The following is a 123,910-nucleotide window of genomic DNA, read 5'->3' on the forward strand; positions in this document are numbered from 1 at the left end:
TGCTGGAGAAGACTCCTGCGAGTCCCTTGGACTGCAAGGCCATCCAACCGGTCAGTCCTAGAGGAGATCAACCCTGACTGCTCTTTAGAAGGCCAGATCCTGAAGATGAAAGGGCCATAAGGAGACTCCGGGGAGGGGTGGGTGTGGCCAGCCAGTCCTTGCAACTACTGGTTTGGCAAACCAGATATAAAATCCAGTTCACCTGAACCGGTCTGAACTGGCTGAATCTCACCTCTGAACATCATCTGTTTTCATTAACTTTCTTTTTGTGGGTTCCAGTTCGCAGTCAGCAACTAAAATTAAACTAAACGGAGAAGCAACTTGATGAGGAGCAGGGAAATGCAGAAGTTCATGAGACAACTTTTGACACTCCCCTAATAGGCTGCTGCTGTGGGGACAATTAGGAGCAGAGAGGACCATGCATGCCATATTGAGTTCCTACACAAAAGAGAAAACCTAAATCTAATAAATGAATAAATTAGCATTAATTGGACCGTGCTTGGTGGTATCAGGAGTTTGACTGTTAGAATTGGATGTACAGAATATAGAATAACAGAATTGGAAGGGACCTTAGAGGTCTTCTAATCCAACCCCCTGCTCAGGCAGGAGACAAAGGACTGTACAGTTCTTCTATCTCAAAGGATTCTTGATTAAAGAAAACACACTAAAATCTTTGGAGCAAGGGAGTAGAATTTTGAGCAGTAACGTTATAGAAAAGTTCTAACCATTTCGGAACAACTTGTATCACGAGAAAGAATGCTTTACAAAGCCCCACAGAGAATGTGCATGGCAACTATATTATGAAGCAGAGTAGAAAGAGGGATTCCTTATTCAACCTGTATGTGTTTCCTTTTAATCTTGACGACCATGATACTATTTTTTCCCACTTCAATTGTCACAAAGCCTAATAAATCATTATGCAGACTGTTAAAAGGCTTCTTCCCCTCATCTGAAGCACGGCTAAATTAAGCAGCTTCCATTCATCTCCGGCTTTCAGAGTTACAAATAAAGGGCATTTCTCCCAACGAGAAAGGTGGAAAGGCCACAGACAGAAGTAGATGATCAATATTGGAAGGAACGTGGCTGAATAAAAGTGTCTTCTCCAGAGATCAAAGCTGATTTTCTTTTTCTCAACGGCCACAAGATCCAATCCAGGGTAACTGTTTCTCACGAGTAGATACAGCAAACTGGGCTTAAAGATACCCAAAGGGCTTTTGAGATAGTTCATGAGGACCAATGATAGTCACTCAATATTACTGTGTTTCCCTGAAAATAAGACAGGGTCGTATTTTCTTTTGACCCACAAAATAAGAGCTTGGCCTTATTTTCGGGGAGATCTTATTGTTTTTGAGGCGCAGGAGGCCCTTAGCCTTGGCCTGCGGATCAGCTGATCCAGGGAGGGCTGGAAGTTATTATGAGCTTATTATCCGGGGAGGTCTTATTTTGGGGAAAGCAGGGTGTATATGGATAATCTAAGAACATTGGTGACGCAATGGTTAGAATGTAGTACTGCAGGCTAACTTACTGCCCACTGCCAGCAGTTCGGTCCTGACCAGCTCAAGGTTGGCTCAGCCTTCCATCAATCCAAAGTCTGTAAAAAGAGGATCCTGATTGTTGGGGGCAATGTGATGACTTGTAAGTTGCTTAGAGAAGACTGTGAAGCACTGTGAAGTGTTATAAAAGTCTAAAATCTAAGTGTTAGTGCTATATAACCTTTCTGTGCCTACATCATGGAGAAAATCAGTTTTCCAGTTGCCAAAAACGACTTGATGACACATAATCAATGAATTAATCAATGGGCCTGCAATGTTAAATACAGCTTCAGTCATCGAAATGTTGCTTTAAAATGTTTGCTTCTGCAACCGTCGTAACTTGAAACGGTTGCTAAACAAACGGCCTTAAGCCAAGGACTACTTCTGATAGTAAAACTCTATTTTAAGCTTCTTCCCTTCTGGCCAAAATGTGTTTCTACTCTTCCAGGTTAGTGAATTGGATAGAGAAAGTTATATTTTAAAAATACTCATGAATAAGTCATCACAATTTTTTCCCCTTTCCTTGGCAGCATAAATCTATTTCATACAAGAAAATGTTTAGCTCCTTAATGATGCAGTCTAGCTATACCATATTATTGCACATTAGAAGTAATTTGTTTTCCAACTGCAATAAAGGAAAGTAATGCATTGAAATTAAAATTGATTTACGCTTTTTTAATTTACTCCTTGTGGCCAGTGGTGGGAAGGGGGACCTAGCTTCTTGTTACAGGCTGAAAAGGGGGAAAAGTTATCATTTTTAAAACAGGGGGGATGGTTTATAATTGACTAAAATGCAAAGAACAACTAAATTACCAACTTATTTGTATAAATTGGATGCTTCTAAATTGAGCCACTCATGAACTTCTTATTATAAATATACTCAAATCCAACCAACGGTTAGACCGTTAAAGTCATTTTTTTAATCAAGAAACTATTACCAAATGCATAGATGAATACTTCATAAAAGATCCACCAATTAGTTATACATTGGAGAGTAATGTTTTATTACTTTTATTTTACACACAAACTATGATAATGTAGTATTTTAAAGAAAGGCCATAAAATAATCTATTTTCTAATGTGTAAAGTTAAGACTGGAGAAATAAAATATATTGTGTTGTTGAGTGCCATGGAATTTGGACTTGGAGAAGAAAAATATCTTCCAGAATCATCTCTCTCCTTTCTTTCTTTCTTTCTTTCTTTCTTTCTTTCTTTCTTTCTTTCTTTCTTTCTTTCTTTCTTTCTTTCTTCCTGTCTTTTCTTTTTCTTTTTTTTCTTTCTCACACACTCTCTCTCACACACAAACACACACACATTCTCTTACACACCTCTCTCTCTCTCTCTCTCTCTCACACACACACACACACACACACACATACACACACACAAACGGAATAATAACGAGACACATACGGTATTTTTTTTATCCTGGATGGGAAGTCTGAGTTTGTTGAGAAAACAGACTGGGATATTGAGACTTACCTTACAGCAGTGCTTCTCAAATAGTGGGGCGGGCCCCCCAGGGGGGGCACGAGGCTCCGTAAAGGGGGGCTCAGCTCAAATTATTTTATATATTTTTGTTTTGCAGGTTAAAGTTTTTTTTAATATTGTGTTCCTTTAAATCCTGTGCTCCTTTAAATCTTTTCTGCTACAGTTAATAAAGCTATTCTTTGTTGTAAATTGATCCACATTTCTTTCTTTTTTTATTCTCTTATACGTTAATAAGGATACAGTGTTATGCAGAGGTGTACTTATAACAATTTTATAGACAAATGATACTATTTACAGTTGCGCGGGGCACGCAAAATGTTTTCTTCTTCCTAGGGGGGGCATGACAGAAAATAATTGAGAAGCACTGACTTAGGGTAAGGGTTAGCTCCCCATGAATTCACAGAGTAAAACCGACACTGCCATTGGATTCAGAGCCCATCAGTATGGTTAGGAGGGGGAACGCCTTTTGAGCCGGCCTTATGTACATTTCCTGGCAAAATACATGGGAAAATCCCATTGGGGAAAATTCCACTAAGGGTTAGGGTTAGCTCCCCATGAATTCACAGAGCAAAACCGACACTGCCATTGGATTCAGAGCCCATCGGTATGGTTAGGAGGGGGGATGGCTTTTGAGCCTGCCTTATGTACATTTCCTGGCAAAATACATGAGAAAATCCCATTGGGGAAAATTCCACTTAGGGTAAGGGTTAGCTCCCCATGAATTCACAGAGTAAAACCGACACTGCCATTGGATTCAGAGCCCATCGGTATGGTTAGGAGGGGGAACGCCTTTTGAGCCTGCCTTATGTACATTTCCTGGCAAAATACATGGGAAAATCCCATTGGGGAAAATTCCACTAAGGGTTAGGGTTAGCTCCCAATGAATTCGTAGAGCAAAACCGACACTGCCATTGGATTCAGAGGCCATCGGTATGGTTAGGAGGGGGGACGCCTTTTGAGCCTGCCTTATGTACATTTCCTGGCAAAATACATGGGAAAATCCCATTGGGGAAAATTCCACTTAGGATTAGGGTTAGCTCCCAATGAATTTGTAGAGCAAAACCGACACTGCCATTGGATTCAGAGCCCATTGGTATGGTTAGGAGGGGGGACGCCTTTTGAGCCTGCCTTATGTACATTTCCTGGCAAAATACATGGGAAAATCCCATTGGGGAAAATTCCACTTAGGATTAGGGCACTGCTTCTCAAATAGTGGGGCGGGCCCCCCAGGGGGGGCGCGAGGCTCCGTAAAGGGGGGCTCAGCTCAAATTATTTTATATATTTTTGTTTTGCAGGTTAAAATTTTTTTTAATATTCTGTTCCTTTAAATCCTGGGCTCCTTTAAATCTTTTCTGCTACAGTTAATAAAGCTATTCTTTGTTGTAAATTGATCCACATTTCTTTCTTTTTTTATTCTCTTATACGTTAATAAGGATACAGTGTTATGCAGAGGTGTACTTATAACAATTTTATAGACAAATGATACTATTTACAGTTGCGCAGGGCGCGCGAAATGTTTTCTCCTTCCTAGGGGGGGCATGACAGAAAATAATTGAGAAGCACTGACTTAGGGTAAGGGTTAGCTCCCCATGAATTCACAGAGTAAAACCGACACTGCCATTGGATTCAGAGCCCATCGGTATGGTTAGGAGGGGGGACGCCTTTTGAGCCTGCCTTATGTACATTTCCTGGCAAAATACATGGGAAAATCCCATTGGGGAAAATCCCACTTAGGGTTAGGGTTAGCTCCCCATGAATTCATAGAGTAAAACCGACACTGCCATTGGATTCAGAGCCCATTGGTATGGTTAGGAGGGGGGACGCCTTTTGAGCCTGCCTTATGTACATTTCCTGGCAAAATAAATGGGAAAATCCCATTGGGGAAAATTCCACTAAGGGTTAGGGTTAGCTCCCCATGAATTCATAGAGTAAAACCGACACTGCCATTGGATTCAGAGCCCATTGGTATGGTTAGGAGGGGGAACGCCTTTTGAGCCGGCCTTATGTACATTTCCTGGCAAAATAAATGGGAAAATCCCATTGGGGAAAATTCCACTAAGGGTTAGGGTTAGCTCCCCATGAATTCGTAGAGCAAAACCGACACTGCCATTGGATTCAGAGCCCATTGGTATGGTTAGGAGGGGGGACGCCTTTTGAGCCTGCCTTATGTACATTTCCTGGCAAAATACAAGGAGAAAATCCCATTGGGGAAAATTCCACTTAGGGTTAGGTTTAGCTCCACATGAATTTGTAGAGCAAAACCGACACTGCCATTGGATTCAGAGCCCATCGGTATGGTTAGGAGGGGGGACGGCTTTTGAGCCTGCCTTATGTACATTTCCTGGCAAAATACATGAGAAAATCCCATTGGGGAAAATTCCACTTAGGGTAAGGGTTAGCTCCACATGAATTCACAGAGCAAAACCGACACTGCCATTGGATTCAGAGCCCATCGGTATGGTTAGGAGGGGGGATGGCTTTTGAGCCTGCCTTATGTACATTTCCTGGCAAAATACATGAGAAAATCCCATTGGGGAAAATTCCACTTAGGGTAAGGGTTAGCTCCCCATGAATTCACAGAGTAAAACCGACACTGCCATTGGATTCAGAGCCCATCGGTATGGTTAGGAGGGGGAACGCCTTTTGAGCCGGCCTTATGTACATTTCCTGGCAAAATACATGGGAAAATCCCATTGGGGAAAATTCCACTAAGGGTTAGGGTTAGCTCCCCATGAATTCACAGAGCAAAACCGACACTGCCATTGGATTCAGAGCCCATCGGTATGGTTAGGAGGGGGGACGCCTTTTGAGCCTGCCTTATGTACATTTCCTGGCAAAATACATGGGAAAATCCCATTGGGGAAAATTCCACTTAGGGTTAGGGTTAGCTCCCAATGAATTCGTAGAGCAAAACCGACACTGCCATTGGATTCAGAGGCCATCGGTATGGTTAGGAGGGGGGACGCCTTTTGAGCCTGCCTTATGTACATTTCCTGGCAAAATACATGGGAAAATCCCATTGGGGAAAATTCCACTTAGGATTAGGGCACTGCTTCTCAAATAGTGGGGCGGGCCCCCCAGGGGGGCGCGAGGCTCCGTAAAGGGGGGCTCAGCTCAAATTATTTTATATATTTTTGTTTTGCAGGTTAAAGTTTTTTTTAATATTGTGTTCCTTTAAATCCTGTGCTCCTTTAAATCTTTTCTGCTACAGTTAATAAAGCTATTCTTTGTTGTAAATTGATCCACATTTCTTTCTTTTTTTATTCTCTTATACGTTAATAAGGATACAGTGTTATGCAGAGGTGTACTTATAACAATTTTATAGACAAATGATACTATTTACAGTTGCGCAGGGCGCGCGAAATGTTTTCTTCTTCCTAGGGGGGGGCATGACAGAACATAATTGAGAAGCACTGACTTAGGGTAAGGGTTAGCTCCCCATGAATTCACAGAGTAAAACCGACACTGCCATTGGATTCAGAGCCCATCGGTATGGTTAGGAGGGGGGACGCCTTTTGAGCCTGCCTTATGTACATTTCCTGGCAAAATACATGGGAAAATCCCATTGGGGAAAATTCCACTTAGGGTTAGGTTTAGCTCCACATGAATTCGTAGAGCAAAACCGACACTGCCATTGGATTCAGAGGCCATCGGTATGGTTAGGAGGGGGGATGGCTTTTGAGCCTGCCTTATGTACATTTCCTGGCAAAATACATGAGAAAATCCCATTGGGGAAAATTCCACTTAGGGTAAGGGTTAGCTCCACATGAATTCACAGAGCAAAACCGACACTGCCATTGGATTCAGAGCCCATCGGTATGGTTAGGAGGGGGGACGCCTTTTGAGCCTGCCTTATGTACATTTCCTGGCAAAATAAATGGGAAAATCCCATTGGGGAAAATTCCACTAAGGGTTAGGGTTAGCTCCTAATGAATTCGTAGAGCAAAACCGACACTGCCATTGGATTCAGAGCCCATTGGTATGGTTAGGAGGGGGGACGCCTTTTGAGCCTGCCTTATGTACATTTCCTGGCAAAATACATGGGAAAATCCCATTGGGGAAAATTCCACTTAGGGTTAGGGTTAGCTCCACATGAATTCACAGAGCAAAACCGACACTGCCATTGGATTCAGAGCCCATCGGTATGGTTAGGAGGGGGGACGCCTTTTGAGCCTGCCTTATGTACATTTCCTGGCAAAATACATGGGAAAATCCCATTGGGGAAAATTCCACTTAGGGTTAGGTTTAGCTCCACATGAATTTGTAGAGCAAAACCGACACTGCCATTGGATTCAGAGCCCATCGGTATGGTTAGGAGGGGGGATGGCTTTTGAGCCTGCCTTATGTACATTTCCTGGCAAAATACATGGGAAAATCCCATTGGGGAAAATTCCACTTAGGGTTAGGGTTAGCTCCACATGAATTCACAGAGCAAAACCGACACTGCCATTGGATTCAGAGCCCATCGGTATGCTTAGGAGGGGGGATGGCTTTTGAGCCTGCCTTATGTACATTTCCTGGCAAAATACATGGGAAAATCCCATTGGTGAAAATTCCACTTAGGGTAAGGGTTAGCTCCCCATGAATTCACAGAGTAAAACCGACACTGCCATTGGATTCAGAGCCCATCGGTATGGTTAGGAGGGGGGATGGCTTTTGAGCCTGCCTTATGTACATTTCCTGGCAAAATACATGGGAAAATCCCATTGGGGAAAATTCCACTTAGGGTTAGGGTTAGCTCCACATGAATTCACAGAGTAAAACCGACACTGCCATTGGATTCAGAGGCCATCGGTATGGTTAGGAGGGGGGATGCCTTTTGAGCCTGCCTTATGTACATTTCCTGGCAAAATACATGGGAAAATCCCATTGGGGAAAATTCCACTAAGGGTTAGGGTTAGCTCCACATGAATTCGTAGAGCAAAACCGACACTGCCATTGGATTCAGAGCCCATCGGTATGGTTAGGAGGGGGGACGCCTTTTGAGCCTGCCTTATGTACATTTCCTGGCAAAATACATGGGAAAATCCCATTGGGGAAAATTCCACTTAGGGTTAGGTTTAGCTCCACATGAATTTGTAGAGCAAAACCGACACTGCCATTGGATTCAGAGCCCATCGGTATGGTTAGGAGGGGGGATGGCTTTTGAGCCTGCCTTATGTACATTTCCTGGCAAAATACATGGGAAAATCCCATTGGGGAAAATTCCACTTAGGGTTAGGGTTAGCTCCACATGAATTCACAGAGCAAAACCGACACTGCCATTGGATTCAGAGCCCATCGGTATGCTTAGGAGGGGGGATGGCTTTTGAGCCTGCCTTATGTACATTTCCTGGCAAAATACATGGGAAAATCCCATTGGTGAAAATTCCACTTAGGGTAAGGGTTAGCTCCCCATGAATTCACAGAGTAAAACCGACACTGCCATTGGATTCAGAGCCCATCGGTATGGTTAGGAGGGGGGATGGCTTTTGAGCCTGCCTTATGTACATTTCCTGGCAAAATACATGGGAAAATCCCATTGGGGAAAATTCCACTTAGGGTTAGGGTTAGCTCCACATGAATTCACAGAGTAAAACCGACAGTGCCATTGGATTCAGAGCCCATCGGTATGGTTAGGAGGGGGGATGCCTTTTGAGCCTGCCTTATGTACATTTCCTGGCAAAATACATGGGAAAATCCCATTGGGGAAAATTCCACTAAGGGTTAGGGTTAGCTCCCAATGAATTCGTAGAGCAAAACCGACACTGCCATTGGATTCAGAGCCCATCGGTATGGTTAGGAGGGGGGGACGCCTTTTGAGCCTGCCTTATGTACATTTCCTGGCAAAATACATGGGAAAATCCCATTGGGGAAAATTCCACTAAGGGTTAGGGTTAGCTCCCCATGAATTCACAGAGCAAAACCGACACTGCCATTGGATTCAGAGGCCATCGGTATGGTTAGGAGGGGGGATGGCTTTTGAGCCTGCCTTATGTACATTTCCTGGCAAAATACATGAGAAAATCCCATTGGGGAAAATTCCACTTAGGGTTAGGGTTAGCTCCACATGAATTCACAGAGTAAAACCGACACTGCCATTGGATTCAGAGGCCATCGGTATGGTTAGGAGGGGGGATGCCTTTTGAGCCTGCCTTATGTACATTTCCTGGCAAAATACATGGGAAAATCCCATTGGGGAAAATTCCACTTAGGGTTAGGGTTAGCTCCCCATGAATTCACAGAGCAAAACCGACACTGCCATTGGATTCAGAGGCCATCGGTATGGTTAGGAGGGGGGATGCCTTTTGAGCCTGCCTTATGTACATTTCCTGGCAAAATACATGGGAAAATCCCATTGGGGAAAATTCCACTACAGAATCAATTTTAAAGAAAATGATGGATCTAACTCTGAAAGCTCTTTGGAGAGTATAAAACAGGAGCCCTTTACAAAAGTCTTGCTTGTGTGGATCCTTGATTTCTTTTACATCACTGCCATCTAGTGTCCCTCTCCAAAATGATCAAAACCTGCATTTTGGAACAGAAGATATGTTGCTTGGCTTCGGAATGCAGAAGAACAGAATTGGAAGGGACCTTGGAGATCTTCTAGTCCAACCGCCTGCTCAAGCACGAAGCCCTGTAATATTCTGGGAAAATGGCTGCCCAGTCTCTCCTAAAAAGCCTCTAGTAATGGAGCACCCACCACTTCCAGAGCAGTGGTGGGATTCATTTTTTTTTACTACCGGTTCTGTGGCCATGGCGTGGCTTGGTGGGTGTGGCTTTGTGGGCGTGGCAGGGGAAGGATACTGCAAAATCCCCATTTCCCCTCCACCCCACTAACCTGCTTTCCAGCTCCGTTCTCCTGTTCAGGGCAACAAAAGAAGATCAGCTGGGAGGCTGGGAGGAAGCGGGGGCGTGGCCAGCCTATTTGCCGGTTCTCCGAACCACTCAAAATTTCCACTACCAGTTCTCCCAGACCTGTCATAACTGGCTGAATACCGCCTCTGTTCCAGGATCACGCACAACTTCCAGAGGCAAGCTGTTCCACAGATTAACTGTTCCCACTGTCAGGAAATTTCTCCTTAGTTCTAGTTGGATCTCTCTTTACTGATCTTGCACTCATTACTCAAGTCTTCCCTTGCTTCTGTCTTTCTGGAAACATTTGGTCATCTTGAACCAAATGTCTTTTTTGGAAGAAGAATCAGTTCCCCAGAGAGCAAAGGACTGTCTTTCATTAGATGTGGTTAAATGGAGGTTATCCAACTACTTGTCTGGTACGTCTTAATCTGGATTCCCACATAAAGAAGGGAGTTGGACTTGAGGAACTCAATGATTCTTTTCAGATTTAAGGTTCTAGGAGCCCACAGGATCCTCCCATGTCTCTCCATCTAGCATGATTAAATATGACATCCGATACCCTAGAAATATGTCTCTGTGTGGTTAATGAGCAAATACATCTCTTCAGCACTTCGGTGCATGGTAAAGATTGTGCCATTGGTAAATTTAACTCTCGGTATCGACAATGTTTATGCTTAGAGTTAATAGCTCCCTCTTGGTCATGCACGAGTTACCGTTCAATGCGTTACTCACAGGAGAGTGGCTGCATGCATGCCAACCAAAACTGACTTGGGAGACTTGTCCAAACTTGTCCAGTTGACCCCAAAAATGTCCCTATGTAAATGCCCAGGACGTTTTGTTTGTCTCTGTTAATCTAACTGACACTTCTCCAACCTTCTAGCAGTTACATTATTCCAAACATGGGGCCAATTTACTCATCCAAGAATTCAGGCTTCTTTATATATCAAACAGAGATTGGTGATGTTCTAGTTACTATCTTGAAAAGTGCCCTGAATTTAAAAAGGGGGGGAGGGAGGGAGGGAGGGAGGGAGGGAGGGAGAGAGAGAGAGAGAGAGAGAGAGAGAGAGAGAGAGAGAGAGAAAGAAAGAAAGAGAAAGAAAGAAAGAAAGAAAGAAAGAAAGAAAGAAAGAAAGAAAGAAAGAAAGAAAGACGACCCAGAAGTCAGATGTAGAAGTTATATCTTTGGTTACAAGGTTTGATGTCCCCCCTCCCCCCAAAATAAGGATTAAATAGCTGATGCTGAAGGACAACTCTTGGCAAGGGACATAAAGTTCCCCGTCACTCTTCCACTTGGGTGGGAAAGTTGTAGAAGGCTAAATATTTCATAGAACCAGATAGTTCCAGATAGAGCATCTTTATCTAAAGCCAGCTTCTTTGTGAAACATTTTCTGCTTCTAATGTGATTATGGATTTCTCCCTGACGTACTGATGCAACAGAAGCTGGAGTGTCCCACCATTGGGTGGATCAGTAACTGCAGATGGTCAGGGGCTGCTCCCTTGCTTGATGGCTCTCTTGGTTGAGTCCCTTGTATAGAATTATGAAAGGAAAGTACACATCATTTGTCTGCTTTAGAGAATCCAAAGAAATGAACACTTCATTGTGGAAACTTAGCAGAAAACTTCATGGAGAAACTGTTTTTAATATGCTGCTAAATCATGTTGAATTCTTATTTATTAAGTAAACCAAGGATGGGCAAATTGTCCAAGAGATATATCCCAAATTTTAACAAAGCTGGAAGCCTGGGTTTAGCAAAGCTGGTTACTGAATTTGAGGGCCAGTTTTAGGATGTTTCTTTGCTTTTGATTATGATAGTTTTGAGGAGTTGCATAACAGTTTTTATAGTTGTATCTCCTCAAGGTGTTATCTTGGTCAGTGGAACCCTAAAGAAAATGCAAATGACTCTACAGCAACTGGTGTCTCACCTTTGCAGGAAGTCACCTTGGTCTGCCTTTGCTAAGATGCTGAATCATAAACCGAGGTTGACCACACACCATGGCTGGGTCTCCATTATATACCAAGTCATAATGTGCTTCATATAGTGTTAGTTCCACGTGACGTGTGAACGCAACTATGGTCTCTTTGTTGATTGGATCTGCTTCTGCCTAATTCTCTATTGCCTGTTGGGAGATCCCTATAGGTTGACTCACTTTTACCCTCTTTTAGTGACCAATTTAGAGTCAATTTTTTATAACTAGAATTGATTATCAGAGAAGTGGAAACTAATTAAGGAGAGAAGCAACTTAGAACTGAGGAGAAACTTCCTGACAGTGAAACAATTAATCAGTGGAACAGAAGTTGCCTCCAGAAGTTGTGAATGCCCCAACACTGGAAGTCTTTAAGAAGATGTTGGATAGCTATTTGTCTGAAACGGTATAGGGTTTCCTGCCTAGGCAGGGGGTTGGACTAGAAGACCTCCAAGGTCCCTCCCAACTCTGCTATTGTATTGTAAGTGTAACCATTTTTACATTGCACAGAGAAAGAGATGTAACTACAACAGAGGACTTAATAGAATAACAGAGATGGAAGGGACCTTGGAGTTCTTCTAGTCCAACCACCTACTCAACCAGGAAATCCTGCAGCATTTCAGACAAATGCTTGTCCAATCTCTTCTTTAAAACCTCCAGTGTTGGAGCCCCCACAACTTCTGGAGGCAAGATGTTCCACTGGTGATTGTTCTAACCATCAGGAAATTTCTACTTAGTTCTAGGTTGGTTCTCACCTTGATTAGTTTCCATCCGTGGCTTCCTCTCCTGCCTTCAGGTGCTTTGAAGAATGGGTTGACCCTATTCACTTGAAATCACGGTCCATGAGTTGATCACGAGGCTCTAAGTCACTTTCTACAGCCCAGTTATACCGCCTACACACTGAAGAAGCTGCTTAGCAATAAATGCTAGACCTTTCCTCTAAATGCCAAAGTACCCCCAAGCACATCCTCCCTGGACAGTAAAAAGGGCTACACAATAGCTATGGAGTCCTTTCAGAGTCATGATGGATGCGCGTATTGATCCCTTGAGTTACGGTTAACTCAAGTGTTCTCAATAGCTTTGTTATACATTCTAGATCTATGTTTCTCAACCTTGATAACTTTAAGATGTGTGGACTTCAACCAGCAAGGCTGGCTGAGGACTTCGGGGAGTTGAAGTCTACACATCTTAAAATTGCCAAGATTGAGAAACACTGCTCTAGATTTACCAAATCACATCTAAGTCTTCCTAAACTAGGAAAAAAGCCCTGATAATTGATATTTGCAAGTGTTTTTAATTAACAAGGTATAGTTGATGTGCATACATTTTTAAAAAAGGCAAACAGACAGTTGAGTAGCTATTGAACATGATTTAGTTCCACAGTTTGGAGCGATATTAAATGCAACACAGGAATAGAGATTTACCCAAACTATTTAAGCACAATATTAAAGATTAAACAACATTCACATTCACATATACATTCCATTAAAGACATAACTGAATCATAACATTGTCCCATTTAGAAAAACAGAAAGCAAAATCTAAATTGTTTTTTCCCCTTCAAAATAAGACATTGTTTCTTTGAACAAATATAACTCCAATTTTACAACTGGCACATTGAACTCAAGAAAGAATTTTGCGGTATTTTCAAAGATAGCAATTTATGTTTCATACACATCATTTCAAGTCAGTCATCAGGTCAGAAGATTGCATTAGCTGAGCTATTTGCACTAATACAACCAACGGTCCTTTAACTTCTCTCAAAGTTCCTTAATTAGCTTCCCCTGAAAACAAATATTATATTTTAAATTAGGTCTTAAGTAAAACCTTTAACTGGAACAATTGTGGGATACACGGAGCCATCTTGATATAGGACTCTAGTCATTTTGGGAAATCCCTTGGAAAATCTTGCATCTTCTTCTCAAGGTGGAAAATCAACATTTGTTTGGAATTTCTTCATCCCTTCTCTCCATTCTTCAGGAACTTTTTTATGCTAAATCTTAATTCATAGTACCCAAATGTCCTTTGACTACTCACTCTGAGTCGAAGTAAAAGACAAAGACACGGAAGCGTAAAGTGAATTTCATCCAGAAAGATTCCTCAAAAATTCCTTATGAATGTATGTCTTTGTTGACTCAAGTTGGCAAGAATAGAAGATTGGCAGGTTGGCAAGGTTGAATGGAAGGTTGGGATTAAAGTTGGCGGATACGAGATGAAGCATCTGCTCGTATCTGCTTCATCGCCTTGTTTTGGAGCACAGAGCTCCCATGCTTCAGCTTTCAGCGATGGCATCCTTAGTGGAGGAACATTGGGTGGAATCTGAGCTTGCTTCTGAATCCACAGCTTGGTTGTTCTCTTGAACATCAGGCTGCTCTCCAGGTTTATCAACTGCATCTACAACTTTGATGCTCTTGCCGTGTGTGCAACCCATCCTAGGGTCTCAGTCCGGTAATGCCAAGTTTCCTTCTTCAGATCGGTGAAGTCCAGAAGCAGCCGAATCTGAAAGCTGAAGGCATCTATAGAGCTTCTTGTCCAGAGCTAAATAGCCTCTCCAGCTGGGAACAGCCGAGCTGAAGGGTGTTTCTTTGACAACCTTTGGATGCTGCCAGTCAATCCTTCTTCAGAGAGGCTACAGCCTCTCCTACAACGCAAAGAGTTTTTCTTGCTGACAAGACACGTTCTGGCTCACTGATTCACAAAGAGGAATGATGTTGACTGTTTTAATTTTCTGACGCACTTTGAGGTTGGCCTGGGTGCATCCACTGAAGGAATCCTTATTGCCATGGTGACCCCTTGACCAGCCTTGTCAATATTTGCTATGATTTCTTTCCATGCAACCCTTGGTTCAAACTTTTCTGTTATAAAAGCATATTTATCATAACTAGGTAGGGCTTGCCTGTTGAGCTGAATGAAGTCCTTGCAGGTGGTAAGGGAACAAAAGGGCCACTGTTGACACTGATTTCCCTACTTGGAGTTATAATATACTAGCTGATAAACCAGCGTTGTCTGGGTATTTATTTATAGGGGGAAATGTAATTTCTAATGTTGGATTTTCTCCCTTACCAGAGGGAGCTCACTTGTGGAGTACTGTGAAGCCATTACCATGGCAACTCCACTGCGCTGTACAGTAGAAGCCATTTTAAGGCACAACAGGTTGTATCTTAACAGAACACACAGACCCGGGGAGTGCTAGGGGTGTCTTACCCCCACAGTATTTTTTTTTCCAGAGAGTAAGTCATCTGTGTACCAAGTTTGGTTGAAATTGCTCAAGGCGTTCCAGAGTTATAAACACACGCACACACGCAGCCATTTTTATATAGATGGATGGATGGATGGATGGATGGATGGAAGGATAAATAAGATAGATAGATAGATAGATAGATAGATAGATAGATAGATAGATAGATAGATAGACAGACAGACAGACAGACAGACAGAAATGATTTGTAGATGGATGGATGGATGAAGAGGAGGAGGAGGAGGAGGAGGAGGAGGAGGAGGAGGAGGAGGAGGAGGAGGAGAAAAAAGATGGATGGATGGATGTAGATAGATAGATAAGATATACATACATACAAACATACATACATAAATGATTGGTGGATGGATGGATGGATGGAATAAAGAAGAAGAAGAGGAGGAGGAGGAAAAAGATGGATGGATGGATGGATAGATAGGGAGATGCATGGAGATGTGGAAGGGAAGAAATGCATAGGTGCTCGCGCCGGAGCCTCAGAAACTCAAAGACCAGCTAGCTGGTGCCCATGTGCATGCTGGAAACCAGAAGAGCAGCTGGCGATGGCGCACATGCCCACAGAGAGGGCTCTGGGCGCTACCTCTGGCACACATGCCATAGGGTCACCATCACGGTTCTAGGTTCTTTACAGCATGCCTGACTTATATTTTAAACACGAATAAAACTTCGTGAAGGATGACCCCTGGTTACCATCTCCATGCCCTGACCCAGGCTTTCTCAACCTTGGTAAGATGAGTGGACATTAACTCCCAGATTTCCCCAGCCAGCATCTCCACCCATCTTAAAGTTGCCAAGGTTGAGAAAAAGTTGTTGTAACCCATTCTTAGCAGTGAGCTTCATTATCTTTCCCAACAGGTCGCCCACCCAATTGGTCCATGTGTCCTTCTGTTGACTTCTGCCACCTGGTCTTCCCCTCACATTGTCAGAATCACGTCGGGATTCCCCAGGCAATCCTCAACCTCTCTAGAAAGCCACAGGTTAAGAGTCCTACCCTCCCAACTTTTTCCTCCTCTCCTCCCCATTCTACGGCTACTTTCGCAGAATATTATTTATGGTTATCCCTAGGAAACGAGCCTTGGGATGGCAATGCATTTGCAAACCTTTCTCATAGCAACAGCCGGCTCCAGTCGGCTGGGGCCAGCCTCCGTTTCCTTAGCAACACAACTCACTCCCACCCCCCACCCTCCTCTGTTCTGCATTTCCAACTCTCAGATCTATAATATTCTGGAAAATAAAATGCATTTTCAGTGGTCAGCTCTAGTTGGGCATGGACTCGGAGGCAGGGAAAGAAAGAGAGGGAGGGAGAGGGAGGGAGGGAGGGAGGGGGAGAGAGAGAGAGAGAGAGAGAGAGAGAGAGAGAGAGAGAGAGAGAGAGAGAGAGAGAGAGAGGAGTGAGAAGCAATTTCTTTGCTGCTATTTGCATGCTGTTAACCAGGGAAATATGCTTTGAATAAAAGGTAAAAGTTCCCCTCGCACATATGTGCTAGTCGTTCCTGACTCTAGTGGGCGGGGCTCATCTCTGTTTCAAAGCTGTCCAAAGAGGTCTCCGTGGTCCTGTGGCCGGCATGACTAAATGCCAAAGGTGCATGAAATTACGTGCTTTCGAACTGCCAGGTTGGCAGAGGATGCTTTAGATATCAGTTGCCAATTGTTCCAATTGGTCAACTTGACAACAGGTGTCATTGGCAACCTGCAGATTTGGGACAAGCTGAGGAAAATTCAGCTTTCCTTGTGGATTACAGGTAATCCGCAATTTATGACCACAATTAAGCCCAACATTTCTATTGCTAAGTGAGAGAGTTGCTAAGCGAGTTTTCTCCCTTTTGCAACCTTCCTTGCCAAATGTGAATCTGCAGTTGTTAAATTAGTGACACGGTTGTTAAGGGAACCTGGCTTCCCCGTTGATTTTGATTGTGACAAGAGGTGATCCCGTGACCCCAGGATATTGCATCCGTCAGAAATATGAGTCAGTTGCCAAGCCTCTGAACGTCGATTGCGCGACCACAGGAATGTTGCACGGGGCGTGTGAAAAATGGTCACAAAAGTTACTTTTTTCAGTGTTACTTTGGTCACTAAATGAACTGTTGTAAGTCGAGAATGTGTGAATCCAACCTAACCGGTTGGGAGTATGAAATTAAAAGGCCAGTTGCTGACGCCGTCTCCTTTGCCAGAACTTCTCAGGTGACCCAAGGGCTGCTGTTGTGAATACACCTGTTGCCAGGTAGATTGAACAGGAAGGAGAAAAGCAGAGCCTCAGTGTTTCAGGTTTCTCCTAATGCAAACTGGGTTGAAACTACCAAGCAATGTTGTATCTACTTGTGTGCATACTGCTGCCATGCAAACTTTCTTTGGATGCTGGCTGTGGATAATGGGTCAAGCAGTTTAGAAGAGATCAAATTGGGGGGAAGCTGCTCTTTTTAATACAGCATTTTAAGAGGAGCTGGTTCTTGCCTCACAATCATGAGACTGTGAGTTCAATCCTAGGTAGAAGCAGTTATTTCTCTCTCTGGACACGATGAGAATGTATCTACTGAATATAACTCTGCATTGGCGACAGGAAGGGCATCCGGCCAGTAAACTCTCAGCTCCATTCAGTTGCCTAGACTCCATCCTTTCCTGATTGCTTATATGTACCCTGTGACTATCATTAAGTGTTGTACCTTATGATTCTTGATGAATGTATCTTGTCTTTTTACGTACACTGAGAGCATCGGCACCAAAGACAAATTCCTTGTGTGTCCAATCACACTTGGCCAATAAAGAATCCTATTCCATTTTATTCTATTCTATTCTATTCTCTATTCTATTCTATCCTGCAAGGGATTATGGGGTTGTTAAAAGATGATGATTTTAAGAGGAGCTGGTATATCTGAAAATCCATATAATATTTAAAATAGATACATCTTATAAATGTACACCTTTCTGTGTATATGTAGTTCTCTCTTTTTATCTTGTTGCATCTGTTAAATAAGAAAAATAAATTCCCAAATAAATCCTACATTCCAAAGAATAATTTGCTTTCACGCAGGCATGTTTTTGCATCCCCTTTGATTCCATTCATTTAAAACAACTGGCTAGTTTTACTCATCTCCCATCCGATGCCTTTTGCTCATTGTGTTTTGAAAAGTTTCTTAATACCCTATTCCACTTTGCCAACTCAGCATCACTTTAAATCTTCTGTCCTTCTGCTTTATTTTCAGATGCTTCACTCAGCATATCTCTTAGGATTCCTTTAATTTCTCATTTACTTGAAGAAGACGTTGCCTTCTTCCCTTTGCACAACGTGTTTTCCATAGGAACTTGGATTAACATTATCTATCATTTGAGTTTCTACCAGGAAAACGTACGTTAGGGAAACAATGTAAGCTCGCCCTCTGGTGGTGTGTATTGAAATAGCTGATGCACACCAAGGCAATTAATGTTATTTCTGCTGCTGAAACAGTGTGAGAAATGACAGCATTTGGGTTTTTTTATTTGTTCATTTGTACTTTTATATTTTTAAAAATCTTCAGAAGAGGTCTGTTCTTCTGACTCCATTGTGGAAGGACCGTTCTGGTTCAACCAGGACATGTTTTAACCATGGTTGGTTGGCTAACATAAGCAGCATAAAAGGTAATGGTAAAGGTTCCTCTCGCACATATGTGCTAGTCGTTCCCGACTCTAGGGGGCAGTGCTCATCTCCATTTCAAAGGCGAAGAGCCAGCGCTTTCCGAAGACATCTCCATGGTCCATGTGTCCAGCATGACTCAATGCCCAAGGTGCACGGAACGCTGTTCCCCTTCCCACCAAAGTTGGTTCCTATTTTTCTACTTGGATTTTTTTACGTGCTTTCAAACTGCTAGGTTGGCAGAAGCTGAGACAAGTAAAGGGAGCTCACTCCATTACGCAGCGCTAGGGATTCGAACAGCTGAATTTCTGACCTTTCTGATCGACAAGCTCAGCATCTTAACCACTGAGCCACTGCGTCCTTCAGCAGCATATAAATTCCATTCAATCCTCACACTATGATCATTTTCCATACTGGAAAATGCTGGTGAATAGTTCTGCCATAGTTTGAACCCCAATTTTTCTCCCATTTTACAAACAGGAGCCTCAGTCTACATGAATGGTTGCTTAGACCAAAGAAAACATCCTCATTTTTCAAACAGACATTAAGTGGCTCTAGAAACATTCTGAAGGCACCATCTTGCATTGTGTAGAAATTTGGGTTGCAAAAGGCAGCTCCACCTGAGTGGAGACAGAGAATTATGCAAACATATGCTCATCGCAGAGAGGGACCCCATCAGCAGCTTTCTAACAATAAGCAGCTTCCGACCATCAAATTCACAATTGCCACCTTGATAAATCACATTTCATCAGCACAACAAGGTGATCCCAGGTTGGACTTTAGAGTAGCGTGGTATGTTTTTTAATGCAAAAAACTATGGTTTACAGCAGCATGCCATGACTTCCAGTCAATTAGAGCCTATTCCCCAACCTCTGTACGCTTAGAGCCATGGACAAATCTGCTTTGTGGGCAGAGAGATATCAGATGTGAGAGGAGGGGCAGCAGGGGGTGGGGCCATTCAAATCAGTTCTGTAAAAAAATGTGCCATTGCACCACAAGGGGGCGCCAGGATCTCAGAACCGAGCAGTTTTGCAGCCAATTGGGTTTAATTTCTCTTTGTTTATTTTTAAATGCTACTTTGATTAAATTTCAAGAAAAAATAAAATACAAAATAACTACAAAATAGGGGAAGGAGGGAATTCCAAAGGGGAAAAGGTTAAAAAGTGAAGCAAAAAAAAAAAAAAAAAAGACAGGGAGGGAAGAAAAGGCTGGGAATTTGGGGAGTTGAAATCCACGCTTCTCAAAATTGCCTAGGCCCTAGGGAAACACTGCGGTAAGCCAGGAATAGATATTGGTTGGGTTTAATACGTTGTCTGAATCCAGCCACTGTGGTTTGCAAGCCATTGTGGTTAACCATGGCTGAGCACAATATGCCTAGCTATGGTGGATACGGCGAGTTTGGGGCTTCGAATAAAAATTTAACCCAAAGGTGCTTTTCCAAAAGGCAACTGGACTTGTATTATTTGTATTTATTAGTTTGTCAACCGTGTACAAGATAGCAGGCATAAATATAAACATGGATATAAATGAAAGACATGAATACAAATAAATGGGGAGAGTAGGACAGGGATGGTAGGCAGGCTGGTGTACTTATGCACGCCTTTACGGACCTCTTAGGAAGGGGGTAAGGTCCACAGTAGGCAGTTTGAGGTTGAAGTTTTGGAAGTTTGAGGATGTAACAACGGAGTCAGGTAGAGCATTCCAGATGTTGACCACTCTGTGGCTGAAGTCGTATTTTCTGCCATCGAGTTTGGAGTGGTTTACCTTGAGTTTGTATCTATTGTTTGCCTGTGTATTATTGTGATTGAAGCTGAAGTAGTTGTTGACAGGTAATATGTTGTAACAGACAATTTTGCAAACTATGCTTAGGTCAGACCTTAGTCAGTGTACTTCCAGGTTGTCCAAGCCCAAAATTTCAAGCCTGGTAGCATAAGGGATTCTATTGTGAGCAGAGGAGTGGAGGACTTCGCAAAATTAGGTTAACAACTCTAATGCCTTTTGGGCAGTGCTGTTATAGTGAGCTCTGGGGCTTAGATCATTTGAGATGAGGTCCTTGACAGAGTGAGGGTCATCTATGAGATCGCTTCCATCCAACTTTATTTGGTGTTCTGATTTTTATTGCCAAAATGTAGGACAGAGTATTTATTAGATGAGATTTAGAGTTGCCAATTGTTTGACCCTTCAGACATAGGTCAAGGTGGATTTGTAGGGTAGCAGCATTGTCAGTGGTGTTGAATAATTTTACTTTCCTGGGTTTTTTTCTCTTTGAAAATGTTTTGCTTCTCATCCAAGAAGCTTTTTCAGCACTTCAGCTTTCTGAATGAGAAATGAAATGTTTTCAAATAAATAAATAAATAAACCCAAGGAAATCCAGTTGCGTTTTGGGAAAGCAACTTTTGGGACAACTACGACCTGGATGATTGAGAATCTCCATAGACAATTACAATTTAAGTTCTTGTGGTCTACGTTTGGAGACAGGGGAGGTGAAACAGTCAAAAGGTTTTGCAAAGAAATCACTTCCAAGAAAAATCCGTATTTTCTGCCGTTGAAAGGAGGTCTCTTGTTTCAAGAGAAATAAAACACATTTACCTGGACGATGCCCTCATCGTTCAACCAACTGGCGTATGCTGCTTCCCGTAAGCCAGGCATTAAAGCCATAATGTTTGAAAATTATCTAATTTGGGCCCAGACAATTGAATTTACCCCATAATCGGTTCCTTTGTATTTATGTCTCAGGAAACAACGACAACAAAAATAAACAAAACGACGTTAGAAATCCCAAAATGGCTCTGTGCTACATTATTTTCATTGCTGCCAAATGAAACAAAAAAACAAAAAACACAGAATGAGAGTCAGGATTGAGTTTTTGATTATTGTTATAAAAACAGGTGGTTGTCGCTGTTATTAAATTTCTAACGGACAGACAGACAGACATGGATGATATATCTGGAAGATGATAGATAGATAGATAGATAGATAGATAGATAGATAGATAGATAGATAGATAGATAGATATAGATAGAGACAGACAGACAGACAGACAGACAGACAATAAGATACACACACACACCACCGATCTTACTATCAGAACATTTTTTTAAAAAAAATTTAGGACTTCATGTGTTGCATGGCATCAATCCCTATGTAAGCCTTCCTTGGTTTACGACCACAATTGGGGTCAGAATTTCTGTCACTAAGCAAAGCAACCTTGACAAGAGAGACATTTTCAATTTTACACCCTTTTTGGCCACGTTGGTTAAGCGAATCACTGCAGTTGTTAAGTGAGCAACAGGGTCATAAAATGAATCCGGCTTCAGAATTGACTTGGCTGGTCAGAAGTTTGCAACTCTAGGACGCTGCAGCCGTCATAAATGTGAGTCAGTTTCCCAGCACCTGAATGTAAATCACGTGACCAACTGGATGCCACAACGGACTTAAGTTTGAAAAAGTTATTGCAAGTCACTTTTTTTCGGTGCTGTTGTCATTTCGACCGGTCTCTAAACGAGTGGTTGTAAGTCGAGGACTACCTATATTAAACCTCGCCGCAGCCTGTTACATTAAAGAGAGCCATACAGTTCAGCTGGGTTTGTGCCACCTATGGATCACAGTCTGCCTGGCTGGAGGAAGGCGAAGTGATGCTACCCGGTTGTCAGACCGCACCGTGATTGGACGATGTGGCTGTTTTGAGAAAGTGGAAAATCTTTTCCTTTTAATTATGCTCTGACCAAGGCTTCCCGAGAGCATGAAGCAACTCCTGGTCCCGACAAAATCCCTTTTATTAATTTGCTGTGAATTCTGCTCATTCATGTCCAGCGATGTCTTTTGAGGGAGGATTTACAGTCACAGATCTTATCTGGCTTGGAGAGCTGCCAAGCCAATATCTGCACAACTTGGAAAGGAGTCATGGAGAGTCACGAACCAATAAAGCAAACTAATTGTCTCCTGCAAACTCCACTCCCTTTTGCTCCTCTTTTATTTCCTCTGAGAGGGGCCATTCATCGTCCACCTGTGGCCTTACTCCCAAGTCCACCCATCTTCTTTAGCTGTTCCCTTCATCTGACAACTCTGCGCATGTGCACACTGGGGACAGGCTCCAGCTGTTCATCTGCCTCACTGACTCCGAAGGGAGCTGATAACTGGCAAAGGGCTCTGGCCCCATCTCTTCCTCCAACACAGAGCCCTCATCAGAGCCTTCAGCACTGGCCCATGTTCTTCCCCAACCTCCTCATTGTCCGAATCTGCTGCCAGCTCTGCTGGCTGCTGGTCGGCCAGAACAGGCTGATTGTAAGCCAAGGTGTCTCGCAGTATTGCTTGCCATGGATTTATTACTTGAAAGCGGTGACAGCTTGGGAAGGTAGGTGAAGCCAACTGACGATGGGCTGCTTGGTAAACCTCGGTTAAGCCAAATTCGGCTTCGTGGGTCATGTGAATGGAGCCCTCCGGCCCTGGCAACTCTTTGGGGAATTCCTTTTCCAAAGGCAAAGAAAGAAACATCTATTTCTACCCCCGTTTCATTACTACAGCCCAGGATTTCTTTCTGGGAAGATTCCCACTTCAGTTTGGCCTCCCGGGCAGTTTATAGCATATGGTCTCTCTTTTAATATACGGTCTCTGTCTTAATATACAGCGCTAGTGCCTGCCGCCGTCACAGGGGACATAAAGCAAGGTTTCACACTTCAGGGTTCCCAACAGTTCTTATTTTAAGCTTCCCTTCCTACGCAGGTTTGCTTGGCAATGAAGACTCCACAGCAGGCTGCAGCTCTCTCTTCCCTTCCTTGAAACTCTCCGGGATAAAAAAAACAAAACAAAACTGTTTTGTGCTTGATCTTATAAAAGTACAAAACAAGGGAGTCGATGCTAAATATTTAAGCAAGGTCTCCATCTAATGGGGTTGGGTTGGCCTCGTTTAGTGACGGTTACGACAGCACTGGAAAAAAAGTGAATTTTGAGCTCGTGCCTACAATGATCGTGTCAAAATAAAGAAACTGGCATGTATATTATGTGTGCGCTTGATTTCTAGACCTGCCCTTTTCAGCAAATGGCTCTGGGCGGCCCACACTTCGAAAAATAAATTGCGGCTGAAATCTTAAAAGCGTTTATGGGGGTTGCAGCACCTTAGAGTCATGTGACCATCACTGACCGCCTCCCCAGCCAACAATAGGGGAGACGGATTTGCTTAACGACCACATGGTTCACTTAACAATGCAGTGATTCACTTAGCAACCATTGCAAGAGAGGTCGTGAAACCAGGCATGGCTTATTTTAAAACCACCTCGCTCAGCAATGGGAATTCTGTCCCAGTTGTAGTCTTCAGTCAAGAACTACCTATGGAACAGAACCTGCTATCTTCACCCTCTGTGTGTGCGTGTGTTTGTGTATTTGTGTGTGTGTTTGATTATGAAAAGTAAAATACAAAACAGAAAAACAACCAGAACAAAACAAAGCCGTACATTCGACACAACCACAAAAAAGAAAAAAAAATGGTGCACAAAAAATGAGATTTGAAGAGTAAAATAAATTCAACACTAACAACCACAAAAAAGAAAAAAAATAGTGCCTAAAAAAGAGAGAGAAAAGTGATAAAATAATTTTAACACTTAACATGTAGAATGTCCACCCTGGCTGGGCAATCAACAAGTTAATCTAACCACCCACATCACTTCGGATAGGAACCAGGAGGCCCTTTAAAAATTATCCCAAAGCATCTATTTATTCTGCAAGAGGGGATCGCAGATCCATGTCGTGAAACAGTGCAGAATAAAACAAGTTTAGTAATAAATTCCACACCCTCCTAGGCCTAACAGTCTTTTCTCATTTATTGGCAGAGCAGGCTGTGAATTGCATTAGGAGTACAAGACTGCAAAGATCACACTTCTGTATACACAGCTACCGGGTGGGAAATGCCATTAAACTCAGCGGCCCCCTTTTTTTTTTCCAGTAAACGGAAGCTTGGGTTGTATGTCTGCAATCTCTGGCTGTATGTATGTATGTATGTATGTATGTATGTATGTATGTGTATGTGTATGTATATGTATATGTATGTATGTATGTATGTATGTATATATATGTGTGTGTATTTGTTTTCGTAGATTTTCACAGGTGTAGGTATGCTGGTCTTGTTGTATTCGGATCTTTTCCCGTGTAAGATTCAGATTGTCTTGGCAACGTTACGACGAGGTCTCCCTCGCCATCTTCAGGCTGGGTTTGGGGCTTAAAGTGTGATCGGAGCTGCCGTCTTTCTATAAAGCTTGGTGTGTGTGTGTGGAGTGCTGGCTTTGTTTCAGTAAGTGGATTGATTGGCTGTGTGGTTGTATCATGATTGGTAGATTGGTGCTGATTGGTGCTGGCTGTGTGTCCGTTGTTGTTTTGTGTTGTTACAGCCTGGGTAGTGGGTGGGGCTCGTTTGTTGACTAAGGCTGGTTTCCAGATGTCTGGCAGGTGGGAGGTATTGTCACGTTTATTCATGTTGTGGGGGTGTTTCTCTATTTCGATAGCTTCCATAATTATTCGCTTGCTGAAATGTTCAGTTTTGGAGATTAAATTGGTTCCTTCAAAATTAATTTCATGTCCTATAGCTTTAAGGTGCTGGAAAAGGGAGGAAGTTTTTTCAGAACACAAGAACACATTAAGAAAAAAAACCCTGCCTGCCTGCCTGATGTTTGAATGATTGGATGGATTTTTGTATGGGTGGGTTGGTGGGTGCTTGGATGGATATCTGCCTGCCCACTGCCTGGATGATTGGATGGATGAGGGGCTGTCTGGCTGGCTGTCTGACTGCCTCTCTGCCTGTTAGCCAGCCAGCCAGCCTGCCTGCCTGATGTTTGAATGAATGGATGGATGTTTGGATGGGTGGGTGGGTGGGTGTCTGCCTGTCTGCCTGCCTTCTTTGATGATTGGATGGATGATAGCATAGGATGGCTGACTGGCTGGCAGGCTGGCTGGCTTGCTGTCTTTTTCATTTCCTGCCTGCCTGGATTATTGGTGATTGGATAATTGGATAGATGGATGGATTGATGGGTGGCTGGCTGACTCCCTGCCCGCTAGCTGCCTACCTGCCTGCCTGGATGATTGGATAATTGCCAGGCAGCCTACTACCCATCGTACCATCCATCCAATCATTGAGGCAGGGGGCAGACAGACAAGTATCCACCCATACATTCAAACATCAGGCAGGCATGAAGGTTGGCAGGCATGCAAGAAACTAGCCAGCATCCCATCAATCCATCCATCCATCCATCCAATTATCCAATCATCAAGGCATGCAGGCAGGGAGAGAGGCAGCCTGTCAGTCATCCATTTTTCTATCCTATCATCTATCCAATCATCCAAGAAGGCAGGCAGGCAGGCAGGCAGACAGGCAGACAGCCACCCAACCACCCACCAACCCATCCATCCATTCATCCAAACATCAGGCAGAAAGAGAGGCAGCCAGGCACTCATCCATCCAATTATTCAATCGTCCAGGCAGGCAGTAGACAGCAGGTGAGCAAGGAGCCAACCAGTCAACCATCAATTTATCCTATCATCCATCCAATTATCCAATCATCCAGGCAGGCAGGCAGGAATGCAGGCAGTCTCCCATCAATCCATCCATCTAATTATCCAATTATCCAATCACCAATCATCCAGGCAGGCAGGCAAGGAGGAAGGCAGCAAGCCAGCCAGCCAGTCACCCATCCTTCTAGCCTTTCATCCATCCAAACATCCAAGAAGGCAGGCAGAAAGACAGGCAGCCATCCACCCAACCACGCACCAACCCACCCATCCAAACATCCATCCATTCATCCAAACATCAGGCAGGCAGGCAAGCAGGCTGGCTGGCCAGCAAGGAGAGAGGCAGCCAGGGAGTCAGACAGCCAGCCACTCATCCATCTAATTATCCAATCATCCAGGCAGGCAGGAAGACAGCAGGTGGGCAGGCAGCCAGACAGACACCCATCAATCCATCCATCCACCCAATTATCCAATCATCCAGCCAGGGAGGCAAGGAGGAAAGCAGCAAGCCAGCCAGCCTGCAAGCCAGTCACCCATCCTTCTATCCTATCATCCATTCAATCATCCAAGAAAGTAGGCAGACAGACAGGCAGCCACCAACCCACCCATCCAAACATCCATTCATCCAAACATCAGGCAGGCAGGCAAGTAGGCTGGCTGGCTAGCAGGGAGAGAGGCAGCAAGGCAGTCAACCATTCATCCATCTAATTATCCAATCATCCAGGTAGACAGAAGGTGGGCAGGGACCCAACCAGCCAGCCATCAATCCATCCAATCATTCATCCAATTAGCCAATCATCCAGGCATGCATGCAGGCAGCCAGGCAGCCTGCCACCCACCCATCCATGGTACCATCCATTCAATCACCCAGGCAGGGAGGCAGACAGAAAGGCATCCCCCCCCCCATCCAAAATTCCATCCAATCATTCAAACATCAGGCAGGCAAGCAGGCAGGCAGGCAGGCAGGCAGGCATATTGGAAACCAGGCAGCCTCCCATCAACCAATCTATCTAATCATCCAATTATCCAATCACCTCATAATCTAGGCATGCCGGAAAGGAGGAAGGAAGCCAGCCAGCCAGCCAGTCACCCATCCTTCTATCCTATCAAACATCCAATCATCCAAGAAGGCAGGCAGGCAGGCAGCAATCCACCTAACACCCACTAACCCACCCATTCAAACATTCATCCAAACATCAGGCAGGTAGCCTGGCTGGCTGGCTAGCAGGGAGAGAGGCAGGAAGGCACCCAGCCCCTCATCCATCCAATCATTCAAGTATCCTGGAATGCAGGCAGGCAGGCAGGCAGGCAGCCACCCAACCACCCACCAATCCCAACATCCATCTAATCATCCAAACATACGGCAGGCAGGCAGGCAGGCAGCCACCCATCCATCCAATCATCCAGGCAGGGAAGTAGACCGGCAGCCACCCATCCATTCAATCATCCATCCAATCATCCAGGTAGGCAGGCAGGCAGGCTCTTAGTCGGCGCGGACCTCCCCTTCCCGACCAATCCTCGAGCGGCTAACAAATATGCAAATACAACAGCCTTCCCTCCTTCACAGAGCCGGGCAGAAAAAGCCTCGAGACGGGCCCGCCCTCCTTCGCCTGCCAGAGAAAAGCATCGTGTGCCCTGCGCGGATTGGCTGGCGCGACCGTTGAAGCCTCCTCCTCTTCTGCCCCTCCCCCGCGCGGCTCGTGCGCCGGGGAGCGGGCCGCGCAGGCGCAGTCCGAGGGGGGCGTCAGGGAAAGGAGGGGAGGGGTTAGAAGGCCCTGCTGGCAGCCGCCAGAGCAGGCCACGGCAGGACGGGTGGGCGGGGCCGGGCCGGGGCCGGGCCGCGCCCACCCCGGAGGCTCCGCCCCCTTCCCCTCAGCCGCCGCCGCCGCGCCACCTCCCGCCTCGGGCAGGGCCTTCGCCAGCCGCGCCGCTGCCCTCGCCCGCCGGTAAGCCAGGGGATCGCCGGGTGGGCGGGAGAGCCAAGGAAGGGAGATCCAAAAACGGGCGGCCGGGCTTTCCCTGAGGCGAAAGGGGAGTGGCCGCCGCGCGCTTCTCCCTCACGACCTGTCAAGGCGCCCTGAGGCGGGGGTCTTTCCGCCCAACGCCCCCTCCTCTTTTCCCCCTCACGAGGAGCAGCAGCAGCAGCCGCCAGGGTCGCGTCCCGCCTGCCCTCGAGGGCCTGGCCTGTCACGCCTCCGCTCCGCCGCCCCTCCTCAGCCGGGATGCCCTGCCTGCCGGGCTTCCCCTTTCGGGGAAAAAAGGGTGGGGAGGCAGGTGGGTGGGCCTTTCGTACCTCAGGGAAGCCTTCCTCCTCCTCCTCTTCCTCTCCTGCCTGAGGGAGGTGGTCGCCCTCCGCCGCTGCCCTCCCCTCCCCCACACCGCGCCCACGTGGGAGAGAGGCAGGGCGGCCGCCCGTCCGCCCGCGCGACTGACACCCGCGCGCACGCGCGCTTCCCGGGCGAGGTGGGGGGGAGCGGCTCCTCTCTCTCTCTCCCACCCCTCTTTTTCTCTCTCTCTTATCTGTCTATCTTTCCCTCCATCCATTCTCCCTCCCTCCCTCTCACCTCTTTCTCCCTCTCTCCCTCTTTTTCTCTCTCTCCTATCTTTCTCCCTCTCAATTTCTCTCTCCGTCCCTCCCCTTCTCTCCCCCCCTTTCTCTTTTTCTCTCCCTCTCTCTCCCTCTTCCCCCCTGAGGTCTTGGAAGAGGCTCTGACTTCTTGTCCAGGTGGCCGCCACAAGCAATGCCAGCCGGCGGAAAGGGGGAGGGGGAGGGGGAGGGAAGGAAAGGAGGATGGGTGGGTGGGTGGGTAGAAGCATAGGGTTGCTGCTGGCTTGCTTTCTTTTCTTTTTTTCAGAGTTTGGGTCTCCTCTTCTATTTCCCCCCCCCCCCAACCATCCACCTTTCCCAACTTCTTAGATCTGGGGTTTTCCGAAAAGGAAGGGGGTTCCTGCCCTTTGCTAGGTTGCTGCCATCAAAGGTGGAAAGGGAGTGGGGCTTGGGGGGGGGAGGGATGCCACCAAACGGGGTCAAAGGAGATCCATGTTAGGCATTGGGGCTGGTGGGTGGGCAGGGATGATGGAAGTTGGCTTCCTTGTCTCAACCTTGGTTTGTTCTTCTTGCTGCCTGAGGGTGTGTGTTTTTTCTCTCTGCAGCCCCGTAGCTGGAGAGTTGGGAGGGTGTTCTCCTAGAATATGGGCGGGAGCCCTAGCTCTAACTAGCCCAGGGCTGCAAAAGAAAAAGGTGCGTTTGGAGCTCCTGGGCTAGGGCAGAAGGCAAAAAGCAAGTGGTTTCAAAGGAAAGAAGCATGTTGGGGTTCCCATGGGAAGAATCTGTACGAGGCAGGTCTGCTGCACAGCGGCTTCATGCCGTAGTTGTTGCTGCTCGGTGGTTGTGACTTTTTCACTGTAGATCCAGGGTCATGTGCACAGAAGGGGATCCAGCAGGTGCTTCAATTTGCCATGAGCATCACTTCGCTTACAGTTTGCCATGAGCATCACTTCTGTATTCCTCATATCATGACTTGTATCCATGCAGCCAAATACTGTAGAGTCTTAAAATGATGTTTGGGAGTGGAGGGGCACTCTGGTCAATGCAGGAGATCACATCCTGCTCTACGATGAAGACTTGTGCTGGCCTAAGAGAGAAGTTACAGTCAAAAGGCACAGTTGTGCCAAGCAGACAGGCAGAGCTTCTTCCTAAGAGGCACTGGTAGGTCCATCAGCTCTTTTCCACCCCAGGCCAATAGGAATAGGAGAAATGGCTGATCCACCCCACCCTCCACCCCAATATGTGCTCAGGTTTTAAGATGGAAGCGGAGAAGGTCTCTCTACATGAAATAGCAGAGATAGTTGCACTGCAATGGGTGGGGTTACCCTGATGGCTGAAAGGAAAAAAAGATTCTGTGCCGGCTCGCTAGGAAGTTTGTGAAAAGTCTTAGTGCTGGGTTGCATGCCAAATAGAGTCGAAATGATCACAAACCATGTTTGAACTAAACTCAGATCAAATCCGATGTAATTCCTCAGCAGAATGGAAGGCAGCAGATGTGTGTGGTCTGCAGACTTTGAAAAAGAATATGATCAGGGGGAGGGGGGATTGTTCTGTAAAAGTTATAATAGTTTGCTCAAGTTTATTATTTATTTTTAAATCAAATTGCACTACTGCATTTTTCTTCTTCCTCTGTTGCACTGACATCTTGCTTTTCCTTAGATGGGTCAAGATGTCTTATATGTAGATCTTCCCTAATTTTATCCCCGCAGAAGCAACCCTATGAGGGATGTTGGATGAGAGATTATGATTGGCCCCAAATCACCAATGACTCCATGGTTCAAGGAGGACTTGATCCTGGGTTTCCCCACTCTAAGTGCAGCACCTTTATCACTACAGTAGGATAGCTTTTTTCTTTATTGTGACTTGTTCCCCATTTCTCTATCATCGTTAGTATAGATAGAAAAAGCCAACAGTTTAATGGAATCCAGATGTGGGTGCAACAAATTGATTCAGTGAATTATCTAAACAGAAGACAAAGGCAAATGTTGAGGGGGGGAAATAGTCATAGCATATATTAGGCAAGTTGGTGCTGTATCTTGCTTTTCAGAAATCAAGAGGGAAATTAAGGGTTTTTTTCATAATATATTTAATATAGTTAAGCAAAAATAAGAGACTGAAGAGGTTTATTTTGGTCCAGTTTGTTAGAGAAGCATCGAAGAAATGAACAGTTGGATATAGTTTCGTAAAGTTTGGGTGGTACACACACAAAAATGAGAGGGTACGCTTCAGCTTGCAGAAGATGTATCAAAGTGAACCTGTTGGAATAAAGTAGGATTTCATGCTGTCATCCCTCAATGTGTAATTTTTTTAACATAGTAATAACGGTGGCTGGTAATAGAGTAAAAAAAATAGAATCTGAAAGTTGCTCAAGAACATTATATGGAAATAGTGACGTTTCACGTGATTCATATTTTCAATGTATATTTACTGAAAGTGATATACTGTACTTCGTGTATATCCCCATTTTACAGTTCTTTGCATATGGTCACGTGTGCACTGTTCAGGTCTTAAGTAAATTAATCTACAGTTGTTTTGAAGTATTGTTTGTACAGAACAATGATAATTATATATGCTTTCTAAGATGTCTGCTCATGCTGTGGCCTTAATATTTTGTCTGATGCAACCTTTTATGCTTTATAATTTTAGTTTATATGGAAGAGTTGGATACTTTGGCTACATATCCACTTACTTTAAATGGGAGATGATGCCTTTAAATATCATGATTTCAAGTATGAACAATAATCTCTTCTAACTACTGTACCTTTCAAAGCTATCTAGTGATGGCTGTGGCCACACTGTCAGTAGATCAGAGACTGCAGAGCCAAAGGAATGGCTATAAACCAAAGGTGGCTCTGGAAGGCTGCAGCACTATTACACTACAGGCTACAGCAAGAGAAAAATTATCTAGTCTTGTGCATCACTAAATAACGTGTGTGTGTATGTGCTGGTTTTTGTGTATACATATCAGTTTCATATTAAATTACTTCTTCCTTGCAAATTGTCATATACAGTGAAAAGGTTGGTCCTTTTCTAAATCATGGTTAGTATTCTGTAAGTTGTAAAAGTTAAAAGATCTTGGGGAAATAAAGCAGGAGTGATTTTTTTTCATACTTTATTTATATAAGTTTCTGTAAAGAAAACCTCTCCAAGAATTGCTTTATTTCTGTCTCTGGTTGCTTCTTAACTGGTTAGAGTCCATCACTCAAATTAGCAGTCAGATAAAATGTCTGTTACATTTCAACAGATTATTCAGTCTATCAAGACTTGCTAACTTTGTAAGTAAAATACATAGTTTAACATCTCTTCAGGGTTTTTCATTTTATCAACACATAGTAATCCAGTGTAGGTGGAATCACTATTTTAAAGTCAAAAGTTGCATAGATTTGGTTTAATTCCTATTGATACAGGACTGTGGCTATTTCATTAATAGATGCAAATTAGTTTGCAGTAGATAAAAAAGGTCAAACAAGCCCTCTTAAAATTCATTAGAGCTTGCCATCATAGCCTTAGTGAATTCTTATTTTGATTGATCAGTGTGTTGTGAAGTAGTTAGCATATTTACCATATTGTTAAATAATACAAACATTGCAGCTCAAAATTTATCCATTTTGAGTTTGAAGTAATCTGTTCCAAGTTCAAAAAGTTTGAAACAGCTGTTCCATTCTTGCCAAGTGTTCCTACTCTGTCCTGTCCTACTGGACATGTTTCAAACTTGAAATGGTTGTGTTTCCATTTCAAAACTGTTGTTTTATAATTCTTCTGGGATGATTGAAACACTTCCAATTAGCTCAGGACAACCTGTTTTGAAGTTCAGATAAGTTGCATGTCCCTACTAAATTTGCTTATTGGATTAATTTATTTTCTTCACTTCCAGCATCTGGGTAGATTATAAAAGATAATACTTGTGCTATAAGCAGTGTGACTGCCCTGTTTAGTTTGTGGTGTTTTATAATAAGTAATATGTACCTTGTTGTGATCTTTCATTACTATAATGAGAAATGTTTAGGTCAAAAAAGCTAGTAAGGGAAATTTTCAGATCCTTTCTAACTAACACAAATTGGGGAAGTATAGAATAAAAACATACAATACATATGATTTGGAGAGACTAAACTGCCCACACAATGATTGTCTAGGATCATGCTTGATCTGTAATGTACTCTCATACTAGTAATTAATTTTCAGAAATAATCCTTGCCATCTATTCCCTGTGTGCCTCACTTTCCTCCTCCTCATCAATATTTCTTCATCACGGGTGCTTTCACTGTAATCTAACCACATTCTCCTAAGCATTGCTGATTCTTCTCTTACTTTCAGTATAAATGTAATATACTAGACCAGGGATCTTCAACTCAACTTCAACTTCAACTCCCAGAATTACTCAAACAGCATGGCTGGCTGAGGAATTCTTACGACATCCACAAGTCGTAAAGTTGCCAGGGTTGGAGACCCTTGTATTAGATAACCCATTGGGTGATTGTTTCAGAAATATTTCCTTACTTAAACAGAACAGAATACTGGACAGGCAAAAAAGCAGTGGGAGTGACCACCGATTTTCTGCCAGCTTCACCATTAATTTTCTAATGGGAATCTAGCAGGGAGAGTTTGAAATGATAATCTCCTGACCATGTATGCCTCCTGACACATGGTGGCACTAAATAGGTCCCAACTTTGCCAAAATTTAATCCCATGGGAATAATGGAGCCTGGATTCTGGGCGCATTCTTCCCGCTAGCCCGTTTGAGGCAAGTTGATTGAAAAATTGTTGACTTATAAATGGCCTGTTTTGCCCACATGAAGGTTGCAAAACAGACAAACAGGAGAATTTGAGTAGTATATAGATCCTGGTAACCATTTGGATTCTTATCCTCTATGAGTTAGTCTTAATTTCTCTTCAGTCCTGTCTAATAGATTGTCATTTCCATATCTTGAATGAATGATTTTTATCTTGTAAACATGCTGAATGAAGACTTAGTTGTTTTTTTCTGTCTCAAATCTCCCATTGTAATGTGTTCCATAAGAGTCTATAGTGTCTACCGTAGTGAAAAATGTTATGATCTTAACTTCTTTTGACTTGAGTAGTAAATGATATGCCTAGGATATGCTTTTGCACGCCTTGTAATGTCTTACAGGTGTGACTATTTATTTACCACAGCACAATTACTGGTAGTAGAAACTTTCTTGATTTAGTCATTTGACCAAATCAAGAGTATAAAATCACTGCAAGTCAATGCAAACACAACAATAGAACATTTACTTACAGTATTCACATACTGCAGATTCCATAAGGACTTCTTGGTTTATCGGTGTCATTTAACCCATGTAAAGCTGGCTCTGTGGCAATTCTGCCTTACTAATGCTTTGTTGTTTTCCTCATCTTCTCAGTTCTGCTGTCCCGGTACTATTGCTAAAAGAAAGGTTTTTTCAATCAGCACCAGTTCATCAGTGCAACCTGCAAAAGGGAATCAGTTTGTGCACCAAATGGTAAGAGTTTTGTTCTTGTTGTTGTTGTTCTGTTCCAGAACCTACAGTATCTATGAAATGTCTGTTCTCTATGGATAATTGACCTAAATCCTACTGAGAGGACTTAGAACATTGAAATACTTTGGCTATGTCAATAACTGTCATATGTACAGATTTGTTTGTCACAAAATGAAATAGGTTTGCTCTTTGTCATCAAGCAGTTAGCCAAATATTGCCTTCTCAGAGGGACAGAGCTTATAGGGATTAGTAAGATGTTTATCAATGTTCACCTTTGACAAAGAAAACACTACACACTTGAGATATCTCAAGGTGTGGTACACAAATTCTATTTATGACCCCCTCCAGCTGCAAAATCTAGTTTTGATAGAAGCCTTATTCTGAGACAGTTATGAAAATTGTCTCTGAGGGGATCAGAAACAAACAAATCCCTGCTGCACCAAATCAGACTTATCTCCTGAGTATATTTATTAAGTTCCAGATAATTGATTAATTAACTAATTAATAGGTTATTTCATTACCTGTCAAAATATTCATAAGGTTGATTAAGATGAAAGCATGACATGTGCTATTGGCTCTCATAAAATGGGAACAGTGTGGATTTTTCCGAAGTTCCTTCTCCATATTCTTGTAGACCCCGAGAATCTGCTCTTGGGGGGCTAGGAAAATGATTTGAAACAGCAGAGGTGTGAAACAAGGGAGTAAAAATCTGCAGGATTTTGGGTGGGAGGTACCTTTATGAGCCCAAACAGTTCCTGATTTAAGCTGGAAGTTTGCTGGAAAAGAATCATCTAGTGCAGTGTTTCTCAACCTCAGTCCCTTTAAGATGTGTGCACTTCAACTCCCAGAATGCTGGCTGAGGCATCCTGGGAGTTGAACCCCTTGCATCTTAAAGTGGCTGAGGTTGAGAAACACTGATCTAGTGGATACACCTTGAGTAGATACCAGCACTGCCTGTGCTATTGCTTAGAGATTCCTTCCCATTTCGCCTAGTTTCAACACTGGCTTGCGGTGTAGTATTAGATCGTACAGAGTTTAGCATTAATCAATGGATGATTTTTAACCAGAATTTACAAACTATAGTAACTCCATAGCCTGGCATTAAAGCTGGAATGAGAGTTTAATCAAACAACTCTAATGGGAGCTTTAAATTTCCAAAACATTCTTGATCTTGATGTTTCTGTGTTAAAAGTTAAATTGTGTCTTAAATCGTTTATTGGGCCATGGTGCTAGATAGTTTTGCTGGAAGCAATGTTTGCTTTGTTTAATTAAAATGTGCTTTAATTAAGAACTACTTAAAATTGGTAGTACTGGGACATGCACACTTAATGAGATTAAACTAATAGCTTTTCCACCAGTGCTATATTTTAAAACATGATACTAGAACTAATGTTTCAGAATTGTTTATATGTGCAGAACTGTGCAGTGCCTCGATGACTTTCTCTCAAGTCCAGATTTTGTGTTTTCAGCCTAACATCTTTCTTACCAGCAAATTTGCAGGACTCTTAAGAAGATATTATATTAGAACTGAATTGTTTAAAACTATTATTTATCTTTCAGATCTGTAATGCTACCCAATTACATCAGGGACCAAATATTTCCCAGGACTAAGTAAAACTTTTGTAACAAAATGTGCTATGTATTAATGGGTAAGGATGGTTTTTTTTTCTTATTATCTATTACATTAATACTTAAATTCTTCATTTATTAAAGTTTCAGCCTATATTTGAAGCTAGGCAATGTTATATTTTATGTAATTTTCACATTTATAAATACATATTTGAGGAAAGCTGCTGGCATGATCGGAAGGGGTGAAATAAAAAATGAGACCATGAGAGAAAGAATTGGCAATAGAACTAATCTTAAACTACATACAAAAACAGCAAATAAAGTGGTTTCCTCTCCTGGAGAGCATGTTGTGGGATTCCATACCATAGGAGACATATATAAAAAGAGGAGAAGGTCCAAAACACAAGGCAGACCCAGAAGAAGACAGAGAAACAACATCAAAGACACACTGCAACAACATGAAATAACAGTGGTTGAGGCCGCCAGAAGAGCAAGAACCAAAACATTGCATCTTCCTCGACAACCAAAGCGGAAAAAGAGGAAGTAAAGAAGAAGATAAATGCATATATTTGTACATAAAAGTAAATTTAGAAACATCCCAGTAAGAAGATATCAGAAAGTGTTTACGATGGAATTTCAGTTACAGTGTTAATGTGTTTATACTCTGAATGAATTTATATAACATACAAAGCTCAAACCAAATAACTGTATTATGGCTTAGTATAATGTGCAAATCTACTCTCCTTAAACTGAACATACATATTTTTTGTGAACTAGAAGGAAAAGAAGGAACTGGGACAAAATATTGAAATCAAGCATGATAAGTAAAGGTAAAGCAATATGTTATTCAGTTGAATACATTCCTTCAACCACATTGGCATTTATTTTCCATGTCCCTAAAGAATATATTTTATCCCATCTGCAGCTACATTTTTTGAGAATTTGGGGGAATTTAACTGAGCTTGCCTGGTTTGATACCAATAAAAAGACATAAGCCTTAAAGTTCACAATTGCTTTGCCAAATCTAAAAAATAATTGTTTTGTGGAACCAGACATTTTGGATTATGTTCACTTGTATAAAACTTGCACGCTGTCAAACTCTCAACAATTTTGGGCAGCTCACAACAACATTTAGTACAAAAAGTTATTAGTATACATTGTTTGGGAAATGTATCAAAAAACCTGACTGAAACAAAGTTATGTAATGGTTTTAAAATATGTTTATTGTATAAGGTCCTATTTGTATTTAAATGTCACCTAATAGATATAATGATTAAAAATCTAATATGTAGTAATTGAAAGATATTCTAAAGTGTTTAACTGCTTCCCCCCCCCCCCCTTCTTACCTAGGATATTTAAAACACTGCAAGATCTTATTTCTACAAAAATGCTGGTGGATGTCAACATGGCTTAGATGAAGTGCTTCCCACTGAAAATATATATATTACTGGTGTGTGTGCTACTCTGAGACTCTCTAACTCCATTTGTGGTAGTGGCAAAGTAGCACAACTGTATCAAGATGACCGACCCTATGATGGATTTTTTTGACGATGCCAATCTTTTTAGCGATACCTTGGAAGGATTATCGGATGATGCCTTTGTCCAAACGGGGCCTGTTTCCTTGGTCGATGAGTTGAACTTGGGTGCAGAGTTTGAGCCGTTGCAGATTGATTCTCTAAACCACGTGCAGGAGACACCCACTCCGCAAAAGATGAACGATTACGAGCATCTCAACCAGTACGACTCTCTGAAACTCCAAGTCAGTCAGTCCTTCAGCAGCCCGGTCGGAAGCGTTTTATCCCCGCATTCCGACTTCAGTTGCTCTCCTGTCCATTCACAAACTCAAACGAATGGGTTGTTCCCTGACGATGTAGCAGACGGGAGCCCGATGTGGGGCCACCAGACCTCGAGCAGTGTTTCTAACCAGAACGGATCTCCGTTCCATCAAGGGCCCCCGCCGTCTATGCAGCAGAACAAAAGCTTTGTAGCACACCACAGTTTTGCCTTATTTCAGGCCAGCGAACAGCATCCGTGTGCCTCGTTGCAGTTGCCGCCAAGCGTGAACGCAGGGGAGAACACGCGGAATCAGCCGGATGGTTTCATGGAGGTGAATGCGTCCGTTTCACATAGAACTAATGTTCCCCACCCCTCCCAAGTTGTTGATGTATCCAAATCACAACAGTCTATCTCTCTGCCACCTTTTTCCCAGAGTAGGAATAACTCACCCCACTTCAGTGGCAATCAAGAAGGAAGCTACGACGGGCCCTCTCCTGCGATCACGTCGTGCTCTATTAACACCCAGTTTTCTCCTCCTTTTCCCTACAATAGCAACCAGATCTCTCCTTCCAGTCTTCTTCAATCTTCCGCAACTCTTTCTGTCAGCCAGCAAGCGCACCCTCTGCCTGACTTTTCGGGAAGCGAAGCCTTCGCAACTCGAAGAGGGACCAAACAAGAAGATTCAGAGAGCCTCCTCAATTCAAGTACATCGCTGACTTCAAATAATTTCCATGTGTTGCATTCAGCACAACCTCAGGGCACCTTCAGTAGTTCAAAGCTATCTGCGGTGAACATGAATTTCTCTACCCCTCCTGGTTCGGGTCCTCAGTTAAGCCACTTCAGTGATCCTATAGAGGGCAATGGTTTTTCATCTTTGGATGAGAATTTGCTCCGTCAGGTGGAGTCTCAAAGTGCATCGTTTACAGAACTTGACCCAGAAGCCCTTCTCCAGGAAGATCTCCTTCCCCAGTTTGATGAAACTGCCTTTGTTCAGGACGCCCCAAGTAATGAGTTAGAACATCAGCTGGAACAGCGCCTTGTCCCACAAGCCAACCTTCTTCCGACTCAGTCTCAAAACTGCAACCATCCTTGGTATCCTCCTGCTTCTCATCTACATCATCCAGAGCAGAGGAACATCAGTACTCAAGCCCAGGTAAGTAACTGTACGGTTTCAGAGTGTCTGTGGCAGTGATGGGTTCCGAATCCCATTCCAACCGGTATGGTTGGTACGGGCCCAGCGTCGTCCACATGGACGCGTGCGCATGTGTCTTACCACCTCCGTGAGCCTCCGCGACGCTCCAGTTGCTCAGCAGGAGCGTCGCACAGGCGTTGTACGTGCCGCGCATATGTGCGGAAGCGCCGAAGACTTAAAAGACCGGTAAGGAGCTCGAGCGGGTGGGTGGGCCCTCCAGAGCACCGTACCGGAACGATATCCGGTGCGCAGGGCAGGCTCCGGTATACCCATACCGGGGCGTACCGCCTGCAACCCACCACTGGTCTATGGAGATTCTCAGTCATCCAGGTCATGGTTGTCCCAAAGGTGCTTTTTCCAAAGGGAGCTGGACTTCCTTTATTGTCCTTGAAGACCTTTCACTTCTCAACCAAGAAGCTTTTTCAGTTCTGATTGAAAGACCCTAGGGTCACTGAAGTGGCTGAGCTGAAAGTCATAACTGAAGAAGCTTCTTGGCTAAGGAGCAAAATGCCTTCAAGGACAACAAAGAAAGTCCATTTGTCCTTTGAAAAAGCCCCCTTGGGATTGTGTAGAGCAGTATTGTGCTGGGACATAAAGTTTATTCTTTACTATGCTATTGGCCAACACTATCTGGCAAGATCAGAACTATCCAGTAACTATTGTGAAAGATATTTATGCCTGTGTAAATCTAGAGATTTGATAAACAAGGTTTTAATTATCTGTGGTGGAATAAATCCCAAACAGCATAAGAAATTTAAATGTCCATTTCAGAAACTGCAGTTTTGTGCCATATTTTGCAGAACACCGAACACACGTTTTTAAATTTGATCTATGTGGCTTGACAGATTGCTTTCAGTTTGTACTTTCAGTTTTGCCAACTGTTGAGCTTTGTGATGTAAACTGGAAGAAATAAAACAACAAATTGATATTCTAATCAAATACATTAAAAGTTTTTAGATGCCTCCCAAGCAAATCTATTTTAAAAATATTTTTGTTCAGGTATATGCTTTTTTGATCTTGTGCATACAACTTTTAAACATAATATCAGCTAACACATAAACAGATACATGTGGATGAATTGACTGAAATACTGCCTTTCCAGTATTCCAGTTGACCTTGGGATTTTTAGCCTACTTTATGTTGATTTTCAGTCAGTTACTAGTGCTATTTAATAAAACAAATAAATAAATACTACCTTTAGTATCAATAGTTCATTTGTAGACAGAATATAATTCTGAGTAGTATAGTACTATGGAGATGGAATATTATATGCACATTTTTACTTTGAAATATGCCACAGGATATCTTGAGGACATGACTGTGAAGTCTTGTCCTAGAAGCAATGCTTTATCACTAAAAATCAGGGGTATGTTTTTTTTAGAACTCTTAAATTCTATACCGTAGCTTCTCTCTTCCTTGGATGGCCATTACAAATCATAAGTTTTCTAATTATTTAATAAATGTTGAGCAGGCATGAGCATCTGTATTGATTTCATCTGAATATCAGATACGCAAATCTAATGATTTTGTCAGTGTTATTGTCTTAATGCACATACTTTTTAAACATTTTTATAAAATATTAAGCAAACAGTGCCTTTAGATAAAATCATATATGAATGTAGTAGGAATACTTAAATAAAATCTTTAGCAAAAGAAGGATGCATAAGATGGCCTATAAATAACTAAGAATATATAGCATGCAGCTACTACCATGTTTCCCCTGATCCCCCCCCCCCCCAAATAAGTGCTTGGCCTTATTTTCGGGAAGGTCTTATTATTTTTGAGCTGCAGGAGGCGGTGAGCATGGTCACCTCATGGCTGCTGCTCTGTTGCAATATTTTCAGGAAAGGCTTATTTTCAGGGAGGGCTTATTTTAGCGCATGCACTCAAAAGCCCAATTGGGCTTATTATCCGGGGAGGTCTTATTTTCAGGGAAACAGGGTAGGTCAAACTTAGAGTAGAACTATTGATATTAATAGGAGTTACGTTATCCATTAATAATTTAAGTCTTTATATGTTAAGAGTTGAACAGCATGTGTAATTTTTTTAGTAACAGCTTGTTATTGTGAAGGCATATAGAGAAAGGTCTAGGCTATCTAGAGGAGAGAGAAATAAATTTGCATAATATTACTTTGCTCAAAAGCAAACAGATAACCAGTTTCCAAAGTTTCTTGATATGTACAAGTTAGCCATTGCAGTATAAATGTATTGCAAAAAACCTTGACATTGATTTTTATGAATATATTACTAATCCTCAAGGCAGTGGTTCTCTCTGTCGCCAGTTATGCATTAGGAGAAAGTTTTCTTGTCCTGAACTGGCAGCCAGAATTGAAATATGATCCTAGGCTATTACTTGTCCTGTGCTGCAGAAGCTGCTTTGCACTGCCAGGAAACTCAGTAACTGAAAGCAGAGTCATTAACAGTAGTTTTCATGCTCTTGGCGTCCTCTGTTCCTCCTTAAAGCAAAGTATAAACAGGAAGTGGATTCCAGGAAGCAGTGGGAAAAGGGAGCGTAATAAGTTGGAATTCGTGGTTCACAACAGTATATCTGGAAAGTAATGCTGTGGGATCAAAGTCAGATTAAGCACAAATCAAAATTGCCTCTGAATTGAGATTTAACATGATCCTGTCGATGAATGGTTTTCTGAAACAGAGGTACAGTGATATAAAAAGCACCTTTTATACCGTGATTATAAAAGCATACGTAAGATGTGTGTGAACTTCCAGATGTCCCATCCAACATGACAATTTGTGTGAATTCTGTTAGTTGAAGTTCACGTTCCCAAAAAATGCCCAGGAAGTGATGAGAGCAATCTGTAACAAAGCTTGGACTCTTCTTTCTCGCCTCTTTTTTCCTTTTTTCTTTTCTTTCTCTAATGTGAAGTACTACTAATTTTTATTAATCATAGTTTTGAACTACAACAGAACTTTGAACTGTATTGAACCTTAATTATGAAACAAGCCAGCTATAGAAACCATAGTATGAAATTGGCAAGTCTGAAACCATCTTTAAAATTGAATATAGGTTGCCATGTATAGAAGAAAGAACCTGTGTTCAATGGAGAAGAGAAAGAGAGAGTTTGTGAGCCTGATATTTATTGTAATATATTTCCATAATAACATTGTTTATCATGAGTCCAGCAAATTCAGTCCTTTGTCCTTTACTGAATGAAGTAGTGCTGTCTGTTGATATGTTTGGTTGTTAAATCTCCCGCTAAATGAAATTTGACTAATGTAGATAGAGTCTATATATTGCACTATGTTTTAATCTGCATATGATATTTCTTTTAAATCTAGTTCATGAGAATCAATAGGCCAGGACAGGCAACCCTCTTGAGACTGAATGCCAATTATGAGTTCAGCTGAAATAAGCATCAGATATGACCATCTAATTATTTTTTTATTCCCTAAATTCTCTGAATTTGACTTATCTTTTTTATACCTTGAACCTGTTTTTTACTTGAAATCAAGTACTGTTAAATTCATTAAACTTTTGCTTGAAAATATACTTAAGAATTCTCTGAATCTGAATGCATTTCATAATTCCCTCGAAGTACTTAACAAACAATGAACAGAAGTGTCCTATTTTACAAAAGAATGAATTTGTTAAGATTGTACTTTTTTAAAATTCAACATCCACAATTGGGAATTTGAAAAGTTTTTTTTTAATGTATTTCTGTGTAATTTGGTCGATTCATCAGCCTTGTTCTTTGTCACTGCAACCATTTAAGGAAAATCTGTTAACTTCAATAGTTCCACTGGTTTCATAAACAGCGTGTGTAACTCTTTAAATACTGTTTACAGCATTCCTTCTGCATTGGGCTTTGTGATCTTCTCTTTCTGTAGTATGATCTTGCAATTTACTTTCCACTCTTTTCATCTTTGAGATTTCATATTTAAACGTGGCTTTGCTATCATAAGTATTATGATGACAGAGATCTGAAAGAAATATTTCTTCAAAGTAGACAGTACCATGTTTTGCAGAAGATTTCCACCACCAAAAGCAAGACTATGATTGCCTTCATATTATTACTTTGGGCTAAAGGAGAAAGGACTTTGATGTTAATCAGAAATGTTATATAATCCTTGTCCTTGTCCACAATATTCCAATGTAAAACCGACTGATTTAGTGTTATCTAAATTTAAATCTCTGGCTTGTGCTTATTCCAGCAAGCTGGAATCTAAACCTGTGATTTGTTCATTAGTTTTGATTTTTTAGGTAGTTAGGATGTAACAAATTATTCTAACTAAACCTGCCCTGGAGTTTTCTTGGTTTGTTTGTAGAGGAAGGAGGTTCATTTATTCACTTTACACCAACAATCTTAAATAGGTAGAGTTATGTATAAATAAAACTTTAGCAGCAAATCACTTTTAGATGCTAATTATGTCTTAATTCGATTCCATATTAGTAAGACATAATAAATATTGATCACCCCAAAAATGATTTTTAAAACCTTTTGCTTTTAATATTTTTTAAAAAACCATGGCTTCAGACTCTTTTTGCCACGATCATAATTGTAATGTTTTATTTCCTTCCTTGACAAAAACGTGAGGACTGATATTTTAGGAAATATTCTTGATTGCCTATTGTCCCCAAATATCATAGAATAAAAAGAAGATAGAAGATTAATTTTGGATTAGGCAAGGTGTAAGAAACTGAGTTTAAACACCAGTTCGCAATAATACTGTAATAAACTCTTTCTGAAAGCATCAAGTTAAAATGTGATACTAGAATATTGTGCAATAATAGTTACAAAAATAACTAATCTGGCAAAACAATGACAGGATTCCACCGGAACATTTATTCCTCAGGTTTTAAACTCTCCTTATATACGTCACCCAGAAAAGTAAATATTATTTCAGCTCTTGCAGAAGGTGGAAGGATGAAGAGTTAACTCTACTGCCACATGTAGGGAAGAACAGTCCACGGAGGGTTAAATTGCAGAGTCTAATGGAATAATAACTGGTAGCACCATCTGCTGGCCTACTTCCGCAGAAGGAGTCAGTATTTTTTAACGACATCTCTAATATTCACGCCGCCGATGCATTTTGATGCGTTGTGCATTCGTTTCTTTTGGCGTTTTGTGGGAAGCTAGCTCTCTGCTCAAAAGCTATTTTTGAGAGCCTGTCGCCCCGGGATGGCTGAGAGTGTACTTGTCTAGCAGAGAGGAAGGAGACTTAAATGCCAGTCCAGGGGAAAAAAAATATGTTGATAAATCACAATGTGTGTTTGCGGAAGGCTGTCTCTGCCTTGGCTCTTGGCTGGCTTAAATAGGCCATTCAGCAATCTCCTTTCAATGCCGTTCCCTTGAACGCAACCTACCTCCTCGGGTGGTGGAAAACCCGAGGGCAACCTTTGTCTCATGCCAAAAATGTCTTCAGTGAAGAGGCCAAGAGGAAGGGTAAGTGAAAGCTTGAATGAGTGGGAGGAGGAGGGGTTCTTTGGGCTAAAAGGCTAATGGGATTGAATAACCTTCCTTATTACTGGCTGCTGCTGCTACGGGAGTCGTGCCTGTATCGCCATCTTGAGCTTGTTGCTGTTTTCTCGAATCTGGGTGATTTTTGTTGTAGCTCGCTGGCCTTGAGATGGCATTTTACTGAGCTATCATAAGCCCCACTTTCTCCCTGGTGCCGCAGCGCTGTGGGTTAAGGGCTTGGATGAGGCTCTTATAAGAAAGAAAAAAATATGTATCCAGTGAAGCGAACTGGAATTGTCCTGAAAATGCACTTGGAAATTCCTGACTTTCCCCTTTGCTGTAGTGTGAGGCACATTTATGGGTGAGAACATAACATAATTATTATCTCTTTATCTGTCTCTCTTTCTCTCCCTCTTTCCCCCCCCCTCTCCTCTCCCTCCCCCCCCCCCCCTGTTTGGATAGGAAATTCTTTCCATTCCTTGCATTGTGCTTTTTTAAAAAACTGTCTTCCATGCAGTCTCAGAAAGGCTGCTGTAATTGTTTATGCTGCAATCAGGCATTTCAATCTGGGTACATTTAGAAACAAAGAGTCAAACAAAAGGGACTGTTGAACTGCTTCCTGTGAATCAGCTATACATGAAATTTTAAACCAAGAGTATTTTCATAACTTATTGATTGGGATCATCTAAGTGTAAAAAGGGTAGCGTTGCAGTAAAAGTCTATTTGATCCAAATGCCTTGTGTCCAAATGTAAAAACAATGCTTTACGCACAGATTATGTTATGACGTTAACTTGTGTGTTATGTAAGTGTGTGATTTTTTTTTTCTTGATGCTTCATTGGTACATCATTTGACATCTTTAACTTCACTCAGTGCCTAGAGCAGTGGATGATGTACTAGCGCTCCTTTCCCTGGAGTTCTTTATACTACGCTATTCTGCTTGTTCAGAGAGGAGAAAGTGCTGTTAAGAAATATTGTTATTCCGTTTAAAAATTCAAGGGAGACGGTAATGAGAATAACTGAGAAGCAGTGGTACAAAGATACATTTAAAACAACCTTTGTATTTCTGTATGCACAGCGATGGAAATATGAGTGGGCCTGCAAGAGGTAAATTTGTGACTCAGGTGAAATAGAGCAGAAAAGAAGGAAGCAAAAATTAAAATGGAGAATATGGATAAATGCAGTTGCAGCAGGAATGCTACACTGGCCCACCCACAATTGTGATTGAAGACTGGAAACTAGACCCTTGTCTAGAAAGCTGCTGATCTTCTGTTGTGCTCTGAATCTCTGTGCCTGCTCAGTTATCCCCCAGACTCTGAAGGTTTCGAGCCCTGCACATTTTATGCAAGAGAATGTTCAGATCCCAAAGTCAAAAATTTCTAAAATCCAAAATACGTTTGGGCTTCATTGTTTTGATTTAACGATTTGCAACTCGGCTATCTTTTATATTTAAAGTATGGCTACCATTTTGCAATGGAGGAAAAATACTTTTAAAACGTTACCTGCCTTTAACGTGTTGATGCTTGTTTTTGTTTTTACTGCACAAAATAAATGGGCCTCACACGAAGCCATTTTCTTGCAGCTGAAGTTAGGTATCCTTCCCCCCCCCCCCAAATGGTGCAGAGAAATCAGAGTATTGGATTTTTTTCTCTGATATGATTTCTACCAATCCCGTTTTTATGATTTTTAATAATAATTAAATGATCAATTAAAAATGATTTTTTAGCAAACCTGTGATACAATTCAAACACTTTTTATTTAATCTGCATATAAGTATCGGATGTAGTTCTAGAAGCCTAACGTCTAGAAACAGTTCAGGCCTCCTGATCCTATGTGGAGGAAAATAAGTTGGGAACAAAACATCCTTTCACTGCTGAAAATCTTACTTTAAAAGGCCTTTTCTGCTAGAGAGTTTTCTCCCCTTAATGCAGTGAACGAGGGAGGAAGTTTTAAAAAGAACCGCCAGAAAAGAGTGGAGATATTCCTAACCCCCCTTCCCTTCTTGGCTGATTCAAGTATAGAAAGCTTTGGAGGCGTCAAACAATCCCTACTTTTCCTCTCCTCCATCCACTGCAAACGGCTTTCTTGAACTGCGCTTCTAAACTTGGAAGCAAGCAAGTCCTTTAGAACACATTTATTCTGCGTAAACCTGCCTAGGATTTTTAATTCAGGGCTTAGAATCATGTGCAGGCAGTCCTCGACTTACAGCAGTTCATTTAGTGACCGTTCAGAGTTACAGTGCCACTGAAAATAAAAGAGACTCACCATTTTTCACATTTATGACCTCAGTAGCAGCCCCATGCTCCTGGGATCAAAATCCAGGCGCTTAGCAACTGACTCGTACTCGCAACCGTTGCTGTGTCCCAAGGTCACGCGATCCCCTTTTGCAACCTTTTGACAGGCAGAGTCCATGGGGGATGCCAGGTTCACTTAACAACCGGGTTACTAACTTAACATCTGCAGTGATTCATTTAACAACTGTGGCAAGAAAGGTCACAAAATGGGGCAAAGCTCACTTAACAACAGAAATGTTAGGCTCAATTGTGGTCTACCTGTATTTGGGAGCAATTCCTGTTGACCATCACTTCGAGGTCCACGTATATAGCTTGCCCTGAGATTTTGATTACATCCGCATAGCTTTATCTAAGATGAGTAACCTATTCATTTATTGTTTGCCTTGCAGCCACCCTCTGCCAAGAAAGCAGATGGTCCCGGGGTATACGTTAAGCTGCAGAATACCCAGGTGAAATCAATGCTCGAGAAGAAACAGAAGAAAAAAGTGGAATCCGAAAGCAAGCAGGAGAAAGCCAATCGCATCATATCCGAGGCGATAGCCAAAGCAAAAGAGAGAGGGGAGAGGAACATCCCAAGAGTCATGAGTCCGGAAAATTTCCCAAGTGTTTCGGCAGAGGGGAGAGAAGACAAAAAGGGGCGAAAAGCTAAATCCAAACTAAAAGACAAAGAAAGCAGGAAGCCCAAAACTGGCTCTTCCAAAACTAAAGAGAGGGCAAAAATCGGGTAAGTTGGCTCAAGTTTTCCATTATGCCCTATCGGTGTGTTTTTGTTTTCAGTAGAACTTTAATTCAGGTGGTGGTGGTAGTGATGATGATGATGATGTGGTTGATACAACCAAGATAATGTTCACGATTTGAAATAGTGATGAAAAATTATATCAGCGGTTTAAAAAGTAAATCCATTCTACCAATGTTATGTTGACTAAGCCTGTAGCCCAGTTTTGAACTATTCAGCATCTGGTAATTGGAGGACGATATAAATCTAGTAATAAATGCTTTCTATGGTGGTGTATGCAATATATATTCTACCCCGTTTCCCCAAAATAAGACCTCCCCGGATAATGTGTTAAAATAAGCCCTTTCCAAAAATATTGCAACACAGCAGCAGCCATGAGGTGACCACACTCGCCGCCTCCTGCATCTCAAAAATAATAAGAGTTCCCCAAAAAGAAAGCCAAGCACTTATTTCGGGAGTCAAAAGAAAATAAGATCCTGTCTTATTTTGGGGAAAACACGGTATGGTGCTGTATGCAATGCATATATCTGTGTGTGTGTGTTGATAGATACATATGATAGATGATAGATGATGATAGATGATGATAGATAGATAGATAGATAGATAGATAGATAGATAGATAGATAGATAGATGATAGATAGATAGATAGATAGATAGATATCCCCCAACGTCAAATAAATCACCACAGAATGGGTTGGATCTACTAATATAATTGACATATTTGCCACTCAAATTTAGTTCGGTACATTCCTCAATTTAATAAGAGAGAGAGATTTTGTCAATTAGTTATTAATTATTAAACTTTTAAAAAAACAGTTTATGTGTTTTTAAAATATTTTTATGGGTTTATATTGCATATTATTTTACATATACTATACTACGTATAACATAGTATACATTACACCCACATTCCCCCCCCCCCCCCCAAACACCATCAATTTTATCCAAAAATAATCAGGTTATAGAGGCAAATTGAGCTGAGAAAGAATGATGGATGCAAAATCACCCAGGGAGCTCCATGGCTAAAAAGTGGGCTTGAACTAACCTTAGTCCATTTTTTCAAGGTAACACAAGCTATTATGTTTTAGATAAGCACATCCATGATTGTTCGAGGCCCACAGACATTGATTTGATCTAGGTGGATTTCAGAATTATGAGTCATGAAGTTGGCAGGATGAATCATGTGCGATATGGAAGCTTGCCAGCATGGTCTGACTGCGGCAGCTGTAGTTTGATGATTAAGGGGCGCTTGTTTTATTCAAAAAGGAAGGGCACTATAAAGGATGTGGCTTAAAGCATGCTTTCAGGTATGGATTTGTCTGCTGATTGTTTACTTTGTCTGTAAATGGATTTCGTGAACTACTTGAAGGGCACGTCCACGTAGCCTGCTTACAAGTAGCACGAAACCCAGTTCCCAGTTGCCTCCATCTCATGCCCACTGCTGAAGTTGATTTTCTAATGCGGGGTGGTGGTGGTGGTGGTGGTGGTCCTTTTACGATCTGTGAACTTCAACTCCCAGAATTCCTCAGCCAGTACACACAGGAAGCTGAAGTTCACAGATCATAAAAGGGCCATAGTTTACCATCCCCTGCAATAATGGAAGTAGCGTTTTTTTGCCCCAGGAAAACAGAAAATTATTTGTGCAGTATGTTTAAATACTATTTCGTGTTTTGTTCTTTGACACTACCGCATTCAATATCTTTACGGGTCTCACTTGGGTTAAAAACATTTCTGAAGTTATGAATGCTAATTATTCATATATTTTAAATTAGCAGTATGTAACCGTATAACTTTTCATATATGTCACATGCATGTTATTTGACTCCACATCCAATTATGCTATTCAGTATTGCAAACAAAAAGTTGGAGAGATACATGATTCTTGGGCCATATGGTTTGATGATTATATGGATGCTTCCTCTCACAGGAGATGTACATTTGAGACTCTTTTTAAGGAATTCAAAAGTGCAGCTCAGGTTTAATATCTTTTCTATAAGATTCTGTCCTTAAATCTTTCATTCTTGTAAAGTTAGAAAATTGAATTGGGTTGTGTCATTTGTTTGTTTCTTTGCTTGCTTGTTTGGTTTTAGGTACTCTGTGTCTAGAAATAATTGGATGTTAAAAGTGGCAAAATTTGTAAGCTTAATGAATATTCTAATATTACCTGGCACTTCATTAACTCAGGCATATAAGGTTATCATTTAAAACAGCATTTTTTTCTTTTAATGTAATGCAGCTGAAATTGAGTCAGTTACATATCATGTTTTTTTAATTATCTTCCAGTGGCTAATCATGTTTATATGGGATGGATGGATGGATGGATGGATGGATGGATGGATGGATGGATAGATAGATAGATAGATAGATAGATAGATAGATAGATAGATGATAGATAGAATGAATGTAAAAATACATTATGTATGATATTCATTTGCTACAACTACAGCATTTGTTGCAACAAATGAATAGCGTATATTCATTTACAGTATATAAAATCAGGCCAAATTATGCGGGCAGCAGGCTTTGGATCGACAGAAAGGTCTCTTCTAAACCAGTTTTCAGTTCTACATGGTAATTATCCAATCTACAATACGTAAAGTATGCATCTAAGGACATCTCTTTATCTAAATTGGGGTTGGATTATAATCACATTGTGAATATTTTAAAAATGCAATGAAAAGCAGCACTTGTCAGATTTTAAATATGGAAAATTATATGTCTCTGCAGCCTTCTGATTAGAAGCGAGATGGGATGACATTAATATTGCTCTCTTTTCTGTAACCTTTTGAGTATAAACGCAGAAATATAATTAATGCTATTGCATTAGAATATAATTTTCCCCTACATTTATGAAGTCATCGGATGTTAGTAACAAAATCATTTCTATGATGCTTGGTTAAACCCAAACTGTCAACCTGAAATGTTATGCTCTGCTTACTCTAGATTGTGAATAAATAATAATCATCATCATATACAATGTACATCCATTACATTTATTTTCATTTAAGTGGCTTTTAAATGTAATTTTTTAGTGCTTCAAGGAGCAGACAATGATTTCCTCCTTCAATTTGTTCTCTACAAAATAATACTCCTAGTTTCAGGGATGAAACTCACCAAGCACTCTTAATTTTAATAATAGTCAGAAAAACATTTTTAATAATAGTAAGAAAGCTTTGTATGTGACTTGATGTTTCGTATTCCCATCCTGGCTTGAGTTTTGTGCACTGGTAATCTTGTCTTTTGTCTCAAAACAGCAAACTTATTATTACACTGGGTAAAAAACAGAAGAGAAAAATTGATTCCTCAGATGAAATGTCAGATGCTAAACAGACAACTCAGCAACCCTTCAAAGACGAAAGTTCACAGGTATTTTTTTTTAAAGCAGTCTTTTTTAAAAAATAGGTATTAATTTAAGGTCAGCCTGTCTTACTCCCAATCCCTAAAAAAACAGAAAGAAAATGATTGTAAATGTTGGGTTAAGGTAATGTCCTTCTATCTATTGTAGAAAAGAAGATCGAATCGCCAAGTTAAAAGGAAGAAATATGCCGAAGAAGGTGAAGGAAAGCAATCGGAGGAAGAAACCAAAGTTTCTGTAAAAATAAAAAAAAATTCTACTCCTTTGCCTGCTGAGCAACCTTTGCAATTATTTGTCGTAAGTAAAATCTTAACTGGGCAGTTTAGGTCTTGCAGTTCTCCTTATATATAAGTTTGAGGGACAGATTGGGGGGATTCTCTACCTAGGCAACAATGACTACAGATACGTTTTGTCAAAAATGCTTTGTAGTGTGATCCTGTATTCAACATCTCTTGTGTTGCACTAGGGAGCCCCAGTATGATTTCAGGAACAACCCTGAGAAGCAGCGTAGGTGAGCACTAGGTGTGTGATAACAATACATGGCGCATTGTGTTCTGGGTGCTCTCTAAATCCTTTTATTGAAAGGAGCTTTTGAGGGCTGGATACACAATGCATGCACTTAGCTGTTCCACTGCTGTGGGAGTTCACTGTTGTCAGAATATCCTTGTATTGTCAAAACAAAATATATGAGTATTTGTTCACTGAAAGGAAGAGTACAAACAGAACTTGGTGTCAAGGATTTTGTTTGCCACACTTATTGAATAATCAGGTGGAAACTCTTGAGTCCTAATACACACTCACAGTGCTTTAGTTGCTACGTAATTCCTTCTCCTCCGGCATCCCTGATGGGGATAATTCTTGTATGATTAAAATGTTGTTCATATTTTCATCTAAACAGGAGAATCCAAGTGAAGAAGATGCAGCAATTGTAGATAAAATTTTATCTTCCAGAATTAAAAAAAAAGAAGTGAGTAAAATTATGGAGGCATTCATGAGTTTTTAAATTCAGAATTAAAATAAAATGTGTAAATGCATATTAAACGGGATATATGATGTACATTTTCAGATTCCTGGGACTGTGTCAGTAGAAGCAGAAGAATTTTTTGTTAAATACAAAAACTAGTAAGTATTGTAGTTAAATTGCTATTTTGGTTGACTACTTCCTCACATCTAATTAAAACCATAAGGCTGTATGAAGGAGTTCTACATTTTGGAGTGTTTATCCAAATTAATAGCATACCTTTATACTTGAGTTTGTAAAAAAAACATTTTTTAAAGTCAGGCAACCATGTCCTTGGTTCTAAAATTCCTTTGACCATGTAGAACTGTCTCAATATCACACTAGCAGTTAGCAAATGGAAGGAGAACATTTTATTCCTGCTTATGAGTCAGATCCATAGCTTGGAATTTTCTATCCAGTGCATGTTGTGGTAGAGTGTCTAATTCTAAAATAAGGATGCACTATTTTATGTATGCCCTTTGACTTCACTCCAGAGTTCAACAACAAGGAAATAAATGCTCTAAATAAAATCTCCAGCAAAAAATTCCAGCAAACCGCCCCCCCCCCCACTTTATTTTTTGTTGCACAAGTTGTCTTAATGTTGTAAAAGCTTGCATAAAAACCTGTGCTTGCAATAATATGGTTCCACGCCCTTTCGTAATCCTAGCTCCTACCTCCACTGTGAATGGGCTACAGAGCAGCAGCTTTTAAAGGACAAAAGAATCCAGCAGAAAATCAAACGTTTCAAGCTGAGGCAAGCACAGAGAGCCCATTTTTTTGCAGATGTGAGTATAAAATCCCACCCAAAAATCTTGCTAAACCAATTAATGTATTGATTGTTAGGGCTTTATACAATTTGCTCTTTGTCATGTTATAGCAGCGCCCCCCCCTTTTGGGGGAGCACCGGGGACCGGGTTCCGTGGAAAGAGGTTTTTCCGTGGACCAGAGGGGGCGTGGTTTTGCATGGCTGCCTGCATCCCAGGGATGAGGCTTTGCTTGTTTGTGTGGACTGGTTTCTGGCATGTCCCGGCTTCCACAAACCGGGGTTTGGGGCCCCCTGTGTTATAGTTTGGGTGTTGTTTTAGCAAAGAACATATTTGTGCTGTTCATTTTTAGTAATCGAATTTTATAAATGGATTTTTCTTTTTTAAAAAGGGAAGAGAACAATTTTTTCAAGGCATGCTATTAATAATTTGGGTACAGCCAATAATATGAATCCATCACAGTGCATAGCAGTCTGTATTTCAAGCTTGCCACTGAGTTATCTTGTTCAGATAAATAAAATACACATATTTATAACCCTATTTTAATTTTTAGATGGAGGAAGAACCTTTTAATCCTGATTATATTGAAGTAGACCGGGTTTTAGAAGTCTCCTTTTGTGAAGATAAAGACACTGGAGAGGTATATTTAAAAAAACAACAACAACACTCATATAAATCAATGGCTGGGAAACTAATGCATATATACACTGATATGTACTTGACCCATATATATATATTTATTTCCGTATTATTAGCTCTGAGCTATAGAAATAAAATGTAGGACAGAATAAATAGGTAAATAACAAATTTAATATTCAGAACATCCAAGAACTGAGTGGTAGGAGAGAAAAAAAGAAAAATGATGGGGAAGGGAAGCTCAATCTAATGAAGATTTATACTCAGTAATTATACATGAGAGCCCTGATGGTTGAGAGGATAACCTAAGTAATTTTTCCCCTTACTGCAGCATGTTACTTACTATTTAGTAAAGTGGTGTTCCTTGCCATACGAAGACAGCACTTGGGAATTGAAAGAAGATGTAGACCAAGGAAAAATAGAAGAATTTGAACAGCTGCAAGCTTTAAGGCTTGATTCAAGACGATTGGTAAGATAACTAAACCATTCTACTGAGAAATATTACTAGAAATTGTATCATGAGGTCCATCTCAGCTCCTTCAGATAAGTAAAATATAGAAATCTCTTTTCTGGTCTCTGACATCGAGGATAAAACAAGGAATGGGTTGGATTGAATTGGATTTGATTAGATTGGATTGCAAGACCCTGAAGCTTGATGGGCTGGGTCTCCCTCTCCCTCCCTCTCTCCATGATGAAAAAAACAAAAACGCAGGCTAATTTCTTATAAGTTATTTGTATAAATATGCATATTTCAGCAACTGTATTTCAGAAGCTAGTCTACAGTGTCCCTGATTTACAGGGATCTATTCTTCATAGTCCTTCTCCCCCCCTCACCTCCCCCTACATTCTTTGTTTTTTTTTCTTCAAGTGGATAATTTCAAAGAAGTTTCATTTTGTATTTTATTTCCAAGGAGCGCCCTCCTCCTAATTCATGGAAGAAAATAGAACAGTCCAGGGAATATAAAAACGGCAACCAACTCAGGGAATACCAATTAGAAGGTCTCAACTGGCTTCTTTTCAATTGGTATAATAGGTATGTTCTCTAAACCAAGTAAAGTAATGTTGATCTTATAGCTGCTTCTAAAGTAAGTTGAAGTATTCCTGGTTTGAAATATTGTTGGATGCACCAAAAGTAATAAAATGGGATATGATTAAAATTAGTACACACAGGATATGATTGAGTGGAATCTTATTGTGAGGCATAGGAGGCAATCAAGGGAAACATGTGAAATGTTCTTTAATCAGATCTTACTATTTCTGGAGTCTTTCCAGCCATTTTTGCAGCACAAATCCATCCCTGCTTTTTAATTACAGTTAATAACTATGCTTCAAAATCTAGCATAGATATTTCATTTTAACAAATCTACTATAGTCCAGTCTAATGAAGACTGGATTAAGGGTGACATGACAGCAGTCTTCCAATATTTGAAGGGCTGTCACAGAGAAGAGGGGTCAACCTATTCTCCAAAGCAGCAGAGGGTAAGGACAAGAAATAATGGGTGAAAAATAGCACTTAGCAATAGCAATTTAGACTTACATACTGCTTTACAGTGCTTTACAGCCCTCTCTAAGTGGTTTACAGAGTCAGCCTATTTTCCCCAACAATCTGGGTCCTCATTTTACTGACCTTGGAAGGATGGAAGGCAATCTTGAGCCTGGTGAGATTCAAATTGCCAAATTGCAGGGAGCCGGCAGGCAGCAGAAGTAACCAGCAGTACTGCACTTCAACCACTGCACCACTTAAAGAGAGATCCAACCTAGAACAAACAATGAGAACAATTAACCATTGGAATACTTGGCTCAAGAACTTATGGGTGCTCTATCCCTGGAGGTTTTTAAGAAGAGATTGGACAACCATTTACCTGGAATTGTATAGAGCCGTGATGGCAAGCCTATGGCACAGGTGCCGGAGGTGGCATGCAGAGCCCTCTCTGTGGGCACATGCGCCGTCACTAGCTGCTGAAGTGCTGGAAAACTGCATGAAAACAGGCTGCTTCTGGCTGTTTTCCGGGCCATTTCTGGGCATTTTGGGCCATTTTGCAGGCCATTCTTAGGCCGCTTTTGGCCCTCTGGTGGAAAAACAAAAAATGGCCTGAAAATCTCATGAAGAACGGCCTGAAAAACAGCCTAAAATGGCCCAAAGAATGGCCTGAATACAGCCCAAAAAATTGCCCCCAAACCAGCCAAAAAACAGGCATGCGCTCACCAGCCAGCTGGCCTTCGAGTTTCCGGCACTCTGGCACACATGCATGCACATGCGTTCCAGTTTGACACTTGGTGCTGAAAAGGTTTGCCATCACTGGTATAGTTTCCCACTTGAGCAGGGAGTGAGACCTCCAGGCTTCCTTTCAACTCTGTTATTCTGTATATATTCCTCCTGATGTACTTGTGTACCCAACAAGTGTACTTGTGTTTTCAGACAAAACTGCATTTTAGCAGATGAAATGGGCCTTGGCAAAACCATCCAATCAATAACATTCCTCTATGAAATCCTTCTGAACGGGATAAGGGGACCCTTCTTGATCATTGCTCCGCTTTCAACCATCACCAACTGGGAGAGAGAATTCCGCACCTGGGCCGACCTGAATGTTGTGGTCTATCATGGAAGCATGATTAGTAGGCAAATGATACAGCGCTATGAGATGTATTTCAGGGATTCACAGGTAATTTTCTGCACTTGATTCTACACAGTAATAAACATGGCGAGGGGATGTATATGTCTTGCGTAATGCCGACGGTCTCCGAACCTGGCAACTTTTAAGACTTGTGCACTTCAACTCCCAGCATGGCTGGCTGAGGAATTCTGGGAGTTGAAACCCACAAGATTCACACCTGCCAAATTTGGAGATTCCCCCCCCCCCCCCCCCCCGGTATAGTGTATTTGTTTTAATGTGAAATAGATGATTTTTATGCCCTCGAGAAATATATGAATGTACTGAAAACCTGTAGAATTGTATTTAGAGATGTCAGATTATGCTTCCCAAATACTTTGCCTAGATATTTGACATCTTGAGAATTTAGATACACTTAAATAGAGATAATTTATATGATCTAATCTGGGTTGGTCACCAAGTCTAGAGGTTTAGTCTTCCAAGTTTTTAGACTCATGCTAGAGCCCATCCTCAGGGATCTACCAGAATGGGTGCTTTGGGCTAGTCTGTGCCTAATATTTATGTGGTGCCTGGTTGTATATGGCTTTTTGTTTGTTGATTGATGTGTGGATGGCCGCCTGTTACGTCACTGGCTGTTCTTTCCTTTTGCTGCCAAGTCCTGACTCCTGATAATTTTTTATACCAACTTCCTTTTGAATGTTTGGTTTCTTTCTCTTGTTGATCAGGTTATTTCCCATATATGTGCTGCAAAAGAGAGTAGTTTTGGCATGCACATTTTGGTACAGTTCTTCATCAGAGGGCAACCTAATTTAAAAAGCTTCCTTTCTCATCCCAGCCATTCACTTCACTAGCAGATGCAATGAAAAATGGGAAGTTTGCAATAAGGTTGCAAACTATGTTTTGCTTTCATTTATATTCTCCCAGGGCCGCATCATTAGGGAAAGCTACAAGTTCCAGGCCATTATCACCACTTTTGAAATGATTCTTGGGGGCTGTCCCGAACTCAATGCAATTGAATGGCGTTGTGTTATCATTGATGAAGCACACCGATTGAAGAACAGAAACTGCAAACTTCTGGAGGGACTCAAACTCATGAATCTGGTGAGTATTCATCTTGTAATGTAATGAGATATGACTCATATCAAGACAGATGAATACACACAGAAGGTAGAATGCTAAACTCCAAATCAAGGAATACATTGGATTCTTAGCTTGAGTTGGTTGTTTTACTGTTGCTCACTTCTGCTTTCCAAAACCATAATGTCCTTTGGAAGCTGGAATGCTCATGAGTTGAATTTACACACCCTCAAAAGATTTATTGTTATTTTGCAGCTTACAAATCAGGAAGGGATGTGTGTTTCTACCTGCTTAACTTTATTTTATAACTTTGCCTCTATATAACTTTACCAATGCCTTGCATGAATCTCTACGTCTGCAATATAGCTGAGATTCTCTTGACCTTTAAACTCATTAAGCCATCTTTTTTTTTCTATTACATGCCATTTTGTTGCTCAAAACATTTTTTTGCAGTCATTAGCATAAAATGACATTACTTAAAAGCAAAACAAGGTTACTAAATTAACTATTTATAAATTGGCATATGTGTACATTTATAAATTGACATATGGGACTAAAACATACGAAGGACAATTGCAGGAATTCGGTATGTCTAGTCTAGTGAAAAGAAGAATTAGGGGTGACATGATGGCAGCATTCCAATATTTGAGGGGTTGCCACAAAGAAGTGGGGGCAAGCTATTCTCCAAAGCACCCGAAGGCAGAAGAAAAAGAAGCAATGGATGGAAACTAATCAAGGCGATTAAGAACTAAGGAGAAATTTCCTGATAGAACAATTAATCAGTAGAACAGCTTTCCTTCAGAAGTTGTGGGAGCTACATCACTGGAGGTTTTTAAGAGGAAACTGGACTGCCATTTGTTTGGAATGGTATAGGGTCTCCTGCTTGAACTGGGGCTTGGACTAAAAGACCTCCAGGGGCCCTTCCAACTCTTGTTACTCTGTATTACTCTTGTCATTCCAGTAAGATCAAAAGATGGTTTATAACTTCTTGTCAAATGTATTTTGCATACATCTTTAGGAGCATAAGGTGCTATTGACCGGCACACCACTGCAAAACACTGTAGAAGAATTATTCAGCCTTCTTCACTTCCTTGAACCTCTACGATTCCCAGCCGAATCTACATTCATGCAAGAATTTGGAGACCTTAAAACAGAAGAACAGGTATGAATCTTTTGTGTTACGCTGTTAAGATTCACATTCATACGCATTCAGAAACTAGAATATGATCAGTTACTCATTTCAACACAGGCCAGTAAATTAATTCATTCCATGGTCTCCCCAGCACACTTTATAGAATATCACAGTTATTCAGTTATTTTAATTTCTTGTGGTTCTTGTATAAATATACAGAGAATTTGGCAGAAAAAAATCACAGGTAGAAAAGTTTTTATACGTGCCGAAAAAATATTAAAAGGGGAGTCTGTGACTCTTACCAAAAATTGGCATCAATCAGCCTTTTTAGCTTTGAACCTTGAAGCAGCCTTGCGTAGTGACTGAACGGTTTGTAAATTCTAGTTCTTTGGCTTTTAGTTAGTTATTTATGTTCTTCGTAGGTGCAAAAGCTGCAGGCTATTCTGAAACCAATGATGCTAAGAAGACTGAAAGAAGATGTAGAGAAGAAATTGGCTCCTAAGCAAGAAACCATTATTGAAGTGGAGTTAACAAATATCCAGAAGAAATATTATCGAGCTATTTTAGAGAAAAACTTTGCATTTTTGTCCAAAGGGGCAGGGCAAGCTAACGTGCCCAACTTAGTTAATACCATGATGGAACTCAGGAAATGCTGCAATCACCCATATCTTATCAAAGGTAGGTATGTTTTTTTATAAAAACAATCCTTTTTTATTTACTTGAGGCCTTGTTCATAGTGAGGTCGTCACCCCTTACTTTAGAATTAGGATCAATTCCTTAAAGAAAGAGTCCTTAAGAATCCATTTGTTTACAACCCACTTTAAAAATGTTGCTTTGTATAACATTATTATATGTTTCTCTGTTGAGAACTTAACAATGGTGATTCACCTGACAGTTTTCATGAGAAGCATTCATAAAAGTGACAGAGAATGATGAACAGCAGTAAATATTTTCTTATGCAAATTGTGGAGGATTTATTGCTCCGCTTCTGATATGTGCTTCCAGACCAAAATTGTATAATATTTCTGTACTTGGAAACAGAAGAAGAACGCAAATTAGTTTTTTCTGCTTTTCCTGAACACAGGAGCTGAGGAAAAAATCTTAGGAGAATTTAGGGAAACGTATAGTCAGAGTGCTCCTGATTTTCACCTGCAAGCAATGATCCAATCTGCCGGGAAACTAGTCCTCATTGATAAACTTCTTCCAAAAATGAAAGCTGGAGGCCACAAGGTGCTTATCTTCTCTCAGATGGTCCGTTGTCTTGATATCCTGGAAGATTACCTAATACATAAAAGGTGAGCTTTCCATATTGCAAACACCCATGTAGCTCTCACCGTAAGTGCTTTTCCATGCGCTTGGTTAATGTGCTGAGCTGTGCACGAATATTCAGCTGTGGATTTGCCCTCAATGCTGGTGTTTCTCAACCTTACAGCTTCAAGGTGTGTGGATTTCAACACCCGTAGCTTGAGTTGACAAGCCAACTGATTCTTATATATCAAATCTTAGATATTTGATCCTCTGAAGTCTTAACTCTAATACCAATAGAGCTTTCTTTGAATTGCTTCCTTTTTTTTTTTTTTTTACACTTCAAAGGTACCTGTATGAGCGAATTGATGGGAGAGTGAGAGGAAACTTACGTCAGGCTGCCATTGATCGATTTAGCAAGCCGGATTCTGACCGGTTTGTTTTCCTTCTCTGTACCAGAGCTGGCGGATTAGGCATCAATTTAACAGCAGCTGATACTTGTATCATTTTCGATTCAGACTGGAATCCTCAGAACGATTTGCAGGTATAACTTGTCAACCCGTCAGTTTTAATCATGCTATAGGAAATTTAATGAATTGATTGCGACAGGATCTTTTTTGATGGGTTTTGATGTCCTGTCTCCTTAGGCTCAAGCTCGTTGTCATAGGATTGGCCAAAACAAGGCAGTGAAAGTCTACAGGCTGATCACAAGAAACTCCTACGAAAGAGAGATGTTTGACAGAGCAAGCCTAAAGCTTGGCTTAGATAAAGCTGTCTTGCAGAGCATGAGCGGCAGAGAAAACAGCGTTGGCGGGGTATGTACCCGTTGTTTCTTACAGAAACTAGAAGCACGAAATGGAAAGGAAGAAAAAGTGCTTCCCTCCCCCGAACCACTTTCCAGAGGAAATTTTAAAAGCGAAGCATCTCATAAAACCTTGCACCATATTCTTTGCTCTCTTTATTTTCATTACGATTCATTCATTTTGCAACAAACGTGGTTAGATGGTTGACTATCTTGAACAGAGTAAACATGGTTGGGATGTTGCATTCTGTCCTTAGGTGTCTGACTTAAAGGGGAGCCCACAAAATGCAGCTTGGGATTCCTTAAAACTCTGCATCTATTTAAATAAGAGAGCATGAGTCGGTTTTGTTTGTAGTGGCACTGCTAAAAAGGCCCATATTGGGATTCCTTGACTTACAACCATTCGTTCAGTGACCAATTGAAGTTACAACGGCACTGAAAAATAGTGACTTGCGACCATTTTTATACTTAACAACTGTGACAGCATCCCCATGGTCATGATCAAAATTCAGACGGTTGGCAACTGACTCACATTTATGACGGTTGCAGTGTCCGGGATCATGTCATCCCCTTTTGCAACCTTTTGACAAGCAAAGTCAATGGGGAAGCCAGATTCACTTAACAACCCTAATACTAACTTAACTGCAGTGATTCACTTAACATCCGCAGCAAGAAGGATTGTAAAATGGTGAAAAACTCACTTAACAACTTTCACATTTAGCAACATAAGTTTTGGGCTTCATTGTGGTCCTAAGTCGAGGACTACCTATGTTAAAAAATACCAGAATAATGTAATGCTTTGGCATATTTCCAGTAAGGATAGAAAGAAATTGTTTTTATTAAATTACAAGTATGATTAAACAAAAAGTATTTTTATTACGCAAGGCATTGAGTAAACAAAATTATTTTCCTTGCTCTTTTAAATGCATCCAAATTCTACTACTTCAGATTCAGCAACTTTCCAAAAAGGAAATTGAAGACCTGCTTCGAAGAGGTGCCTATGGCGCCATTATGGATGAAGAGGATGAAGGCTCTAAATTCTGTGAAGAAGATATTGACCAAATCTTGCAACGCCGCACAAAAACAATCACAATTGAATCTGAAGGGAGGGGCTCTACATTCGCTAAGGTAGTTATACACTGTTCAGCAAGTATTAAATGTGCCTTTTTTACAGGGCACTAAGAAAATTCTGTGGGCTCAGAAATGCCCTGATATTCTTAAAGATGTACAAAATGTTTTGTTTTGAATTGCTTTGAGCACAGAATGAGTTGTTTTGAATATTTTGGTAGCATTTAAGTTCAAGAACACTCTGTTTGTTGAGCGTAAAATTTCCAAAATGTTTGGAACTGCCTGTTTTGTTTTTAAACCCCTGGAGCTGCACTCAGAATGGGAAAAGCTTTATGTTCAAAAAAAGGACTGAGATGTTAACTCTAAATAATTCTGTGTGGCTAATTTGAATTCATGATTGAACATTTATTTACATTTGTATCCTGTGTAACTAACAATTGATAAAAGTATCTGATCCTGCAAATGGGATTCATTCCTACCATTAAGATACAATCTTACATAATTCGCCCTACCTTAAAAAGAATTATTATATTATGGTGCTTTACTGTTTGTTATTTCAGGCTAGTTTTGTTGCATCTGGAAATAGAACAGATATTTCATTAGATGACCCCAACTTCTGGCAGAAATGGGCCAAAAAAGCTGAAATAGACATAGATGCCATCAGTGGTAGAGTAAGTATATTTCCAATTAAATTTACGAGTGTTTTTGCTGAGTTACTGTGGCTATTTTTTTTTAATTGCAACAGCTTTGAGCAATTTTTTACGAATAGTATTCTGACTAGAAGTCTACTGCTTTAATTATATGCATGCTTTGTTTATAAAACCAGCTGAAATGAACAGATCTTTATGGAACTTTTGAAGAGCCAGACAGATTTAAGGGAAAGGCATGAATTAAATGTACTCTTAACCTGGTTGATATAGGCTCTTGTGGTACTCTTTATATAACCATAAATCTTTGGAAATTTGAGCTTTAGGAACCTGTCTGCCTTAATCTGCAGAGATTTTTCAAATGCACATTTATTTGTATTATGCAGAATAGCTTGGTTATTGACACCCCGAGAATTAGGAAGCAAACAAGGCCTTTTAATGCTACAAAAGATGAACTTGCTGAGTTGTCTGACATTGAAAGTGAAGGAGAGGATAAACCAAAACTTAGAAGACCTTGTGATCGCTCCAGTGGCTATGGGAGAACAGAGTGCTTTAGGGTTGAAAAAAACCTGTTAGTTTACGGGTAAGATTTTTTTCTTTTACTCTGGAATAGTATAAGAAAAATACGCCTTTTTAAAAGAATATTGTTGCACTTTACCCTATTTTTTCTGATGTTTGTGGTTCTAATAATGTAATTTAATAAAATAATGTAGTCTTTTGTAAGAGTAGATTGTACTAATCACAAAGCTTTTATCATTCAGCAAATACTGAAATCAAGCGATATGATCCTTGATCATAGACAAAAAAAAATCCAGTTAATATTGTAAGGTATACATAGAATTTAAATAATTTAAAAAAATTTATATAACCGTTACTCAGATCTTGGCATCCTTAATGGGATCCTAATGAGTGATTGACAATGTGAATTGCCATTCCTGTCATCTCTTGATAGAAATGAAGGCTCTAGAATGCACATTTAATTAAGAACCCTGGGCATTAATGCATAAAAGGTCATCTGAAGTATGTCACTTTTGTTTCAAATGTTCAATCTTAAAATGAAATAGGTGGGGTCGTTGGAGAGAAATTTTATCGCACGGGCGCTTCAAGAGACAGCTAAATGAACAAGACGTGGAGATAATTTGCCGGGCCCTGCTAGCATATTGCCTTGTCCATTATAGAGGAGATGAAAAGATTAAAAGTTTTATCTGGGATCTTATTACGCCGACTGAGAACGGGCAGACTCGAGAATTACAGAATCACTTAGGTAAGCATCTTTGGGAGGATATTACTCTTAGCAAGCAAGCAAACAAAAAGCTCATTTTAAACCAAGAATGTGTTGCTCAAATGTGATTCTAATAAACTGTAATTAAAAATATAAGTCCCTGCCTTTTATTCTTGTTTGGCCTAGGTTTGTCAGCCCCCGTCCCCAGGGGCAGAAAAGGAAAGAAAGTTAAGACCCAAACAAGCACATTTGATATACATAAAGCCGAGTGGCTTCGCAAGTACAATCCGGAACATTTGTTGCAAGATGATGGGTATAAAAAGCACATAAAACACCACTGTAATAAGTAAGTAGCACTGTAAGCCTTGGGTTATTATAAAAAGTAATCATGAATGTGATTTTAAAATATATCTTCTAGAAATGCAAACAAATCCTTTTACTAAACCTAATGTTAATTAATCTTGGCATTTTAATGAAATAGGCTAAGTGTTAATGATAATGATTTTGTTGAGTCAGTATCTTCTCCATGAGCAAGTATATCTTGGCAATAAATAAGAGAAGGAGAAAGAGAATTAGGCTTGATGATTTGGGAGAAATATTCTACTCATTCAAGAACCATTTTGAACTCCCAGTTTGGAAGCAGCTGATAAATTTTCATATTGCCATCTATTGTCTTTAAAGCATTAGCAGAGAGCATTATATAGGCAGAATCTCTCGTATTTATATATTTTCAAAAGTGGTCCATTCATTTTCTGGATTGAGTGAACCACAGTTGGTTTAACTTCTCCATTCAGGCTTTTGGGGAATGTCTCAAAATATCTTGACTTTATGTGTCTGTCAGCTGTTTAAGTTTAAATGAAATACGCAAAGAGAAAAACCCCATCAAATTATATTTTAAGGATTTTTTTTAAAAAAGGCAATCTAGAATCTTGTCAGGGAAAATTAACCAAAATTGTGTGGTGTTGGTAGATAAATGATCATAAGATGTTGGTCATATTTTATGGTCATTGTTGGTCATATTTTCATATGTATTTTCAATTAAGAACTCTCTCAAATAAAAACAATCTGAATGTTTCAAATGGCTTTATATTTATCTTTATGTGCCTATTCAGGGTTTTACTTCGTGTTAGAATGCTGTATTACTTGAAGCAAGAAGTCATTGGCAATGAATGCCAGAAAGTTTTCGAAGGAGTTGATGCCAGGTAAATGATACTAAGTTTGTTTGTTTTTATTCCTTGATCAAAAGTATCATTGGTAGCTTTTGAATTAAGATGAGTTTTAACAGAACTTTTGATGCTTTTAATTTAAAATTTATATATATATGTATGTATGTATGTATGTATGTATGTATGTATGTATGTATGTATGTATGTATGTTGGGCACATTTCTGTGTTGTGTGAAAGTTTATATCTCACAATGGAAAGACTTAACACCTGTTTTCTGACTAAACCTTTCAGTGAAATTGATATTTGGGTCCCGGAACCAGACCACTCCGAAGTGCCAGCCGAATGGTGGGATACGGAAGCAGATAAATCTCTATTAATAGGTGTTTTTAAACATGGTAAGCAATAAGGACATTATCTGCTTGCTTGCTTGCTTTGTCTTGAAGGTTATATTCAGAATACATTTCTTTCCAGGTTATGAAAAATACAACACAATTAGAGCAGATGCTGCCCTTTGCTTCTTGGAAAGAGTGGGGAAACCGGATGATAAGGCTGTAGCTGCTGAGCAGAGAGCAAATGATTACATGGATGGGTATGAATTTTTAAACCGCTTTTGACAGCCAGCTGCCATTTTTAGCACCCATGCAAATACTATCCCATTTAGCAATAGAAATATCACTTAGACTTATATACCGCTTTACAGTGCTTTATAGCCTTCTCAAGGTGGTTTACAGAGTCAGCATATTGCCCCCAGCAAACAGGATCTGCATTTTACCCACCTTGGAAGGATGGAAGGCTGAGTCCACCTTGAGCCGGTGAGATTTGAACAGCCAAACTGCAGCTAACAGTCAGCTGAAGTAGCCTGCTGTACTGCACTCTAACCACCGCACCACCTCAGCTCTCACAGATTGATTTAGTAATTAATCTGATTCATTGAGTATTGTCTCATCCATTTATGATATACTTTGCAAAACAGAAAGTTTCAGGACCATAATCTGTTCCCCACAAGGTTATGATAATTTGAACGATTTAGGTGTAACTTTAGCAAGTGGTCTTTTTCTCAAAGAACACAATTTCAAGAACAGAGGAATCAGACGATTTAGAGTCAAATTCTTTGGCAATACTTGCTTTTTCCTACAAATGAACTCATTTCATCATTCTCATTTTTTTAGTAACTAAACCAATAATTATTTATTTTCATATCATTTACACATCTGTGTTGAATGTGTTTCTTAGGGATGTAGAAGACCCAGAATACAAACCAGCCCCAGCCTTGTTTAAAGACGATATGGAGGTAACACATTTTCACTTCATCATTCTTTGTTTCTTTACAGTTTGGGTAAATGTGTTTGGATTTGGATGGGGAAGAGCAGGTTAAGACTTAATCCAAGCAAGACAGAATGGCTCTGGGTTTGCAGGCTGTCCGACTCCAAGGAGACTCCAAATTTAATTCTGGACTGGGTTATGCTCCTACAGTACTGAACTAGGTTATATCTCCTACTGGATTCACAACTCCTACTTGAGTGGCTGTTACGGCTAGGAGGCCCTTTCATTCTTCATCTGATGGGACAGTTGTAACCTATCCTAGGATGGGAGTCTTTGCTCACAGTCACTCAGCCCATAATCGCCTCTCGACTGGACTACTTCAGTGTGATCCCCATGGTGCTGCCATTGAAGAGTATGCACAACTACAACTTGTCCAGAATACAGCAGTCCAAGTAGCTTTGGACTCCTATCATTATTCCCATATAGCAGCAATGGTGTGGACGTCCCACTGATTACCAGCCATCTTTTGGATGCAAATCACGATGCTGGTTGCACATTTAAAGCTCTTTGAAGGCCTGAACATCTGTGGGAGTGTTGTCTCCCAATAACATCTGCCAGACAAATAAATAAAGAAGGCTGATTCCCCCCCCCCCCTTCCTCCTCTAGGACAATATTTTCCCCAACATTCCTGTGGATTCTGACTAGAGTCGCCTATAAACTCTGTAAATAAGTACAGTAAATGTATTTTATAGGATTGCCATGCTTATCCTTGGAGGCTTCATATTTGTCTTGGTTAACTATATTTGGCTAACTATTATTTACAAACATATTCATTGTTGCATTATTTGGTTATATTTGGTGAGCTGTATCAAATACAATTGCATTCATTTCATGTGATACAATATTTATTTTGTGTAGAGAAATCGTGAGAAATCGTGAGTTTTGTACAGAGAGATCATGAGTTTATGTTTAAATGAGAGTTGTCATGGTTAACCTTAAGTCACTGCTGGTTTTGGTGTGTTGAGTCAACTTCAAAACACGGCATATATTGTACCTGAACTGCGCTTCTGTTCATTTTGCATTCTGAATGTTATTTCTTAGGATGATGCCTCATCGCCAGGGGATCTTGTAATAGGAGATGGAGGTAAAATCTTATGGTTTTAACTTTCTACTTCAACAATTGTGCTTCTGAAATGCAACCTTCCACTTTGTTTGATACTTAACGTGGTAAACCAACACCAAATATTATAGTCATCTTTCTCAATTACAGATCGTCAGATCATTGAAGGAGACAAGCTTTACTGGCCAACACAGTCTGCCTTAACAACACGGTTGCGTCGTCTCATAACAGCATATCAGCGTACCAGTAAGAGCAGGCAAAGCCAGCCAATTCAAGCCCCGTTTTCTGTCCAGGCTTGTGTGATGCCATCTGCCTTTGAAGAAGCTGTTCTAAATCCAAAAGTAGCTGCCAAAATTGAAAGACAGCAAAGGTAGGCTATGATTATTGCAGATCTCAATAAGTCTTCTGATGCTTCCATGGTGTTCTGGGAAAACAGTTCATTTGCAACCAGTGTTCCCCTTTGGCCTTCCATCTAGGTGGACAAGAAGAGAAGAAGCTGATTTCTACAGAGTGGTGTCTACTTTTGGTGTTGTATTTGATCCAGACAGAGCCCAGTTTGACTGGACAAAATTTCGAGCGATGGCGAGGCTGCATAAAAAAACGGACGAAAGTTTAGAGAAATATCTGTATGCGTTCATGGCCATGTGCAGAAGAGTTTGTCGCTTACCTTCAAAAGATGGTGGGTTGCTTATAATACTCCCCCCCCCCCAAAAAAAAGAAAGAAAAACTATTTTAGGAGCAGTAACAAAACACATACTGAAAAAGTTGCCCTATGACCAAAAGCCTGCCTCATGAAATGCATGTTTTGATATATCGTAATGTTTAGAAATTCTTTCCCCTTAAACAAGTGAAAGCTCCTAAATTACTTTCACCTTAGAAGGTAGCATTGTGTTCACTGAAAGAAAAAGAGATTGGGGGGATGGATGTGTAAATAACACTTTCTTTTAAAAAAAGCCCCATTTAATGTCCCAGATTCCAACTGAAGTTAGAAGATCCTGCTACAAGTCTTAATTCTTTTTGGGTGTCTTTCCTGTGCAGACTTTGTGGACTCAAACCTTTTCATCCAGCCAATAACAGAAGAGCGTGCATCTCGAACCTTATATCGCATCGAGCTCCTCAGAAAGGTACGAGAGCAGGCTGTCCGTCATCCTCAGCTCTGTGAGCGATTAAAACTTTGTCAGCCAAATCCAGACTTGCCCGTTTGGTGGGAATGTGGGACCCATGATTGGGATTTATTGGTTGGTGCCGCGAAACATGGAGTGAGCAGGACAGATTACCACATCCTTCGCGACCCTGAACTCTCCTTTATGTCAGCTCAGAGGAACTACAGTCACAGCAAAGCGGCACTTCCGAGGACGGCTTCTGCTCCGCTCTTGCAACAGTACCAGATGGCGCTGTCGGCCTCTCCTCTCATGCCCCAAGCCAGGCTGCCGGATGCTAAAGGGAACGTGCTTGAGGACGCAAAACCTAAGGACGAAAACTACAAAGAACTTCATTTTTCAGACGAGGAGTTCATGTCTACTGAAAACGTGCCGATGGGGGTGAAGGCGGAACCCTCGAGCCCGAAGAGCGGCTCACCCTCACATGCGGCAGACCCCAAGCCTGTTCCGAAGGGGGATCACGACAGGCGCATGGTGGCAGCGAGGACCGAACCCTTAACGCTAAACGCTGCTTCCAAAAAGCCGAGATCTGGGAAGAGAGGATCAGACTCTAGCTGTGACTCCGACTCAGAGAGGTCGTCCTGTTCTTCCAGATCGTCTTCATCCTCATCGTCGTCTTCTTCCTCTTGCTCTCGTTCCAGATCAGGATCCAGCTCTTCGTCTTCTTCATCTTGTTCTTCAGCGTCATCATCCTCTTCCTCCTCTTCTTCCTCTTCCTCCTCTTCCTCTTCTTCCTCTTCGTCGGAAGAGAGTGACAGTGATGAAGAGGAGGCCCAAAAGAGACGTAAGTGCCTTTTAAAAATAAAAAATAAAAAAAAACCTCAGAAGCTGCTTCAGAGAAAGACATAAACTACTTTTCATGGATTTTTGGATAGATAGGTAGTATGTTTTAGAAAAACAAAGAAGTACTCTAATCAAATTTGCTGGGGGAAATTAATTTTGCCTAAGAACAAGGAAAATACCTGATGAAGTCTATAGTCTGTAACCCTATTTCTAGAACAGAATGTGAATTCTGTCTATGATTCCTGTACTATAGAAAGCAATTTTCTGCAATACAATCTGTACAGAATATTTTCAGTATGTCAGTTATTCATTGGTTCATTCTCCTTTTCGTTCCATGCTACTCTCTCTTTTGATGTTAAGGTTGTTCTTTTAATTCACATGAAAATTTGTACATTTTCTATTTATGGACATAGAAATGCATCTTTAAAAATTGCAGCGTGAGACCCAGAAACCTGCACAATCAGAAGAACATCTGCATTGTAATCTTCATAGTGTGTGTGGAAGAGAAAATAAAGTTCCAGATTAGTCCAAACAAAATCCTTATGCTCGTGGTGTATATAATCTCTTCGCAAAACAATCTTCTTGAGTCGTCGTTTCTTCCACTAGGATGTTTTTTACTCTTTAAAAATAACTTTTATAGAGCAATTTAAGGTTAGGTAATTATATATTTACAAAGACAATATGATTAGTAGCTAGCTAATAATTTTTTTATGGTTCCATCCAGTAAGAAAAAATTAAGTATGGAGCTAAGATTTTTCTGATATAATCACCAGCAATTTATACTGTTGAGCCACATTCTACTTTCCTAAATGACTTGCAAAAGAAATTGGTAGAATGTTTTGTAGCTAGAAGGAAACATTCATCAATGCAGTTTAATCTCCTTTAATTATTTAATGTTCCCGTGCCCATTTTTATGTGCTTGGTGATCAGATTCTCAAATTTTTATTTATAATTGTGATATTGTTTGTGTATAGCGGGGCAGGCATTATTTCTCCTTTGATTTTTTTTTAAATGGTGCCACTGTTACCTTTGGCCTGCATCTCAAGCCAATTCTACCTAATTTAATTTCTCTCATCTGTAATGCAATATGAATTTTACAAATAATCCTTGGTTTATCACCTCAGTTGGCACCAGAACCTTAGTCATTGAGCAAAGTGGCCATTGACACCTCGCTTAATGTCCTAATCGTTAAGCCATCTCACAGGTTGTTAAGCAGATGGAGTGTCTGATAAGGAACCTGAGAGATGTAGGGCTCATCTTCTGGCCTGGCCCTGGTGCTGCCACTGAGAAATGCCATTCATTTTGAAGCTGTTGCCATTTTGATTGGCCGTTGAACAAGTGGTGATAAATCAAGGAGTATCTATCCCAAAGTGCTTTTCCCAAAGTTCTGAAGAAGTTTCTCAGATGAGAAGTGAAATGTTTCCAAGGAAGTCCAGTTGCCTTTTGGAAAAAGCACTTTTGGGACAACCATGAACTGAATGGTTGAGTATCTCCGTAGACATTGAGGACTATTTCCATGTACTTCAAAATTGAGTGGCAGGAAGTGCTAGGAAGCGTCTTGTGTAATTGTGCCCGTCAAATCTCTGCATAGCAGAAGGGCATGTATTGTTACTGATTTATCTAAAATTTCCTCCAGGGGAAGGGACGCCTCACCTGAAAGCATATGATGAGGAAAGTGTAGCTTCCATAAGCACGGTGCAGGATGAAACCCAGGACAGTTTCCAAATGAATAACGGAACACCAAATTCTAATTGTATCTTACAAGGTGGATATATGTTAGCTGCTTCTTACTGGCCCAAGGTAAAGTTGTAACCAAATGTTTACTGTCATGAAATGGAGATTAAAATATTTTCACTTCGGGTTAAAAATCACGTGATTTTTTTTTGTAGTTTAAAAAAAAGAAAATAGAGTTGGAAGGTCTTGGGGGTCTTCTAGCCCAGGGGTGTCAAACTCAAGTCTCGCGGCTGGATGCAGCCCTTGGGGTACTTAGATCTGGCCCACGAGGCCACCCTGGAAGCAGTGAAGGACCGGCCTGTGTGCAGCCCTTCCGAGCTCCGATTTCACTGGCAGAGGGTTGCAGGAGACCATTTTCGCTGGCAGAGCTCTTGGGTCAACACAGGTGCCCCTGACATGAGTGATGTCAAACTGGCCATGCCCACCCCGGTCTCCCAAGGTCAAACACAACCCTGATGCAGCCTTCAATGAAATTGAGTTTGACACCCCTGTTGTAGGCCAACCCCCTCCTCTAGCAGGGAAACTTACTGCATTTCAGACAAATGGTTATTAGTAACATTTGTGTGCTTTTGTCCCCTTGACTGAGTACCCTCTGTAATTTCTCCTAGGGCAGTTTTGTGGTAAAATACGAAAGAATTTCCCCTAAACTGTTTGGAGTCATCTTTTCTGTTGGTTGTTACACACTGATTTGTTTGCGAGTCGTGTTAATCCTGAGAGAGAGGAATGTGAAATTTCTTAAGCAGCTTCCTGTTGGTTTTTAGGATCGGGTTATGATTAACCGCCTGGATAGTATTTGCCAAACAGTCCTGAAAGGTAAATGGCCTTTGGCAAGGAGAAATTACGAGACCAATCCTGTGGCTTCCTTCTACACCACCAAACTCCTAGATAGCCCAGGTGCCGCTGCAGACTACAGCGAGCCCAGCATCCCGACGCCTCCAAGCGCAGACGTTAAAGAAGAAAGCGACCAATCAGCACAGATGTCAAAGGTGAAGAAGCATGTGCAGGAAAAGGAGTTTACAGTGAAAATCAATGACGTATGTTTATTTTTATTGCCCTAGGACCTGATTGCGATTGCGGTGTGCAGCATGCTTTACCTACAAGTGGCTGCCTGCTCTCAATCTTACTTTCTCCACCTAAATACTTGCGGGTATTTTGGAGCAGCGATTTTGGAGCCTTTGCCCCCCCCCCCCTTCTCTCTTTTGAGAATCTCGTTTTCAAGACCCGGCAACAACATAGCATCATTTCTTGCTCTTTTGCAGTCTTTGCTGATGAGTTGCTTCCTTGAATGGCCTTCCTCAATGCTTTTTTTCCTGGCGCTGTAATTACTTTCCAAAATATGGCATCTTTTATCTTAGAATTATCTTTTTTTTAAAAAAAAAAAGGGGGGGGGAGTTTTCGATGAATTACAATTTCAAATTAGCAAACCATCAGAATAATGTCCATAGCTCCTTAGGGTTTGCACACTGGAGTTAGCAGGTAACAGACACACGAATTAATTCAACCTCTTCCAGCTTGGTCTCTTGATATCTATGGATTTCCACTTTGATTGTATATTTATAAAAGTTGTCTAATGAATTTGATATTGAAACTGGCTAAATGCAATTGTTCACACAGGCAGTCCTTGACTTACGACCACAATTGAGTTCAAAATTTCTGTTCCTAAGTTGAGAGAGTTGTTCAGTGAATAACTGCAGTTGTTAAGTTAGCAAAGACGGTTGTTGAAGTGAATTGGGCTTTCCTGTTGACTTTGCTTGTCAGGTCACAAAAAGGGAATACACTGGAACTGTCACAAATACCCGCCAGTTGCCTGAATTTTGATCATGTGACAGGATGCTGCAAAGTGTGAAAAGATTCATCCGTCACTTTTTTCAGTGCCGTTGTAACTTTGAATGGTCACTAAACGAATAGTTTTAAGCCAAGGACTACCTGTATTGTCATGTGGGTGATGGTGAGGGCCTGGACATAAAATTCTGCATGTAAATCCTAAACAGTGAAAAAAAAAATCCTTCCTTCCTTCCCAAACAAATCGGCTAACTCTTACATTTGCTTAACAGGAAGGTGGTTTGAAATTAATTTTTCAGAAGCAGGGCCTTTCTCAGAAAAGGCCATTTGAAAGCGAAGATGGCCTGTTAGGACAGCAACAGTACCTCGCCAGGCTACATGAACTCCAAAACGCGTCAGAGACCAGCCTTGCCAATTTCCCAAAGTCTTTGCCAGAGTCGGGTAAGGTCCAAAGCGATCAGGAAAGTGGTGGAATGACAGTTGTAACTTTATTGTCCTATTTTACAGTCGTTTCATAGGATATCAAATTGTGAAAAGAGGCTTCGTAAAGCTCAGCTGAATCATAATCTCTGGTCGCTTTAAAAACTTCATAGCATTTCGAAAGTCCCACAGATTCACTGATTTTTGATAGATAGTTTCAGGCAATATAAAGTACTATATGTTCTCTCCCTCTCTCTTCCTCTCTCCCCTTCCCTCCTTCCCCCCTCTCTCTTCCTCCCTCTCTCTCTTCCTCTCTACTTCTCTGTCTCTCTTCCTCCCCCCCTCTCTTTTCCTCTCTCCCCCTTCCTCCTTCTCTCTCTCTCTCTCCCTCCCCCCCTTTGTCTCTCCCCCCACCACACACGCACAATTCCAAAGTGGGGTTGACTGGTGTGATGTAACTTCAGTGTTATTACCAGTAGCCAGCTAATAGGTTTATTATCTCTGTGCTACTTTGGTGTCAAGGCTAACCTTTCTTTGAACTTTCTCAGCTTCTTTTATGTGGCCAGCCACCAACTTTTACTTTCTGCCTTGTACACCCTTATGATTTTTAAAAATGGGTGCAGCATTTTCCTACATTCTTTTTTAAAAAAAACTTTTTATGTAACTACCAGTGTACGTAGCACTATATGAGTCAGCATGCTTGTAAAATAACTGACACAGAAAAACAGGTGGAAACCACACCACCGAGACAGCCAAAGTATTGTCGATGTTGAAAAGATCCTTGGTGTGGCAACCCCCCCCCCCCAAAAAAAAAACCAACAAGAGGCACCAATTCAATCTAACCCATAATAGCTAGTCGAATATTGTTTTTTTAATGTTATGTCAAGCCTGGCACCCTGGAAAAAAACTGGAAAATGAAAATCTGATTCTACAAGTAATTTTTGAAAATGTTAATTTTAAGTTCAGATTTATATTCTTGCTTCCTTAGTCACCCTGCAGCAGTCAGATCATTCTGGAAAAAGGCTGGGCTGATACAATGATTTGCAGAAAAAATGCTACCCTCACTTATCTATGTTTTAGACAGCCACTTGCCAAATCAATTGAATAGCCCAATTATTGTTGCTGTCATAGATTCTGTCTGGAAGTTTGATCAGTTTTGTTTTTCTTTCAGCTGATCCTTTTATGTTCCCTTTCATTAGGAACCTCTAAGCAGTCGAACGCTTGTGCAAATGGAGTAATTGCTAGCGATCAGCCAGCCATGAAAAAGAAGAGAGGAAGAAGAAAAAATGTGGAAGGGGTTGATATCTTATTTTTAAATAGAAGCAAAACGCCTAACCACGTGAGTAAATCTGGGCTGCTATTTGAAGCCAATTGAAATGTTAATTTTGAGAGCTTTTGGCATCCTAAGGCTGACCAGAAGGAATTCGAGAATACGCAGCATAACTATGTCATATTAATTTTGGCATTAGTCCTTAGGGAAAAAAAGATGCTTTATCCTCAACTTTGGGTTTGTCTTGTTTGTTTGTGTGTGTGTGTTTGTGTGTATGTGTGCACGTGCGTGCTTATGGAGGAGATTTTTACATTTGCAGAACTAAAAAACCAAATGTGCAAATTGTTGGTGGTTGCAAAATCGTATCCAACCCATCGCGACCCCATGGATAACATTCCTCCAGGGCTTCTGGTCTCCTACCATCCTCTGGAGTCCATTTAAGCTCACGCCGACTGCTTCGGTGACTCCATCCAGCCACCTCATTCTCTGCTGTCCCCTTTTTCTTTTGCCCTCATGAGGCTCTTCTCCAGGGAGTCCTTCCTTTTCATTAGATGGCCAAAGTATTTGAGTTTCCTTTTCAGGATCTGGCCTTCTAAAGAGCAGTCAGGGTTGATCTCCTCTAGGACTGACCGTTGGATGGCCTTGCAGTCCAAGGGACTCGCAGGAATCTTCTCCACCACCATCGTTCAAAGGCCTCAATGTGTAAATTACAAAATGCCTTTCCTCGTCTTTATAACCTATTTATTTTATTCCAGGTTTGTCATAGCGTTAGTACCCCTCAGGTTGGTTTAGGCATAATGCCCCCTCTTCCGTTTGCACCATCGCAAGGCCAGTGTGATGCAGAAAGCTCCGTTCCAGTTATTAATTTAAAAGATGGCACAAGGCTTGCGGGCGACGATGCCCCCAAGAGAAAAGATTTGGAAAAATGGCTCAGTGAACATCCTGACTATGTCGAAGATTTAGGAGCCTTTATCCCCGTGAGTAGTTTTATTGGTATGATGGAAAGCAGTGGGGTGGTTTTTTGGGGGACACCTCTGATGTGGTCTTTGAATTTTCCCTGCCTTCTGTGTGATTCATATCTATTAGTGTAGATGTTTTAATTGTAAGCAAGTATAGACACAATTGGGTTTTGCCTAGCTTGGAACTATTTAGGTTACCAAATGCAATACCAAATTATTATTATTATTATTATTATTATTATTATTATTATTATTATTATTATTATTATTATTATTATTATTATTATTATTATTATTATTATTATTATTATTCATGCTTCTAGACCGCCCCCTCTCCCAAAAGGGACTCGGGGCGGTGTACAGTCCATGCAAAATATATCAAAATACAATAAAAATTGAATATGTACAGTTGGAATGGAGGAGGTTAAAAATGGAATTAAAAGAACTGTACAAAGCAATATATATAAATATAGGATTTTGAACCCCTAAAACACACACAATAAGTTAAAAACAATACCCCTAAAATAACCAGTTAATACATTTGCCAGGAGGGACAGTTGTAATTATGCCAGGCCTGCATTATGCTGCATAAATAGGTACTCTGCATTTAAGTCCCAGTGGATGTAAGTCCGAGTGTGATTTAGTTCCATCCTACAGCCTGGAAATACTTGAAAACAGATTTGAGAGCATTTAGTGACCCATTTTTTAAAAAAAAAAAATCTTGAATAACAGAAAATGCAGCTTCATGAAGGAAGACCGAAACAAAAAAGGCACCGTTGCCGCAATCCTAATAAGCTGGACATCAATAGCCTTACTGGAGAAGAACGCGTTCAGCTGATAAACAGAAGGAATGCTAGAAAGGTAATTGCTTTGCTACAATGAGATTATATCAGCACAAATAGTTGCTAGGCTCTTTCAATACAGGTAGTCCTCGACTTACGAGCAAAATTGAGCCCCAAATTTCTGTTGCTCAGTGAGACATTGGTTTTGCTCCATTTTACAACCTTTCTTACCACGGTTGTTAAGTGAATCTGGCTTCCCCATTGACTTTGCTTGATCAGAAGGTCGCAAAAGGGGAATCACGTGACCCTGGGACACAGCAACTGTCGTAAGTATATGCCAGTTGCCAAGTGTCTTAATTTTGATCATGTGACCATAGGGATGCTGAAATGATCATGTGTGAAAAACAGACATACGTCCCTTTTCTCACTGCTGTTGTAACTTTGTGAACGCTCACTGAATGAATGGTTGTAAGTCGAGGACTACCTGAATGTAATGCAAGTAAAGTGAGAAATATCCTCCTCGTTTCTGTTACAGGTAGGTGGTGCCTTCGCTCCTCCGCTGAAAGACCTCTGCAGATTCCTGAAAGAAAATTCTGAATATGGTGTAGCTCCTGAATGGGCAGATGTTGTTAAACAATCGGTGAGTGTAATAATAATAATAGGTGCTCCAGCAGCTACATTGGAAGATTAACTGAATCATAGAAAATCCTTTTTTTTAAAGCTGGTTGAGAAAAGCTACCCCAAAATCTTGAGCCTTACTTGCTCTGCTGAGAAAAGTAACAAACAGCCATAAAAAAATTCTTCTAGGTCTTAAATTGAGTTACCTGAAAATGACATTGACTTTCCTTGAAGATTACCGAGCGAATAGGAATAAAAATAGAAATGATAGAAATAGAAATGAGTAGAGTAGAGAATATAGAATGGCATGGCATGGATTGAATATAATAGAGTAGAGTAGAGTAGAGAGAGTAGAGTAGAGAATATAGAATGGCATGGCATGGCATGGATTGGAGTAGAGTTAGTAGAGTAGAATAAACGGAATTGGAAGGGACCTTGGAGGTCTTCTATCCAACCCCCTGCTTAGGCAGGAAACCCTATCCCATTTCAGACAAATGGTTATCCAATCTCTTCTTAAAAACTTCCAGTGTTGGAGCATTCACAACTTCTGGAGGCAAGTTGTTCCACTGATTAATTGTTCTAACTGTCAGGAAATTTCTCCTCAGTTCTAAGTTGCTTACATAGATAATAAATGTAACTTTGTATTAGCTTAGTGTTTCTTATTTTACTTACTGTGGTGTTGTATTTAACTGCACCGAATCGTGATACAGAGCAGACAATGGCGCGGAATAAAATTATTCATTTTTTTTCACTACCCACCAGGGATTTCTTCCAGAAAGCATGTTTGACCGCATTCTCACGGGACCTGTCGTACGAGAAGAAATCAGCAGAAGAGGAAGACGGCCAAAAAGCGAAATCGCCAAGGCAGCGGCTGCGGCTACGTCTGCAGCAAACGTTCCAGTTGCCCCTTTGCTGACCAACGGGCTACTTCCGGGGGTGGATCTCTCAACCCTGCAGGCCTTACAGCAAAACCTGCAAAACTTTCAGTCGTTACAGGTGACCACGGGTTTAATGGGAATATCTGCCGGTCTGAACACGGCGGGCGATGCAAAAAACATGGCCGCCGTCTTTCCCATGTTACTTTCAGGAATGGCTGGTTTACCAAATTTGCTCGGCATGCGAGGACTCCTAACCAAGTCTACTGAGCCTGCTCCCGAGGAGAGGAAAGGGCAGGACCCCAGAGAGCTGGACGGAAAGAAAGAGAGGACAGAAAGCTCACATGCACATAATGGTGGAGAAAACTCTGTCTCCGGTTCTCCTTCGACCTCCTCGGCGGCCAGCACCACGGCCAGCTCCTTAGCTCTTAACCCTTTACTCTTGTCCAATATACTTTACCCAGGAATGCTTCTCACGCCAGGCCTTAATCTCCATATCCCAGCTTTGTCCCAATCGAATATTTTTGATGTACATAACAGTGAAAATCATGGCACAGGCTTCACCAAGCCTCTGGGAGAAAAGGAAGAAAATTCCAGGGTTCCGGATGAAGAAGGTGGCAAGAGGGAAACCAAGCCGAGTTCTCGCAACGGAAACAGCACAGACGAAGCTTCAGAGAAAGCAGACGCTTCTTCCGGCTGTGACAGTACATCCTCCTCGGAGGAGGATTCAGACTCCAGCGATGAAGACTGATTTCCCCCCGCCCTCCCTCCCCCCAGACTCTGCACTTAAATTATAAACTGGTTTTCAAGTTGTTCTTTCATTATTTTGTTGTAAATAACACAGTGTTTGCGTGCGTGCATCAGTAATTTACTGACCCAAACATTTCAGTATTGTTTAGAAGTGCAAACTGCTTTAAAAAAAAAACCAACATTTTGCATGTAATATTTCTTGAGGTTACTTTAGTTCCTGAAAATTCTGTGTGTACTATCAAAATATACACAATGGTGTAAAAACGAGAAAAAAAATTACAGGAAAAAGGCATTATAATTTTGAGTTGGGGGTGGGGAGTAATTTTTTTAAAAGAAAGCTTGGTAAGAGCTGTATATTTAATATATTTGCGGTGAACACAGTTCTTTATGTGCATTATTGATTTAATCTGAATATAGTTTTACAGCCTCTTTGACACTTATAATTTACAGATCAAAACTCAGCAATAATTTGGGCAGCTAATGAATGTCATGAAAGCTGTAGAATCTACATCACCATCCATTGCTTTAATTCTATGGAAATGATCTGGTGTTATAATGCACTGTTGATGTTCCCAGTTCAGGTACAACTGTGTTTGAAATAAATAAATAAAAGTTTCCCATTCAGCCAATGAAATTGGCTACTTGTTACCTCAGCTGAGTTAGTTTAGAAAGTTTACATTGGTTTCTCTGCTTGTTTTCCTATATGCTTCGCTTTTTAAAAAGCCTCCTGTGTGTGTTAAAATTTGGCAAGGGAAGTTTATCGTTACCAGTTGCACTCTTTTTACTTCTAGCAAAGGGAAAGCTTTTATTTAAATATTATCCCTTTCCTGTCTTCAGCACCATGGGTACTGATTTTAAGTTTCGCTCCATTTGCAGCCTTCATGTTGATGCGCTGTATCCACATGTCGAAATAACTCAGAAGTGCCACTCTCAACACTGCATACTTCACGTACAAGGATTAGAGTCCTTGCAAAGTTAATACTCTTCGCTTTGTTTGTCCAGGTTTCTATTTCGTCTTTGTCTTTTAACCTCTTGTAGTTACCAGTTCATAATGGTAAGGGGAAATGTAGACATTTTAAAAATCTCACATTTTTACGGACTTGAGAAATATATATGTATATTCATTTATGTATGTATGTATGTGTATGTATATGTATATAATTATATATATATATATATATATATATATATATATATATATATATATATATATATATATATATATATATATATATATATATATATATATATATATATATATGTATACATATACACATACACACACACACATATATATATATACATACATACACATACATACGTGTGTGTGTAAGTACACACACACATATTCATTCCCCCCACCCCCCAAATCAAGTTTTAGGGTATATTGGATAATTATAATAATGCTGAGTTGCCCTGTAACTTTTAAAGCACTTTTAATGATAATGTGAGAAAAGTATACCATGAAACCATGATATAAACAGTGCTTAAAAGCGTCTGTTTTAATATAAATCCTTAGAACTTTACTATGTAGAATTAATCTTAACATTTGAAGTGTGGTAGGATTTATTATTATTTTTATTATTTTTGCTGAAGCTGCTATTACTCTGACATGGTAGAATCATAGATTCACACCACATGGTGGAACTGACTGAGATGAAGTGTGAGATTGTGTTAATCTCATTTGAGGTCCAAAATAGGCAAAAAAAATGTTGATGGAATGGATAAAATGTACTGGCAGTATAGTCAATGACAAACCTCTTCAAAAGGGAATAATTTAACAAAAGCTGTATTTTGATATGGTTCGATATGCTTGCTTGTACAGTAAACAAGACTGTTGGTTTTTTTTTACCAAATCTTTATCAATAAAAACAAAATTTGTACATGCAAAATCATAACTCCCTTGGGTAGAAGGCAGTATTACATGTAATTTACAGAGTTATAAAAGCATCATTTGAATTGTGCTGGTTATTGTATTTCCCCCTCAGAATAGTATGACTTTTTTGGTCCTTCATACAGTGTCTTAGCAATAGTCAAAACATGTCAGGGGAAAGGGGTAGCAATTTTTCATCATGATTACTACATATTTAATATTTCGCCCTTTGTAATATAGCACTTTTGTTTCTTGTATGTTATCCACAATATAGCCAAAGTTTTCCAAACACAATTGTTGACTTAGTCAATGAGTATTTCAATAATACCACTTTGTACCATCCCCCGCCCCAACATACCTGCCCCTGAAAGACAACCCTAAGCATAATTTTTAATAAATTTATGAAATAAAGTATTTTCCTAATTATGGTGAAGTGAATTTGCTTACCATTCTAGTGATCTTTGTCTACAATAAGGCAATTTTACAGTTTCAGCAGTATGAATACAAAATAAAATTTGTTTTTAAATCAGTATCAGTTGCAAGAAGAGAAGCACTCGTCAGCTAAAACAATATGCAAGTGTGGCTGCATAATGAATTGTTAAGAATCTTCATTAGAATTACATTAATACTGAAATTTCAGTACAAATATCCAGGATGGTGAAGAAGTGTATGTTGGTAGTGACTAAAATAACTTTAGTTGTTATTGCCTTGTATTCCTATTCTTTGTTTTGGGCTTCATGATCTGTCTTAGTCCTGTTTTATTTTCCTTGAACATTTTGCAATATTTGCCAGTTGTGTTCTGTGTAGTCTGAATTTGCTTTCTTGTAGTTGAACAAGCGTCTTAAAAGTTATTTGTAATTTATTGAATTACTTTCTATGATGTTCTATAGAGCAAATGGAAGTTTAATTATTTTTTATTAAACATATTCTTTGACAACCCATGATGTTGGTCTCACTACATTAAAAATACCTTTTTGTGACACACCTTAGTTGTCAAACAACATAATAAAAATTGACAAAGAGATAATTCTGCATGCATTTTGAAGGAATCAAATCCGTCCAACCCAAAAATTATTGGAGGAAGTTCTTAACAAACCAAGGTTGCAAATACATGACAGTTCCCTTCAAAAAGTGTACATCCTGTGAGTTTCCAGTTACATCCTTGAGATTTAGCTAGAGGGAACACTTGTCTAAAAAATGTCCGGAAATACATTGAAATAATTAAGTGATCATGAAAATCAGATGGGCGAGAGGGGAGGAGCCAATGTCGCGACGAGACAACATGCAATCTCAATGCTCTGAGATTGCCGTCGATACTTTTGCTGCTGGGTGGTCCAAATGGACCTAAACCGTCACGCAGAGACGGTGAACAGGAAGAATACGTCTTGCTGATCTCAGGGACATCACAAAGTCCCTGAGAAGTCCCCAAGAGACGTTCTTCAAGCCGGCGACAAAAAATCCAGCCATTAGGCTGATGAAGTCGGGGCGGCTCCAAAATGGAAGGATACGGAAAGAGAAAGTGTTTCCAGCTGGTGAGGAATTTTTACCATTTTAAAAGAGACTGCCTGTAAAAAACTATTTAAATTGGAGAACAGAAGAAATAAGCGGCAGAATTAAGTTTGGAATGGTTTTGGACAGTGGGTTATCTTACTTTTTAAATGCTATCTTTATGGATGGAATTTACGCAAGCCTTTTAAAACGAATGGATTGTTTTTTCTATTTTTTTTTTCTTTTATTATTCTTTGTAACCTATGGACTAAAATTCTCCTCTTTCATTACTGTGGGTGTTGTTCTAACTCATTCAAGAATCGGACTTTTTTTTTTACTTGAAATACAAAAGATACAAAAAAACCCAAATAAAATTGCAACAATGCTACTTGAGGCTGGAGGTTTGTGTATTGGAAACAAAACACTCTTACTTTCCTCACTGATCATTCTGGCTTGGCACTCCAAAGTCTCACTGCTTGTTTATAGAGTGATAAGAAGAAAAGCATACATATGTCCCTTTGAAGTATATCTTTAACCAGAGAAAAGTGAAAATAAAACGTTTGACAAAGTCTTGATTATTAGGGGGGAAATGTTATGATACAGGATATAGTTAAATAAAGGAGGGATAATGATAACATATATATATATATATATATATAGGGATGAGTACAATATAACGAAATTATGTAAATTGTAAACAGTGATTTGGAAAGGATTAGAAAATTTTGTTATTAAATATTATGGATGTTTAGCTAGAATAGGACATAAGAACTTAGTGTTATTGAAGGATTTTAGAAATAGTAAATGAAATGCCAGTATGTGCTTATGTATTAAATCTTGGTATATTTTATGATGGACGTTTAAACAATTATAGTCAAGTGAAAATGGAGGTATGATGATGGTAACATGTATAAATATCTGAGTTAAAATACTTGATATAATATGAATTATGCTTGTTGGCTGTGGAAGAGATGCACGAAAGCCTTTTTGTAATCAACTGATACACTTTCTACAGTATGTAAAGAAAATTTAAATTAAAAAAAATATTTAAAAAAAAAGAAAATCAGATGGGCAACATCTGATTTTTTTACTTCAATATCTAGGTTGTACAACTCCCAGGATCACTGCATTTCCACTGGCCACATCCACTTCTGCCATATCCATCATCGGATGTTGGCAATCCTATTTTTGTCAACAGCTGCATGAAAAAGTGCTGCTGAGTTTTCTCCAAACCAGTCCCTTAAGTTTTGAAGCTATGATGTTCTTCTTCTGCCTGGACTTAGTTTGCCTTCGATCTTTACCTGGAGGATTAAGTGAAGGATGCCATATTTTTCTGGGTGTCGCATCACATGTCCAAAATATTTTAACTTTGAAAGTCTTTGACTTTGTTTATCACAAAAGATAATCACATAACCCCGGGACATTGCAGCCGTCATATGAACCTGTTGTCAAGCATTGGAATGTACATTACATGACCCTGGGGATGCGGCAAGTGTCATAAATGGCCATACGTTGCTTTTTTTAGTGTCATAACTTCAAAAAGTCACTCAATGAACTGTTCTAAATCAGGGACTACCTGTAATAACATCCTTTCAGTCATTGGTGGATTTGGCCTCACCTGAATGGCATCTGAGACAGGTGTGGGAGGAGCCAACCTTGCAGGCTATACCCAATCACGATTAAGTTTGATAATAAGAGGCGGTCCTTCCAAAGCATCCTTGAAGGAAGCTTGGACTTCAACTCCCAGAATTCCTCAGGAATTCTCTCCTACGCCCCGCCTCCAAACAGCTAACGCCCCTGAACAGGACCCCGGTGATTGGCTCGAACGCTTCCCCTCCCACCCAATGGGAGAGGCCGCGAGGGGCGTGGCCGGCGGCGACGAGGGAGGCGGGAACCAAGCTCTCCCCCCTCTTCCCCCACACGCACGCACGCACACAAACAAGCCGGGCGCAGGCGCAGTGCGGGCCCAGCCGCGCGAACCGCGAGCCCTTCCCCTCCCATCCTGCCGTCTGCCTCCTTTTCCCCCCTCAGAGGCGACGGGCGATGCTGGGCGGCGAGGAGAGCGGCCGGGCCGCGGCCGGAGGGGGCGCCCCAGTCTCCGCGGCCTCTCCCGCAAATGAGGTGGAGGCGCCGGCCTTGGCCGCCCCCGCTGCTGAGGAGAAAAAGGACGAGGAGGAGGAAGGAGGAGAAGAGGAGGAGGAGGAAGAGGCGGCGGCAGCAGCCGAGGCGGAGCGAGCCACCCGGCAGCGCTACGAGGAGCTCTGCAGCAGCCTCAACATGGACGAGCGCGCCCGAGCAGAGGCCTGGCTCAGCTACCAGAGTATGAGGAGGAACTACACCCTGGAGGTGGGGCCGGGGGCGGGGCCTAAGGAGGGGACGGGGCCTGCGCGGCTGGCTGGCTGGCTGGACGGCCGCCCACCGCCAGGGGGCAGCAAAGCCTCGCAGCGCCCTTCCCTCTTGCAGGGGGTGGGGGGCGCTCAAGGATGCCTCCAGGGCCATTCATAGCCTTGGCTGGCCGCCTTTCTTTTGTATTCACAGCTGGTCCTCGACTTGCGTCCATATTCTTTGTAAAGTGAGACATTTGTTTTACCCCTTGCCTCCGTTGTCAAGTGAATCACTGCAGTGCCATTCATAGCATTGGCTGGCGGCATTTATTTTATATTCACAGCTGGTCCTCGACCTATGGCCACAAAGTTTGTAAAGCGAGACATTTGTCTCCAACATGCTACTGATGGTCCTCATTCTCTTTTTCCTTCCACCATTCCCAGCATTAAAACCTTCCTTAGAGAGCCAGGTCTTTGTGTAATGCATCTAAAGTTGGATAATTTAAAACCAGAGGGTGGGGGGGTTGGACTGGATCAGAGGTCAGCAACCTGCTGCTGTGGAGCCGCATGTGGCTCTTTCATCCCTCTGCTGCGGCTCCCTCTCGCTGGTCGGCTCCACAATTGATAGGGCCTTCGGTTAGGACAGGAGAGGAAAAAGGATGCTGCACTAGGAGGAGTCTATGATGAGGGAACCAGACTTCCGGTTCGCTCCAGAAGTGAATGGAGGGATTCTGGTTAGGACCTTTTGGCTCTTTGAGTGTTTAAGGTTGCCGATCCCTGGACTATATGACCTACAAGGTCCCTTCCAACTCTGTTAATCTGTAAGCCTAGCTATTTGGATTCCAGAGGAAGTCCAGGTTTCCTTATTTGATGATCCGTCAGTTTGTTTTCTTGGCTGTCCATGGTCCTCTCGGGAGTCTTATCCAACACCAAAGTTGCTGGCGTAGAATGAGGGTGTCTGGAGTTGGTTGTGGTACATCGCAAGGTTGTGGTGATTCACTAGGGGTTGTGTTTTATGAGTTTTATTGTTGTGATCTTGGAGAATATTGCTTAACCATACCCTATATTGTAAATTGAAATGAATAAATGCTTCCCTTGGCAACTCATACCTCCAATGCATCTGACAGACAATAGAAAAGCAGTGAAGAGACAAGAGTAACTAACAAAATAAGAGGCCTTCTGTGTTGAAAAGAGGAAGGATGCCTAAAGAAACATGTAATCAATGAGCAGTGATGGATTTTAGCCTGAGGGTTTAAAGCTTACATAATAGCTTTGGTGGAGTTACAAATCAATCATACATTGTTCATGCAGCCAGTTGTGGAAGCACATCGTCTGTGGTTAATGTGTTCAGAAAACTGTAATTTTAAATACAAACTTCCAAAAGATGCACCTGATCAGAAATAAGCTGTCTGCCTGTTATTTGCCTAATTAAATACTGGATCTATGTGAAAGTGTTCTCTATGCTTGGTGAGTTAGATTGACAGCATACGTATCGCAATTAAATTATAATACTGTTTGGTAAATAACATTCTACATTTGGCCACTTGATGAACAAACAAAATAAAACTAGTACATTTCTTGGTAGACCAGTATGAATATTTTGTTTTTTTAGTTGGCTGCATTGCCACTGTAATTTACCAGTAGAAATGGCTGCATGAATTCATGGCCTGTCATTCTGTAAATCTCCCTGAAATCTCCATCTGTCTCTCACAGATCACATACACTGTTTTTAATACATTGTTAATTAATCCAGACTTTTATTATTCTGAACCTGAAGTTACTTTGATATAATACAGACGTTTTCAGTAGTAAGAGAGTAATAACACACTACATGCTGGAAAAGCATAGATTAAACAAAGAAAACTATGTTTTAAACTTCAAATATTTATTTCCTTTGAAATATAACTGTAGAATTTAGAAACACTCAGTGGCTATTACATCAGTTCTGTTGGAATAGATGTAAACCAGATTGCTTATTGCAGACGTAATCCACAACATATGTGAATGCGAGCCTTGTAAATCCTTTCTGAATGTGTAAACTGGAGCTCGCAAAGTCCTACTTACAGTTTCTGTGTAGCGAAGGTGTTTCTCACTTTCTGTTTCCCTGGATCAAAGGTGCTTTTTCAAGAGGCAACTGGACTTTCTGGTTTTTCCTTTGAAGATGTTTCTTAAGACCGAGAATCTCCATAGACATTTCCCTGGATCAGCTTTCCTCTCCCAGTAGAATATAATAATTAATTATTTTGAACTGAGCAAACTTTTAAAAGACGTTTATAATAAGCTAATAGCTCTCTAATTAACTAACATGGCTAATTCGCAGTTAGGGACAAATGTCTTGCAGTTGTATGACTTCAGAGATGGGTGAATTTATTTTGCTGTTTTAAATTAACAGGGAAACGATCTGCACTGGTTAGCATGTTCGTTATATGTGGCTTGCAGGAAAGCCGTCCCAACAGTTAGCAGAGGGACTGTTGAAGGAAATTATGTGTCTTTAATCAGAATACTGCGCTGTTCAGGACAAAGGTAACTTTTCTTCTAAAATGTTATGAAGGGCTGAGATTGTCAAGTTTAGAAAGTCTTCTGCAGAACATTATATTTTGATTTTAATGTGTAAATAGTTAACTAGTGGAAACCTTGTCATACCTTAACACATACTTCCTGATGGTTAGAGAGCACCTTAATCGCATACAGGTAATCCTCGACTTACGACCGTAATTGAGCCCAGTATTTCTGTTGCTAATTGAGACTGTTGTTAAGTGAATCTTGCCCCATTTTACAATCTTTCTTGCAACAGTTGCTAAGTGAATCACTCCAGTTCTTGAGTTAGTAACTCGGTGGTTAAATCAATCTGGCTTCCCCATTGACTTGGCTCCTCAGAAGGTCGCAAAAGGGGATCACGTGATCCCAAGACACTGCAACGGTCATAAATATGAGTCAGTTGCCAAGAGTCTGAATTTTGACCTTGGGGATGCTGCAACGGTCATAAGTACGAAAAATGGACATAACTCACTTTTTTCCAGTACTGTTTTAACTTCGAACGGTTACTAAATGAACTTTCAGGAGTCGAGGACTACCTCTACCCTTATTCTTGTTCACCAGAAGTAATAGACACATGGAGCTACATAAGTTAGAATCGGTGTTCAACAGAATGTTTTGGAATGTAAACGTTTCTTAAGTTTAAATTTCTGATCCTCGCAAATGTCTTCAGTTTAATAGAGTTTTTTAACAAGATGAAGAAATGGGAAGATATGGCAGACCTACCCTCCCAATTCAGAGAACGTACCACAAGATTAGAAAGAAACTTTACAGTTTCTGCTGTAATTTTTAAGAAGTATGAACCCATTTTTCAGGATATTTTCAAGCATCCACAAGATGACCAACCACGACAGCCGAGAGGGAGGAAACAAAGGTATGTATGTATTCATAGGTGACATCACTGACGCCGTGGCTCAGTGGCTAAGATTGAGCTTGTCAATCAGAAAAGTCAGCAATTCGGCGGTTCGAATCCCTACTGCCGCATAACAGAGTGAGCTCCCGTTACTTGTCCCAGCTTCTGCCAACCTAGCAGTTCGAAAGCACGTAAAAATGCAAGTAGAAAAATAGGAACCACCTTTGGTGGGAAGGGAACAGCTTTCTGTGCACCTTCGGCATTTAGTCATGCCAGCCACGTGACCACGGAGACGTCTTTGGACAGCGCTGGCTCTTTGGCTTTGAAACGAAGATGAGCATCACCCCCTAGAGTCAGGAACTACTAGCACATATGTGTGAGGGGAACCTTTACCTTTTATGTATTCATGTTAACTCAAAAATCTCCCAAGGAGATTTCATGTCTTGTTCTTCAAGTATGAGCAAATTTATCACTTAATTCTTTATTAACTATTTGAGGCTGATTAAAGTACAGTTTTCAGTTGTGGTCATAACTAGGTGTGGCCACCTATTAATATTACCTGTGTTTTCTTGACTTATTCCAAAAATTACAGTTTTTAACACTTTGTTTTACCTTCAAATCAATTCTTTCTGATTTGGGAGATTTGTAACTATATTACCAATTCATAGTCTGTGTCTCCTTTACAACTATTTTCTTAGGGAATGTCCTTGCTGAGTTAATCTATACTAATTCGTATTTCCACTGATCACTCTGATTACTAGGCTTGCAACTGATAAGGTAAAATTATATGCTGATTAAGGGCCTATTATCATTGCTTTATTTAATAAATGCAAGAGCTATAATATCTGCACCAATAGTTCATTTTTTAGCCTAAAGGTTCCAGGCTGTTAAATTAAAGAGGAAATATGTATGCATATCACTTCCGTGGTCCGCCTGAATGTATATAAATAAGCATTTTCTGGGGTTTACATTTTGAAACGTTTTATTAGATAATCGAAACATAATTTGTTTCTTTTTCATGGCTACATTTCTAAAAAGGAGGCAACCTTGCACTGTTTCTGAAGTTTTCCAGTTTTGCTGGGTCCTCTTTGTTTATGCAAAAGGTAAGAATCTTTTTTTTTCATTGATTAGAATATAAGAACAGTAATAATGTTGTTTCTGCCTTGTTTTCAAAAAGATTGGGACAGGACATATTTTGGAATAGGATAGATGATACATATATTTGATAAATTAGTAAAATATCCTTTTAGTGTTAAATGAGCATCTCAGCTTTATTTTTATTATGAGCACAGAAGTCCTTCAGTATAAAATGTTTCTACGATTTTATAGAACAGGCTTACACCAGTTGCAAATTGTTATGCTGACAAACTTGCACTTTATATGCCTTTGTATCCAAAATAAATATTTTGTGGACTTTTTTCTAAGTTTTTAGTGGTAAGTATTAGAAAAGAAACACTTCACATAATGTTGCAAAGCAGTTTCCTAGACGTTTTAAACATCAAACCCCCTATTTAAAATCTCAAGCCTTTTATTTAAAAATATTTGAAAAAACAGTTCAGTAAGGTTTTGTTAAAGTTCATACCGGTAAAATTTGTTCCAGTTGTGTGGAACAGAGCATATCAATGCACAGTTAGAAAAACCCTTTCCTTTGGTTAAGAAAGAAATCTCATCTGCTAAACAATGTTAAGAGAAATTGCCAGAAGTCGGCACTGACTTGAAGGCACAAAAATTTATGGTAGAGACTTCTGTCAGTGAGAAGTATAGAATTAATTTTTGATATGTTTACAATACAATACAATAATACAATGCAATACACAGTACAATACAAAACACAAACCCACCTTATAAATATGCAGAGCCTTAAAATGAGAAAAGTGACTTACCTTATTTTTTGGAGTATAAGACACACCTCCCCCCCCCCAAAAAAAGAGAGTGAAAATCTGAGTGCGTCTTATACCCTGAATACAGCATTTTTAGCCTCCCGAAACTTCCCCCTTTGGAAAAATGGCCATGCATAGCCTTTAGGAGGCTTCCAGGGTGCTCCTGGGGGCTGGGGAGGGCAAAAATGAGTGAAACACAGGCTGTTTTTTGCTCATTTTTGCCCCCCAGCTCCCAGGAGCACTCTTCAAGGCTCCTAAAGACTATGCATGCCCTTTTTTTGACAAAAAAAAAGTTTTGGGGAGGTCTGCAGAGTGCAAAAACTTTTAAAAAATTTGCTTCTTCAAAATCTTGGTGTGTCTTAACTCAGAAAAATGCAGTATGTTACTTGTAAGCCCAGGAACTCAAAATACACACAGACACAATTTGTTTCTCTTTCTTTTTGCTGGGGAAGTGGTTTCTGTTCTCTTTATCATAGCAACCATGCTTCAAAGGGCAGGTTTGGGCTTGTTTGAGTGATAGGCTTTCTAGTTTAAAGAATGGCATCATGGGTTCCTTTTGCCTGGGTGGAAAATCTGCAGATGCCTTCCTGTTGTAATTCTGACTTCTTTCTCCGTGAACTTATACAGTAGGACAAATGCTAACATCCCCTAAACCAAATTTTAGCACCGTTGACTATTAATTTTGTATTCTTAGTTTTCCTCTTTTAAATAATATATCATTATCTTCTGCTTGTCTAAATGTATAGCACATGCTATTTGAAACCATTGTTAAATAGATATGATCTTTTAATTTGCCTGTTTATTTTGAATGGAAATAGACTTTCTTAAGAAGTGAAAGAATGCATTTGAAGCTTGGAAACATTGCTTTCTGATGTTTATCTTTGGTTAAAAGAAAATAATTCTTACAGAATATGGCTTCGTTCAAATTGACCATATTAATGCTCTCCCCTCCCCTCTCTATATCAAGGTCAGCGCATAATTGAATATTTGTGCATTTCATCATAATATTCAACCTAGCATTTTAATATATTTTTACAGCAGGTCTCACACAAGCCACAAACTAAATAGTTGATTTAATTGATATTATTAGGCATATGTTCTCAAGATTGCATCTGGTTATTGGTAAAAAATGTATGCAAATTTATTAATTTAGGTTTTTAAAAAATAAATTTCTATAATCTGTTTCCATATTGACTTTCACAGGCAATTTTCCTATGATCAGTGATGATTTGGTAAATTCATACCATCTGTTACTGTGCGTTCTTGATCTAGTCTATGGGAATTCTTTGCAGTGCCCAAATCGTAAGGAGATTCTGAATCCAAGTTTTAAGGGTAAATGTAATGCTGTTTTATTATGCTGCTCTCCAAGTATTATTATTTATTTTTAATTTTTAACCATAAAATATGGATAGCAAAATGCTGTATATTGTGTTAAAAAGTTACTTTCTTGTGATATCCAGTCATTTATTAAAAGGTTACCAGAGAAAATCATAGTATGCCATAGAGGGAAATTATTCATATTCAGACTTAACTAGTTGACCTGATGAAAATTGAAGAGCAAGAAAATCACTTCATACTTTTAAAAGGACAACAGATCTTATATACAACAGGAAATTGATTGTGTGGGGGTTGGGTTTTTTTCCTTCTTCTTTCTCATCTGTCCATTTAGGAAGGTAGAAAAATGTTCTTTATTTCTCTTTCTCTCATCCCCTTCCCACTTAACCATTAACAAAGGGCTGCCTGAAGATTTTCACAGTAAGGATTTTAAGCTCTTATCCGAAGCCCCTTGCATCATTGAAAAACTCTGCTCTTTGCACGATGGCTTGGTTCTGGAAGCCAAGGGAATAAAAGAACATTTTTGGAAGCCCTATGTGAAAAAACTCTTTGAAAAGAAGGTATGTCATCAGATAACAGTTCTAACCGTTCTTCAGAATCGCTGCAGCTCCATTATTGACAGTTAACTTCAATTCCTTTCTTTCTTCCTCCCTTTCTTTCTTTTGTAGATCCTAAAAGGAAAAGAAGAGAACCTGACAGGTTTTTTGGATCCTGGAAACTTTGCAGAAAGCTTGTAAGTACCATAAAACAACGGTTCTACTAATTTCAGGATTTTCTGGGTACAAAGGATCCCGCAGTCTATAGTTTCTCTTGCAATTCAGGTTGTGTTTCACAATTTTACGAAAGCTCATAAAAATGTTTAGCGATCGTTTGCAAGCATTTATACCTCGGTCAGACCCTTGCCTTTCTTCCATTCTTCACTCCAGCAAGGCCATCAACAAGGCCTACGAGGAATACATACTGTCAGTTGGGAATCTAGATGAGAGGATCTTTCTTGGAGAAGATGCTGACGAGGAAATCGGAACCCTGCGAAGATGTTTAAACACCGCTTCGGAGATGGAAACAGCTGAAAGGGTACAAATGAAATATAATCTGCAGGAACACTTTGAACGGGTGAGTCTAAACACGGTCTGGTCTGAAGTTAGCTCTGTGAGTCTTATTTCAAGTTCCATCAAACGCAGAGTCTAGGTGAGTGATGGCGAACGTTTTCGGCACCAAGTGGTCATCTAGGACGCAACCCGGAAGAAGAGCTGCCCACGCAGCATTCGCATGCTGGAAAATGAATTTCCAGTTTCTGGAGTGCGCATGCGCGACGGCCAGCTAGTCTTCCGGTTACTGGCACGCATGTGTGCATGACGATCAGCTGGCCATTGCACATGCTCACGCTGGAAAATGTAAGACCAGCTCTTCCAGTTTCTGGCACTGCCGCACGCATGAAGACCAGCTGATCATCGTGCGTGCATGCGCGCCAGAAACCCGGAAGAGGAACGGGCGACGCTGCGCATGCCAAGCGACATGGTTCTTCGTGCCATCATGGATCTATGTCCTACCCAAGGGGAGAGAACGGAAAAGCTCCCTTATTCAAAGGAGGATGTCTATCTGTTGGCAAACACTCCATTATTTCATTTAATATAGGTTATTAAAATTTAAAGTTTATTTACCAATAAAGGGCAAATCTTGGTAGCTCGGGTTTAAATGAGGAGACCTTGGTGCTCTCTGAGCTTGGTGGTTTCCTTGCAGACATTTCATTATCCAACTAGGTAATATCATCAGTGCTAGAAGAGAAGGGGGTTGCTGATGATGTTACCTAGTTTGGGTTATGAAATGTCTGCAAGTAAATAGCTAAGCCCAGAGTCCCCCAAGGATCCCTCCAAGTATAATTAGCTTAACTTACCATATATAGCACTTCTCAGTCTCGCATCCTACCGGTCTGTCACTTAATTGCTGTGTCCCTTTAAAGCAATCATACTGCCCCATCACACCCCAGATTATCAGAAAATGCCAACAGTTTACCTCTGACCCTGTACTTGTTCTTTTTCTTATGCACTTTATAGGGGCACTGTTCTGTATAGATAATAGGGAGACTGTGGGTTAGAAGAAGAGGCAGATTTCAGTCCAAAGAAGGCAATAACCAGGGATAAGCCTTGTTGGAGTTGATGAAGGTGATTTTCTGAATCCAAATTTTATTGAAAGCACAGGAACTTTCTTGAAACGCCTTTCATCTTTGTATCTTTTGATTAGACAAAATCTTTCAGAATATCTACGCCTCTCACTGGCCGGAAATATATCAAGGATAGCGATCCTTACTTGAGCCCCATTTCCATCGCAACCCAATGCTTGACACGGCTTCACACAATGTTGGCAGGGCTGAAGAACGCCCCTAGTGAGAATCTGGAGCAACTTCTGAGGTCAGTAGAATCCCCCTCCTGGCACTTCCCAAACTGGTGGCTCCATGACGATTCAAATTTGGGCAGGCGGCTGAAATTTAAACAAGATTTAGTTGGTGAAGTGGCACTCTTTTTAAGAATCCCATGTGGTTTTAAGTGCTTTTTTTTAAATCCCCAAAGTGGACTGTGTTCTTCAGTGATGTTCAGTGTGTAATAAACAAATTGATTCGTGAACACTGCACCATCACACGAAGTTAAAACCTTTGTGGTGTGGAGAGAATAATGTGGTCCTTAGCAACAATAAGACCAAAGAGCTTATAGTGGACGATAGAAGGAATAGATCAGAAATCCAGCCCTTGGTTATCAATGGAGACCAAGTGGGGCAAGTGGCAAGTTTTAAGTTTCTAGGTGTTATCATAAAAGAGGACCTGACCTGGGACAACTCACATTGCAGCACTGGTCAAAAGGGCCCAGCAGAGATGATATGACCTGAGACTTCTCAGGAAACAACTGAATGGAAAACTGCTGGTGACCTACTGCTGCACCATAGAGAGTATTTCAACTTACTGCACCTGTGTATGGTTTGCCAGTTGCACAGTGGCAGACAGGACAGCGCTCCAGAGGGTCAACGTCATTGCCCAGAGGATCATGGGTTTCCCCCTCCCCTCTTTGGAAGAGCTTTGAGCTCCCGCTGCCTTAAGAAAGTTCAAAACGTCCTTAAAGATCCATCTTATCTTGGGCACTTTTTTTTTTTTTGAACTATTACCATCTGGCAGATGGTACAGGACAATAAAAACAAGGACAAATAGACTGAAAAATAGCTTCCGTCCTAGATACTGAATTCTTCTGTATAGTGCAATATTAATGTCAACTCAGTGTTGTCATGGGGACAGAATTTGGGGGGGGGGGGGAGAGTCGGATCTTAGATTACTGCAGCCGGTTTGGGAGGGATGCATCTTTTAGGGTAATGTGATTTATGACACAGACTGAGCAGAGGGAAGGAACGGGTAAAGTTCAGAGATAAATCAAACAAAGCATAGGCTTGACTGCGAACAGATTTTGCCTAATGGTGCTCCTAATAAATGACTGGTTTTGCATTAAAAACTTGACTCGATACTTATGAATCAATTAGGGCATTTTTAGGAAATCTGACAATGCAGTATCAGGGTTTTTTAATTCAATTGTAAAGAATGTGAAGGAGGTGTGTTTTTGTTTTATTTTTTATGTATAAAAAATACATAAATGCCTTTAATTTCATTGTACAATGTGCAATGACAATAAAGTAAAGTAACTTTTGAGACTAAGGACAAGTTTCAATTTATTTTAGTGATAAACTCTTGAATAAAACAATGGCGTTCTTCTTAAAAGCCTCCCGTATAAAACTTACATACACACAAAGATGTTTTCTTTCAAAAGTGGCAAATCTACATTATTCATTGACAGAAGTTGCTCCAGGGATCCTTCTGTGTCCATTACCAATAGAGTGAAAGAAATGTATGAAATTTATTCACAAAAGGCGCCATCTTCTGGAGAATCTGGGAATTTCCCCAAAGGTGAGAATGTGTAAAAAGTGTTTTTGCTATGTTTTGTGTTCCCAAAGGACTCTAGTTTTAGTATTAAACTAAGTATTTAACATTTTTACTTGGTATATTTTTACATGTAAGCCCAATATAAAAATGATCATTTATTAATATTTATTAAATTTATTGGCCGCGCAACTTAGCACAGGGTAACTATGGACAGCTTACAATATTATTTCTTTCTTAGCGTATATGATGTATGATGTATAATAGGAATTCTGTTTCTTTGCAAGCTCATTCTTAATGTTCATTTCAAGAGACCTTAAAATAGTTCCTGTTTAAAATCAAGAAACCAGTTCTGGGGGAGAAGGGAACCACATGTGTATGTGTGCTTAATGATTATTTTACTGGTGGTTAATAATCCCCAAAAGTTTTCATTTTTAAAAAATTTATTTCATTATGGGTAAACATGGCTTATTTTATATTACACAATTATTTCAGATCTTGTGGGTAAACACTTCCGTCTCGCTGAGGTCCTTTATTATAAGGTTTTGGAATCCGTCCTAAAGCAAGAAAAGAAAAGACTAGAAGATGCTGATCTATCTGTAAGTATAGTCCAGTGATTTGCATAAATGTTCTCTTTAGTAAAACAACTGATGGAATCCTCAGGAAAATGCAACATCAAAGACTGAGATAAGATGCAAAAACTGGCCAGAATCTGATACTTAACCATACCTTCAGCCTTCAGTTTACTCACTGCTTTCACCTAACACGATAATTTGTCAAAAGGGATATAATGTCAAGAGGGCCACTGTGATTTAACGTGATGAGAGATGAGGATAAGAGATTCTGCTTAGGGAACTATCATATAAAAGCAGAGGAGCCCACAGCTGAAACACGTGCAGAGAAAGAAATTTAGAGAAGATTCACCCTGATCATCACAAGGTTTAGGACACCCCAATATGTAATCAGGATGTTTTACTAAACCTCTTCAGTTTCCCCTTCCACTTAAATTCACTTTGTATATGTTTCTTAATGGGCAGATAGCATCGCAGGTGTATTTAAAAAACTATCTCTGCTTGGCGATTCAGGCACGTGATAATGTTAGCAAGCAACAAATATCTGATTTTTGTACTGAACTGCCCTCTTTTTTTAAATTATTATAGGCCATCCTGGAGCACGATGTCTTTCATAAGTCTCTCATGGCCTGCTGCCTTGAAGTAATCATTTACTCCTACAAGACAGCAGATAGTTTCCCATTCATCACGGATGTTTTTGATGTTCCTGCCTTCCACTTTTATAAGGTAAATCTTTTGCGTGCAGTGCTGCAGCAAATTAACGCAATTGCTGTGAAAGACTCAGGCAATGGAAACAATCGTAGAGCGATATGTGTCAGGCGCAAGAAATCAGAAGCCGGGGTGGAGTTGAAAACTACTACGAAGTTTATTCCATGCTACCTACAGATATGCTACCTGCCTGGGCAACTGAATGAAGCTGTTTACTGGCCAGATGCCCTTCCTGTCGCCAATGCAGAGTTATATTCAGCAGATATATTCTCACCATGCCCAGAGAGAGAAATATCTGCCTCTACCTAGGATCGAACTCACAGTCTCCTGATTGTGAGGCAAGAGTTCCACCTCCAGGCCACCTCATCCTTATTGCTGATCCTTGTCCATAATAAAGATTTTGATTTGATACATTGCAGGTAATCGAGATCCTGATCAGAGCAGAAGATGGCCTTTGCAGAGAGGTGGTGAAGCATCTCAACCACATTGAGGAACAGATTTTAGAGAGCCTGGCATGGAAAACGGAATCCCCACTCTGGGATAAAATAAAAGAAAATGAAAATAAGGTTCCTACCTGCGAAGAGGTAAAAGACAAAAGTTCTTTTCTTTGGCTCCTTGTACAAAGATTTTTTACTGGAAATGTCCAAGAGATTTGGAGCAATGGGAATTCTTAGGCCACGGTGCCTAAACGCCTACAATGCCGTGATGAAGTATTTTGTGCTTTTTAGGTGATGCCACCTCAGTATTTTGAAAGATCAAATGGCAACAGCGTGGCTGGGTCCCCTTTAACTCCGAGGAGATTAAATGAAGTTCGTGCTGAAACTGGAACACAGGGAAAAGGTAGGCCATTCCAAATTTACAGAAGATAAGCGGTGGAGCAGAAATGGCAAACTCTGAAGGCTGCATTCCAACGTGTAAAAAATGTTTACAAGCTTATATTCAAAATATCTCCAGTTTTGAGAAAGTCTACATTATTCATGCAGGTAGTCCTTGATTTACCATCATAATTGATCCCGGGGTTACAGTTGTGAGTTGTTACAGTTGTACGTTGAGGTACCCACAGGACCAGAAGTAATATTTCGTCTTTTTTTTTAACAAAAGTCATCGTTAAGCTAACCCAGGGGTCAGCAACCTGCGGCTCTGGAGCCACATGTGGCTCTTCCATCCATCTGCTGCGGCTCCCTGTCGCTCAAAATATGCATCACGACTGCCAATGTGTGACACCCGCCGGCATGCTATTTATTGAGCTTTTCGACCCCCGGTAGGCAAACCATGGATAAATCCAAGAAAAGTTTCAGAAGAAAACGGAACGTTTAATTCAATTACATATGCTAGTTCTGTGGCCACTCAGAAAATAGTCAGGCACGGGAAGAGTTACGTGGCTCCCGGTGTGGGAAACGGGTCCAAATGGCTCTTTGAGTGTTTAAGGTTGCCGACCCCCGAGCTAACCCATTCATTTGAATGGATGTGTTTTTTTGCGGGAAATCAGCAGAAAGACACTTGCAGTCTTAGAACTGCACAATGCCACAATAGATCATAAACTGACCTGCTGGACATGCGGTTATGGGACAGTGTGTGTGTGTGTGTGTGCCCATTCATGATGTTTGGGAATACTTTATGAGCCAAAAAGTTGATGTTCCATAGTCTTTGTAAATTTGAACAGTTGCAAAACGAGTGGCTATTCATTGAGGTCTACCTGTAAAAAAAAAACACGCCACATCTTGTTGTTGTTGTGGCATCTGAGCTAAGTTACAAAATGGCCATAAGTCTCAGGAAGCTATTCGCATTTACTGTCTCCCTTCTGTGACCCGTCCGTGTATCCTTCCTTTCCTTAATCTTCCTATCATCATTTAATGACTCCGTAATCCCTTGCATCGGGGTGGAGTCTGGGCAACTGAATGGATCTGATTGTTTACTGGCCAGACGCCCTTCCGTTTCGCCAATGCGGAGCTATAGAATGAGACACATTCCCATTGGGCCCAGAGAGAGAAATACCTGCCTCTACCTAAGAGCGAATTCAACAGATTGTGAAGCAAGAGCTCCACCTCTAGGCCGCCGCACCACTCTTTCCTTAATCTTCCTATCCGATAGCAAAATAATCCAGCGTAGGGCCCAGAGATGAGGTTCAAGCCCTTTCAAACCATGAACTGTCGCGTGCTTCCTCTGCTCTGTTCCTTGAACTTCCGGCACGTCTAAAAAGAGCTCAGTGATTTAGACCGGTGCAAGCCCTTTGAGATTGCCCTTACTTTCTTTTCCCAGGTTTTACATCACTCCTGCTTTTCTCTCCTTTTGTGATCTCTTGCAGGCATTTCGTTTTCCCCAGCCACCCTCTACGAACGGTACAGCTCTCCAACCACCAACCCTACCAGAAGAAGGCTGTTCGTTGACAGTGACACCCCTGGGGAGGCCCCTCGGACGCCTGTGAGGGTCTCTCAGCCACCTGTGATCAGCACCGTGCCTGTACAAAACGTCTCCTCCGATACCATCCCTGTCACTCCAGTGCCTGGACAGACATTAGTCACCGTGGCAACCGCCACAGTGACCGCAAATAATGGGCAGACAGTTACCATACCTGTACAAGGTGAGGTGGATCAATGCAGGGGTGAGAAATAATGCTTCCTTAAACCGTGGTACGGCGGGTGGCTAAGGAAGGACCACGTTAACATCGAGACTGTAGACTATTCTGTTGACCAGATGTGATTGGACACCCAAGGAATTTGTCTCCGGTGCATAAGCTCTCAATGTGCATACAAACAACAAAGTAATATAAAAGCCGCAAACTGCAATTTGGCAGTTCGAATCTCACCAGGCTCAAGGTTAACTCAGCCTTCCATCCTTCCGAGGTGGGAAATGCAGACCCGGATTGTTGAGTGCAATAGACTCTGACTCTGTAAACCGCTTAGAGAGGGCTGTAAAAGCACCGTGAAACAGCATATAAGTCTAAATGCCTTTGCAATTGTGATAATCCTCAGGTACCAATAGGAGAAAAGGTAGGAAAATGAGAAGGATCGTAGCAATGCAGCCCTACTACATGGGTAAATATCCTTCGATCTAAGGCGGTGCTGTGGGGACTTAGGTGCTCAGCAGAATGATGGCACAAGGGAAAAAACTTTTTGTGCTTGGTTGTTTTGGCATGCAATGGCCTATAGCTGCATCCCGAAGGGAGAAGTTGAAACAGTTGATGTCTACAGTGCGAGGGGGTCTTCCAACTTAAACTAATTTTCCAACTTAAAATAATTGGGGGGGGGGGCTTTCCTGTCCAAAGGGGTGAAAATACCAATCGCCTCATCTATTCCTTGGCAGTAGGATTATGTATATATTTTTCCCATTTTCTTCGACAGGCATCGCCAATGAAAATGGGGGCATAACATTCATTCCAGTTCAGGTGAACGTTAGTGGACAGACTCAATCACTGCCTAGTCCCATCCCACCTATCAGTGCACAGACCCTTGCTGGCACGCTCACTTCTCAGCAGATGACTGCCCCAACCCTCCAGCTGCAAGGCCAGCTCCAGCAGGTGGCCCATCCTGGAGAACGGCGACAGAAGCAGCAGATCAGTAGCGGTGGCAACAGATCCCGAAAAGCTGGCTCACTTACTCTCTTCTTTAGAAAGGTACATCGACCCTGGGAAAGAGACAGTTTGCTGTAGTGTTTTAAGGTGCTGGCCTAGAAACCAGGAGACGGGGAGTTCTAGCTCTGTCTTGGGCAGGAAAGCCAGTAATTTAATACATAAAAATAAATATCGTAAACCCAATCAAGGAACTACCAAGACCATTCCCACCAACATTTACAGAGCAAGCCACTAACATATAAAATGAGAACAAACCTCATTCCTTACTCTCATTGATGATGTTAGCTAGCTTGGTAGTGAAACATCTGCAAGAAAACAATCAAGCTCTGAGAACACCAAGGATCTCACAGTTCAATCCTGAGCCACAAATATTCACTACAATTGGTACAAATAAATAAAAGAATATGGCAGGTTTTGCAAAGAAAACTCCTCTCCCTGTCTTTTCCCGAATGCTGTACTCCCGTGAAGCATTTTCATAATTTGATTTTTCATCCGGATGCAAAAAAAATCATTCTATGAAAAACATTGTAATGTCTTCTAGCTCTGACAGTATTTTCTGGCTTCAACAGGTATTTTATTTAGCAAGCGTTCGCCTGCGAGATCTCTGCATCAGGCTGGATATTTCTGACGAGCTGAGGAAGAAAATCTGGACCTGTTTTGAATTTTCGCTAGTACAGTGCTCGGAGCTCATGATGGACCGACATCTCGATCAGCTCTTGATGTGTGCTATTTATGTAATTGCAAAGGTAAAGTTTCACCCATTTCAGTTAACTTGAAAGATTAAAAAAAACAACCTAGCGCTAATGAAAGTGCTAATATTTCTCCGCTAACGGTTGCTTTCCATTCCAGGTTACCAAAGAAGACACCTCGTTTCAGAACATCATGCGCTGCTATCGAATGCAGCCCCAGGCCAAAAGCCACGTGAGAACAGTTTCTTTGTTCCTGTATTCAATCATCTTCTTTTAATGACCCCATCATCCTTTGCTGGATGGAGTCTGGCTAACTGAATGGAGCTGAGTCTTGGCCAGATGCCCTTCCTGTCGCCAATGCAGAGCTTTGTTCAGCAGACATATTCTCAGTGTGCCCAGAGAGAGAAATATCTGCCTCTACCTAGGATTGAACTCACAGCCTCCTGATTGTGAGGCGAGAGCTCCATCTCTAGGCCACCGCACCACTCTTGTTTCTGTATTCAAGGCTACATTCAATTGTTTCTATTGAGTTTGTTTTCTTCAATCATCAGTTTTAGTTAGGCCTTAAGGGGAAAATTCCAGATATTGGCGTAGTCTTCTAGATTAGCGCCCAGTTTTATTAAAGGAGGGTCATATCTGTCCAGCCCTACCTAGTGAAAAAAGGGCCTTCTATAAAACAATCGTGAAATGCATGCAGAAACGCTTCCCTCTGCATCTCAGATTCGTGCTGCTTATATTTGCAAGAGTTCCATCTAGCTGAGCTTGGTGTTGTCTTTGAAAAGTACCAGAAGAATAACTCCCCCATTGAAAGCTCTCTTTTTTTAATTCAGCAAGGCCATTTTCTCTTCTGAAATAATTTTGCCTATTTAAGGTGTACCGCAGTGTATTGATTAAAGGCAGAAGACGAAGGAATTCTGGCACCAGCGAGGCAAACAATCCACAGAATTCCCCAGTGGAGAAAAATAAGGACCGAAGTAAGTGAATGTAGTCAGTAGGAGACTAGAACTAGGAAGGTCTCCCGCTTTCTAACCTGGTGCCTTAACGACTAGTGTCAACTCTAAAGTTGGCCTGATTGAGGCCATCTTTGAGGCTTCAGTTTTGCCTTAATGGAGATGAGGATTAGGGGGGCGGGGGGAATTGGAGAGAGCTGGGGGTTTGTAGCCAAAACAAGATACTTTCCCCCTGGGAACCAAGGACAGGTGGCTGAAGAGAGGAGGAGGAGTGATGTTACCAAGCAATTGAACAGCAGCCTGATTGGACCATGTGACTGTTTGGGAAAAGAGGAAAACTTTTAATTAAGTGAAAACCACGGGAACCTTTAGAGCCTGTGCCAATATGATAGATCCAATAAAGCTATTATTTGAAGAATCTACCTGCCACGGAGTTCTGATTATTATGGGTTTTTTTACTTGGAACTCTGACAACTAGACTTAAAAAAAAATCCAAAATAACTAGTAGTTTCATAAAACTATTCGATCCAGTGAATCATAATCTGTCTTTGCAGCAAGCCGAGATTCCAGCCCAGTCATGAGGTCGAGTAGCACCCTGCCTGTTCCGCAGCCCAGTAGCACTCCTCCAACACCAACGCGACTGACCGGAGCCAGTAGCGACACTGAGGAAGAGGAACGTGGAGACCTGATTCAGTTTTATAATAATGTCTACACAGACCAGATTAAAGACTTCGCCCTGAAGTACTCCTCGGCCAACGGAGTAAGTAACCCTTTCTATTCCTTCCTTCTTCAGAATAGGCAAGCTACTATCTCTCTGATTAACAACTGGAGTTACCCAGGTTGTCCTGCCATTACAATATTTTGCTTTTTTTTAAAAAACAAAAACAAAAGTGACATAGAATAAATTCTGAGGCAATCAAAGACCAGGTTAGGAAACAGATCCCCCAACCATCATCAGAGAGAGAAAAATCTATCCATGTGGTTACTAAGAGCCATGGATGGATATTGACTTGTGATCTGGGCAGAAACTGCAAATAGTAAAAAGAGGACTCTTTTAAACCTAAGTCCATTGCAAATAAATCTCTTAAGATGAATAAAGCCAAGTCATCCCTGCCTTACGATAAAATAGAACCATCTTGTATTTGATACAGGGGATTCTTGTATCCTGTAGGCTAAACTTTAAAAGCTGATAACTCTGAAAACTTATCACAATTCTCATACAGAATGTCTAAACTGCTCAGGGCCATTAATCTATCTATATATAAATGGCTGTGTGTCTGTGCGTATGTTCCAGCATAACTCTGGAACGCCTTGAGCAATTTCAACCAAACTTGGTACACAGATGACTTTCTCTCTGGAAACAAATACTGTGGGGGTAAGACACCCCTAACACCCCACGGGGTGTGTGTTCTGTTATGATATAGTCTGTTGTGCCTTCAAATGGCTTCTACTGTACTCCCATAAAATGGCTTCTACTGTATAGTGCAGTTGAGTTGCCATGGTAACGGCTACATAGTCCTCCACAAGGGGGCTCCCTCTGGTAAGGGGGAAAATCCAACATTAGAAATTACGTTTGGTCCGGACATTTTCCCCCTATAAATAAATACTTGGACAATGCTGGGTCATCACCTAGTGTAAAATACAACAACAACAATAAATGGATGTGTTATGGTGTTTTAAGTTGCCAGATGCATTCCACTCTCTCTTCTTTTTTTTCTTTTTTTTGGTTAACTGAATATGCGTTTTATCGCTCTTTTGCATCAGACTGATGTTCCTCCCTTGTCTCCCTATCCGTTTGTGAGAAGCGGCTCTCCCCGCAGAGTCCAACTGTCTCAAAACCACCCGATTTACATTTCTCCCCACAAAAATGAGTGTGCGGTCTCTCGGCATGAGAAAATATTGTACTATTTCAGCAGCAGCCCATCAAAGGTAAGAGCTCTCTGATTGTTTGTTCACTCAGTGATGCTGTTGCCCATTAAGTATTTTGAAATCTTATGTCATTTTAGCAAATCAATAACTGCATGCTTTAGCAAGCTGTGCGAAACTTTTTTTCTTATAAATATTCATGGCTGACTAGATTTGCCAGTGAATGTCATTATTTATATGGGAGAGAGAGAGACGAGAGAGAGAGAGACGAGAGAGAAAAAGAAAGAGGAGGGAGAGAATGAATGAATATTTGGAAGATAAAATGAGAAAGAGAAAGAGAGATGAAAGAGAGACAAAGAGTGGAGGGAGAGAATGAATGAATATTTGGAAGATAAAATGCAAAGTTTTGTTTCTCAGTCGTATTATTCAAGTAATGTTTTTCCAAAACTGTATTTGTTAGGATGAATGTTGATTGGACCCTCTAAAAATGAGACCAATGATTGTGACACCCCCCCCCCCAAAGCTATTATTTGAACTGTGGCGATTAGAGATGTAATCTTGAAATATTAATTTACGGAGCGGGGAACTGAAGCATCCTCAGCCACGTTGCTTAAGGGGATTACAAGAAGTTCAACACGATGTCAGTGGTTTAAACAAGTGATATAGAGATTAATCTTAGCAGCTAGATTTTCGGGGGGGGGGGGAGCGAGAGAGGGAAAAAACTGACCAGGTTTCCTTGCTCATTGCTCATTTCAGAGACTTGAAGAGATTAACAGCATGATTAGAACGGGTGAGACCTCGACGAAAAAGAGGGGCATCGTCTTAGAGGAGGGGGCCGAATCACCAGCCAAGCGCATGTGTCCAGAAAACCACACAGCCCTTCTGAGAAGATTACAAGATGTGGCCAATGACCGAGGATCTCACTGACCTCAAAGACTAATCGAGGAGTGGGGTGGTGGGTTTTTTTTTTTTTTTTGAATTGCTATCTGGACTTTTGACCAGTAAATAATAGAAGCCGTGACTTCCACATCTCCAAGGCACTTTTGGGGCAAGAAAGGAAGTCCTTTTTTTAACCTCCGTGAGCGTGATGCTCCTGACATCCAAAGACAAGTCTTTCTGCTTATGTACCACGGACGTCTTCTGCTCAAACACAATCGGAAAAGTTTGAGGAGAAGCATTATTTCCTCCCATCACCCTGCAAGTCACACCAGCTTGCTTTGGATGTATCCCATCAAGCGCCGATAGATCCAGTTTTCATCATCATCTTTTTTTTAATTTATTCGGTAGAAGGGATTGGTTTTAATCTCAGAACTGGAAAGACAAAAGTATTTTTTTACATTAGCCCATTAACATTTTTTTTAGCTAGTTGGATCTTATCCGGTGTCCATGTTTAGAATCTGCAGTATTTTAAATCACATTTGGAAATGTGGCAGTCAGCAGTGATGGAATCAGCTCTGTGACTAATTATCTGACCTAGTTCAGAAGTGCTGTGAACCTTCTTTTTAAATTAGGAGTGAAGATTCTAGAACGTTTGTCAGGCAGTAGTTAAAAAGCTTACTGGAGACATACCAGAAATTGAAACGGAGGGGAGGACTTAAACCTTCCCTCCTTTCTCTTCTCTTCTTTCCTTCTCCTCTCCTTTTCCTCTATGCCCTTCAGGTGACATGGGAATAGTGTGTATATATACCACAATTTCATTGTATTTTAGCTGTGCAATGTTTCCAGTCAGCTCCGATCAGCAGGTAGCACTTCACTAGTTCTCAAATGCAAATTAGAGTTTTGCAACCTTGGCAATGGCACTTTTGAAGAATATATATATATATATATTTTAAATAGCAAATCCTAAAGTGAAAAGCTGTGTTAAACTGAATTGTATTCATTCCGGAAGCGCACAGAAGTCATACTGAACTCTCGCGTATGAATATTTTAAGGTAGGACTGTTAGCCTTTCCCGTTTCTTAGCTTTATCCTAGTAGTTGGTTGTGTCTTCCCATTGTTCTTTTTCAAAATGAGGAAAACATTTGGTCATCCTTTGGTCCATTGAAGTGTTTAACTGCTTTAAATGGAGGTCAGGAAGACTGATGTAGAGGAAGAAAGATCTGTTCTTCACTGAAGAACAGGCCAACATCTAGTCTGCTTGTGATCACAATGGCTCACTAGCAATAAGACCTTTTCCTAGCTTTTTTTTTTTTTTAGGGATGCCATGGATTAAACCTAAGATACTCTGTACGCATAAGACTGGACCACGGCTTTCATGTGATTTCTAGTACCTGCTGAAAATGTTTCCACTCCCCCCCCCCCCCCCCATAAAGGATCAAATTGAGTCTATAGAGAAATTAACAATGGTGTTTGGGCAATTGAAGGATCACTTTAAAGACTAATACGATCACATTCAATATTGCCAATATTTTGCCCTGGGTTGCATTTGCAGCAATATCTGTGCTGCTCTTAAAATTGCTCCAAGGGGATCTAAATGTAGACCTTGGAAGAGGGATTTTAGATTTATGAAATGATCGACTGGACGTAAATTGAATGCAGGGATGTTGAAATGAAATAGGGCAAGTGTTGGTACATGCAGGTTTAGCCTGTTCGTGTGATTCATAAGTTTTATAAAGCAACAAATCAAAAAGGTCTATTTTTTTTTAAAAAAACTGCTAATTCAGCCTTCCATCCGGCAGTCAGCAGCTCTGCTTCTTGTCATCATAACTTCTCAAAAGGGGGGGGGGGGGGAACCAATTATGTGTCCCATAGATTAAGCCATAGTTAAATATTGTAAAATCCTTCCCTCATTTAGTAGACTTTGGATTCAAAATTTCCATCCAGTCATCTGCTGAAAAAGTCTTTTGCATCCAAAGTAGTGAAGATGCGCTTACATTTACCTATTGATACCATTATAGAAATGACATATTTCCTGATTTAACAGATTTGGGGGCATAATAGAAGCCCTTTTTCCGTTAAATGGCCTGTTAACTTGAGGTTTTACTATAGTTAGCAAATCAGAATTCCAAAGAACTGGTACTTAATTGGCAAATATTTTATCCAAAGAAAACAACCACAACGTGGACTTTTTGCCATGATTGGTCTTTATTTTTTTTTTAAGATGTCACTAGTAACACATTAGTCAAGCCATCTCAAGCATGATTCCTAAGTCAACCTATGCTAGCCCTTTAAGATTTTATTAAAACCAAGACCTCTACAGGATTTTGATTTTTTTTCTCATTTAAAAACCCCCACACACCTTTCCTGACTAATGTACTATTTAAGGCTGCCTCTAATATTACTTTGACACATCTTAAAGGTTATTTGAGTTAAGATGCATGCAACTATCACAATGGAAGAGTCTTCTACCTAAGCCCCTTTTTGAAGTAAAATCTTTCCTCCTATATGATTCTTGCAGGCAATTCGGTTGCGGCCCTAAAGATTGTGGGACAAGTTATGCTAGAAGCAGCCAGTAGTGGCAACATCTGTAAAGGAGAAAAGGAAGGGGGGGGGGAAATAGGTACACATCATACATAAATCAGTCTCAACTTTTCTGCCCCTGGAAGGGCTAGAAGGAATTGGAACCAAGTATTTACAAATTCAATATCCTAATAATATTTACAATAGAAACCAATGCATTTTAAAAGTTTTTAAATATAGTATTTTACTCTGCTATATTAGTTTACACAAACACAGATTATCTCTGGAATGAGTTTTTTTCCGGCCCGCTCTTTACATTAAAAAAAGAAAAAGCTTTAAAAAGGAACCCACCGAAAACTTCTGAGCTACATTTGACTCCTGAGTCATTCGTTACCCACGCACGACGGGCTTCCCGTACAGAAGCCCGGCTTTTACTTTTTAAATAAGACCTACTTGCAGGCTGCAATTAAAACTCAACGGTAAAACATCAAGAAAGAGTCCCAAGCAACTCCGCTGAATGGGATCACTTTTTAAGTCGTTTGCTAGCATTTACTCTTTACTAATCCAAAGTCAAGGAGAACCACAGTTTTCGCTGTTGGGCTCTGTTTACGTTCCCTCCTTCTAGTCAAAAGGGTGGAGTGAATCTCCTTTTCGGGTAGCTAAGTAGGAAGTGACTTGTCTTCTTTGCTGAAAGGTTGAACGGAGCCTGGTTTGACCCACGAGAGGCCGGATAGTTGCGTGTTCTTGCATTGCTGGTCATCTCCTTTCTTCTAGGAAGAAACAAAGAAAAAAGCATCCTTTGTTGCAAACTTAAATTGTTTTGTCAAGTTTCCTTTCTCCATTCTTTTGGCTCTTAAGAAACTAACCCCCCTTGCTCAGCTGAGTAATCCACAATGCAGCTAGTCCTAAAAGAATTAGCTACTCTTAACCTCTCTGCAGCTACAGTGTGAAAATATTAGTTTAAAGCAGGGGGATCCAACTTTGGCAACTTTTTAAGACGTGTATTCTTCAATTCCCAGAATTCCCTTAGCCAGCATGGAAGTTGAAGTTGCCAAGGTTGGACACTTGAAACTATATTTTCACACTGACGCTACAGATCTGTGGACTTCAATTCCCAGAATTCCATACTGGCTGAAGGAATTCTGGGAATTGAAAGTCCAGAGATCTTTAAGTTGGCTGGAGAATTCTGGGAGTTGAAGTCCACAAGTCTTGAAGTTGCCAAGATTGGGCACCCCTGCTTCAAGCGATGTGCTTTTCTAGCCAGAGTTTCATTCTAGCCACTTTAAAGATGTAAAAATGCCCCTCCCCCCTCTCTCTCACACACACACAGAATAATCATCTCTCTTATCTCACAACAAGGCTACACAAGGGACTTCCTGCTTGATATCTTTCGTCATAAAGAGCTTGCCTCAGTTTCTTTCAATGCAACAAGACTTATTTCAATTTCTATAAAATAAGACCCATCCTTCCTCCGTACCTTCTGAGTCAACATCTTCTCTCTCACTTCATTGTGTATAGCTGGATTCCAGGGAGAAAAGCTGCAAGACACAAGCAAAATGTCACCGGGGTTCAAAGTTTCCAAAGCTAAAGACAGAAGGCCTATTTAATGGAAGTACAGTAGCCCAGCAGAAGTAAAATATGAAAATTAATAACCCATTGTCCTAAGCATGTCTACTGGACATTTACAATGTCTTAAGAATTTCAAAAACTTACAATGATTTTTTTTTCTTCACATAGGACATCTCTGAATGTAAAATCCTCCAGTTTGCATGGACTTGTAAACACTTTAGAGAGCCTAAATCTACATATGCTTAAGAGAAACACAGATAGTTCTCATTTAGCAGCAAAACGGAACTAGTGACTTGGCCAATGAGTGAAGCGGTCGCTACATGAAACCTTAACTGCTTACAACCATGGTTCAGCTCCCACTGCTTTACAGATCTGTGAAGGTCGTAAATGCAAGGATAGATCCCTAGATTACTTTTTCATCCATCGTAGCTGAACAGTCTGCGAGGCTATTGCTAAATCAGAATGATCAAATACATGATGCGACTTGATCACTGTATTGTTACCTAATTGCATGGGGGTCTTCAATTTTGGGGGGATCAAATAAGTGACTGCTGCATAATTTTACGCTGTCAACCACTTTGCTCTTGAAGAGTTGAATATCTTTTTCATACCTAAGAAGAGAAAGAGGAGGCATCTTAGAACTCTCTTGGAAGGAACAGAAGCATTCTATGAAATATCTTTGGGATGGGGGAAACCTATGCAGATTTATTGCACATTTTCATCCGCCACAAAATTTGTTTTATATAAACATAATGCCTAGAAATCAGAAACTCAATGATAAAAAGGGCGTTATTGCCGTTAACATGTCGTTTTTATATTTATGTATCAGGGGTGAAATCCTCCTGGTTCGGCCGAACCGGTAGGGACAATTGTCCTTAGTTCTGTGAAACAATAGTAAAAAACAAAAAGTTTCCGACGATCGCACAGCTCGGCTGTGAGCCGCACAATTTTCGGAAGCTTTCCCCCCACTTTTTAAAGCATTTTCCCCCTGCTGATTTTCCCGAACCGGCAGGGGAAAAAATGCTTTAAAAAAGCTGGAAGTGGGAAAAAAGTTGGCCACGCCCACCCAGTCATATGACACCCCCCCCAAACAAGACCCAAAAACCAGCTGGCTGGCGGGAGGCACATGCGCAGGCGCGGTGGAGCTGAGCTGAGACGAGGGCTCACGTGCCCGCAGAGAGGGCCATGAGTTCGCCATGTACATATAATAAGAAAACCATACTCAAAAAGAGTATATTCTGGACTGCAACTTTCAGAGGTTCTCGCATCCCCCCACCCCAATAAAAAGAACTTACAGCACAGCAGATTCAGGGTTCAGAGGGTTGGTTGTATCAATCTTGTAGAAAACTCTGCGCGCGTACATCAGTATTTGCCATATGTGGTTGTGATTGCGCCTTTAGGAGAGAGAAAGGCAGGTCAGAGGCCTTGTCAAAGGCACATCTTTTTCTGCTCAGCACTGAGGCTCTAGCCCCCCTCCCCCCCTAGGCCCATCACGCTCACCTCCATTTGGTAAACGCTCTTTTCACGTCCAGTTCCCCTGAGACGGGATCCACGAGTGGGTGGAAAATGGGCAGATCAAAAATCAAGCGCTGAAGAGAGAGAGAGAAGAAAAAAACACCAATGTCAAATATGCAGATTGGTCCAGTCAAAGGAACTAACCCCGCCCACCCCCCAAAAAAGTTTCATTCATTATCAGAGTAAATCTGATGCAATAAACTGCTACTAGATGCAAAGATCAGGTTGCGTTGCACGTTGGCTGCTAAGAATCCTTTCATACTATTTTTGAGCCTTTGAGGGATGGCGTTGAACATGCTGGTGGAAGATCTGAAAAAGCAGGTTAGGGAACCATCAAAGAGCTTGATGGCACATATAACCAATCACTCAAGAAATGTCAGCGCTAGAGGCTAAAATTTCTCAGTTGGTTATCGTGCTAATTTCCCTAAATGGGCAACCAAGCCAGGCATTAGCAACTGCTTTTTACACTATACATTCTAGTTTCCTAGCCAAGTGCACTTCGAGCAGAGTACAATCACATTCCCAAAATTGTATTTTTGTGGTTTATGAGTAAGCAGAAACGAGGAGTTCTTAAAGAGTTTGAGAATGGATCCCAGATTTTCCTTAAGGTGTGGGGGAAAGAAGCAGGACTATTTTAGGGTTATCTCGGGCTGAAAAATGGATGGGTGGATAGATGGGAGGTAGAGATAGATGATAGACAGACAGACAGAGATAGATGATAGATAAAGAGATAGATAGATGGTTGATAGGCAGACAGAAAATATTTTTTTTAAAAAATCAGTAGTTTCCAGTCCAATCATTCTTGAGAATTCTTCAGCAGGGTCAGGAGGATTATCCCTGAGTTTCTTTCAAGCTGGGCTCAGCTCCTGGTATCCACATAGATACTACTTTCTCCCATAATAGATTTTGTCTTCCCAATTTAGCCCACAGCCCTGTGAGTTCCTGATGGCTTCCTTCCAAGTAGAAACCTGCTTAGCTTTTTTTAAGGGCAGCCAGATCCTGCCACCTGCTATGACCCTTCCTAGTTGTATTAGCAGGAAAATGGCCAATAAACTGAAGCAGCCACTACCTGGAGTTCTGCCTTCATCCTGGCAACGGGGCATCTGCATCCCATTATTGCCTCTTAATCATATCTCTAATTTAAATAGCCTGATTTAAAATTTCTTCCATGCAAATACACCTTACCCTCCAGTGAATCAAAGTTCAATAAAAGCATAAATGAATATCCCAAATCTTGAGTTAACTTTTTAAAAGTTTAATTCCACAAGATGACTGCGATAATTAGATTACCAGTGGAGTTACAGTATTTTTTTAAAAGGAGGTTTAAATGCATTATTGTCTAAAACTCATCTAGTTATTATTTTTTAAGTTAGCCGTGTTTTACATATGGCTTGGTTCCACCTCAATATCATTCCAAATTAAAAGGTAATTTTCCCAGCAAAGTAGTTGCAGGAAGCTAAAGACATTCTGACAATAACTTTGCTGCCATAAACATCTCCAAGTTTGGCTGGATTTCTTAGTCCCTTGAGACCTGCCAGAGTCAACCCAGAAATGGTAAACAAGGCTAAGGGGAGAAAAGTATAATGCATTTCATTGTTGCACAATGCAAGAAGGAAGGTAAATGGCTGATGAACAGGTAACTTCAAAATATTCTCAATAATACATTGACTTGGCACCACCAGAAAAGCCAGAAAACATCCTTTGTTACAAATAACAGCTTTAAAATTCACGCCATGTGACAATAAAGACAACATCAGAATCTTTGGGCAGTTTGCAATAAATCCACCAGGATTTCTGACTCTTAATAATTAAATGCAGAATTTTATTTTTGTCCTTTTGCCCACCCTAAGATGAAGAACATACCAAGTAAACATGGCTAGATTTTTATATGAATACTTTGAGGTTAGCATGCAGAACAAATTCCTGAACTGAGAATGCTTTTAAATCTCAGCAAGGATTAACTAGTAAGTTTCTGGATTGGGAATCTCTCAATATAATAGCAGCCTAATCTTAACTAGCTCAGATACAGTATCGCTGGTTCAAATCTCATCTCAGTCACCAACTTACAAAATTGGCCTAGCCTGGATGAGCCATTATCTCTACATCTCTAATATCTTGTATTATTTATTTAGGTGATGTAGAGCAGGGACTTCCAACCTTGGCAAATTTAAGACTTCTGGACTTCAATTCCTCAGCCAGCAAAGCTCTGGGAGTTAAAGTCCACAAGTCTAAAAGTTGCCAAGATTGGAGACCCCTGATGTAGAGTATGTGTAGCCCCTCCTTTTAATGGAGGTCAATAAGAAAACAACATGAAAAGTCTTATTGAACATTTCCAAGTGCTTTATAAACTAGAAAACATTTGACACAGGTAGTTCATTTGCCTGCTTCCTAAAAAAAACTTACAGCTTGGAAATGCTGTTGCTTACCTCTTATTTATCTACCGTGTTTCCCCGAAAATAAGGCAGGGTCTTATTTTCATATGACCGCTGAAATAAGTGCTTGGCCTTATTTTCAGGGAGGTCTTATTATTTTTGAGGTGCAGGAGGCGGTGAGCATGGTCACCTCATGGCTGCTGCTCTGTTGCAATATTTTCGGGGAGGGCTTATTTTCAGGGAGGGCTTATTTTAGCACATGCCCTCAAAAGCCCAATTGGGCTTATTATCCGGGGAGGTCTTATTTTTAGGGAAACAGGGGTATTCTACTAAAAGATCACCTCCATCAGACTTTCCCTTCTTCAAATGCCACCCAACAACATTTATTGTTGTGCCCAAAAGTGAATTAAGAGTTTACACTGTCCCATCTCTACTCTCCTCAAAATTTCCAGTCTGCTGCTTTAGAAACCGTGATTAGATTTTAGGAAGGATTACCTGAGTTTACTCCCCAAACCACCTAATTTTTCCTCCTCTTCCCCTTGTGTCATTCAGCATGGAACACAAACAGAGGTGTCCTTTTCAAGGGCCAGAGGTAAGCCAATCCTGACATTTCTTTGGCGGAAGAGTAGGATAGAATACTGTCCATAAATAAAGAATACAATAAACACAAGCGTTCTACAGGTAGCATATTTTCAAGTAAATATTGAGGCTGGTCAGTGAACACATTCAAATAATATTCAGGATTATTTGAGGGTTACTTACTGGGCAATCCCCATCAGGATAATTGTCAGGGATGTAGATTGTAAACTTAAACACGCCATCCTGATATAGCCCGTGTCTTATGAATATGACTCCAAACCACACTGTTAAAAAAAAAACACACACACAATAAAGTAAAGAAAACGAGCCACTGAAATAACTCTGTAATGGGCGGAAAAATAGATCAGGAATGTCTGACTTACTTAATGCGGACTGATAAGAAGGTTGCACGTAGACTCCCGGCAGTTTCTGCTTCACAACCAAAGTACTGAAATAAAAGACACAATTAGAAACACTTTTTAACTAGCCCTTCGTGAGAACAAAGCTACTATATATATTTTTCTTGCATTAAGAGATTTCTTCCTCAGAGCCAAAGGCACAGATGTTATTCATCTGCCACAGCAAATCTACAGCAGCCTTTCTCAACGTTGGCAACCTGAAGATGTCAAGCCTTGCCCAGAACTTCAATTTTTCCCCATGGCTGGCTGATGAATTCTGGGAGTTGAAGTCCACACCTCTTCAAATTGCCAAGGTTGAGAAACACTGCTGTAGGGACACACAGAGAGTACCATTAACCGGTACATACCATATTTTTCGGAGTATAAGACGCTCTGAAGTATAAGACGCATCTAGCTTTTGGGGAGGAAAACAAGAAAAAAAAATCTGCCTCTGCCTCCTAGCAATTTGCCTCCTTGCAGCAAACAGCAAACAACCTGTTCCAGTTTCGCCTGATTAGCACAAGGGAAGAGCTTTTCAGTTTCAATTTCAGCACAGCTTGATTAGCACAAGCAGCTGATTGGTGGGGATTGGAATGGGCAGAAAATGGGGGCACGGAGGCTGAAAACAGGGCGCACCGAGGCGGCAATAGGCAATGGCAATCCCTGCAGTCTGAAACAGATGGTCGGGAGGCTGATCCAACCGACAATCAGCTGCTTGTGCTAATCAAGCTGTGCTGAAGGTGAAACTGAACAGACAGTTTGCTGCAAGGAGGCAAATTGCTGGGAGGCAGAGGCCAAAGGGTAGGGGCTGGTGGGGGGGGGGGACGAGCTACATTCGGTGTATAAGACACACCCAAATTTTCACCCTCTTTGGGGGGAGAGGGGAATGTGTATTATACTTTGAAAAATACAGTACTTTAAACACAGGGGACCCAGTTACCCAAAGCATTAACTGGTAGAAGCTCACCAGCTTTGAGGACTCACAAAGTAAGTATAAGACAGGTGTGCCAAGAACATGAGAAATACATCAAGGAAAAAAGAGATGAAATTCACAGCAGAGAAAAAATAAAGCTATGTTTTTTTTCCCCCCAAAGCATGCAGGCTTGCTGAAAGCTAACCAGGATCTGCTTTGGATGGACTCTATTTGTCAAACTTCCATGAAGAAAGAAGAGGTTCAGCGTGGCGTACTTTGTAAACGAAGGAGATCCTTCTTGCTATCCAGCTCATTTAACTGCAAACAGCTTCTTAAACTAGAGGAGAAAAATCTTTGTTTTCCTGAATTTTATGCACACCACACCGCAAGAGTTAACAAGAATGGTTGCAGGAGGCCAATGAATTTCAAAGTCTTTGGTAACCCCTTTTGCCTGATACAGAAGGATGACGTATGACATTTCTGATCTTTTTCGAAACTTTTGGGAGTGGATTACATCGCGTAATCCTGTTGCAGCTGGAGAAGAGGACGCCCAATGCTTTCTTGACAAGGAAGGGCATTTGTGAGAACAAGAGGGAGTTCTGTTCCCAGCACAATGGCAGAATCTGACCCAGCCATCAAGTAACAGGAGCAGGGGGCAGCATTTTGCCAAACCAAGGAGACGGAAAGATTTCATAAATAAGATTCTGATTAGCTAAAATGCACGTCGGTTCAACTGAACAAAGCTAGTGAGCTTTCTCACTGACTGTAGCACCAGCAATGCCTGTGTTAATTCACATTTAAATAGACCTATTCACAATTTTCAGATGGGTTAATAAATGAGTATTAACTAAGCCAAGAATACACTGACGTGGAAATAAATTTCTTAAATGGGTCAACTTGCTGTCCTTCTTAAGCCAACAATGGCAGCAACAAAGGCACAACCAAAGGGCAGCCTTCCTTTAGTCTGTTGTTACTTGACAGCCCACCTTACAATAAACTTATTTATAAAAAGCATAGGAGTTTATGTCAAGGGAAATGCATCCCTTCATTAATCTGAACTGATGCCGATTAATTTTTTCTCTCTTTCAATCACATACTTAGGATAAACGTAAAGGTTCCCCTCGCACATATGTGCTGGTCGTTCCCGGCTCTAAATGGTGGTCATCTCCATTTCAAAGCCAAAAAGCAAGCGCTATCAAAAAATGTCTCCGTGGTCATGTGGCCGGCATGACTAAACGCTGTTACCTTCCCACCAAAAGTGGTTCCCATTTTTCTACTTGCATTTTTACGTGCTTTCAAACTAGGTTGGCAGAAGCTGGGACAAGTAATGGGAGCTCATTCCGTTAAGCGGCACTAGGGATTCAAACCGCTGAACTGCTGACCTTCTGATTGACAAGCTCAGCATCTTAGCCACTGAGCCACCACGTCCCTATACATAGGATATAGATTAGCAGATGATTGAAGAAAAGAACTGAATTTTATTTTATTTTACTTAATTATCTATAAGAGCTTTCCCCCAATCTGATCACATGTGCCCTTCCCTCCTGGGGAATGTATAATTTTGAGCCAGTCTTAACCATTCCCTGTGCTGGCTTGAATTTCTGGAAGTTAAATTCCAACACATGGAAGAACAGATGAAGGGAATTTGCTATACATCTTTTCCAAGGAGATATCTTTGAAACTGACATCAGCCCACTGGATGCTCAACGTGAGAACGTGTTGTTATTAAAGTTGTATGCTGCCAACTCTCAAAACAACCCTGGGCAGCCTTCCCTAAACTATGATCTCTCCTGCAAGCCCTTCCAACAGAAATGATGGGGGAACAGTAAGATCTGATCCAGATTTGACCTCTCCAGGACACTCCCTCATTTGCCTTGTCTCACATCAACATTTTCTTCATCACAAGGCAAAGGTTCCCCTCACACATATGTACTAGTCATTCCTGACTCTAGGGGACGATGCTCATCTCTGTTTCAAAGCCAAAGAGCCAGCACTGTCCGAAGACATCTCCGTGGTCATGTGGCTGGCATGACTAAATGCTGAAGGTGCACCGAACGCTGTTACCTTCCCACCAAAGGTGGTTCCTATTTTTCTACTTGCATTTTTTACATGCTTTCAAACTAGCGCTAGGGATTCGAACTGCCGATCTTTCTGATCGACAGGCTCAGCTTCTTAGCCACTGAGCCACCATGTCCCTTCACAAAGCAGCATGCAAACCAGAGATTCCACCTAATGATATCCCACTGCATCTTGGGTAGCTAAGGGCAGCGTGAGAAATCTTCAGGAACTTGCCCATTAACTCCTGAGAGAAGATTTTAAAACATTGTCCCGATTCCCCTACTATTAAAGCGAATGCAAAGATGCAAACTCAGCAATGGGGCAAAGTGAGCAAGCAAAGGTCACCACGGCACATTGCCAGAGAAGGCAAGACCTACTATTCTGCCAGCAGGGAATATTCCAAATAGAAAGGTCCATAGGAGGCATGTGTTCCGTTTGTAGACTGGGCTGACAGGGCGGGAGAAGCAGGCTTGGTCATCGGCATGACATTTTTGGGAACGGAAGGCAGCTGTTTCTTGGGAGCGGAGCGCGGAGAACTGGTCTTCAGCTCGCCAAGCAGAGCCTTTTCTTCCGTTTCCGGTTTCTGCAGGAGGGAGGCAAAACAAGAAAAGTCGAATTCCAGCGGCAAAGAATATATAAACTCCATTCAACCTCACTCCCGTAGCAATTAAGCAGATTTGCATCCAGCTAGTCCCAACGACTCAAAATTCACTGAACGTTGCTATGCATAAACTAACTATGGCCGAATATAGACTGTGGATCCCTAAACAAGACACACAAGTCTACTTTTTAATGAGAATATCGCTATCCTCCTATCTGCTTTGCCAGATCCTTTTATTAAAGAAACCCTTGGCTAAGTTTTAAAGGATGAGAAACCCACATAAGCAAAGTCTCCTTTGAAGAAAGGATTGTCCAAGAAGCTCATTCTGGGATTATAGGATTGAAGAGTCTATTTATTATTGCTATTATGCTTTCTACTTAATTGCCCAGGTATTATGGTTTTTAAAATGACTGACGTTTATAGCTCAGAACACACAGAAACAAAAAAAGAGAGAGAGGAATGAACAGCAGATAAACTACCTTGCGTGTAGAACTTGCAGACATGCTCCAGAAAGGGTTCATAACGTGTAGCCCAAAACACCAGGTGGAACTGTACTATACTTCCCAAGCGTCCGACTTTCTACAGTTATTTTCTAACCTGGAAACATGAAAGGGAAGTTAATGACTCAGTTCCCACTGCTCTCATCAAGAGAGTTGTGGTTTTTTTTTTAGTTTAACTGCCCATTGTGCTTTAACTGTTTAAGTCTCCGATATTTCACCCAGAATGAAGCTCATCTAATCTATGAAATACGGATTAATAGAACTCAGCTAAACTTGCTCGGCAAACTCATATTCCCAATTCCCTTTTTTGGAAATGTAACAAATATGCTGGAGTCAAGGTTGCTTGCTGGAGAAAAATTGGCAAGCTAAGGAGGGATGCTTGCAACAGTCTGGAACAGGAGATAAGACATAAAGTTGAGGAGATAAGCCATGGTCATAAGTCAAGGACTACTACAGGAAAAGTGTGATCAGTATCCAAGCTCCATTTCACGAGCATGTTGCTTTTCGTGGATGCCTTTCAGAATTGCTTCCCATCATTTAAAAAATAAACAAAAGAGCTAAATTGAAAGGTTCAGAGAAATTCCAGATGTGCTTAAGCCACAGGCTGGCATGCTAAGCTGATTCTTCCCTGCACGAATCACAGAAAGCTCCATTTATAAAATGTTGGGGTGGGGGGGAGGTATCAGAATGGCCAAAAATGCTAGAAGGATTTTGCTTAGTTTATAGGATGGACTACTAAACACTTAAACTCAAGCATCACATATTCATTAACATCTTCATTGCTGAAACTAGATTCCAGCAGATTTAGTCGAGGCTAATTTTGTTGTTGTTGTTAAGGTGTTCTTAAATATCTCGAATAATGAAGAAATAAATGTGGTTTTCCCTTCCCTCTGCCTGGAATGCATTTGCACTATTCAGAAATCAGGGGCACAGTACCATCTTCAGGAGACGTGATCTCACCTAAAGAGCATGTAAAACAAAAATAGGCCAGCTAAGGAACAGCAGCAGGTTAGACTTGTCTGGCCACTCCATTGTAAATGCCAGCACACCTTTTTTTCTGAACCCCTGATGACTTCCTATGGTTCCTATTTCCACTGGAAGACTGTGGGTACTTTTGTGCCTCCATCCTCAAATTTTCGGATTAAGAAATATAAGGATGTGTGCTGTAAAGATTCCCCTCGCATATATGTGCTAGTTGTTCCTGACTCTAGGGGGCGGTGCTCATCTCCGTTTCAAAGCCAAAGAGCCAATGCTGTCTGAAGACATCTCCGTGGTCATGTGGCCGGCATGACTCAACGCCGAAGGCGCACGGAACACTGTTACCTTCCCGCCAAAGATGGTCCCTATTTTCTACTTGCATTTTTATGTGCTTTCGAACTGTTACGTCGGCAGAAGCTGGGACAAGTAACGGGAGTTTAGTCCGTTACACGGCGCTAGGGATTCGAACCGCCAATCTACCGACCTTTCTGATCGATGAGCTCAGCTACTTAGCCACTGAGCCACCACGTCCCACTGACTTCAAATGAATTTCCGTCTGCCACACAAAATAGAAGCAGAAATGTGTTGGTGAAGCTTCCCTGCCCGGATACAAAGTTCAGAGTTTCATAAATAGATAAATCCCAGGGGGAATCAAGAGAGAGAGAAAAAGGAAAGAATTCAGAAACAGGAGGGGGGGGGGGAGGAAGTATATTGTAAAAAAAAGAGAGAGAGACCGAGAACTACAGACCTAGAATTAGGATTAAGCACTAGTGAGCTTCTTCTTCATGTCCAAGACAATTCCTTGCTTTAGTAGATGGGCTTGTTTTGCCTCTGGTTCATTTAATTCCTGTCCATAAGCTCTACCAAGTCATACACAATTTCAGGGGCAGCCAAGAACTAGGAAGGGCCTTTCCAGAAGAATCCGGAGAAGCCGTCATAAACATGTTTAGTCAAGAAATCGGGAAGTGATTTAAGGAGAGCCACACAAGGCCAAATTCCAAAGATCTATTTGGTTTTCGGCTACAGCCAACCCAAGATGCCTACAGGAAATTCGCTGGTAGAAAATAAGGACAAATGTTCTGAGCTTAATGCGATCCTACCGACTCTGCCTTCCCAAAAGATGTAGGCTCCATTTCTACGTGAATAATTCTTCTTCTGTTGGCTGCAGGGAGATGCAGTTTTACAAGAAACTGTATAACCAGGAAAAAATAGTTCACCTATCTAAGCAGGAATCCTTACTCTTTTTCTTTTCTTTCTTTCTTTTCTCTCTCTCTTTCTTTTTTCTCTCCTTTCTCTCTCTCTCCCAATATAGGTAATCCACATCTTAAAACAGCTTGTTTAGTGAGTGTTCAAGGTTAGAACAGCACTGGAAAAAGTGACTCATTTTTATACTTACAACCACTGCAGCATGCCCCTGGACACCTGATCAAAAACAGCTTATATTTATGACGGTTCCAGGGGTCCTGGGATCTGCTTTTGCATCCCTGACAAGGAAAGTCAATGGGGAAAGCCAGATTCCATGATACTAACTTAACTGCAACGATTTACTTAACAACTGCGGCAAGAAAGGTCGTAAAATGAGGCAAAACTCACTCAACAAATGTCTCACTTAGCGACATAAATTTTGGGCTCAATTTTGGTCATAGGTTGAGAGCTACCAGTATAATTCTAAAAGCCTATGTATGGGATGAAGCCTTTTATAAACCTGATAAAGAAATAAAATAAATTCCCTTTGCACCTGTTCTCGCTCTTTTTTAACCAGAGTCAGTCCCAAAATATCTATTCTATAAACTAAATCAGCTGGAGATGATAAGATTTAAAGTAAGAGACATGGGAAAGGCTGGTTTAGCTAAATGTTTAATTTCACGATATCTTTGTTCGTTTCTAATCTCAAATTTGCCACTTGTTTGCTAACATTCCTCCTCTTGTATATACTGTGAAAGTAATATAGTGAGTGAAAAGCATTTGTTTTTTTAACGAAGTCCAGCTCAGGAGCAGAATTAGTGTGGAAAATCCCCGATTTCCAAAGATAAGCTTCCTCAGTCAATTAGTGGGCATCAAAATAACCCCTAAATCACCTTTTTAAGCCCTACGCTGCAGCAGGGTACAAAGGTAATTCATAATTAACATTTTAACCATGGCTCAGTCACAATGGAGAGCCATAAACCACAGATGATGACATCCAATGACTAGTTGACCTGTACATATAAACCAAAGAATAAGAAACCAACTTTCTGAACTTTAAGCAACATTTGACACTTCCTCTTATACTAACAGGGGACACGGTGGCTTAGTGGCTAAGGTGCTGAGCTTGTCAATCAAAAAGGTCGGCAGTTCGGCGGTTCGAAACCCTAGCGCCGCATAACAAAGTGAGCTCCTGTGACTTGTCCCAGCTTCAGCCAACCTAGCAGTTCGAAAGGATGTAAAAAATGCAAGTAGAAAAATAGGAATCACTTTTGGTGGGAAGGTAACAACGTTCTGTGTGCCTTTAGTGTTGAGTCATGCCAGCCCCATGGCCACGGAGACGTCTTTGGAAAGAGCTGGCTTTAAAATGGAGATGAGCACCGCCCCCTAGAGGCAGGAACAACTAGCACATATGTGCGAGGGGAATCTTTACCTTATACTAACAGAAGGAAAAGGGATAGTCCTTTTCTGAAGCCCAGTTTTTGAAGTTTTTTGCAAGTCAAGTTTAGCCAAGGAAGTTTGCAGTAACCAAGTCTGCCCTCATATAACACACCGCAAACATACAATAAATTGGTGAAGGTAACTGGCTAGAAACCCAAGAGACCATCAGCTCTAATCCTCCCGCAGACACGAAAGCTGGTCAGGTGATTTCAGATCAACTGCTCTGTCTCTGATCAGCCCACCTCACAGGGTTGTTGGTTAAGGGGAGTGAGTTGGGCAACCCGATATATTTTGTTAATAAAACTTAATTTAGAAAGTGGGTAAAAATGCAATAACACTTCATAGGTGGAAAAACACAAAATCCAGTCTAAACAGTTTGGCTGACTGCGTGACCAACTATGACATAATAAATAAATAATCTGTTATACCCATCATGACTACAGCCCTCTAAGCCACAGCAAACAGGACTCTTTCAATATTTGGAGATTTTGAATTTATCCAACCTACAACTTCCCCTCCCCCACCCACCCCTTGTTTAGACCTTCTTATATCCTTAGGTTCTCAGTAACTTGGGCTGGGTGGCTTTGGGCCAGGCTCTCTCTCTCAGCCTAACTCACCCAACAGGGTTGTTCTTGTGTGTTGAGTGTGTACATACACATACACAGAGATGCTGGGTGGTTATTATGTTGACATCTATATCCATTATAGTGTCATCTTTCTGTATCACTCCTACATATATATATATATATATATATATATGTATGTATGTATGTATGTATGTATGTATGTATGTATGTATGTATATATATATATATATATATATATATATATATATATATATATATATATATATATATATATATATATATATATACATACATACATACACACACGCACATACGTGTAAGAGTGTGTGTGTGTGTACACACACATATATGTGTGTGCATTTACATATATGTATACACACATATGTATATATGTATATATGTATACATATGAATGTAGATTTACGTGCCTGCACACAAACATACATACATATAGGAGAGATACAGAGAAATAATTAGACAGGTGCGTTTGTGTGTGTGTATGTGTACACACATACATACATACATACATACATACATACATACATACATACATACATATATCCTTGGTCCCCCAAAATAATACACACACACACATACACACGTTACACACACACATATATCACACACACACACACACATATATATATATATACATACATACATACACAAACACACAACCCCTTCCCCACAAGCAGATGAGGAGCAGGTCCCCCAAAGGGAGCGTCTGGGCAGCCTCCCCCGGGGAACGCCTGGACCCCCAGACGGAGCCTTTCCAGGGGGGCAGGCAGAGGCTCCACAGGTGCAACCGGGGCAGAGCTTCACCTGGAGAACCGGCGCCTGGCAGGCACGGGCCGAGGAGCCGGGGGGGAGGGGGCGGCTGTGGGTGGCCCTGCCGGGGCTGCTCAGCCAGGCCTCTTTCTCCGCCGCCCCACCCGGGGTTCGGCCTGGACGTTCGCCAGGTGAAGCTGGAGGCCAGCAGCCCGACCTGGCGAAGGGCAGCCTGCCAGACCCAGCCTGGCCCGGCGCTTCTCCAGCCCCGGAGCGGAGCCTCCTTCCCCAGCCTCCCTCCCCCGAGCGCCCCCGGGCGTCTCCCCTGCGCGCACCTTCAGCCGGGAGGGCGCAGAGCCTCGGCCGCCGCATCCGCGCAGGCCGGCTGTCAGCGCCAACCAACGCGCGTCCGCTCCTGATGGAAGGGCGGGGGAAGTTTGGCCCTCGCCGGGTACCGTCGCCCAAGCCGGAACGCGCATGCCCGGGCAGTCCCGCTGCCCTCCCTCCGCCGCGCGCCGGAACTTCACACACCGCCCCACCTCAGCTCCCCGAACTCACCACAACCAGCCCCGCTGGCGTGCTGCCTGCCTCCTCGCCGCCCCCATCTGGACTGCTCCCGGGGCTCTCGACCGAGGCTCTTTGGCAAGTGACGCGGCGCGCTGATTGGCCAGTCCCCCGCCCGGGGCCCGCCCCTCGTCACAGCTGCTTTTGTGACTTCCGTCACAAACCGCCGGTTGGGAGGAGAGGCATGGAGGCCGCGGCCCCGTTGCTAAGGGGCGACGCCCGGCGACGCCCACTGGGTGGGCAAGGGTATCCGTATTGGATGGGTCAGCCGTCTGTTTCCCAAAGGCGGCCGGATTATACAAAGAGACAACCGCGAGGAACGATTTTAACAGACGCGGGGATTAACCAATGAAAGCGTTAGGGCTGGGGGGGGGGGGGAGAGGAAGACGTTGATTGGTGAATGGGAACGAGGGCGAGGTCAGAAGAGGAGGAGCCACTTTTGCCAATGATGGAGAAGCAATTTCCCTCATTGCTGGACTACATATCCCATCATCCTTGGTCCCCCAAAATAATTACCGTTTTGAAACGGTGGGAAATATTTGTAGCTGGGCTGGTAGAAGGTGGTTGGTGGCTGTTTGTTCTCTGAGCTCCTTATTTAATTTCTGAACGTTTCTTCACCAGGCTGGGTAACCTTATCAGTCGCCTTGGAGGAAGCCCCTTGGTTCGCTTCTCTTCTGCTTATACAGGGAATCCTCAACTTATGGCCACAGTTCAGCCCAAAATTTCCATTGCTAAGTGAGATAGGCCTTTGTTGACCTCGTTTTGACCCACTTTACGACCTCTTTTGCCTTTTTAAGTGAATCTCTGCTGTTAGTCATACGGTCATTAAGTAAATCCGACTTCCCCGGATTTGACTTTGCCCCTCAAAAGGTCACAAAAGCTGAATCACGTGAGCCCGGGAAGGCTGTGACCGTCATAAATACGAGTCAGTAGCCGAGCGAGTGAATTTTGTTCCCGTGAGAATGCTGCAACAGTCATAAGTGTGAAAAAACGGTCATGTCACTTTTACCAGTGCCATTTTGCACCTTTGAACGGTCACTAAACGAACTGTTGTAAGTCGAAGAATACCTGTATAGGTCTTGTGTGGTCAGTTGGTCACGTGACCGTCTGGTCAGTCCATGTGAGGGTCATCGGGGGGGGGGTTGCTGGTGGTCAGCACCATTGTTGATTGGTTGCTCCATTGATCCGACTTAGAGACTCATAGTAGGCTGGTTGCAGATCGATGTATTTGTTGATTGACCCGTTTGTTTAATATCACAATTCCGCGTGTTGTGGTGTAGGAAGTTAGCACCCACCCGTCTCCTAGAAGAATGAAATATTCTAGGAAATATTAAAAAGGCAGAATATTAAGTTTCCCTGAATGAGAAAAGGAGAAACATGTTTTAAAGACAAAGTAGCTCCCTGCCCTCCCCCCCCCTCTTTAGCTCCAGGGTGTTGGGATTGAGACATGACCCTCAAGACATGATAGGATTAGCCCTCTACTCATCTCATCACATGGCACTTGGGAAGATTACATCACCCAGCAAGGCTCAACCAAGCCTGGGACTCAGGACAGCCTAAGAATGACCCCAGGGGAGTCTGACAACCAATCAGAATACAAGCTCAAATTCAAAAGCCCTGAGAGGGTATAAAACTCGGGCACTCTCAGCCTCTCTCCCCATTTTTTCCCTTCACCCAACATCTTCAAGCCATGTGATCCTGTCCACCATTAAAACCATCTTTCCGAACAGCCTCCATGAATCCTGTGTCTTTTTCCCCACTTGGAACTGAACCCAGAAGGACATTTCTTCCAACAGTGGCAGGACCAACGGTTGTTCTGTCCCAGTCGAACTGATGATCTTTAGTGTCGATTTGAGTCAAGATCCCGGGATTTCTAGTGACGTCAATTGATTGCTAGTTTGTATTTGGTTTCTTGGGATCAGTTGTCCTGTTTGTCTGACGGAGAATTGGTTGCGGTTGTTGCATTGGATCTTGTAGATGACATCGTTGTTCTCTTCTTTTTGTACTTTGCTCTTGGCTCTGGACGACTCTTGTCGGAGTGTTGATGTTGGTTTGTGGGCCCCAATTATTCCAAGAGGTTGTAGAATTCTGGCCACCATTTCTGACACGTGGTGTAGGGTTTGTTTCTGTGCTGTGATTGTCAGAGTATGAAACTGTTTGGGTATCCGTTACAAAGAAAGATGTTGAAAAAGTACCACTTTTCTTTGTGATTTGGTGCTGTATACCGTATTTTTCGGAGTATAAGACGCAGCAAGGTTTTCAAGAGGAAAACTTTTTTTAAAAAGTTTTTACACTGCAAACCGCCCCAAAACGGCCCGTTTTTTTTTTCCCAAAAAAGGGCATGAATAGCTGTTAGGAGTCTTGTAGAGTGGGGGGGGGGGCAAAAATGACCTTTTTTTGCTCATTTCTGCCCTCCCCACCCCCAGGAGCTCTCTGAAAGCCTCCTACAGGCTCTGCATGGCCATTTTGGTGAAGGGGGGGGGGGTTCGGGAGGCAA

General features: G+C 41.3%; 3 protein-coding genes across 14 annotated transcripts; 2 read left to right on the top strand and 1 right to left on the bottom strand.

Annotated features, from left to right (window-relative positions):
- The first annotated feature begins 27,940 nt into the window (after positions 1-27,940).
- On the top strand, positions 27,941-80,239 carry CHD9 (chromodomain helicase DNA binding protein 9). 9 transcript variants are annotated; one of them, XM_081963585.1, is made up of 41 exons: positions 27,941-28,125; positions 34,109-34,207; positions 35,765-35,853; positions 37,124-38,702; positions 46,841-47,175; positions 50,443-50,554; positions 50,694-50,840; positions 51,442-51,510; positions 51,610-51,665; positions 52,211-52,328; positions 52,861-52,947; positions 53,275-53,412; positions 53,855-53,976; positions 55,363-55,606; positions 56,480-56,656; positions 57,651-57,794; positions 58,187-58,442; positions 58,849-59,059; positions 59,358-59,553; positions 59,657-59,824; positions 60,760-60,939; positions 61,440-61,550; positions 61,913-62,109; positions 62,591-62,790; positions 62,935-63,094; positions 63,861-63,950; positions 64,207-64,310; positions 64,387-64,504; positions 65,149-65,206; positions 66,280-66,322; positions 66,449-66,668; positions 66,775-66,977; positions 67,337-68,242; positions 69,878-70,041; positions 70,737-71,009; positions 72,030-72,198; positions 73,377-73,516; positions 74,203-74,424; positions 75,139-75,267; positions 75,724-75,828; positions 76,569-80,239. In XM_081963585.1, exons 4-41 carry the CDS (start codon positions 37,293-37,295, stop codon positions 77,430-77,432), a joined length of 8,646 nt encoding a protein of 2,881 aa, XP_081819711.1. In that variant the 5' UTR covers positions 27,941-28,125; positions 34,109-34,207; positions 35,765-35,853; positions 37,124-37,292; the 3' UTR covers positions 77,433-80,239. The 9 variants fall into 9 exon arrangements, with proteins under 9 accessions (XP_081819711.1, XP_081819715.1, XP_081819716.1 ...); XM_081963589.1 differs by having other exon boundaries at positions 72,057-72,198; XM_081963590.1 differs by having other exon boundaries at positions 27,942-28,125; positions 70,737-70,961.
- Positions 80,240-82,731: 2,492 nt separating this feature from the next.
- On the top strand, positions 82,732-105,718 carry RBL2 (RB transcriptional corepressor like 2). 2 transcript variants are annotated; one of them, XM_081963600.1, is made up of 22 exons: positions 82,732-83,138; positions 85,509-85,639; positions 86,325-86,525; positions 87,543-87,607; positions 89,588-89,716; positions 90,119-90,279; positions 90,388-90,452; positions 90,646-90,832; positions 91,961-92,127; positions 93,550-93,659; positions 94,128-94,231; positions 94,793-94,930; positions 95,332-95,496; positions 95,641-95,752; positions 97,218-97,493; positions 98,254-98,525; positions 99,053-99,229; positions 99,333-99,404; positions 100,044-100,146; positions 100,677-100,882; positions 101,887-102,051; positions 102,745-105,718. In XM_081963600.1, exons 1-22 carry the CDS (start codon positions 82,836-82,838, stop codon positions 102,913-102,915), a joined length of 3,480 nt encoding a protein of 1,159 aa, XP_081819726.1. In that variant the 5' UTR covers positions 82,732-82,835; the 3' UTR covers positions 102,916-105,718. The 2 variants fall into 2 exon arrangements, with proteins under 2 accessions (XP_081819726.1, XP_081819727.1); XM_081963601.1 differs by having other exon boundaries at positions 82,774-83,112.
- AKTIP (AKT interacting protein) lies at positions 105,053-121,575 on the bottom strand. Of its 3 annotated transcripts, none has more exons than XM_081963602.1 (10): positions 121,408-121,575; positions 115,871-115,988; positions 115,168-115,373; positions 111,805-111,869; positions 111,605-111,705; positions 108,456-108,544; positions 108,251-108,349; positions 107,459-107,566; positions 106,864-106,924; positions 105,053-106,156 (listed from the first exon to the last, which is right to left on the bottom strand). In XM_081963602.1, the coding sequence occupies exons 2-10, from the start codon at positions 115,910-115,912 to the stop codon at positions 106,046-106,048; spliced, it is 882 nt and encodes a 293-aa protein (XP_081819728.1). In that variant the 5' UTR covers positions 115,913-115,988; positions 121,408-121,575; the 3' UTR covers positions 105,053-106,045. The 3 variants fall into 3 exon arrangements, with proteins under 3 accessions (XP_081819728.1, XP_081819730.1, XP_081819729.1); XM_081963604.1 differs by having other exon boundaries at positions 105,053-106,153; positions 121,408-121,574; XM_081963603.1 differs by lacking the exon at positions 121,408-121,575 and adding an exon at positions 121,185-121,322.
- Between the last annotated feature and the right edge of the window lie 2,335 nt (positions 121,576-123,910).

The sequence above is a fragment of the Natrix helvetica genome (assembly GCF_964273705.1).
Source record: "Natrix helvetica genome assembly, chromosome: 10".
Classification (NCBI taxonomy): Eukaryota; Metazoa; Chordata; class Lepidosauria; order Squamata; family Natricidae; genus Natrix; species Natrix helvetica.

Excerpts from the sequence above, each read along its gene's own strand:
- CHD9 (XM_081963585.1), top strand. The coding sequence starts at position 37,293 with ATGACCGACCCTATGATGGATTTTTTTGACGATGCCAATCTTTTTAGC. Across the intron at positions 57,795-58,186 it reads ACCTTAAAACAGAAGAACAG|GTGCAAAAGCTGCAGGCTAT; the intron begins GTATGAATCTTT and ends TGTTCTTCGTAG. Across the intron at positions 62,791-62,934 it reads AGAATTACAGAATCACTTAG|GTTTGTCAGCCCCCGTCCCC; the intron begins GTAAGCATCTTT and ends TGTTTGGCCTAG.
- RBL2 (XM_081963600.1), top strand. The coding sequence starts at position 82,836 with ATGCTGGGCGGCGAGGAGAGCGGCCGGGCCGCGGCCGGAGGGGGCGCC. Across the intron at positions 90,453-90,645 it reads GGAAACTTTGCAGAAAGCTT|CAAGGCCATCAACAAGGCCT; the intron begins GTAAGTACCATA and ends TCTTCACTCCAG. Across the intron at positions 98,526-99,052 it reads TTACTCTCTTCTTTAGAAAG|GTATTTTATTTAGCAAGCGT; the intron begins GTACATCGACCC and ends TGGCTTCAACAG.
- AKTIP (XM_081963602.1), bottom strand. The coding sequence starts at position 115,912 with ATGAACCCTTTCTGGAGCATGTCTGCAAGTTCTACACGCAAG. Across the intron at positions 108,350-108,455 it reads AGAGCGTTTACCAAATGGAG|GCGCAATCACAACCACATAT; the intron begins GTGAGCGTGATG and ends TCTCTCCTAAAG. Across the intron at positions 107,567-108,250 it reads AACCCTGAATCTGCTGTGCT|GTATGAAAAAGATATTCAAC; the intron begins GTAAGTTCTTTT and ends TTCTCTTCTTAG.